The 112,530-nt window shown below is 36.3% G+C and overlaps 4 protein-coding genes across 9 annotated transcripts; 2 read left to right on the top strand and 2 right to left on the bottom strand.

Moving 5' to 3' along the window:
• The first annotated feature begins 7,809 nt into the window (after positions 1–7,809).
• Positions 7,810–11,522, top strand: LOC131440169 (uncharacterized). Of its 3 annotated transcripts, XM_058611222.1 has the most exons (8): positions 7,810–9,269; positions 9,328–9,428; positions 9,493–9,992; positions 10,062–10,382; positions 10,436–10,891; positions 10,950–11,162; positions 11,219–11,346; positions 11,448–11,522. In XM_058611222.1, the coding sequence occupies exons 4-7, from the start codon at positions 10,104–10,106 to the stop codon at positions 11,342–11,344; spliced, it is 1,074 nt and encodes a 357-aa protein (XP_058467205.1). In that variant the 5' UTR covers positions 7,810–9,269; positions 9,328–9,428; positions 9,493–9,992; positions 10,062–10,103; the 3' UTR covers positions 11,345–11,346; positions 11,448–11,522. The 3 variants fall into 3 exon arrangements, with proteins under 3 accessions (XP_058467205.1, XP_058467204.1, XP_058467206.1); XM_058611221.1 differs by having other exon boundaries at positions 7,813–9,269; positions 11,219–11,522; XM_058611223.1 differs by lacking the exons at positions 7,810–9,269; positions 9,328–9,428; positions 9,493–9,992 and having other exon boundaries at positions 10,968–11,162; positions 11,219–11,522.
• A 4,999-nt stretch (positions 11,523–16,521) lies between these two features.
• On the bottom strand, positions 16,522–19,972 carry LOC131440167 (uncharacterized). 3 transcript variants are annotated; one of them, XM_058611218.1, is made up of 8 exons: positions 18,774–19,972; positions 18,615–18,715; positions 18,051–18,550; positions 17,662–17,981; positions 17,153–17,608; positions 16,882–17,094; positions 16,698–16,825; positions 16,522–16,596 (listed from the first exon to the last, which is right to left on the bottom strand). In XM_058611218.1, the coding sequence occupies exons 2-7, from the start codon at positions 18,710–18,712 to the stop codon at positions 16,700–16,702; spliced, it is 1,713 nt and encodes a 570-aa protein (XP_058467201.1). In that variant the 5' UTR covers positions 18,713–18,715; positions 18,774–19,972; the 3' UTR covers positions 16,522–16,596; positions 16,698–16,699. The 3 variants fall into 3 exon arrangements, with proteins under 3 accessions (XP_058467201.1, XP_058467200.1, XP_058467202.1); XM_058611217.1 differs by having other exon boundaries at positions 16,522–16,825; XM_058611219.1 differs by having other exon boundaries at positions 16,522–16,825; positions 16,882–17,076; positions 18,774–19,965.
• Positions 19,973–34,762: 14,790 nt separating this feature from the next.
• Positions 34,763–107,965, top strand: LOC131440166 (3-hydroxy-3-methylglutaryl-coenzyme A reductase). 2 transcript variants are annotated; one of them, XM_058611216.1, is made up of 8 exons: positions 75,812–76,028; positions 76,082–76,157; positions 76,214–76,768; positions 77,892–78,599; positions 100,303–100,390; positions 100,871–101,443; positions 105,276–106,958; positions 107,023–107,965. In XM_058611216.1, the coding sequence occupies exons 4-8, from the start codon at positions 78,266–78,268 to the stop codon at positions 107,123–107,125; spliced, it is 2,781 nt and encodes a 926-aa protein (XP_058467199.1). In that variant the 5' UTR covers positions 75,812–76,028; positions 76,082–76,157; positions 76,214–76,768; positions 77,892–78,265; the 3' UTR covers positions 107,126–107,965. The 2 variants fall into 2 exon arrangements, with proteins under 2 accessions (XP_058467198.1, XP_058467199.1); XM_058611215.1 differs by lacking the exons at positions 75,812–76,028; positions 76,082–76,157; positions 76,214–76,768 and adding an exon at positions 34,763–35,532.
• Positions 107,966–110,774: 2,809 nt separating this feature from the next.
• Positions 110,775–111,953, bottom strand: LOC131440168 (surfeit locus protein 6 homolog). Its single transcript, XM_058611220.1, has 2 exons — positions 111,753–111,953; positions 110,775–111,687 (listed from the first exon to the last, which is right to left on the bottom strand). The coding sequence occupies exon 2, from the start codon at positions 111,638–111,640 to the stop codon at positions 110,828–110,830; it is 813 nt and encodes a 270-aa protein (XP_058467203.1). The 5' UTR covers positions 111,641–111,687; positions 111,753–111,953; the 3' UTR covers positions 110,775–110,827.
• Positions 111,954–112,530: the final 577 nt, after the last annotated feature.

Raw genomic sequence — 112,530 nt, 5'->3', positions numbered from 1 at the left:
CTTGTATAATATTTTCACTTCTGATCTTCCAAATCTACCCGTTGGTTGTCAGAAATCGCTATTCTGTGACGACACAAGTCTGTTAGCCACAGGTAGAAATCTAAGAGTGATCTGCAGTCGACTACAAAGAAGTTTAAATATTTTCAGTGATTATCTGTCAAAATGGAAAATTAAACCAAATGCAGCAAAAACGCAATTAATTATCTTTCCTCACAAGCCAAGAGCTTCTTTTCTTAAACCAAACAACAATCACATTCTCAAATTGAATGACTTGGAATTGACATGGTCTGATCAAGCTAAATACTTAGGTTTAACGTATGACAAAAAACTCACTTTCAAGGATCACATTGAAGGAATCCAGGCAAAGTGTAATAAATATATTAAATGTTTATATCCTCTTATAAACAGAAATTCTAAGCTCTGTCTAAAAAACAAATTGTTAATTTATAAACAAATTTTCAGACCAGCCATGCTTTATGCGGTACCAATTTGGTCAAGCTGTTGTTCCACCAGGAAGAAAACGCTTCAAAGGATTCAGAATAAAATTCTGAAAATGATTCTGAAGCGTCCTCCCTGGTTTAGTACAAATGAGTCACACAGACTCACAAATATAGAACCATTAGATGTAATGTCACATAATATTATAAGCAAATTCCGACAAAAATCGATGCAATCTTCAATTGAATCGATTCGCTCTCTGTATTAGTTAGTAAGTTAGTATATAAGTTCCTTTTCCCCATTACACAATACAAGTAGGTTTAGAATTTTCCCTACACAAAAATCTCAGAATTGCGGAAGCAAATGATGTCTTCATGGTAATAACCAAATCATATATATATATATATATATATATATATATATATATATATATATATATATATATATATATATATATGTATATATATATATATATATATATATATATATATATATATATATATATATATATATATATATATATATATATATATATATATATATATATATATATATATATATATATATATATAACAGGGCTGAAAAGTCACCACTTGTGGCTGAACACCCAATTTAAATCTTAATAATTCAATTTTAACTCATATTCCAATAAATAGTTATTTAAAAAAAAAAAAAAAAATGTGAAATACATCATTAGTTAGTCATCATTTAAAATGACATTTTTAATGCTCGTGTAAGGGTCACTTATAATGTATGATAAGCTAAACTAACTTGGCGAGCCAAATGGCATTTTCAAAAGTCTGTAGATTTTAACGAAAGTCTGCAAAAAACTCGATTTTCAAAAGATTGCAGCACTATACGAAATCTTTACAGACAAATCTCCGTTGCCAAGTCATTTTTCCAAAAATCTATTCGTCGAGAATTATTATAATTTTTAATGATCACTAAGTAATGACATTCCAAATTTGCATGGAGAACTCGTCATTACTACACCTTACACGTTCATTCAAATGACATTATTTTTTAGTAATGACATTTTTAATGATCATGCAAGGTCCGCTAGTCAATTATCAGTATTTTAGGAGAACATATCACGCGTTTTTTTTATAACGGACAATAAGCCATCCATCAATATTCATTTTGAAGAGTAATTTTAAATGAGTCGGCACTCGTTGAAAGTAAGTCATAACAGTGAACGTTAGAGAAAAATTTTCTCTTTCGTCTGGTGTTAAATGCAATTTCTTTCAAAAGAGTAAGGTGGCTTAAAAGGTTTATTTATTTATTTGTGAGCAGGGAAAAGCCCGGTGGAGATGAAATTTGGCAATCTCTCTCTCCAGCAGGCATAAAACCTCCTCATTATTTATATCAACAGATTACAATGATCCAACAGATACATTAGGCTTAACACTAGAATTAAAACTAACAGTTAAAACAAAATTTATAACACTATAACTAGGTTGCTTATTGGCTATACGAAATCGGCAGATTTACAGACAAATCTCCGTTGCCAGGTCATTCTTCCAAAAATAATACAATAAGCCATCCATCAACATTCACTTTGAAGAGTAGTTTTGAATGAGTCGGCACTCGCTGAGAGTAAGTCATAACTAGAGTGACTATAATCAGAGTGACGACAGCTGTTCGTTTGGAATGACAGCTACCAGTTCCAATCGAGCAAACGACCTGTCAATTCAATGTAAAGCTAATGGAATGTTTTGAATTGTTGCCAACATTACGGATGAAAAGTCGTCACTCTGGTTATAGGCACTCTAGTCATAACAGTAAACGTTAGAGAAATGTTTTCTCTTTCGTCTGGTGTTAAATTCAATACTCCATTTTTCATAGCTCGCCTGCAATTTCTTTCAAAAGAGTAAGGTGACTTGAAAGGTTGAAGGTTATGGCCGTTATAAAAAAACGCGTTATATCTGCATTGTGGTATTGAGGTCATTAATCGGTATATATAAATATCGAGAAATCGGTATACCTGGCAACGTTGATTGGCAGTCACAGATGCAGCGTTGCCAGGTCTTTTTCCCAAAAATTTGCATCTCGCGCAAAAATCTATCTGTACCATTTCTATTTACAATTTCTGCTAAATAGTACCAGGAAAATGTCACCGGGGCTCAATTAAGTAGAGATGCCATTTATACAGATTTTAACATCCTCATACAGATTACAGATTTCCTAAATTTAAACTTTTTCGTCTGAGCTATCTTTCAGTATCTGATGTAGTGACGAGAAAAGTTTATTAATCAAGGGAAAATTCACAATTTAAAGTGAAAATCTTTATGCTGATATGTGATGATCAACACTGAAATACATTTATATTACAATTTGAAGCTAATTCGAACTGATGTTCAAGTAAGTCATAGCATTACGTAACTTTATTGTCAGCCTAAGGCCACAGATAGAGTGAACGTGAGAAATCAGAGCCTAGATTGGTACTGTCCGAAGCGAGTAATGCACTTACAGTAAGTCAAAAGAATCCTGTCAGAGTGAAAGCTGCGTAGATTTATCGCTTGCACTCTAACAGAGCCCCTTTGGTTTGCTGAAAGTATGTTTTCCGCTTTTGGTCTGCTAATATATGAGATATCATTAAAATCATTTCATTGTAGACATTTCATTTTATTAGTGAATACAGATTATTACAGGGCAATACAGATTTTTCTGAAAATATATGGCATCTCTGCAGTTAAGTGAACAAAAAAGTACGGGTGTGTAATGTCAGAGACATAACTGGATGTCGTGAATACGAATAAAACTGACAACATTTCTTTACATTTTCGAATTCGAATTGATAGTTGATCGATTGTGTGAATTGCGAAACTTTCCCCCTTTTCACTACTAAAATTTTCAACGATTTTTGACGTCGATTATCTCATTCCGGACTTGCATATTTCATTGAAAGGAACTATCAAGATGCTGTACAGGATTCATTTCTGCCTTTTAGAAGGACTAAATTGTAGAATTCTTTACGATATTTAGCACAATTCGGAACATTTTTCTCGAACGATTTTCACACAACGAAAAGTGCACGAAGCAAATCAAATTATTTTGGATTTTCACTAAACTGATGATTTCTACCTTCGATTTGCAAAGAAGTAATCTTAATAGTTCTTTAGATAACATTTAGAGCTATTAGAACGACTGATTTTATATAATGTTGTCCACTTTTCGTTTCTTGTTTTCTTTCTTTTCAATGCAAACCATCAGCAGCTGATGCAATCGTTCTTGCTTGAATTGAAACTAGCTTTGCGTACAAACCGAAACATCCGCTCGCAGTGCCAAATGATGCGAAACTGGTTTAATGCGTCTTCTCGCCTTGACGACCGAAAGGCAAATGAGAACTACGACCTGAGCGTTTGAGGTTTTGAACCACGCAGAAGGTGCACTCTCCGATGCCGCTGCTTGAATGCGTCTTCTCGCCCTGACGTCTGCTTCCATCCAACGCACAAGAAGGAATGATCGATTTTCGACCACGGTTCCCCTTTTATAACGTTCAGTTGAAGATATTTGCCTGATTACCTCAAAACCGTCGTCCTTGCGCGAAAAACCCAAGCAAATGGAAAGAATTTTCCGCGCTGTTTTAAAATTTTCAGAAACTTAATTTTTTAGGTTGTTTGTGGCTATCTCACACTGTTCAAAATATTATCCTAAATTCCTAATCATATTTTTGATGAAATAGTGAAAGAATTATGTTGCTGCCATTAATACAAGTTGAGATATTCACGATTAAGTTCTGCCCATTCTTCCATATGGCTAATTTTGAAAAGGCGCCCCATAGTAAAGTAAGTCGTATTCACGACAAAAAATCCAAGCAAAACCCAAAATCGGTATTCATCTGACAATTAAAGATATTTTAGGAGAATATATTTGTATTGCGGTGAAGTGATCATAAATCGGTATATCTGGTAACGTTGCACAGAATTAGGTTTTGCACGAACATAACATAACCTCACAAAAATTAACAAAATGAATCAATTTTGGCAGCTATCAGTGGTTTGTTTATGTGTTCATTACGTTCATTCTAATTTGAATACGTGTTAATAGATATGTAAACAAACCACTGATAGCTGTCAAAAGGTGAACTTGATTCATCGGCAGTTCATTGGTAGTTCATTCGAGTGGTCATCGTGCAAAACCTAATTAGATTTTTTATCGTGACGTCACAAATGAACAAGCATTTATCATTGACAGTTCAGTGGTACTGTTTACAAACAAGCTTAAACAAAAATCGAAGAACACGTCTTAAACAATCATCTTTACACTTTGCAACTAGTCTCTTTTATTTAATAAATTTCAAAAACAAACCGTATCCAATCGTGAACAAATGTTTTAAAACTCTATTTAGACGATGTGGACCGTAGATGGTCTCATCTAAATTGTTAACAAACAAACAAAAAATCGCTGTTTACAAACAGTGCTGCTGGACTGTCAAAATGTGTTCATTACACGCTTAGAAAAAGTTGCTCAGAGGTTGAGTACTAGTTACTCATTTTCAAATGAAACATGGAAACGTCAAAAATTGAGTAGTTATCATCAATGATATTGAGTAACTCCTACTCTAAATTTGAGTTTAACGCAAGAACTCGTTTTTTTGTTACTATTCGCAAGATCAGTCTAAAAGTTGTAATAACCATTTGTAGCAACAGGTTGTATTTTTTGTTAGTGAGATCGCGTATTTCGAGGGTGAGTCGCTCAACACGAACGGTGTTGTGTCTGCAAAAACCGGAATGATAAACTCCGTGTTATGCTTTAGAACGGAAACGAATATGCTCAAATGTACTTTATGAGGAATAAGTGTATGATTGGTGCCTGAGCATAACTGACATGTATGTTAATTTGCGATTGACACACTACTCCAAGCGACCACCACTTGATATAGTATTGAGTTCAATTACTTAATATTTTAATACAATACACTCAGAAAGGAGCAATTTTTTTGCAAATTTGGTATATGTGAAATAAAATTTCACTCAAAATTTGAGTGATAGTTACTCTATTTTTGGTACATGTACAAATAAAGTATTACTCAGTAAATGAGTAGATTTTACCCAAATATCATTTCCAGTTGAAGAACTCAAATTTGAGTAACTTCGGAGTTAGAGTTGTTCCACTTTTTCTGTAGATGAATAGCGGCCCTTACACGAGTCATTAAAAATGTCATTAATAAAAAATAATATCATTTTAATGAACGTGTAATGGTGCACTAATGACGAAATTTCGAACAAATTTGAATTACATCATTAGTTAGTCATCATTTAAAATGACATTTTTAATGCTCGTGTAAGAGCCGCTAATGAAATCTTACTCATTTTTGAGTAACTATTTTTAAGCGTGTTCGATTGAGGAGTGACGGTAAAAAACCTAACTCCGCACTATTGGTAGCACTGATGCCAGGCCATTTTTTCAAACGTTCAATGGTGTTCTCAAAAAGTTTGCCCGCGTTAAATGCTCCAATGTATAGCGGCCTTTACACAAAAATGCTCTGCCATCTGACACCGGTACGTTAGCACCAACCATTTTGCAAGTACAAGGTGGTGCCGAATAACATTGTCAATACTCCGATTTTAAAAATACTATTGATAGTTTTTATTTAAAACGACGGTGTGCATTTAAATTGGATTAACGTTTTGATGAAGGATTGACAATACTGAATATTGACATAAATATTGTCTCGTGTAAGCAGAGATGCTAGGTAAAAAATTCATATATCTTCAGACTGCGTTGCAAAAGTCTGTGAATTCGCTAAAATGTCTGCGGACTTTCATTTCTCTATTAAATTTGATACACAAAACTGGTTTAACAATAAAAAAACAGCGCGGCTATTCCAAAAGTCTGTAATTTGTCCGTTGACTTTTTCCTCGTCACTGCAATCAAATACAAATAGAATACCCAGACGGAAAAGTTTGAATGTTTTCTTTCTTACTTTTTGTGAAATCTGTATGAATCTGTATTAAGTTTGGGAAATCTGTACTCTGTATTAAGCATGTATGTCGTATGCGCATGTGAAAATCTGTATAAAACAGATAAATCTGTTATTTTTTAAAAATCTGTTCCTGACTAAAAATTATCTGGATTTGTCTGGGTCCAACTATACACAAGGAAATTTTGACCGGGTTTTATTTTCAGTGTGCAAAAAAACAAAAAGGTCTCACAACCTATCGAATCACCAAAATCATTAAGATCTAGTGAGATCTAACAAATTCTGGGAAAATTGGAAAAATCTGGTAAAATGTGTTAAATCTGGATCTGGTTAGTTAGCGTGTCTGGCGAAGCGAGAATAATCTGTCAACCTGGCAAAACTAAAGATCATTTTTATGTATTTTTGGAGGAGAATTCACTCATTGTCGAGCTTCAAAATGAGGTCGTTATCTACTTAAACTTTGACTTGATCCCAATAAAAATGGATAGCGTGCTTTGTTACGGCATAACACTTTGGGCAAATTTACAAGTAAATTTTAGGGTTTTGTCCCAAAGCGGCTAGGTAAGATGAAGGTCGTTTGTTTCGAAGGCCATTCGAAATTTAGACGTCGATTTTTCATGGATATATCGACGTAAACATTTCAGAAGGATCTAAAAGTCATTGACAATTTTTTTGTCTACTTTCTCTTTCAACTATCTTCGACTATTACACTAATCCAGAATTATTAGAAATTGGAAATATTAAGTAAGTACACGTAAGTAAAAATAAGGAGCTATTGACAGAAGAGAAAGTATACAACAATAAATAATAAATTTATGAAACTCATAATATATATATATATATATATATATATATATATATATATATATATATATATATATATATATATATATATATATATATATATATATATATATATATATATATATATATATATATATATATATATATATATATATATATATATATATATATATATATATATATATAATTCAAATTGAGATCCTGTTTATATTTTATTTTAAAGGTTTTAACAATTTAATCATGATTTTGCCCCATATTTATGTAAATTATTTCCTGGAACTAAGATACAGCAATATGTATTGGCGAAAAGTAAACGATATGTCACAGTTTGTTCAATTCATGCGGTTGAAACTTTGCGCGCCTTATTTTGGCACTGAATTTCATCTTAAGGCTCGATCATACTAAACAGTTTAGAAAGCTTCATGCTACTAAAAATTGTATCCCGAATTGTTGACCATATTTTTTGATAATATAGAGAAAAAAATGTGTTGCTGCGTTAAACACAAGAAATATTCGCGATTGAGTTCTACCCATTCTTGTACAGGGTATATCTGGTATATCTGTTATCTGTGATTCAAATAACTTTCCATCCGTCGTATTTCAAATTGGGTCTTAGATTCATTCAAAGTTAACTACAGGTTGAAAATAACTATCGACATGTCAAATTTTAATCAGGAGTTAAAAACATTCGCGTCTAAGCCTCAGACAAAGGCCATTGATAAAGTGAGCGTGGGATACCTAAAAACAACAACAATTCATGTAATACATGCTGAAACAGGACAACTACCAATCAAGGAAAGGATAGAATTGCTTACCCTGAGAGAAGTCATAAAAAGTTCTTTTTATCAAAACCAAATACAGCCATTCATCGAGAAAACGCAAATGCAAGAAGAAGGAAATGGATCATACCTAACGGCCATCGCAGCTAAACATATAGATGTTATTCACCAAACACACCCAAAAGACAACAGCATGACATACCTCAACAGAAAGCAGTACGCCGATAGATATGTCACTTACCGAATAGAGCCTAAGATAACAGACGAGTAAGCAAGCAAAGCAAACTGGAATGCCACTGTGTGGAAACAACACTTTTTACAGATACAACAAAAACACAAAAACTACACAGAAATATATACGGATGCCTCAAAAACAAAAGAAGGAACAGCTGTAGGCATAACAGATCTCAAAGGTGAAATCTGCAGAAACGACAAAATCAACGACAAATACACAATTACAAATGCAGAACTGTTAGCTATTGATAAGGCTATAAAGTTGATAAAAGTAAAAAATACAAAAAGGCTATCATCTATACTGACTCCAAGAGTGCTTGCCAAATACTCTTGAACAAATCAAGTGTAGAAGAAAATTTCATAGCCTGGAATATCATAAAAGAACTAAAACGAGAAGAAAATCCATATATAAAAATACAGTGGGTTCCAAGCCATCAAGGAATAGAGGGTAATGAAAAGGCGGATAAAATAGCGATAGAAGCCACGTATGGGAATCAAACAGACTTTACTGCATTAGTGTTATCAGACGCTCTAACACTGGCAAAAGAAGAAATATGGCAAATATGGAAAACTAGATACGAAAACATATCTACACAAAAAGGAACAAAGCATTTCGAAATAATGAAGGAACCGGGAAAAGTGATATGGTCCAAAGGACTAATATTAACATCAACAGAAAAAAGAATCCTAAATAGAATACGATCGGGACACACATTAACAAAGGATAGACAATACCAGTGGGGATGGGAACTGGAGAAAGAATGTGATATCTGCGAAGAAACAGAAGACCTAGAGCATATTCTATATGACTGCACGAAATTTAGTACCGAGAGAAACCAATTCCCTATATTGGAATACTGCAAACCACTCAAATCCATCTTTAACAGTAATGATGAAATGGATATGAAACAAATCGTACAATTCTTAAAAACAATCAAAGCACATATATGAGAAAATCAACATGCGACAACATAAATCTAAATAAAACACAATCAATGAAAAATACAAGAAACACAAACAAGACAACATTGGCGAGATGGACCGTTAGCGGTCTCAGCCGTCTGTAAACAGACAAAGCAAAAAAAAAAGTGAGCGTAAGAATTATTATTTATTACGAATTATGATTTATTTTTGTTTAATCAACAGATAATGTCACCAAAAGGACAATTACAATTCCATAATATGCTATGGCGGAGCAATGTAGGTACACGTATTTCGATAAGAGATAACATCGATAAATACCGCAGGTAAACCTTTCTTCAAGACAAGATAAGCATATAAACAAAATATATATCTGCAAAAAAATCGTAGAGCTCATCCAAACAAGAAACCATTGGTTTTAGTGGACCTGATGTTCGTGGATCAAATACCTATTCCTGGAAACAACCGTGACAGAAAAAGACGAAACATTTGTGGGCCAAATTTAGTTGATTTGGAACACTATGAACATTTTTTCAAATTTCTTCAAGGCGAATGTCAGGCAGATGTTGTATTTTTCGTCGATGGTCCCGGTCGGAGTAACACCTCTAGCGATTTCAATACTGATCAGAGAAAACCTAAGGACCGCCGTTACGAAAACGACATGAACGTCATAGATATGCTGACCGCAGAAAACTTCCAAGCTATCAGAAAAATCCAGCACATTCCCACAGATCGAGTACTGATGGATTCTATTGAAACATTGGCAAAACAATATGGTACACTATGGCACTCAGTACAAAATAAAAGATATTTAGAAATAGCTAAATATGCTCAAGAAATGAAAGCAATCGCAGTTTTGGGTAAAAAATGCCGATTCATTCTTCTGGCGGGTAATAATATTCATTTCTATGGTTGCAGTTTTTAAGGTGATGCGAAGTTAACCTGTTTTGGCTTTTCAGAAGTAAACTTTCAGAAGTTTGACACATCTTGATGTTACATCAATGGAGACAATAGAGATAGACCCTGCAAATCTCGGACAAATCGGGCTTGAAACGCCAGAGAAACGTTGTTTAATGGCTTCACTTCTTTCTAAATCATTTATCTTTAAATGGACTGCAACTAACATTTCTTATCTGCTGAACTGTCTTAGTGTTCTGCAAGCACTACCTGAAAATATCGCGCGTCAGCAGTACTGTGATGTTGCTCGTGCCTTATTCAAAGATTCATATTGTGATGCACTAGTGGAAGATTTAATCCAGTCATGTGAACAACAAAACTTAGTATATTCATTGAAAATTAGCACTCTCTACAATCCTAAATCTTATATTTTCAGAAATCAATCCAGTTATCAGTACAACCGAATAATTTATCAACTTGGGAATACGATATCATAAGCAATAGCATATCTAATATTACCATCAGGCTGAATGATTATCGCTATTGGGATGCAAAGGGTGTAAAGTTTTCTGAGCTGCTTACGGGATTTTATGCTCGAGCAGCCGGCGTACTTTTAACTCGCAAAAACCAACGTACCCCTCAGTCAAGACAATTATTCATCAAACAGACCCACGAATCATTTTTCAACTACCATTCATTAGACGTGCAATATCCAGATTTCAAAATTATGAATTCGCAATTGGATGCTGGTACCGATCTTACAGAAGAAAATATAAACTATTTACAATTTGTGTTTGGCGTAGGAGATTTGCCTGTTGAACGAATTAACCGTCTGATAAATTTGCATACATGGAAATTGTTAGACTATATTACAGTGTACTTCATGCTTAAGGTATGATCAATTATGTGTTAGATTTAATTTGCCAACGAGCAACGTCAATTCGATTCAGATTATGTTATTTTTTCAGAAAAAAATTATATCATCCACAATCGCCGACAGTCTACTATTGGCAGTTGAAAATTATTCAAATCATAATGCCGAGCTCGATGGAATTCCACCCGAATTGGATATGGAGATATTTCACGTGACATTCATGTATATTCGCTGGAGGCATTATGTGCGGCAATCTCTCATTATATGTGGCATACCAGAAGCATTAATTGTGAGTTTCGTTTTATAACAGCCAATATAAATGAAAGACTTCATTTGTGATTACAGGATAATCGATGTCGTTTGGACGGTGTAAAAATTCAAAACATTTACCAGAACCTCAAAATGCACCCAGAAGAAATCCATAAATATGATATTGGAGGTTCCGTCCAAAATGACCGGTTTTATGACTAAGAGTAAGACTGATTGTTCAGAGTAGACATCAGATATATTATTTTTATATTCATTTATCTCTCATTTCATTATAATATTTAATATCAACCTACGGCGTGACCAGTGACGTACCTAGAAACTGGACGTGACCTATCCATTTCAATAAATCTATATGGCAAGCAGTCCATAACTGAGAAAATTGAGTGTTTTTCAATATTTTTACAGGATCAAGAGAAAGTCAATTAGCATTAAATAGAATCCAAGTTAGTAGAAATCAATCTAGTCATCTCTTAGAAAATTGTTTCTCAACATGTGAATGCACTATATCTATCTCTCTTTAACTTATTGTAGACCCTGTCAACTTAGAGAAAATTCAATCTTCCGCACAGTATCACATTGAACATATCATGTCAATTGTATGTGTGCGCAGTGCTGTTGTTTCGGCGCGTACGAACTTAACGTTTCGCCCACTTACATGCCTGAGAGCGCCATATTCGCAAAAAGTATGTTGCTTATGATTTGTTCATGAAATGTGAGAGCTGGATATCTGGATAATATGATGTCTTTGATATTGTGAATGACTAACGTGAATTGGCCGACTAAAGCTCTCACCAACCAAAGCTCTCTCAGCAACCAAAAAGCTTTTTCGAAAAATTGAACTGCCACCTTAATAGCGACCAACTAAAAAGCTTGGGAAGAATATCCTACTGAATACGCCCTGGTGGCAGATATCGAAAGCAGGAAAGCCAACAAAACGTGAACTCCCCGACTAAAGCTCACCAACAAGCGCGTTCTTTTCTAGCATTGTCGTAAATCATGAGAAGTATTTCTAAAACATTGTATAAAGAAAGTGAATAAAATTAAATTTACAAAACTTTTTCTTTCTAAAATCATAAAAAACAAAAAACGAAGATATTTATTTTCCGAAAACTCCTCGTATTGCATTCAGTTTTTTCTATGATTCTTTCAAAATATTTCGTTCTGGGTATAATGAAAGGTGAGTCGAAAGAAAAAATATTTTGCTGAAAACTGCCCACGTGGAAACGAACCAAACTAATTAATTATGATAGTCCCATAAGTGCTCTACGAAACCTATAGTAGCCTATGTTGCCTAAATTGCAATTAATATTTTTTACAGTTTTTTCAAAATATTTCGTTCTGGGTATAATGAAAGGTGAGTCAAAAGAAAAAAATATTTTGCGGAAAACTGCCCACGTGGAAACGAACCAAACTAATTAATTATGATAGTTCCATAAGTGCTCTACGAAACCTATAGTAGCCTATGTTGCCTAAATTGCAATTAATATTTTTTACAGTTTTTTCAAAATATTTCGTTCTGGGTATAATGAAAGGTGAATCAAAAGAAAAAAATATTTTGCGGAAAACTGCCCACGTGGAAACGAACCAAACTAATTAATTATAATAGTTCCATAAGTGCTCTACGAAACCTATAGTAGCCTATGTTGCCTAAATTGCAATTAATATTTTTTACAGTTTTTTCAAAATATTTCGTTCTGGGTATAATGAAAGGTGAGTCAAAAGAAAAAAATATTTTGCGGAAAACTGCCCACGTGGAAACGAACCAAACTAATTAATTATGATAGTTCCATAAGTGCTCTACGAAACCTATAGTAGCCTATGTTGCCTAAATTGCAATTAATATTTTTTACAGTTTTTTCAAAATATTTCGTTCTGGGTATAATGAAAGGTGAGTCAAAAGAAAAAAATATTTTGCGGAAAACTGCCCACGTGGAAACGAACCAAACTAATTAATTATAATAGTTCCATAAGTGCTCTACGAAACCTATAGTAGCCTATGTTGCCTAAATTGCAATTAATATTTTTTACAGTTTTTTCAAAATATTTCGTTCTGGGTATAATGAAAGGTGAGTCAAAAGAAAAAAATATTTTGCGGAAAACTGCCCACGTGGAAACGAACCAAACTAATTAATTATGATAGTCCCATAAGTGCTCTACGAAACCTATAGTAGCCTATGTTGCCTAAATTGCAATTAATATTTTTTACAGTTTTTTCAAAATATTTCGTTCTGGGTATAATGAAAGGTGAGTCAAAAGAAAAAAATATTTTGCGGAAAACTGCCCACGTGGAAACGAACCAAACTAATTAATTATGATAGTCCCATAAGTGCTCTACGAAACCTATAGTAGCCTATGTTGCCTAAATTGCAATTAATATTTTTTATAGTTTTTTCAAAATTTCATCGTTTCTTGCATTCATCAAGCGGCTATTGGAAAGCTCCACAATCCGCTAGGAGGAAAGCGCCATGGTGACGAATATTGGAAGCTTAAGCTCAGCAACCAAAAAGCTCACCTTTAATGTGCTAAAACATTTTTAAATTTACAAACCGACAAAAAAAATATTTTGCTGAAAACTGCCCACGTGGAAACGAACCAAACTAATTAATTATGATAGTCCCATAAGTGCTCTACGAAACCTATAGTAGCCTATGTTGCCTAAATTGCAATTAATATTTTTTACAGTTTTTTCAAAATATTTCGTTCTGGGTATAATGAAAGGTGAGTCAAAAGAAAAAAATATTTTGCGGAAAACTGCCCACGTGGAAACGAACCAAACTAATTAATTATGATAGTTCCATAAGTGCTCTACGAAACCTATAGTAGCCTATGTTGCCTAAATTGCAATTAATATTTTTTACAGTTTTTTCAAAATATTTCGTTCTGGGTATAATGAAAGGTGAGTCAAAAGAAAAAAATATTTTGCGGAAAACTGCCCACGTGGAAACGAACCAAACTAATTAATTATGATAGTTCCATAAGTGCTCTACGAAACCTATAGTAGCCTATGTTGCCTAAATTGCAATTAATATTTTTTATAGTTTTTTCAAAATTTCATCGTTTCTTGCATTCATCAAGCGGCTATTGGAAAGCTCCACAATCCGCTAGGAGGAAAGCGCCATGGTGACGAATATTGGAAGCTTAAGCTCAGCAACCAAAAAGCTCACCTTTAATGTGCTAAAACATTTTTAAATTTACAAACCGACAAAAAAAATATTTTGCTGAAAACTGCCCACGTGGAAACGAACCAAACTAATTAATTATGATAGTCCCATAAGTGCTCTACGAAACCTATAGTAGCCTATGTTGCCTAAATTGCAATTAATATTTTTTACAGTTTTTTCAAAATATTTCGTTCTGGGTATAATGAAAGGTGAGTCAAAAGAAAAAAATATTTTGCGGAAAACTGCCCACGTGGAAACGAACCAAACTAATTAATTATGATAGTTCCATAAGTGCTCTACGAAACCTATAGTAGCCTATGTTGCCTAAATTGCAATTAATATTTTTTACAGTTTTTTCAAAATATTTCGTTCTGGGTATAATGAAAGGTGAGTCAAAAGAAAAAAATATTTTGCGGAAAACTGCCCACGTGGAAACGAACCAAACTAATTAATTATAATAGTTCCATAAGTGCTCTACGAAACCTATAGTAGCCTATTTTCCGCAAAATATTTTTCTCTTTTGACTCACCTTTCATTATACCCAGAACGAAATATTTTGAAAAAACTGTAAAAAATATTAATTGCAATTTAGGCAACATAGGCTACTATAGGTTTCGTAGAGCACTTATGGAACTATTATAATTAATTAGTTTGGTTCGTTTCCACGTGGGCAGTTTTCCGCAAAATATTTTTTTCTTTTGACTCACCTTTCATTATACCCAGAACGAAATATTTTGAAAAAACTGTAAAAAATATTAATTGCAATTTAGGCAACATAGGCTACTATAGGTTTCGTAGAGCACTTATGGAACTATCATAATTAATTAGTTTGGTTCGTTTCCACGTGGGCAGTTTTCCGCAAAATATTTTTTTCTTTTGACTCACCTTTCATTATACCCAGAACGAAATATTTTGAAAAAACTGTAAAAAATATTAATTGCAATTTAGGCAACATAGGCTACTATAGGTTTCGTAGAGCACTTATGGAACTATTATAATTAATTAGTTTGGTTCGTTTCCACGTGGGCAGTTTTCCGCAAAATATTTTTTTTCTTTTGATTCACCTTTCATTATACCCAGAACGAAATATTTTGAAAAAACTGTAAAAAATATTAATTGCAATTTAGGCAACATAGGCTACTATAGGTTTCGTAGAGCACTTATGGAACTATCATAATTAATTAGTTTGGTTCGTTTCCACGTGGGCAGTTTTCCGCAAAATATTTTTTTCTTTTGACTCACCTTTCATTATACCCAGAACGAAATATTTTGAAAAAACTGTAAAAAATATTAATTGCAATTTAGGCAACATAGGCTACTATAGGTTTCGTAGAGCACTTATGGGACTATCATAATTAATTAGTTTGGTTCGTTTCCACGTGGGCAGTTTTCAGCAAAATATTTTTTCTTTCGACTCACCTTTCATTATACCCAGAACGAAATATTTTGAAAGAATCATAGAAAAAACTGAATGCAATACGAGGAGTTTTCGGAAAATAAATATCTTCGTTTTTTGTTTTTTATGATTTTAGAAAGAAAAAGTTTTGTAAATTTAATTTTATTCACTTTCTTTATACAATGTTTTAGAAATACTTCTCATGATTTACGACAATGCTAGAAAAGAACGCGCTTGTTGGTGAGCTTTAGTCGGGGAGTTCACGTTTTGTTGGCTTTCCTGCTTTCGATATCTGCCACCAGGGCGTATTCAGTAGGATATTCTTCCCAAGCTTTTTAGTTGGTCGCTATTAAGGTGGCAGTTCAATTTTTCGAAAAAGCTTTTTGGTTGCTGAGAGAGCTTTGGTTGGTGAGAGCTTTAGTCGGCCAATTCACGTTAGTCATTCACAATATCAAAGACATCATATTATCCAGATATCCAGCTCTCACATTTCATGAACAAATCATAAGCAACATACTTTTTGCGAATATGGCGCTCTCAGGCATGTAAGTGGGCGAAACGTTAAGTTCGTACGCGCCGAAACAACAGCACTGCGCACACATACAATTGACATGATATGTTCAATGTGATACTGTGCGGAAGATTGAATTTTCTCTAAGTTGACAGGGTCTACAATAAGTTAAAGAGAGATAGATATAGTGCATTCACATGTTGAGAAACAATTTTCTAAGAGATGACTAGATTGATTTCTACTAACTTGGATTCTATTTAATGCTAATTGACTTTCTCTTGATCCTGTAAAAATATTGAAAAACACTCAATTTTCTCAGTTATGGACTGCTTGCCATATAGATTTATTGAAATGGATAGGTCACGTCCAGTTTCTAGGTACGTCACTGGTCACGCCGTAGGTTGATATTAAATATTATAATGAAATGAGAGATAAATGAATATAAAAATAATATATCTGATGTCTACTCTGAACAATCAGTCTTACTCTTAGTCATAAAACCGGTCATTTTGGACGGAACCTCCAATATCATATTTATGGATTTCTTCTGGGTGCATTTTGAGGTTCTGGTAAATGTTTTGAATTTTTACACCGTCCAAACGACATCGATTATCCTGTAATCACAAATGAAGTCTTTCATTTATATTGGCTGTTATAAAACGAAACTCACAATTAATGCTTCTGGTATGCCACATATAATGAGAGATTGCCGCACATAATGCCTCCAGCGAATATACATGAATGTCACGTGAAATATCTCCATATCCAATTCGGGTGGAATTCCATCGAGCTCGGCATTATGATTTGAATAATTTTCAACTGCCAATAGTAGACTGTCGGCGATTGTGGATGATATAATTTTTTTCTGAAAAAATAACATAATCTGAATCGAATTGACGTTGCTCGTTGGCAAATTAAATCTAACACATAATTGATCATACCTTAAGCATGAAGTACACTGTAATATAGTCTAACAATTTCCATGTATGCAAATTTATCAGACGGTTAATTCGTTCAACAGGCAAATCTCCTACGCCAAACACAAATTGTAAATAGTTTATATTTTCTTCTGTAAGATCGGTACCAGCATCCAATTGCGAATTCATAATTTTGAAATCTGGATATTGCACGTCTAATGAATGGTAGTTGAAAAATGATTCGTGGGTCTGTTTGATGAATAATTGTCTTGACTGAGGGGTACGTTGGTTTTTGCGAGTTAAAAGTACGCCGGCTGCTCGAGCATAAAATCCCGTAAGCAGCTCAGAAAACTTTACACCCTTTGCATCCCAATAGCGATAATCATTCAGCCTGATGGTAATATTAGATATGCTATTGCTTATGATATCGTATTCCCAAGTTGATAAATTATTCGGTTGTACTGATAACTGGATTGATTTCTGAAAATATAAGATTTAGGATTGTAGAGAGTGCTAATTTTCAATGAATATACTAAGTTTTGTTGTTCACATGACTGGATTAAATCTTCCACTAGTGCATCACAATATGAATCTTTGAATAAGGCACGAGCAACATCACAGTACTGCTGACGCGCGATATTTTCAGGTAGTGCTTGCAGAACACTAAGACAGTTCAGCAGATAAGAAATGTTAGTTGCAGTCCATTTAAAGATAAATGATTTAGAAAGAAGTGAAGCCATTAAACAACGTTTCTCTGGCGTTTCAAGCCCGATTTGTCCGAGATTTGCAGGGTCTATCTCTATTGTCTCCATTGATGTAACATCAAGATGTGTCAAATACCAAAAGTTTACTTCTGAAAAGCCAAAACAGGTTAACTTCGCATCACCTTAAAAACTGCAACCATAGAAATGAATATTATTACCCGCCAGAAGAATGAATCGGCATTTTTTACCCAAAACTGCGATTGCTTTCATTTCTTGAGCATATTTAGCTATTTCTAAATATCTTTTATTTTGTACTGAGTGCCATAGTGTACCATATTGTTTTGCCAATGTTTCAATAGAATCCATCAGTACTCGATCTGTGGGAATGTGCTGGATTTTTCTGATAGCTTGGAAGTTTTCTGCGGTCAGCATATCTATGACGTTTATGTCGTTTTCGTAACGGCGGTCCTTAGGTTTTCTCTGATCAGTATTGAAATCGCTAGAGGTGTTACTCCGACCGGGACCATCGACGAAAAATACAACATCTGCCTGACATTCGCCTTGAAGAAATTTGAAAAAATGTTCATAGTGTTCCAAATCAACTAAATTTGGCCCACAAATGTTTCGTCTTTTTCTGTCACGGTTGTTTCCAGGAATAGGTATTTGATCCACGAACATCAGGTCCACTAAAACCAATGGTTTCTTGTTTGGATGAGCTCTACGATTTTTTTGCAGATATATATTTTGTTTATATGCTTATCTTGTCTTGAAGAAAGGTTTACCTGCGGTATTTATCGATGTTATCTCTTATCGAAATACGTGTACCTACATTGCTCCGCCATAGCATATTATGGAATTGTAATTGTCCTTTTGGTGACATTATCTGTTGATTAAACAAAAATAAATCATAATTCGTAATAAATAATAATTCTTACGCTCACTTTTTTTTTTGCTTTGTCTGTTTACAGACGGCTGAGACCGCTAACGGTCCATCTCGCCAATGTTGTCTTGTTTGTGTTTCTTGTATTTTTCATTGATTGTGTTTTATTTAGATTTATGTTGTCGCATGTTGATTTTCTCATATATGTGCTTTGATTGTTTTTAAGAATTGTACGATTTGTTTCATATCCATTTCATCATTACTGTTAAAGATGGATTTGAGTGGTTTGCAGTATTCCAATATAGGGAATTGGTTTCTCTCGGTACTAAATTTCGTGCAGTCATATAGAATATGCTCTAGGTCTTCTGTTTCTTCGCAGATATCACATTCTTTCTCCAGTTCCCATCCCCACTGGTATTGTCTATCCTTTGTTAATGTGTGTCCCGATCGTATTCTATTTAGGATTCTTTTTTCTGTTGATGTTAATATTAGTCCTTTGGACCATATCACTTTTCCCGGTTCCTTCATTATTTCGAAATGCTTTGTTCCTTTTTGTGTAGATATGTTTTCGTATCTAGTTTTCCATATTTGCCATATTTCTTCTTTTGCCAGTGTTAGAGCGTCTGATAACACTAATGCAGTAAAGTCTGTTTGATTCCCATACGTGGCTTCTATCGCTATTTTATCCGCCTTTTCATTACCCTCTATTCCTTGATGGCTTGGAACCCACTGTATTTTTATATATGGATTTTCTTCTCGTTTTAGTTCTTTTATGATATTCCAGGCTATGAAATTTTCTTCTACACTTGATTTGTTCAAGAGTATTTGGCAAGCACTCTTGGAGTCAGTATAGATGATAGCCTTTTTGTATTTTTTACTTTTATCAACTTTATAGCCTTATCAATAGCTAACAGTTCTGCATTTGTAATTGTGTATTTGTCGTTGATTTTGTCGTTTCTGCAGATTTCACCTTTGAGATCTGTTATGCCTACAGCTGTTCCTTCTTTTGTTTTTGAGGCATCCGTATATATTTCTGTGTAGTTTTTGTGTTTTTGTTGTATCTGTAAAAAGTGTTGTTTCCACACAGTGGCATTCCAGTTTGCTTTGCTTGCTTACTCGTCTGTTATCTTAGGCTCTATTCGGTAAGTGACATATCTATCGGCGTACTGCTTTCTGTTGAGGTATGTCATGCTGTTGTCTTTTGGGTGTGTTTGGTGAATAACATCTATATGTTTAGCTGCGATGGCCGTTAGGTATGATCCATTTCCTTCTTCTTGCATTTGCGTTTTCTCGATGAATGGCTGTATTTGGTTTTGATAAAAAGAACTTTTTATGACTTCTCTCAGGGTAAGCAATTCTATCCTTTCCTTGATTGGTAGTTGTCCTGTTTCAGCATGTATTACATGAATTGTTGTTGTTTTTAGGTATCCCACGCTCACTTTATCAATGGCCTTTGTCTGAGGCTTAGACGCGAATGTTTTTAACTCCTGATTAAAATTTGACATGTCGATAGTTATTTTCAACCTGTAGTTAACTTTGAATGAATCTAAGACCCAATTTGAAATACGACGGATGGAAAGTTATTTGAATCACAGATAACAGATATACCAGATATACCCTGTACAAGAATGGGTAGAACTCAATCGCGAATATTTCTTGTGTTTAACGCAGCAACACATTTTTTTCTCTATATTATCGAAAAATATGGTCAACAATTCGGGATACAATTTTTAGTAGCATGAAGCTTTCTAAACTGTTTAGTATGATCGAGCCTTAAGATGAAATTCAGTGCCAAAATAAGGCGCGCAAAGTTTCAACCGCATGAATTGAACAAACTGTGACATATCGTTTACTTTTCGCCAATACATATTGCTGTATCTTAGTTCCAGGAAATAATTTACATAAATATGGGGCAAAATCATGATTAAATTGTTAAAACCTTTAAAATAAAATATAAACAGGATCTCAATTTGAATTATATATATATATATATATATATATATATATATATATATATATATATATATATATATATATATATATATATATATATATATATATATATATATATATATATATATATATATATATATATATTTATGAGTTTCATAAATTTATTATTTATTGTTGTATACTTTCTCTTCTGTCAATAGCTCCTTATTTTTACTTACGTGTACTTACTTAATATTTCCAATTTCTAATAATTCTGGATTAGTGTAATAGTCGAAGATAGTTGAAAGAGAAAGTAGACAAAAAAATTGTCAATGACTTTTAGATCCTTCTGAAATGTTTACGTCGATATATCCATGAAAAATCGACGTCTAAATTTCGAATGGCCTTCGAAACAAACGACCTTCATCTTACCTAGCCGCTTTGGGACAAAACCCTAAAATTTACTTGTAAATTTGCCCAAAGTGTTATGCCGTAACAAAGCACGCTATCCATTTTTATTGGGATCAAGTCAAAGTTTAAGTAGATAACGACCTCATTTTGAAGCTCGACAATGAGTGAATTCTCCTCCAAAAATACATAAAAATGATCTTTAGTTTTGCCAGGTTGACAGATTGCCAGGTTGACAGATTATTCTCGCTTCGCCAGACACGCTAACTAACCAGATCCAGATTTAACACATTTTACCAGATTTTTCCAATTTTCCCAGAATTTGTTAGATCTCACTAGATCTTAATGATTTTGGTGATTCGATAGGTTGTGAGACCTTTTTGTTTTTTTGCACACTGAAAATAAAACCCGGTCAAAATTTCCTTGTGTATAGTTGGACCCAGACAAATCCAGATAATTTTTAGTCAGGAACAGATTTTTAAAAAATAACAGATTTATCTGTTTTATACAGATTTTCACATGCGCATACGACATACATGCTTAATACAGAGTACAGATTTCCCAAACTTAATACAGATTCATACAGATTTCACAAAAAGTAAGAAAGAAAACATTCAAACTTTTCCGTCTGGGTATTCTATTTGTATTTGATTGCAGTGACGAGGAAAAAGTCAACGGACAAATTACAGACTTTTGGAATAGCCGCGCTGTTTTTTATTGTTAAACCAGTTTTGTGTATCAAATTTAATAGAGAAATGAAAGTCCGCAGACATTTTAGCGAATTCACAGACTTTTGCAACGCAGTCTGAAGATATATGAATTTTTTACCTAGCATCTCTGCTTACACGAGACAATATTTATGTCAATATTCAGTATTGTCAATCCTTCATCAAAACGTTAATCCAATTTAAATGCACACCGTCGTTTTAAATAAAAACTATCAATAGTATTTTTAAAATCGGAGTATTGACAATGTTATTCGGCACCACCTTGTACTTGCAAAATGGTTGGTGCTAACGTACCGGTGTCAGATGGCAGAGCATTTTTGTGTAAAGGCCGCTATACATTGGAGCATTTAACGCGGGCAAACTTTTTGAGAACACCATTGAACGTTTGAAAAAATGGCCTGGCATCAGTACTACCAATAGTGCGGAGTTAGGTTTTTTACCGTCACTCCTCAATCGAACACGCTTAAAAATAGTTACTCAAAAATGAGTAAGATTTCATTAGCGGCTCTTACACGAGCATTAAAAATGTCATTTTAAATGATGACTAACTAATGATGTAATTCAAATTTGTTCGAAATTTCGTCATTAGTGCACCATTACACGTTCATTAAAATGATATTATTTTTTATTAATGACATTTTTAATGACTCGTGTAAGGGCCGCTATTCATCTACAGAAAAAGTGGAACAACTCTAACTCCGAAGTTACTCAAATTTGAGTTCTTCAACTGGAAATGATATTTGGGTAAAATCTACTCATTTACTGAGTAATACTTTATTTGTACATGTACCAAAAATAGAGTAACTATCACTCAAATTTTGAGTGAAATTTTATTTCACATATACCAAATTTGCAAAAAAATTGCTCCTTTCTGAGTGTATTGTATTAAAATATTAAGTAATTGAACTCAATACTATATCAAGTGGTGGTCGCTTGGAGTAGTGTGTCAATCGCAAATTAACATACATGTCAGTTATGCTCAGGCACCAATCATACACTTATTCCTCATAAAGTACATTTGAGCATATTCGTTTCCGTTCTAAAGCATAACACGGAGTTTATCATTCCGGTTTTTGCAGACACAACACCGTTCGTGTTGAGCGACTCACCCTCGAAATACGCGATCTCACTAACAAAAAATACAACCTGTTGCTACAAATGGTTATTACAACTTTTAGACTGATCTTGCGAATAGTAACAAAAAAACGAGTTCTTGCGTTAAACTCAAATTTAGAGTAGGAGTTACTCAATATCATTGATGATAACTACTCAATTTTTGACGTTTCCATGTTTCATTTGAAAATGAGTAACTAGTACTCAACCTCTGAGCAACTTTTTCTAAGCGTGTAATGAACACATTTTGACAGTCCAGCAGCACTGTTTGTAAACAGCGATTTTTTGTTTGTTTGTTAACAATTTAGATGAGACCATCTACGGTCCACATCGTCTAAATAGAGTTTTAAAACATTTGTTCACGATTGGATACGGTTTGTTTTTGAAATTTATTAAATAAAAGAGACTAGTTGCAAAGTGTAAAGATGATTGTTTAAGACGTGTTCTTCGATTTTTGTTTAAGCTTGTTTGTAAACAGTACCACTGAACTGTCAATGATAAATGCTTGTTCATTTGTGACGTCACGATAAAAAATCTAATTAGGTTTTGCACGATGACCACTAGAATGAACTACCAATGAACTGCCGATGAATCAAGTTCACCTTTTGACAGCTATCAGTGGTTTGTTTACATATCTATTAACACGTATTCAAATTAGAATGAACGTAATGAACACATAAACAAACCACTGATAGCTGCCAAAATTGATTCATTTTGTTAATTTTTGTGAGGTTATGTTATGTTCGTGCAAAACCTAATTCTGTGCAACGTTACCAGATATACCGATTTATGATCACTTCACCGCAATACAAATATATTCTCCTAAAATATCTTTAATTGTCAGATGAATACCGATTTTGGGTTTTGCTTGGATTTTTTTTGTTCACTTAACTGCAGAGATGCCATATATTTTCAGAAAAATCTGTATTGCCCTGTAATAATCTGTATTCACTAATAAAATGAAATGTCTACAATGAAATGATTTTAATGATATCTCATATATTAGCAGACCAAAAGCGGAAAACATACTTTCAGCAAACCAAAGGGGCTCTGTTAGAGTGCAAGCGATAAATCTACGCAGCTTTCACTCTGACAGGATTCTTTTGACTTACTGTAAGTGCATTACTCGCTTCGGACAGTACCAATCTAGGCTCTGATTTCTCACGTTCACTCTATCTGTGGCCTTAGGCTGACAATAAAGTTACGTAATGCTATGACTTACTTGAACATCAGTTCGAATTAGCTTCAAATTGTAATATAAATGTATTTCAGTGTTGATCATCACATATCAGCATAAAGATTTTCACTTTAAATTGTGAATTTTCCCTTGATTAATAAACTTTTCTCGTCACTACATCAGATACTGAAAGATAGCTCAGACGAAAAAGTTTAAATTTAGGAAATCTGTAATCTGTATGAGGATGTTAAAATCTGTATAAATGGCATCTCTACTTAATTGAGCCCCGGTGACATTTTCCTGGTACTATTTAGCAGAAATTGTAAATAGAAATGGTACAGATAGATTTTTGCGCGAGATGCAAATTTTTGGGAAAAAGACCTGGCAACGCTGCATCTGTGACTGCCAATCAACGTTGCCAGGTATACCGATTTCTCGATATTTATATATACCGATTAATGACCTCAATACCACAATGCAGATATAACGCGTTTTTTTATAACGGCCATAACCTTCAACCTTTCAAGTCACCTTACTCTTTTGAAAGAAATTGCAGGCGAGCTATGAAAAATGGAGTATTGAATTTAACACCAGACGAAAGAGAAAACATTTCTCTAACGTTTACTGTTATGACTAGAGTGCCTATAACCAGAGTGACGACTTTTCATCCGTAATGTTGGCAACAATTCAAAACATTCCATTAGCTTTACATTGAATTGACAGGTCGTTTGCTCGATTGGAACTGGTAGCTGTCATTCCAAACGAACAGCTGTCGTCACTCTGATTATAGTCACTCTAGTTATGACTTACTCTCAGCGAGTGCCGACTCATTCAAAACTACTCTTCAAAGTGAATGTTGATGGATGGCTTATTGTATTATTTTTGGAAGAATGACCTGGCAACGGAGATTTGTCTGTAAATCTGCCGATTTCGTATAGCCAATAAGCAACCTAGTTATAGTGTTATAAATTTTGTTTTAACTGTTAGTTTTAATTCTAGTGTTAAGCCTAATGTATCTGTTGGATCATTGTAATCTGTTGATATAAATAATGAGGAGGTTTTATGCCTGCTGGAGAGAGAGATTGCCAAATTTCATCTCCACCGGGCTTTTCCCTGCTCACAAATAAATAAATAAACCTTTTAAGCCACCTTACTCTTTTGAAAGAAATTGCATTTAACACCAGACGAAAGAGAAAATTTTTCTCTAACGTTCACTGTTATGACTTACTTTCAACGAGTGCCGACTCATTTAAAATTACTCTTCAAAATGAATGTTGATGGATGGCTTATTGTCCGTTATAAAAAAAAACGCGTGATATGTTCTCCTAAAATACTGATAATTGACTAGCGGACCTTGCATGATCATTAAAAATGTCATTACTAAAAAATAATGTCATTTGAATGAACGTGTAAGGTGTAGTAATGACGAGTTCTCCATGCAAATTTGGAATGTCATTACTTAGTGATCATTAAAAATGATAATAATTCTCGACGAATAGATTTTTGGAAAAATGACTTGGCAACGGAGATTTGTCTGTAAAGATTTCGTATAGTGCTGCAATCTTTTGAAAATCGAGTTTTTTGCAGACTTTCGTTAAAATCTACAGACTTTTGAAAATGCCATTTGGCTCGCCAAGTTAGTTTAGCTTATCATACATTATAAGTGACCCTTACACGAGCATTAAAAATGTCATTTTAAATGATGACTAACTAATGATGTATTTCACATTTTTTTTTTTTTTAAATAACTATTTATTGGAATATGAGTTAAAATTGAATTATTAAGATTTAAATTGGGTGTTCAGCCACAAGTGGTGACTTTTCAGCCCTGTTATATATATATATATATATATATATATATATATATATATATATATATATATATATATATATATATATATATATATATATATATATATATATATATATATATACATATATATATATATATATATATATATATATATATATATATATATATATATATATATATATATATATATATATATATATATATATATATATATATATATGATTTGGTTATTACCATGAAGACATCATTTGCTTCCGCAATTCTGAGATTTTTGTGTAGGGAAAATTCTAAACCTACTTGTATTGTGTAATGGGGAAAAGGAACTTATATACTAACTTACTAACTAATACAGAGAGCGAATCGATTCAATTGAAGATTGCATCGATTTTTGTCGGAATTTGCTTATAATATTATGTGACATTACATCTAATGGTTCTATATTTGTGAGTCTGTGTGACTCATTTGTACTAAACCAGGGAGGACGCTTCAGAATCATTTTCAGAATTTTATTCTGAATCCTTTGAAGCGTTTTCTTCCTGGTGGAACAACAGCTTGACCAAATTGGTACCGCATAAAGCATGGCTGGTCTGAAAATTTGTTTATAAATTAACAATTTGTTTTTTAGACAGAGCTTAGAATTTCTGTTTATAAGAGGATATAAACATTTAATATATTTATTACACTTTGCCTGGATTCCTTCAATGTGATCCTTGAAAGTGAGTTTTTTGTCATACGTTAAACCTAAGTATTTAGCTTGATCAGACCATGTCAATTCCAAGTCATTCAATTTGAGAATGTGATTGTTGTTTGGTTTAAGAAAAGAAGCTCTTGGCTTGTGAGGAAAGATAATTAATTGCGTTTTTGCTGCATTTGGTTTAATTTTCCATTTTGATAGATAATCACTGAAAATATTTAAACTTCTTTGTAGTCGACTGCAGATCACTCTTAGATTTCTACCTGTGGCTAACAGACTTGTGTCGTCACAGAATAGCGATTTCTGACAACCAACGGGTAGATTTGGAAGATCAGAAGTGAAAATATTATACAAGATTGGAGCTACACTCGAACCCTGCGGAACACCGGCTCGTACGGGTAGCAATTCAGATTTACAATTCTGATAGCTAACCTGAAGAGTACGATCAGTTAAATAATTTTGAATCATTTTGATCAAATAAATAGGAAACTGGAAATCAGACATTTTTGCTATTAAACCTTTGTGCCAAACACTGTCGAATGCTTTTTCTATGTCTAGAAGAGCAACTCCAGTGGATAACCCAGAAGATTTATTTACTTTTATCATGTTCGTTACTCTGACAAGTTGATGAGTAGTTGAATGTTCATGACGAAATCCAAACTGCTCTGGTAAAAAAATTGAATTCTCATTTATATGAGTCATCATTCTTAACAAGATAATTTTTTCAAAAAGTTTACTGATAGAAGAAAGTAAGCTAATTGGGCGATAACTTGATGTTTCTGCTGGGTTTTTATCAGGTTTTAGGATAGGAATTACTTTAGCGTTTTTCCATCTTTTTGGAAAGTAAGCTAATGAAAAACACTTGTTGAAAATTTTAACCAGGAGTCTCAAGGCAACATCGGGAAGATTTTTAATAAGAATATTAAAAATTCCATCATTACCAGGAGCCTTCATGTTTTTGAGTTTCCTAATAATTGATTTAATTTCATCAAAATTCGTCTCAAAAATGTCATCGTGTGATAACACTTGGGTTGAAATATGATCATACTTCAGTGAGACTTCATTTTCAATAGGACTCACAACGTTTAAATTAAAATTGTGGACACTCTCGAACTGCTGAGCTAGCTTTTGAGCTTTTTCACCATTTGTAAGAAGTATTTGATTTCCTTCCTTGAGAGCAGGAATTGGTTTCTGAGGTTTCTTAAGAACCTTAGAAAGTTTCCAGAAAGGTTTAGAATATGGTTTAATTTGTTCAACTTCTTTAGCGAAATTTTCATTTCGCAAAAGAGTAAATCTATGTTTAATTTCTTTTTGTAAATCCTTAACTATGTTTTTCATAGCAGGATCACGAGAACGTTGATATTGTCGTCGACGAACATTCTTCAACCGAATGAGCAGTTGAAGATTGTCATCGATGATAGGAGAATTTAATTTAGTTTGAGCTTTGGGAACTGAAAGATTTCTAGCTTCGATAATATAATGATTCAAATTATCAATTGCTGTGTCGATGTCCGCAGAATTTTCTAAAATAGTTTCATGATCCACATGATTTTCAATGTGAGATCTGTAATCCAACCAATTAGCTCTATGATAGTTGAAAATAGAACTAATTGGATTAATTATAGCTTCGTTGGAAAGTCTGAATGTTACAGGAAGATGATCTGAGTCAAAATCAGCATGAGTAATCGGTTCACTACAAATGTGACTTTGATCTGTTAGAACCAGATCAATTGTAGACGGGTTTTTCACGGAAGAGAAACAAGTAGGATTACTGGGATGAAGAACTGTAAAGTAACCAGCTGAGAGTTGATTATGAAGTATTTTACCATTACTGTTATTTTGCCTACAATTCCACTGGACATGCTTAGCATTTAAGTCCCCTATTACGAAAAATTTCGATCGATATCTTGTAAGTTTTTGCAAATCGCCTTTAAAGAAATTTAATTGTTCGCCGGTGCATTGGAATGGCAAATATGCTCCAGCGATGAAATAAATTCCATGAATGGTTTCAACTTCGATTCCCAAGCTTTCAATAACTTTAGTATTGAAAGAAGGTAAAATTCGATGTTTAATTTGCCGTTGGACAAAAATGGCAACTCCACCACCAATTCCAGTAAACCTGTCAAATCGATGAACCACATAATGTGGATTACTTTTCAATTTTACATTTGGTTTAAGAAAAGTTTCTGTCACAATGGCAATATGAATTTTGTGAACTTTGAGAAAATTATAAAATTCATCTTCACTCGATTTCAAAGATCGAGCATTCCAATTTAAAATATTCAAATAATTATTTAACATCACTGTTAAATTTTAAATTCATTATAATATTATTTGCAAATTTCCATCCGATTTGAAATGTTTCAAAAAGTGATGAAGTCGAATTCATTTGGATGATCATTTGAAAAAGTTGATCTTGTAGGTAGATCATTTTATTTTCAGTTATATCGCCTAAATCGACTTCATTTAAAGAAGCGAATGGCATTGAATGAATATTTGTAGGTAGACTGCCATTAGAAGAAGATGATTTGGCCGGTCTACCTATTAATAAATTGTTTTCGTTAGAAGAAGAACTGCAAGGCGGTCCTGTGTTTTGATTATTTACATTAGAAGAAATAGGAGATAGATTTCTACCTAATATACCAGCATAACTGACATTAGAAGAAGATGATGACGAGGTCGATCTACCTGTCAATAAATTGTTTTCGTTAGAAGACGAATTGGCAGGTGCCTTAGAAGAATTTTCAGGTATATTCTGTAAATTTAAGGTCGTTGATTTGACTTGTTGTCTAAGCGAACGAGCGTTTAAAATTTTTTCCCTGACAGGACATTTCAAATAATTGGATTTATGATTTCCATTGCAATTTGAACATGAAAATTTATCAGTAGTTTCATTCATTGGACAAACGTCTTTCGAATGCGATTTACCACAATTCAAACACCGTATATCCATATGACAATTTTTGGTTCCATGACCGAAGCCTTGGCAACGACGACATTGCGTTAAGTTAGCAATACGATTATGCCGTTTATAATGTTCCCAATGAATTTTAATGTGGGAAATGAAACGTACTTTTTCTAAAGTTTTCAAATTGTTTACATCACTTCGATTGAAGTGTATTAGGTAAAGTTCATGGGAAATTCCAGAGCGTGGTTTAGAAGTACCATTCGCTCTTTTTTTCATAAGTATTACTTGGGAAGGGGCAAAACCAAGCAATTCTTTTAGTTCATTTTTAATTTCATCAATACTTTGATCATTTGATAATCCTTTCAAGACAGCCTTGAAGGGTCTGTCTGATTTTATATCATATGAATAAAATTTATGAAGTTTTTCGGACAAATATCGAATAAGACGTTCGTAATCTTCCAATCCATCCACCAAGACTCGACATTCTCCTCTTCGTCCGATTTGAAATGAGACTTTTACTTCCGGGAGAAAAGTAGAAAGCTCAGTACGGAATGCTTTGAAGTCGGAAATCATCACCGTCACTGGTGGCATAGATTGATGTTTCTTCCCAGAACGACAAGCGTCCATTTTGGGAATTTTTGAAGAATTTTCTTCTATGTCGCTACAATCGGATTCAGGAAGAATCTCGTAAATATTGTTAGACGGCATAGGATCAGCGGAAGGGAAATCCGTCCGTTGTCTTTTATTTTTACATTCAGATTCTATAAGATCGTGAATGTTATTAGAAAAATGTTGAATAACGGATTGTGATTTATTCCGTATTGAATTATTTTTAGCCTTAGGCTTGTTGCCTTTCCGGTTGGACGCAGGCATTTTTGAAATTAATGAAATTTTAAATTAAATTAACTAGGCTAAATTAGTCTTCGATTAGACTCCTAGCTAGCCTTAAAAAAGGCTGATTAATTTCTTAGTCACTCTAATATCACTCTTTGTATCACTTAGTCACTCTAATATCACTCTTTGTATCACTTAGTCACTTAGTTAGTGATTCAGGTAGCCTTGAAAAAGACTGAAGCCTTGAATCAATGAAACTCTAGGTAGCCAGAAAAAAATTCCAGGAGCCAAGAGCTATACGCGTGCGGTGCGAACGACTGTTCAACACCGACTGATGTATTTCACATTAGCGGCCCTTACACGAGTCATTAAAAATGTCATTAATAAAAAATAATATCATTTTATTGAACGTGTAATGGTGCACTAATGACGAAATTTCAAACAAATTTGAATTACATCATTAGTTAGTCATTATTTAAAATGACATTTTTAATGTTCGTGTAAGGGCCGCTATTTGTTAGAAATCTCGTCATTAGTGCACCATTACACGTTCATTAAAATGATATTATTTTTTAGTAATGACATTTTTGATGACTCGTGTAAGGGCCGCTATAGAGAAGCTGAAGCCTGCAGACATTTTTTCGAATTTACAAACTTTTGCAACCCTGTTTGAAGATATTCGAAATTTTTACCTGGCAACGCTCCTGCCAATGATATTGGTTTAGCACCAAAATATCTCGTCTTTCACGGCGATCCGCAGAACATGCGCACAAATTTGTTGAAGGTAGGGATGTCGCGTTTTTTGAAATACTCGATTAGTAAATAATCGAATACAACTTTTCAAACTAATCGATTTGCTTGATTAATCGTACAGAATTACTCGATTAATCGATTAGCTTGCGATTAAGCATGACTAAATTTGATGGGCGATCTAACGTTGTGTTTCACTGCTAGATGCGTACGTGTGCGAGGATGATGATTGCAATATTAGCTGTCAAAATACAAGGGAAAACGAATTTTCACTTGTAAAATCCTTTATAACTTACATACAACGTCATTTTTTCAAGCGAAAAGTTAATTTTAGTGTGAGAAAAATCAATTTCTACCTATGTTATTGTAGCAGCACCCAAGATTCTGTTTTAAACCAGGCATATTTTCAGATCTGATCTTAGCATGCGAGAAAAGGTTATGTTGATAACTTGGAATGATTTTATTCGTTGCGTACATTATAAAATATTACTTGAAAGACCGCACATATGCGCAAACCTAAGCGAATATGCGATATTATGATGAGGAATAGTATTTTACTAAGAACTAATTCCGGATCTCGATATTGATCAACATATCATATTATAAAAACAAAAATGATTACACGAAACGAAAGAAAATAAATTTTCTTACATTTTAAAATAAACAGTTCTTATAACAAGTCCTAGAATTCTACAAAATAATTGAAATTATATAAGAAAAAATCAATCTTAAGAAAGGTTCAAAAAATGAAACATAGATGGCGGGTCAGGTGAAATTAGTTCTACGTTCGATTGTCAATTTTGTTTAAGTCGATTTGTTGTTTCAAGTGGTGCCGGATTGTTTTCGAAACAACTTACTTATTTCACGCACAAAAATTAAACAAATGCCTAGTAATTAGAATGAATAGATATTCTAATTTGAATCAAATATTGGTCTCGTTTTTATAAACACCATTAAGTCACATGGCAAAATTTTCTTTGAAGAAATGCAGGCGAATTATTCAAAATAGAGCATATTTTTAACAACCAAACGAAAGGGAGAATTTTTCTTCTTCGATTACTGTTATGATATACACTCAGCCAGTACATAACAGATCTTCAGGTAAGTGGCAGGATGCTTAGTGACTTTAAAACAAACACGACATATTTTTGTAATAATCACAATTTGTTTGGAGCCACCATGTCCTCGATTGAAGGAATAACATTCGAGTTTGAATCTATTGATTTGATGTTTGATGAGCAACTAACCGTTTCATCGTTTTCATTATACTGTTTTTTTTCTGAATGAAGTTTAAATTACTTAATTAAGCTCTCGGTCCTCGCACACTAAGATTACTAGAAATCAATAAATCAATTTGAGGTATATAAACTCAAAAACTAGTAATATAAACTAGTAAATATGTATATAATAGCTTTTAATCAAAATATGGCTCTTTCAAACAAGAACAAACTAAGAAAAACAGAGTTGAGAGCATGGAACTAAAGCTTTCAGAATGTCAATTCAGGAAACTTGAATTATCTCAGGTTTAAAATTTTTAAGCAGACGATTTATAAGTAAAAGATTCAAAACAATTTTGGTTAAATTTTATTAAAAATATTGTGCGATTAGTAATATAAATAAAGAAATGTCAATATTTTTGATAGAAAAGCAGTGTAAATATTTTTGATGAACCAGAGATTATCTATTAGAATAAAAAAAAGCGGGTGGGTAATGTCAGCGACATAACTGGATGTCGTGAATACGAAAACAACTGACATGTTCCTTAACACTTCCGAATATCAATTGTATGAATTATGCAAATATTCCCCTTTTTCACATTTTTCGCAAAAACAAAGAAGGCTTCACTTGATCTCGAATACTGTGAATTTCACACAGCGAAAAGTGCACAAATCTAACCGAATTGTTCTTGATTTGCACTAAACTGAGGATAATTACCTTCGATTTGCGAAAAACAAATCCTAATAGTTCTTTAGAAAACTTTTAGAGTCATTAGAACGGCTGATATTGTGTAATGCTCTCCACCGTTGTTTTTTTTTTCCAATGCTAATGACTGGCAGCTGTGACGTAATCGCTCTTGTCGGTAGCGAAACTAGCTGTGCAGACGACACAAAATACATCTGCTCGCAGTGGCGATAGAATCCAAACTGATTCAAATTTTGTTAAGAGATTCCCTTTTATGTGATTTCGTTTGTAGCTTTTTCACTAATGGGCGGTCCTAATGGCTATAAAATTAGTCGCATACAGAATTTTAATGTCGATTATTTCATTTCGGATTTGCATAATTTATTGAAAGAAACTATCAATATGCTGTAGGGATTCGTTTCTAGCATTCAGAAGGACCAAATTGAGGAACTCACTACGATATTCACAACTTTTCGTAACATTTTTCTTGAACGATTTGTTGTACAGCAGCAGATATTTTGTTCTCTTCCTCAGAACGCGTTCTGATTGGCTGGTGTTGACATGGGTTTTTCAACAGTGTACTATTGAAATACTTCAATACTTCTGCTATACACGTTTAAGTTGAAAAATTTCGATTCTATTGGTAGTTAGATTATATAAATCCTTCCATAGATCACTGAGCTATGAGCTTTAAAAATACGAGAAAGGAAACGCGCCTTATGAATTATCCTCTTTGATACTCGTTTATACCAAACATTTCAGAAAAGTTGAATTTTGAACTATTTGAGATTATGCCACACAACTGAAAATTTTATCATAAAATTGTGATCATATTTCCGATGGCATGTAGCAAAAATTATGTTGATTCATTAGATACAACAAGAGATATTCACGATCAAAAACTTATCACTCTCTCAGAGGGTAAATTTTGAAAAGGCACCCCATAGTAAAGTAAGTCGTATTCACGACAAAATCAACAGAATTTTGTGCAGTTTTTGATAACTGTGTACAATGAAAATCTGTGCACATGGCATCCATTAAAACCTCTCAACTCATTGACAAAATGAAACGAAACCAAATTTGAGGAATACAATTGAGAAGATTATAATGAACATAAGTGAAACTGGAGTCATTTCTTTCATTTTATTGTATTGTAATTTTCACTGGCGGTTAGCAAAGACTGCGATGCGCCAAAAAGCGACAGAATGCCGCAAAGGAAGCGAACCTGTCATTCGCATCAGTTCATCCTCTTCGAGACCCCAAGTCACAAGCATAATTTTTAAATTGGTATTAATCGAAATCTTTGTGTTCACCTACTGCTTTACTTGAAACACTTTCGATTTTAACTAAAAAAATATACTACTATGAAAAATTGTATATCATCTCCTTTAAAATTAAAGTCATCTTTGACAGATACATATACTCATTGAGGCTTCAAATGAACAAATAATTATATCTTGTCGTAAAAGAAAATTTCATGTTGAATCTGTAATTGCCCTTGGTTCACCAGACGATTTTTTTCTAATCGATCTAGATTAGATACTGTCTGAAAAAACTTCGAAAACCTCTAAAAAGTCTGCAAAACTGCATAGTTCGCTAAAAAAGATTCCGATTCCGTCGCATTCTATGCTAAGCTGAAATTCGCAATACTAATCGAACCAATAATCGTAGGAAATTAATCGATTACTGCGATTATCTGAAAGAATTCAGTCGATTAAATTTCATTCGATTAACTGTGCCTTTACTCGATTATTCGATTAATCGATCGATATTACGACATCTCTAGTTGAAGGAAATTTACATTCAATGTCATTTCAACAATCGTAGTATGAGCATCAGCCTAAATTGATTGAGCTTCACTATGTTTTTCGAGTGGTGTGGAAGTTTTGTTAAGTAGAAAGAAACGTTCAATATGAACCTGTTTCTTATGAACAAGATTAAACCATTTGTAGATTACCTTTCCAAATAATATGGTGTGATAAGCAAGCTACAAATAAAAATCTGGTTCTAGAATCTCGGTATTCTTCAACTGAAATGAATTGTGCATTTCATGTTTATACTTACTCAGTTTAGAAATAATTAGTGAAATTTCAGCAAGATCACATATTGTTCACTTAGCTATATCTTCTATTCATAAACGGATGTTATGTGGCATATAGGCAACAATGAATTTTGATAAACTTTCGAATACTTGTGTATTTTTCATAAATTCTGTGGAGTTTACATCAAATAAGAGTGAGTGAGATAACGAAAGTAAAAGTCAATTTGCTGTCAAAAACTGTGGTACTAGATCTCGCGCAGCTGATCGACAAACTGCTCTCATACATAATATTATGCAGTGCTGATATTTTATTACTACTTAACTAGTGGACCTGTTCGGATTGCGTTTGTGTGACGAGTGAAAAAGTCCAGGTCCTCAATTCAGTGATGCTTCAAACGTGACCATATTAATGTAAAACGTCACCTTTAGCTGCATCACGAGGAATATCATCACTTCTATGTGTCATTCTTATATTAAAAAGTGATAATCCGTTTCTCATGTACCAGACACAAACGTAAAGGTAGGTGCAATTTATTATGTCATAGATAGATTTATAATCATAGCAGCACATCTGTTAAGTAGTCGGTGGATTTAACGATAAACGAAAATTATACTATTATTGTGCAATTCTATAATGCCATATGTTCGATAGCCAAAGACGGAATCAAGTCAAAGATTAAGGCCAATGACCAACAAGGTGAAAGTCAGATATTTTAAAATTAGGTTTCGATTTTATCTTCACTACTTTTAGACGTCAAATTAGAAAAGTTTGGTTTTTATGTATTGTACACACGAAGGATTCATATCATAGAAAGTCATGCATTTGTCGCATTTTTAAAAAAGGGTGCAAACAGACTTGTCGATGTCTACTTTGAGGAATAACTACAGACGAACCATTGGAAATAGAATATAAATTTTAACATCAGAATAAAGATAAAAATTTTGTTTTCGTATACTGTTCACACTTCGTAGCATTACAATTATTGTATCTATCGATATTGTATATCGATGGGTAAAACATGAACATCTATCTCACGAGCGTATTACGCTTAGGTCCATGTGAACTCAGTAATGTTTAATGATTTGTTTTAAGAAACCATGCTCTAATTTGAAGCAAGCACAATATGAAGGGCGTTTTTTAAGAGCTTGCTGATTTGGAACTTAAATAAAACACCAAATTATAAAATAGCCTAATGTTTCTTATTTGGTAGACAATTTCTTGGCATTTAACAATCAAATATGATTTCGGGCATATGGCCGCCACGACTATTTTTCACAAAGGTCACTGAGGTCCAACTTTCGAACACTTTTTCAAGTATTTGAGGCCGTATTTCAGCAATTACACGTTGAATATTGGTTTCCAAAGCATCAATCGTTGCTATTTTATCAACACAAACCAATGATACAATCACACGAATGCGGAGTATGACAAGTGGCATCGTCCTGTTGGTTCTGTATCGATTTCCATTTACGGTAACGCGTCGTCCTTCTTCATTTTTAGAGAAGTAAGGACCGAAGATTCCACCAAACTCGATTTATCGAGATGCATCGGCAATTCTTGAACGTTATGTTGATTACCTTTACTTCAAATATGGTAATTTCGCCTTTTGACGCATCCGTTCAACCAAAAAAGCGCCTCATCACTGAAGAATTTTGCGCTAGTTTTAATTGAACACTGATTTTGAAAATAAATTTCCACGATTTGGAAGCGTTGCTCTGAAGCAAAGACATCATATTAACAAGATATCCAGCTCTCACATTTCTCGAACAAATCATTGGCAACATCCTTTTTTGCGAGCATGTCGCCCCCAGGCGAGCCCGCATCGAATCTTATACATAGAAGTAGGGGAGAAAATTCGTGCGCGCCAAAATAGCAGGGTTGAGCACCCATACAATTGACATGATATGTTGAATGTGATGCCGTGCGATGGCGTTGCTGAACTGAAGATTGACTTCGCTCCAAGCTGACAGGGTCTGTCTGAAGTGAACCTATTCATGATGATTCGCCAAACAAAACTGAACAAAGATGTCACTTCACACTGTCAAACAATTTATAGACAATAGAGTAATTCTTCTTGAAAAAAACAAACCTCCCAAGAAACACCCGTCAGATGGAATCTACTGTATGCAGATTTGAAACAACTAACTTTTTGTTGGACAACGAATCGTTTCTTTCTTGAAACAAGCTGTATATTTTTTGGCTAATATGACTAACATGACTTACTTTGTCATTATTGAACTAAAGAAATCAGCAGATATAGTGACCAAGTCATTTATGGTTTTGTTGTTCTAATGAGAGTTATTTTTGGCTCGTCCCTGAAGTTTGACCTTAAACAGTGTATTTGCATTTGCCTCTTGGATCAGAAAAAAAATATCTATCTGGTGTGTGGTTATTTTATTGCATCATGTCGTTTGATATGTGCTCATTTAATTATGATCACTACATAACGTGAAGAGAGTATGGGAAAAGTCTGAAGGGAATGAAATAGAAATACAGATTTACGTCAAAAGTACCACAGAGACGGTACTCGAATCCACAACTTTTCTATGCAAATTAAATATTTTTCCAAATTGACCGACTCTGTATGTGAAACGGGTTTACTTTATTTGGTAAGGTGCTGCTTCATATTCTACTCGATTCGATCTGATTATAAAGGCTTGTTTGCAAGAGTCATCCGTTTCCGATTGGTAAATGGACGACTCGGAGTGCGTCACTTCGGCGGATTTGTGCCAGCGATTATACCTTGTCGATGAACTAACATAATCTGAAATAGAGCGAGCTGTCTCGCAGCAGTAACCCACTCGCATTAAGTGTTTACTCCTGCTGACTCTCACTCATCGTACCCAAAAGAAACCACCACTCGTGTTAAAAATGCACCTTTTTGTGAGTGTCTCATAAGCGTGCGAATAAGATAGAATACGCCTCGCCGTCTCTCGAGAATGTGCTGCATGCACTGAGTTCTCGCTCTATGATCAACACTGCTTGTATGCTTTGCACAGCTTTTTTTAAAAAAATATTGCACTAGTTTGGAATGTCTGTTTTCTGGGTACATACTGTGTATGTTTCAAACAGTTTACTTACAAAATTGGTATGAGCACTGCCCGGGTCGGTGATTAAGTGTATACCCAAGTAACCACGACGCATTATAACTTTACATTATTTTAGTTTCAAAATTTCGCGTAAAGAAATTGATTAAATGCAGCTGAGTTACACATGTTTTCACAATACTATTATAAAGCAGAAAAGGGCGATTATTAGACTCTTATAGGTAAAGCAGGAATTGTATATTATTAAAGTAAGTATAATGCAAATATCTACTTTATCGATGGTAACAATTTCAACTATAGATTATAAATGTCACAAAGCAATAAGAGTGCTTGAATCATGAGTTACGAATGAAATTCCAATATTGAAAACAATATTCAATATTTAACTATTAATGTTGTTTATGGCTTATTTTTTATATTTATTTGGATTTGAACCCATAAACCGTGGTTCTCTGGTTTCGTAGTTAGCACCATTCACCTGGAACCTTGACATGTTTTGTTCGCAGATAAGAATCTTACTTCATCACTAATAGCATTATAGTCTTTTGACAATACATAACATTTATATATGTTACCAATGCAAAACGCTGCAAAATGTTAGCAGTGTTGTTTTCGAATGTTTCGATGTAAGTAAAAGACAAATTTTCCTCGGTAATCCATTTTACTTCTGCACTACCGACACATATTGGTAAATAAAGGTAAACTTAGACTAGCTTTAAATCATAGAACTACTCTACTTTTTATCACTACCAAGACATTGATTTAATGCAGTTGTTCAATTCCCTTGCTCGGCTATTATTAATGTTTCGTTGCTTCAAAATATAGCATTGAATGTCGATATATAGTACGGTAGAAGGTTGTTGTAAGATAATGCTCAGTTACATTTTGAATGCATATTTAATGCACATTGCTTTAAAGTATGTAGGATTTGTGTAACTATACATTAACAATGTAAAAATAGAGTTGTAAATGTGAAGTGATATAATGCCCGATGCTCCGGGGACGAGTATAGCGGGATTCGACTCCCAATCCCGAACATAGGGCCAGAGTTTTTCTGACCCGAAGAAGCGAATGACTTTAAGGTTAAAACATCCAAATCGAAAAAAGGCCCATTGTGCTTTAGCAAGCTATTAGTCCGCTACGCTCTTTTGCACTACATACAGAATGTAAACGTTAATCTTGTTCGAAAGCTTTTAGGTTGACGCGGTTGACGAAAATGGTGCAGAATTGTTGTGCTCAATCGTTAAATTTTAAAGAGCACATCCTATCTCCAATGTCTTTAAGTTATAAGGATTCTTTTTTCGAGTTACTAAAGATTTCTCTTATGTACATGGCTTGAAAGCTCTGTATTGCGTCTTAGTTCGCTCAACTCTCGAATGCTACTTTTATCAGATCACCATCACCAGAACGATATCCAACGCAAATTTGTCCGATTCGTTTTCCGTTATCTTTCATGGAGATATCCTTTCAAACTACCGAGTTACTATGACCGCTGCAAACTGATTGGTCTAGATTGATTATCTGTCCGTCGCGATGTTGGTAAGACTATATTTATGGCAGATTTACTTTAGTCGCGAATCGGTTGCTCCTAGTACAATTTTAACAAGTGGATATTCGACGCCGTAATCTTGGGATTCTTCTATGCTGCAACCAATTATCGATATAACAACTATTCAACATCTGTTTCAATAGTTTTGACTTTCATTTGCCACGTAATGTTATCAAGAAATCGTTCCTCAGGTTGCTGTCTAATTAGTTTATATTACTATAGAAGCACTAGATTTAAGGAAATGTACAACTCACCTCGAAACTAATATAATATATGAACTGATAAATAGTTACCGAATACCGATTCGCGATATTTTCTATTTATTGATGTGATTTTCCCATTCTAAAGTGACTTACATCAAGTGAAATTCAAATTCTCAGTATGATAGTCAAGTGATTTGGAACCAACCGAACACCAATAGTAACTCAAAACACTCTAACTCAAAGACTACTATTTTATGAGAATAATCCACAAAAATGGAAATGGTTAGATTCAATATAGCATTGCCGTCAATTGGTTTCGTTACTTCCGGCACGTCAGAATAGACATTGCACAATTAGTGTTAAATAAGTGCGTTGTAAGTAGCAACGACTTTACGTCTGCTTAGCGGATTATGTTGATCCGCGAGGTGACATTAGTAGATCAACATAATCTGCTAATGCACTGATGAGCTGAATGCGAAACGTAAATAATTCAATATAGTCATATGCACTTTAGCACAAACTGGATCCCAAGAGGTTCCAAACCTCCAAATGAATTTTATTGCTATCGAATCACCATATTCGAAATAGAGTCAAATTGAGCTCACCACCATCACCACCTTCACCACCACCATAAATTAGAACAATAAATTCATAAGTTAGTTAGTGGATGAAGCAGGCAGAACACTTTCATGAAGCACCGCTATCAAATCAAAATATTATTTTATTTTTGTTTTTAATGCTATTTTATTTTTATGTCACCCCGGTTTTAACCATTAATTGTCATTTACCGGGGTTAATCAACATATGATAATAAGCCATGAGGGACGGATATGAATTGAGCTCACCACCACGTATAGTGTTGAAGAACGAGAAATAACATGAAATAAGAAATCTACGTTTTACAGCTTAGATTATTCAAGAAAGCTCGAAAGAATAGGTAAGAGAAAATTCTTTGTTAAAGGAAGCTATAGTAAAAAAGTGAAAAAAAAATCTCCACGTTGGAAAAGCTGCTTAGGGGCTGTCCATAAAAGACGTCACGCCGCAAGGGGGAGGGGGGTGTTTCATAAAACGTGACCTTTTGTGACAGGGGGGAGAGGGGGAGGTTTTTGGAATGTGACGTCCAATATTTTCAGCGCATTTTTGAAATACCTAATTATATTACTGCTTTGCCCTATTTCCTGAAAAAATCTCCACAATAAACGTTTACATTCTATAGGAAAACGTGTATTTGTTGATGTAAAAGCTTCTTGTAAATTCGGAAATGAGTGATGCAGGAAATCATTTCTGTTGTGATCAGCAAAAGTGCACGGAGAAGCGAGTAAATTAGCGAAATTAATAAATTTTGCCTAATGTGAGTAAAAAAGAAAAAGATGCCTTCAAACTGTTTATCTTAAGTTATGCACTAACAATTTTTTCAGTAATTTGATTTTCTAGCATTGATAATAGTATATCATAAGAATTTCTCTTATCTGATTCTGATGCAGTTTACTCAATTGTACTCCATTTGAAAAAGGGCGGGAGATCAACGATTTCAGAAGTCATGTCTTATCTTGATCATATGTGATTTTCCTCCATCAACATCAAAGCTCATCGAATCATCCAATGATTGAACTTACATAAATCAAGAATCATTTTAGCACAAAATCACTACCCATTGTGTGACGGAAGATCAGTACCGATATTGATCGATGTGATTTCACTGATCAACTGATAATGAAAAGATTCTCCGGCAGTGATCTCGTTTTGATGAGGTTTTGGTCTTTATTTTCTCAGCCCTGTATGCTACACTAAGGAAATATTATTCTTTACCTAAAACAATAATATATCTGTGTACCCCTAGGAGGAATAAAACAGATGATTTAAATGTTTCATCAATTCCAACTAAATACTTTTGCTAATTTATATAATTGATATTAATAAAATAATTCCGATGATTTTGTAGTTTCAGGGATATTTTTTAATCTAATGACAGCATGTAATAAATCGTTTTTTCCCTCATATTTGTATGGTTTGTCATACATATTGAGAATGTATTGAGATGAATTTTATTTATTTTGAATTCGTGACACGTGACATAGGGAGGGTGGGGGGTCTTTGCTTCTGTGACAATTTGTGACAAAGGGGGGATGGGGAGTCAAAAATCGTCAGAAAAAGCGTGACGTCTTTTATGGACAGCCCCTTACTGAAAGTAAGAAAAAGAGAAACTCCTTCAATTGTGGTCTTCTACGATATGGACGCAGGTTACCCAGTGGAGCTACATTAATTTTGCCGTTGGATTCCATATGGTCGCTAGGTTGGTCCTGTCCGGAGAAAAATAATGGATAATATCAATCTCTCAGTGGACCCCTGTACCTATTGTAATTTCGGAAAGTGAATTAAGGATAAACTTCATCCATCAAGCTAACTTCTTTGTGGGAGAAAATAGATATGAGACTGATATGCGAGTACTGCAGTACTGCACATTGATCGAAACATTTTCTATACGAAGATTTTGCATTCGATTTTACCACAATTCGGTTGATCGAAAGTCTAGCAATCTGCAAAATAATGTGGCGACTACTAATAATAAGATGACAATTGGTACAAAAGTTTTGTGTATTTTCGTTTTGGCTTAGTTGTTTTAATATGTTTTCAATAGGATAGGTTTTTATAAGTATTAAGTAAATATTCCACCTCAGTTGTAGTGTTTGTGGTTTCACATTGTGATTAGTAAATTAAATGTTAATTTTGTAAAAAAAATAATTACAAAAAAACTTCTTATATTATTTGAAGAAGTATAAAATATCATTCATTCGAAATTCTGAATATCAGCAAAATTGCTCGGGTAGTTAATCCACTGTCTGGCGATTTTGTAGCCTGAAAACGCTCCAACGAAATGCGACCGGCTGGTGGTACATCTTTCATTAGGCACATGTTTACGCTTTCTCCTTCCCCCAAAAGCTGACGAAACAATGGTCAAACCTGTTTGATACTTTTCATTCGAGTGGGTTAGCTTTCGATTTTATGCGAACTTTGGCTGCTATTCGATGCTGTCCACGGCACCGCCATATGCATTGCATCTGTGCGTGGATTGCGAAAGTTCAGCAGTCTTGTAGAATTTCAATATGCCATTATACCTACATGTCACGAAATTAGTTTTATCTTAATGATTAATTTATTAAACCATTCTATTATAATTATAAACTATTTTCAAATCGATTGTGTTAGTGAATCTAAAGATAACTACAACCAGTTAGTGAACCTTTATTGGCAATCCCAATAGAAACGTTTTTTGGCGATTGAACTCCTGACTTTATGTCTTGTAGTATTTCCTGGTACCTATCCATATAAAAATGATAGCTAGCAATTCTTGTTTTGACATAAATGGATACCTGTTATATACAGCCAGGGACGTGCGTAATCCGTCATAACAAATGATAGCAATTTGTTGGTTCGTATTCTTATATGTAAGACTTTCCAATGAGTAAGTGACTTATAACGGTTCAGGATTCATTCCTGAAGCCCCGTTGAATGTAACAGTTGACGTGTTGTTCATAAATCTTATAATTGTGTTTCCATGCACGACGTGAGTCCAGCGTGAGTCTGATTAACTCAGGAATTTCCACTAAAAGTGTGTTCATTGTCCCCTATATGAAACACAGATGCTATGTTGTAATATTTATGTCTGAACGTTAACCTAAATTGATGGCGGGTTTTACATCCTTTTGACATTGCTGTACACACAAACGGCTCGTCAGTTGGTGCCTACCTTTTAAGTACGCCGCTCCCACTTTTCGATCGAACGAATGACACTTTCACGCCTGAAGCCAGGGGCGAAACAGTTTATGCACGAGTAGATTGGCTTAGTTTAAAATAGTAACTGCGCTTCTTTGGTAAACTATGCTTAATTTTGCCCTTTCGACACAAACATTCATGCATCGTCATTTCTTCGAACTTCGGATAGTTGTTTATGCGATTTATGCTGATCGAGTTATATTTGTGTATACGAAGTTTACTAGGTCCGTATCCACCACAAAGAGAATAATTGTTTCGAGTCTAGATTCAAGAAATTTGACTACATGTACCATTACAATAAAATAGGGTCCAAGATGGTTCTTATCTCATAGCAATTGATCATGAATCATCTATGATGATCTCGGATCACGACCTTTGTAGCAAGAGCAAGAGTATGTATATGATAAGCGACGACTACAAAACTTGTCGAAACAGAAGGTCGAAATTTATCAACCACGAAAATCAGGATTGAAAATGACAGTTTTCGGTTCTTGCATACATTGAAAAGGTTATTCAGTCGTCTACAATCTTTACCTAATTGTTCTGTGGCCTCACAACATCACGAAATTAAGATCAAGGACATCTCGTTTCAGTGAGTCGCATTAACTCTCATTTTTGATAAGGTACTAGTTGCTAATCAAGTTTGACCACTATGATATTGGATTATGGAATGCTTTACCTTTTAAACGATGATGGTTTCGGAGCAAAGTTCAACTTTGAATCGCAGTAGGACCATGCGTGCACCCTCGGCGCAAGTTGATCACATGCAGATTCCTCTGTTTCGCTGTGTAAATCGACCTTCAAATTGCTGCTTACTACTAGTGTGGATCGAATGGCAGCAAAAATCGTACGGCATTATTTTCATTCAGTTTTTTTTTGCAATGCTTGCAGTACTGTTGTCTTGCCTTTCCGACAAAAGCCATTATTGTTGTTACGATTGGTCGACATGACGCGGACGCAACCGCGGTCGATTTTTGGCGGGGGTATTTTTTCAGACTTGCCGCCATCATCAAAGATTACTTTATTGCGTGGCTGTGGTTGCGACGGTAACTGAGCGTGCAGGTGCTGCTAAATACCTGTAAATAAAGGTGACACTGGTTATGGAGAAGCGCACCGTTTTTTTCCCGGGGCACTGCCGATCCCTCGCTTTAGTATTGTTTGGTTAATACGCAAGTATGGAATATACAACGAATCTTGCGTAATTTCTTGTCGTATTAAGACGAAGATGAAAGTGAGACTGCAATCGATGAAATGGGTTGAGTATTTCTTTGTTAGCATCGATTGTAAGATAATTTGTTGTGCAGACTGATTTCTATGTCATTTGACTTCTATGTTGAAGTAAGCATCAAACTGATGATGATGATTAGCAGCAATAATTAAACTAGCTTGCTTTACGAAGTTGTTCCAAGATTTCCATGCGTTCTGTCAACCAACAATTTTAATGAATTAAAGGAAAATACATATTCATTCCCTTTGACAATGAACTAATAGATGAACGCTATTGTGGCACTACTACAATGCCAATGAATCAGGTTTATTTTCTTCATACTTACTTTTGATTGTCGGCCGCCAGGCTGAAGCAGGGCCACTGTGATACAGTATAAAGTAACGAAGTAAACAAGCACATACTCGTTTGGAATCGAAACTTTGGAGCAACATGCAAGAAAGGCTGTTAACGATACCCGGGAAACCGGAGTAACAAAAAGAGAAAAATACATGTATTCACATTGTGTTTCAATAACACAATTCGTTGCCTTTTGTGGGTCCGTTAGTTCACTACAGAACAAAATCGATAGCATCGAAGTCATAAAACTATTAAAAACCTATACTTAATCCACCTAGTGGTGTGACAGTGCCTTTCTATTGTTACTGTCGCAGTCTCATTAAAACTCGTTTTTGATACAAATTCATTCAGATTGATTCGGGTAGCTCACAAAAGTATGCTTCAGCGCTTACGCTACATATTCGGCAACATCACCAAATTTATCAGCAATAATACATTTGAACTTGATCACTTTCTGAAGTAATTGGTTCATTCATATCCGAGAAAATTGAGCGGTTATGATGAGTTTTGTCGTTTTCGTCACTTATACCATTACACCTCCGGAAGTGAGAGGTTTGATCTTCGAACTTGATCAATGATACAATAGTAGCTTTCAGACGAGCCTAAGCTTGTCAATATGGCTTTAGTCATCTCCGTGAAAATTGGGTGCTAAAAATGGACATTTTATCGCTAACGTCACTTTTATCATTATATCTCTGGAACCAGAAGTGATAGTCATTTGATCTTTAAACTTAATCAACAGGGTAGTAGGTGACCGGGAAAATCGCGAATTTTATTTCACCGGGAAAAACTAGGAAAAAGTCGGGATTTTTTTTAGAAAGCTGGGAAAAATATTACTAGCTCAAATATGAGTAACAGTTGTTAGCATCATGATTTTTTATTCAACAAGTTAAAAGTTTGCGTTTGAGCGAGATGTTCAGTAAAAGTGTTGAAACAACTTATAATCGCTAAAATTTTTAATAAAATATCAGGGCTTTCATTGCTTTCGATATGAGATCTGTAACTTAACCGATTAGTTCTAAGGTGTTAGTATATATAACTTATTGAAATAATCATTGCTTAATTTGAAATCCTGAATGTTATTGGTAGATCATCCGAATCAAAGTCAGTTCACTACAAATGTTACATTGATCTCCTAGAATCAGATCGATTGTACAAGAATTTCTCATAGAAGAGTTTTAGTTGGGCTATTGGAAATAAAACTGGTTAAAAACCAGCGAAGAGTTCATCATGCAGAACTAGTACTTTCTTATTACTCCGCGAGAGATGTCTAGCATTTAGAATCTTATTATCTTGTGCGTTTTAACACTTATCATTTAATTTATTTGCTCATCAACGCATTGAAATCGTAAACATGCCGAATTTTAAAAATAGGATGACATGACGAATGTACCTTGTATTTGCAAACGAATTACTATAATTTAAACAGCGTATGTCCGTATGACAATTTGTTGTACCAAGGTAGGAGCCCTGGAAATGACGGTACTGTGTTAGGTCATCATGCCGTTTATAATTTAACCGTCGTACTGAGATTTTCACTTTCGCTTCCGGAAGGGACGAAGAAAGCTCTGTACAAAATGATTTGAAATTGCAGGCACATTTTGTTGTTGGTTTTTCAGAGTGGCAAGCGTCCATTTTAGGGATTGTTGTTGCTTATTGATTTATTTTCCTTGTTGATTTATCATATTTAGTTATCATATGTATACAAAAAAAATAAAAACAGTCATGTGCACTCGGAAGAAATCGGTTACATGTAACCAAAACCCACAGATGACTAGAAAAAAGCTGTATGTTTTTTCTTATATGCACTAGTCATAATAAATATTTCCTATTTATACATCTAGATATCCGAAAACTACTTCAATCCTCAATTAGCGGGTCTATTAACACATGGATCAATAAGTCCCGTGACTAACAATGGAAACAACTTTTTTTTTCGTCATTTGGGGGTTTGGTACCTCGTGGGTAGCCAAACCTGCTGATGCACTGATGAGTCGAAGACGAAACGTAAAAACTAGAAATAAGTCATGTGCACTTTGCACAAACTGGCTACCCACGAGGTACCAAACCCCCAAATGACGAAAATCTGTTAGCGGTCAGTATGCCGTCGAATTTGTTTCGTTCTTTCGGCACGTCCGGTTAGACATAGCGCTTCGGCGCAAGCAAGTGTTTTGCAAAATGCATTAACTTTACGTCTGCTAAGAGGATTATGTTAATCCGGGAATTTTTGCATCAGCAGTTCAACATAATCTGCTGATGCACTGATGAGTCGAAGACGAAACGTAAAACTAGTAACATTTTTTTTTTGCAAAATTTTTTTTTATTCATCAACATAATCACCTTTTAAGGTGATACAATGGTTCCAACGTTTTTCCAATTTTTCAATACCATGTTTATAAAAAAATTTATCTTTCCCTTCAAAATAAGTTTCAGTTTCAGCGAAGACCTCCTCATTTGAGCCAAATCTTTTTCCCTGGAGCATTTTTTTAAGATCAGCAAAGAGCCAGTAGTCACTGGGGGCTAAATCTGGCGAGTGTGGGGGGTGGGGAAGCAGATCAAAGCCCAATTCGTTCAATTTCGCCATTGTTTTCATCGATTTGTTTTTGTTCCATCGAAAGCAATCGCGGCACCCACTTGGAAAAAACTTTTTTCATGCTCAATTTTTTATAAAGGATAGTAAATACACTTCCATATGATATCTGTGTCATCTCAGCAATCTCACGGAGCTTCACTTTACGATCTTTTATTATAATTTTTGTCACTTCACTCACATTTTCCGGTGTAACGGCTTCCACAGGTCTACCCGAGCGTTCCGCGTCATTTGTGTCGGTACGACCACGTTTAACCTCGGCGAACCACCGACAAATCGTTGCTTTTGATGGACAAGAGTCCGGATAACATTTTTCAATCCATTGTTTCGCTTGCACGGTGTTTTTACCCATTAAAAAACATGTTTTATCAAAACACGAAACTTGGTTTTTTGAATTTTTTAAACAAACTACAAAACGACTTTACTCCAACCTCGATAACTCAGCTGTTTCTGGTCGGATCGACTTAAAATTTTGACCCGTTTCAGGCAAAGGTTAGTACTCTAGAAAGACGTGGTTACTGGTTTACTACGAGCGCCATCTCTACATTAGTCTCGGGACTTATTGATCCATGTGTTAGTAAGGAAAACTCGTCACTTATTGGCTACGTTATATAAAATGAAGCAGGCTGCTACACTCTCTGATTAAATCTTCTAATTCAACATATTCTTTGAAGCAATTATACAAAGGTCTGGTGTAGGACTATAATAGAACAGCAATGGAAGAAGCTTTTCCGCTTTTTTAGATGGATGGTCCCAGAGAAGCACTAATTATAAACTACAACATGACAAATTTTATGTTAGTTACTATAGCTAATAGACACGATCAACATTTGATATGAGCTTGAGTGACCATCTACTCCGTTACTGATCGGGATTAGCTGAAATTGTACAGATAATTTTTAGATGATCCGACCTGGGACTGGCAAATCATCCTTCAATGTACATATACAGAATTCATTGATACAATTGATACATTCATACAATGTACAGAATTCATTGATCAGTCCTGACGTCGGCCAGGCCCGAATGTATATCGTATAAGGAATGAGAAGGGATGTTAGTCCAACACTTGCTGTTACTAGAGGCCGTATATACTACTGCGCACTCCACAAGAGTCACTGGAGAAGGATATTTGTTAGTATAAATTTCAGTAATGGTAGTATTCGCGTGCGACTTAGTATGTTCCGGTTTCAAGATGCTCTGATGCACCACTAAACTCACAGATTTCCCGAGTGAACGTTTGAACAATATCCGAAATTGAAGTCCCGGGAAGTCTTGATGCACAGTTCTTATTTGAATTACTATCGCGTAACGAATAAAAATTAACGAGGGAATAGAATTTAGACAAAATAGTTGATTCATTGCATTCATATTCTATAAAATATATCAAATAATTTTAAATCACCAAACAAAGGTCAACAGATTTCACGCGCGTCTTGATTGTTTATTATTTCCACTTTATTATTTATCAAGAAAAAATGTGCATTTGTTATATTGGTTGATCTGGGCAGCCGGCTACCAAGAAAAAATATTAATTTATCAAACAAAGTATCTATGTTATCTCTATTATTAACATAGTAATCAACTTGTAATTAACATTGTGAACATCAACTATCAGTGACTGCGTAATAGTTGTTTTTATCGTTCAATTTTAAATCGTGAAAGACAGGCAAAAACACGGAAGAAGAAAAAATACCAAATTAAACTTTTCTCAGAAACTAACCGGAAATTGAGAAGTTGAATGAAGTTTAGTGAATAGATAATTTAGTAAAATAAAGTAATCAGATGTGAAACGTTGAAAACATCTGATAACTGAAGGGAAAAAGCACTCCTTCAATTGTCGCCTTTTATGACATGGAAGCAGGAACCCTGTGGATCTATTTTTAGTTAGGTTTTTTTTTCCACCGGATTCCATACGGCATCTAGGCTGGTACTGTCCGGAGAAAGATAACAGGTACTACCAATCCCCAGCACCTCGATCGAAATTTGATATGTACGAATTTCTTATACTCTCTCTTACTTTGTATGGTCATGCAGTATGGTCGTTGCTATACGACTAAGATCTCTAAAAATTCACAATTCGATTGTTTTTCATTTGAAGAACATATGCGAACTGCTAAAGTAAATAACTCCTACCACACTAGCAACAAACGAATACTTATACACATGAAAAACCTTGGTATTACACATTCCTTTTTAGGAATTTGGCCTTCTGTTTCAAGAATCTTCGCAGCTGATTTATAGCGTACAGAACCATTGCACCGTGGCTGGGGTGTTACGACCCGATTGACACTAAGAATCCTTCCAGGTCGGGGCTGGAACATACGACAGCTGGCTTGTAAGGCCAGCGCGCAGCGCCCTATGTTATAAACCACTTCAAATAAGATTCAACCAAGGATGCATTTAAAACAAATTTCATACTGGTTCTGATAGTTTGTTCTGTACAAAAGAAGTACTCGAATGATGACGAAAATCAAATGGCATGAAACATAATGCAAGAGCATGCGTTGAATTGCATAACACTAGCATCGCTATACCGCCCGCTTAGGCAAAATTTTATGCTTGAAAGCTTCTACCCACAATTTAACTCGGGCATCATCCACAGTAGTCAATGGGTTACATTTGTGACTGCAGAAATTCACATTGCCCACGATTGCTCAGGCTAGCCTTGACTACGGGCTGCCTAGGCGGTTCGAATAAACGGTGTGTAATTACGTCATAAAACACATAAAACCATAATTTTCGTATGTAACGAATTAGCTTCGAAACACGAATGCCAGTTCAAGCCGAGTAATAACATCTATAACGGACGGACGGTGATGAGTTATTCGTTTTGCAGTCAGTTAGATGCAACACTCTTATCGTTAACGTTAAAAACGATCAGTTCAAAATCGAATCAGTGGCTCTGTTCCCTGTCCTGCTGCGATGAAGATATTTTGGTGATACCGCAATTGCGAACAACTATAATTTTTCGCCTTAAAAATACCCAGATAACTAGTTATTGGATGACCATTGATCGTTGATAGTTGAACACTAATTGGGTTGAATATTTGGTGTGGAACATTGTTCCGGGTAGTAATCGGCAACAACATCTGAAGGACGATGCGATTGTTTACCGTCAGATTTTCCTGCTTTTCATGTATGCAACTTGACACCGGCCTGTGTCGACGAAATATATGTGTTTCTCTAACCAGGAAGGTCGCCGAATTGATTAAAAAAAAAATCTGTGCTAGAGCAGACTAGCTCATTCGCCTTCACATTGACTTTTGAGCAGAGTTTCGTACACCTGTGTAAAATCACGTCGGCAGCGAACAAGCTTTTGAGGAAAACCAACTTCCCTTCTCCAAGCGAAACCCAGTGCATATTGAAGCACAAAAAGCACAAAAAACCCAATGGTTGGTCGATTTACTACGTATCCGGTTGCGCTGCCAGGGTCAGCAAATTTGGATGCGAATGCTTGAGTGGATTTCATTCATGAAAATCATAACAGAAAGCAATATGAATCAAACGAGGAAGCCGTTAAAAATTTATATTAGATAAAATTCTACCTTTGTTCGAAGTTGTGCGAAACTTATCATCAAAATTAACCAATGCATGCATGCTTTTAGAAAAATCCGGTGCGATTCTAACATGAGCCAAGATCAATAATTTTCTCTCCCCCATTCCTTGTACATATATCACTGTATCATATTATTTGCAAACAATAGTCAACACCACCAGAACAGTTATAAACTTGGGTAAGGATTATTTGACTTTCAACACTTTACTGGAGTGGTTTCCCAGGCTGTCTATATTTCTACATTTTCATTTTAATCAAATGATTCGAACTCGATATTGACTGTTCAAAATAAATGGAAACCACAACTTCTCGTCGTTCTATGTTTGCAATGGAATCCGGCTTCGGACATGAGCATATTTACATATTTATCAACTGATACATGTATACTGTGTACATTTTCATCATTTCTTGACGAGCTGCAGTAAGTTTTGTGGTAGTCTACCTGTTCATGGCACGGTGCGGAATTGACAAATTGTCTGTCTGGGATGGAAAACGATTGAAAAAGCTGCTCGAGGTGCGATTGCCAACCGTTGTATCATGTTTCATGGCTAGTAGAATTATATGAGGAACAGGTTTAAGTTGGGGTAAAATAAATTGTCAATAAGAGCTAGCATTTTCCCCTGCCTATATTTGATAGTGACCCTGTGTGTTCTCTGGTAGTGTTTAGCAAAATGAATTGCACATATTACCCCGTAGGCCGAGTATAAGATAGAAGCTCAAGGAGGAAGGAAACGCTATGGAATCTGTAGTGCAATGTGAATGGCATGAATGTTAGAAACGGCTCACATTTATTATGTACGATGTACAAACAGCTTGCGATGCTATGATGTAATTTTCTTATTATGCCATCGAAAAGATAATTAATCGTTTACTAGTACGAAATCGGTCCATCTACCAATAATAGATGGATAGAATTCTCAGCTGTTTTTTAAGATAAATTGAATCAGTAACTATTTTACCTCGTATATGGGGTCCTACTTTAAAACCTTGGGGCACATGTACGCGTTATATTTGAATATCTTTTGCAGATCCTTGAAAGGAAACTGTGTATCTTGTCAGTGTTATACTCAAAATAAAAGTTCTACAGTACATTATTCAAAACTGAACATGTTTATGAGATCAGACGAAACCATTTATTCCCAAGTGGTTAGTTATCCTTTTTTAAGTCCCGTTTAAATAAGATCATGAGTGCACATCGATTATTGATTTGTTTCATAACGCTTTCGAATAAGATTTGATTAGTATAGCCACCTTGTTATTTTGCGGATTACCCAAGTAACTAACGATGCATGTCGTTTATTGGCTTTATATACAAATATAGAATTGCCATAAAAAACATTTTCTAATCTGCTACTGTAATACTGATAACGAAATTGTCGATTTTTCATGGGTTTACATTCACCCGCACTGACAAAACTACCCATGCAGCATCAATCATAGTAACCCATGAGTCAGCAGACAAAATTTGACAGCTCTATCAGTCGACCTCTAATAGTGATGACAAAATCAGTTAAACAACTCTGTTCAGAAGTAAGCGCCTTCAAATAACATCACCCCGCCGCGTCGAAAACGGGCATTTGTGGACGCCGGATACACCCGTTCCGGCACCCACAACATCTTGGCACTGTTAGACAACAATCAGAGCATCGAAAGAAAGCCCGGTTCCGGACGGCGGATGATCTTGAACGACAAGAAGCTCCAAAGGAAGCTGAAGAGAAAGACCGTTAAATCACTGCGTGCGTTTTGTCGGGAGGTCGGTGCAACCGGCCGAACAGAGCAAAAGTACCTGCTAAACATGAACAGGAAGCGGAAGTCGCGTCCACTAGTTTCAAAGCTGCAGGCAATGACGTGACTGAACAAGATGGTAAACTCGATTATCCCTGCGAATCGTGACGTGGCGGTGTTGATGGACGACGAAATCTATTTCACCCTGGATGGCAACGACTGACAGGACACTTCGTATTTTACTTCCCCCACGAAGCAAGTGAGCTCCAAAGTGAAGTTAATTTCACACACCAAGTTCCCCAAGAAGGTGCTGCTGCGACTGACAATCAGCGAGTGGGGGATGTTAAGCTTTTCGATCCGGACTAGCCATTAACGGGGAAAATTTATAGTACGAAATGTCTGCCGAAGTTGCGTCGTTCATGTATGTGTGTATGTATGTATGTATGTATGTATGTATATGTGAAGCCACCATCAGTTCAAGGTATTACCAGTGTATGCGGCTAGACTTACAGTAGATCCGAATTTGATTATCAGATAGCTTTCATATAACTGCTGCTAAGAAGGCCAAAATGGGTTTTGAGGACCCGGCTTCTTCCAGCAAGAACATCCGGCCATATAATAAAGAATTTCGCTGTACCAGCTCAAACCCGCCTGATGGTTTGTTTGTTAGAAGGGTGCGTCTTACTCATTTAAGACCTTCAGGGAGAAACACAAAGCTTCCCCCACGTGACTCGGTTGGCACTCCACTCCATCATACAGTCATTCACTTGTAAGATACCCTGATGCTCTTCCTGCCCTTCCCATTGGCTATATAATTGAGCATAATACAATATAAGTAAATATAATATAATACAATATAATATAATGTATTATATTACAATAATAGACGATAATATATTAAATAATATGTTATGATACAATGTTAATGTCGCAGTGTAAGTTATGCTCTTCTTTCGTCACAGTACTGCAGGAAATATATTCCTCTTTCAATAATAATAATAATAATAATAATAATAATAATAATAATAATAATAATAATAATAATAATTATTATTATTATTATTATATTTAATATAATGTAATATAATTCAATTCAATATATAATGAATAATGTAAAAAACAACAGAATTATATGTTGCAATAAACTATGATATATATTGCATTTTAGGATGGGCTTTAATTTATAATGCACATTTCCAGCGAAGGTGAGAAGATGAAAACGCTCGGCTAACTCAGATACAAACGACTTTGTTTTGTCAAATTGGATTTTACAACCGTTACTAAATCAATTTTGGTAGCCGTCTGGTGACCATGGCTGCCCAGGCAGCCAAAACGCTATGCGGGCAGTCGACGCCGTTCTATTGACCAAATGTCATCATAGACACACGGGAGGCATGAGATAGGAATTTGTGGGGACTTAGTTATCTCACCATTTGACGACCCTGCCGAAGTTGCGTCGTTCATCTAGAAATACTATAAAGATGAAGACGCGGTTTTCTGGCCGGATCTGGCGTCGACTCATAACTCGAAGCGATCGTTAGAGGAGATGGAGCGGTTGAATATCGATGTGATACCCAAGTCGGTAGCCCGCCCAACGTCCCCAGCTGCGCACCATCGAGAATTTCAGGGCTAACCTGAAGCGTAACATAAACTCCAATAATTTTGTCGCGAAAATTGAGGAGGAATTGATAAATAAAACGAAGAAAGAACTCAAAACACGGATACATCCATGTTTTCGTTCGCCATAGCGAATGTTCCGATTAGCTGCCGGAAGGCCGCCTTAGCTTTTTTTCATTACCATTAGAAAAAGTTCATTTTTTTTAATCCAAACGTTATTAAAACACAAAAGGTGAAATATTTAGCTGTAACAATGCAGAGATTGATTGCTTGATTTTTGCAATAGTACTGTTATTATAAAACAAATTGTCCTAATTTCAAAATAAAAACAAACGAAAATGGCTTCGCTAATGCTATTAAACATATAAGAATATCTTTCTTGTGTAGGTTCCTACATTTAGCTCATACAATTGATACTTCACCTTTGATGCGGAACCTTCCCTTATCATTTTATGTTGAAGTGTTGCTTCTTCTATTCAAACCGTCTATATCTAACTGCAGTGTATTTATTATTATTATTATTATTGTAGGTTTATTTCGCCTCGATTTCAATCGTTTGGTCTTTCGCCGAGGGGTGCAGTGTATTTCAATTTCAACTGCAGTATATTCAATCACGATTTGGTTTAGAAAATTCTCATAAGCAGTGATGCCTAGTCAAAATATTTGATTATCTGATTTTAAATTATATTTGATTTGCAGCTTAGCTGGGTAAACAAGAGAAATGAAAATATCCTTTTCATACAATCGGTGGAGTTTTGTTTCAAAAAGTTGTGCTTGTATCCAGTCCAATTTTCCATTTTGCAGAAAAAATACATAAGTAATATATCGGTATTATAATAACATTATACTTGGTCGATAAGAGCTATTGTGCTTTTAAGCTGCAGTGTTTTTATGCATTTGAATTTCTATATTTGAAATTTAAATGCATAAAAACACTGCAGCTAAAAAGCACTATAGCTCTTATCAACCAAGTATAATGTATAATGGCTCAATACTAAGGTTACAATATGACATATAAACAAAACAAAATCTTGGCATTATTTTCTATTTGTGGAATTTAGCCTTTCTATTTCAACAGATTTCGTAGTCGACGTACACATTCATTGCATGGCTACACATCAAAAAATTATAAAATTTACAGGTGACGTAATCCTTGAAACGAATGAGTTTTACAATAATGATATAAATATACGTCAAACATAACGTGTAAATTTATATGTTTTAGCATTATAAAATATGTCTGAATGTATTAAAAATAAGTTGTATTGACTGTGATATTGAGTCATTTTTGACACTCATATATGTCGGTCTCAGAAGACGTAAATTTACACGATTTTTTTCTAGGTGTGTAGTTCTGCGATCTTATTGGCACTAAGAATCCTTCCATGTTTGAACAAACGACAACTGGTTCGTAAAACCAGCGGCCTATACATTGACCTGCCAACCCGGGCCATTTATGCCATATTAGTGTATATTTTATAGAGTGAAACTAAGGCTTACTTTGATCCAAATAAGGTTCATCAACGGGAAGCACAATACTTTAATACAACGAAGCATGGAGCTGCGAAAGTCGGTAGGCAAAATTTATTTGTTTTTCAAAATTGGTTCAAACATAGTGACTTTTGTCTTTTTTTTGTTGAAGACAGTTCCGAAAATGTTTTAAGGAATACAAAGCAGCAGAAACAGGCAAAAGGAGCTTTCAATATCTTGTTACATAAAAAATAATTCATCTGTGAAAAAATGCATTTGAATTCTTCCAATAAAGCAGAAGCAGTCGTTTTTGCTTCGTGTTGTCACCGAGGCAGTTATTTTTGATAAAATCAAGTGGATACACTACATGCTAAATCTGGAGAGTCGGTCAAAACGAAACTTTCACAACGAACCCAAATAGTTTGAACTAAAACAACCTCACCACGAGACACAACTCCATAACTTTTCGTCACGGCAATGCTTGGCCAAATATTACGATTTCGGTCAAATTCTTACAAGAAAAATTCAATGATTTGCAATTCACTTCGATTAACTTCCGTTGTGTTTTATAGTCCATCTACGAGGCCGCAAGAAATAATATCTGTTTACGTTATGTTACCTCTGAGCCGGCAGGTATAAAAGTCGATCATCGACACAAATTTGACTTTAGTTTTATTTTTTTCATTATCGTCTTTCTCTAGCCAAACCAATTAATTCACTTCTGCTGTACGGTTGAAGGGAGACGGAACAATGCAAATTGTATATTATTGGTATATTGGTTACAAGGTCTGCACGGTGACGTGGATCAAACCGCTGGTGAAATGTGACCTGAGTTGTAGCTGTTGATTACCGGCTCATATGCGAATGGAAAAACTGCGCAACATGAGGAAACAACTTGTTGATTTATGTCGGGCATGCGCGATTATTCGAGTAATCGGGTCTGGTATGTTTATTTCGTACGTAGTATTTTGTAAGCTACCCCGTTGGTCAGATGATAGATAGATCGAACGATTTGTGATCTATTTGTTTATCAGTCTGACCAAACAATCCGGCCAAGATGCATTTTTCATTTGCACGAACAAACATTGCAAATTGTTGATCTGTTTTCACGAAACGAATTGGGAATTCCGCCTTCGCTTGGAATTTCGACAACTCTTTTCGATTTAGTAGTAAAAATAAGCAAGTTGAAGATGTCTGAGAATAAACATAAACATGTCGAGTGTTAATTGGAAGCGTTACATCCGGTTAGTATTAGACCAAATTTAACTGTGATGCATTTCTTAATTTTGCAACGAATATAGAGCCATATTGATTTTTTCTGTTTAGGAGTCTTGTTTTTAATCACTCTATGAAAACCTAGAAATGCGTATCAGGTTCAATAGCCTATTCAAGGCAAATTCATATGAAACCGTTTTAGTGTAAACACTGATGTTGTGTGTTGATCGGATTTCCGAAGCAGTGCGGATTTGTTTTATTAAGGATTTCTGATGTCTCTCAATTTAAGCGATTTTTGGAATTGGTAAAAAATACTTCAGTGTATGTTCTTGATATGCTTCGGTATATTCGATTATGTGTGAATGTTCCGATTGGATATAGGCGTACATTCGTCTATTTTTATGATTAGTTGTTCACACACGCTTCAAATAACATTCTAGATATTGCTGTTTACATCGAAAAATTCAAAGAAGACAGTCTGTAGGAGGGAATGACTAAGCTGCTCAAGTGAAAATTTTCGTAGAACAACGAAATAGATAGTGCTTTTGAGAATCCTAAAAATATACACACTTCATTAAGATGCAATTGTTTTCTTGGAATTTTCTAACTCATCGTAAGTTTAATCAAAATCCATGGTGTAAAGGACGACGATTGTCATTGTGACCGGTTTTTAGCACAGGTAGTAGCGCTGTTGCCTTGAATCTGGTGACACTGGCTATATAATGCTATTTAAGCTTCGGATACAATCAAACAGAAAACGCCGAAAATAAATAGGCTTATCCGAAATCGAACGATCTCTATTCTTATGATTATAATGACCAGCGTAGGTAAATTTGCATACTCGCCACGGTCTACAACTAACAGGAAACGTCATTTCGGTGACTGAAACGTGTGAATTTCTAGTGTATACTTGACTGAGAAATATCACTTCCGAGCATTGCTACCGCTGGGTAGCCTTCGTTTCTACGGCCGATTTCTTCGCAAAGATCGAAGGCTAAATATTTAGTAGTCATCTTCTTGAGGTTACCTCACTAGCGTCACGTTCTCATGCGACATTTTGAAACCGACGACGACGCGTGTTCGCGAGAAATTTGCATCATAATCGGCTATTTATTGGTTGTGTCCGGGATATTTTTAGGACAATAGATACATCACGCGAAGGGTTAAATGTAAATGTTACTCTAATATATTCCCAATTATTGTCTCTTGGAGCTGAAAATGTTTGAGCGACTGATCGGTAGGTAATACATGGATTTTAATACATGAATATTAGAAAAAGTAATCAATTTTTTAAACCATTTTTGATAATTAAAGTTACTATATGAGGTTTTTCTGTTTGCAATGATTCCAGAAAAAAAACAGAAGCAGTGAAGCATAGTACTACATTCCAATGAGGAATTGGACCAAGAATTCTTGTTTTTTCAACAGACTGCCTTGTCCATTCGTGGTCCTTACCGCCCACCAGTGGGCGCTAGTTTATTTTTAATAAGCTCTCTCGTGAATTATTTTAATTCTTAGTTAAAATTTGACAGTCGGACAGTTGTTTTTTGTCGAGTAGTTTAATTCAGCTAAAACTTCGACTCATTTCAAAGTAGGACGGATGGAAGGTTATTTGGGTTTATTGTGCAATACAGATAACGTAAGAAGAACTTTGTAAAAACCTACGCCGTTAGACAATGTATTGAAACTTTCTATTGGAGTATTTTTTACTGTAAGTATAAAAAGAAATTACACAGAAGACATTTTTACTAAAGATTATACTGAAAATTGTTTCGGCAAAATTTGTTTTTTCCGTGTCGGAAAATAAATAGCGAACTGTCAAAAATAACCATGCTTTTGAGCAGGGTTATTTTTGACAACGACAAAATAACGACTCGACTGTCAAACTTTCACTTAAAGCAAAAATAATTCACGAGTTGGTCCAGAGCCTAAGTTGTCAACAGGTGGGCAATAAGTCTCAATTTCCCATTTAAAAAATAATCAGGGCAAAAATTCAGTATTCATGACAAGTTTATGTAGACACGTGGAAAAAAACTTAAAGAAATCATTGCCAAATCCTGTCCAGGATTAAACCAAAATATTGATTGCAAATATGATGGGAATAGTGCAGAGCTAATAAAAGTCATTTTCATTGACTCAAAACAGACGAAAATGACGAGAAATTAATGTCACTCTCAGATTCGCTTGCAAACTATGAGAACGAAATCCATGTTCAGTCAATGACATAAGGGAACAGTAGTTTTTAAAGTTGCGTTCTTTCTTTCATTTGCCCTTTCAGTCATTTGCGGCTTTCGGTGAAATTCCCATAGTATGCAGTGCCGATATTCAACCGAAGAATTGAAGAGAATTGAAAATGACAGAAAAAGCTTTCACAATGACTTTTACCTGTTGGTGCTCGAATCTGTAGTAGTTTTGGTTTCCAAAGAGGTTCTGGGGTGTAATTACTTCGATTTGTCATATTTTAGCCACTCTATAGCGTAAAAGATTTTCATTACATCGATGAAAGAATGAGAGTTGAAATTCTGCTGACGCTCCCTGCAGACGATAGTTTGGTTTCGTTTTGTCATAGAGGAAAGCAACTGCAAACGTCACTCTCTCTTTTTCAATGAAAAACGAAAATGCTTCGTCTCTCTTCGTTTGTTCTGGTGTCGGTCATTTACGAATGAGACAGTAAAATATTGAAAATGACGCTGTTGAATTGGATTCTTTCACTGAGAACGCGTGACAATTTTAAGCTCTGGAATAGTGAAACATTCAATTTTTGTGAGGTTTATGCAAGGGGAGGACGCTTAGAACAATGTGCCAATCACACATTAACACAAAGCATTTATCAATATTGGCACTTTCGTTTTCATACAGTTGCACAGTTGCGGCACACACAGGGCTCAATTTTTGACAAGTAGCTGTTTCATGGGGAACAGCGTGGCACACTTAGACTCACAGTATATCACGTGTTTTTTTAGAGGCACAATATAGTTTGTGTTAAGCGACTCTCCCCTTGGGTTTATGAGAAAGACAATAAAGGTAAACATTTAAAAATTTAGTGAGTGCTATGATCAAAAATTGGTCAAACAAGAAAGACTGTAATAGGTCAAACTTTCTATAAAAATTCAAATCGCATAGAAAAAATATTCACTTAAGATCTGGCGTCTTGGAAGGGTTCATGTCCTTGAGAAGGACGTTGTTCGTGGAACACCATTCCACGATGCAGAGATGACAAATCCAACCAAAAAAGGAACGGAACACTTGTACTGCTTGATACAAGGAAACAAAAGTTTATCCAAGCGCTCCGGTGCATAGTTTTTTTTGGTGATGATTCCGGTTGCGATTTGAATATCGCTCTTCAAGCCTTTGAAACAGATGTGGTGAGACGAGATATTTCTTTGTAAACATCGATAGTTCAAAGTATTTGAAAATCGATCTTTCAGTAGCCGTTCAGTAATCCTGTTCAGAAAGTTCTTCAAAACCTGGAAGTCTTGATAAACAATTCATTATACTGTACTGTAAGTCGCAAGTCCTGCTAGTTATTTAATTTGTTGCACGGTTGTAGACGGCATTTCCCGCTTGATTGCGAAAACTGGATGGATGGAGAAGTTGTGGGTCCGCTTGAAACAGATGGCTACTGCTTTCGGTGAGTTTTCAACATAAGGAGTTCCATTTCCTCCCTCATTTCAGTCTTCCTGGCGATCGACAAACGTTTTCCGAATAATTTGATTGGAGATCTGCAGGAATGCTGTGCGCATCTAGAATTCTCCCTGAAGGAAAAATTTAGATGTCCCTGATCGTTAATATGTTGAGATATTTGTTAATAAAAAAATTTTACCTATAAATCGGTACAATTAGAAATTCAAAAATATTTAACGTTTGCACAAAGGAATTTGAAAATCTAAACTGAGCTGAGCTGAGCTGAAGTAGATCGCCCGTAGTAGCACTTCGTGATTGACCGAATTAGTGGAAATGTACAATGAACCAAGAAAATGAAGCTTGGGAGAAGCAAATCATTTTCACTGTACATACCCACTCACTCCTTACTTTTTATTAAATGATCAATAACGACGCTGGCTACGACCAGAGGTTGTGCTACTGAGGGAAAAGAAGAAATGTTAGTCCGATACTCGTTGTTCCTAGAGACCGCGGGTACCACTGTATCTCCACGAGCATCACGGGATAGGAGATTGTTGGTAGGGAGGGAAAGAGATCCGGATATATTTTGGTAAACAATTTGATCTCATCAAAACCTGATTTTCGATACTCAGGACAAATATAATAAGTAAGAAATATATAAAATATCTCCAAGGAACGATTTCACCAGTATTCCTTTTTTCCTGCTCGCTCTGCTGTCAGTAACGCGAGATGAAGCACGACCACTGAAAGAATAAAATAAAAACACTCGCGAATGGGTCCGCTGCAGACCAACTCTAGACCTTCAGTCTGAATGACACGATCGACTTGTAAACTTTCACACATTCCATAGAAATCCGACAACACCGACAATGACATGCAGACGGCGATTCGATCGGTTAACAGGTTAACATCGTTTTAGGGCGGTAAATTCTCAGTTTTCGCTGCTTTAGCATCTTTAGTTTCGCGGTTCAATATTATTCAATAAATAGCACTCTCACTACTAAGCACACACTTGCCACATCTTCACTGTCACTCAAGATAACTATTTCAACCAAATTTTTAACTATACGTATCAAACAACACATTGAAAATATACTTTTTTGAAAGCAGCACCAGAATACCGCATCGCACTCCCAGTGATGCCAACTTTCCTCTCAAAGGAATTTGAAAATTTAAACTGCTGATTTTTTTTTTTCGAATGACGTTAAATTAGCTGCAGAAACCAGTTGTATAAAACTGTTCGCTATTTTTGCCTTAGTTCAATATCAAAGAAAAAAAAGTGTTAGAAAAGCTATTGAGCACCTAAGAAAAATACGCGGATTTGACCATGTATTCCAAAGTCATACTTTGCATGAAAACACACCCAGTAGCTAGCGTTAATGCATTACTTAACGAAAAAGCATAAATTCTTAAGGCCAGTCCTTAATTCGCAACCTTCTCCGTTCCGGGAATATCGTTCTAACAGTTCTAACTATTCTGGATATAGTGTAGCACAAGGTAGAAGTTGTCTCAGTGAAAAAGAACTTGATATATTATCTTTTAGTTTCAACTAGTGTTTTCCATTTTCCAACCTGGCGGGTAATATAATGTATAATGTATCCACAATTGGCATTCGCCAAAACAATCTGGGAGCCAGTAACAATTCATTCTGGTCGTTATATTACTAAAACCATTGATTCAGGCAAGTTTGTTAGGTTTTTAGTAATTAAGAATCCATGTTGCTTTACAAAAAACATTGTACTCCCCAGAAACCCGGAAATGGCACTCACGGAAGATTAATATCGGGAAAAAATTCTTCAAGATAGAAATATTTCGCATTGTTTAACTTTGAATCAGTGCCAATTTTTCTATACAAACATTTGAACTACTCGTGGAATCCCAACACGTCTGTTTAGTAAAGTGAAACATGCTTCGCTCTATCATCATCACATGTACATGTGTCGAGAGGGGATTTTACACTTTGAAAGCGAACGCTTGTGCTCAATATGTGACAGAAATGCTAATTTCCTAGCAACGTCACTGCTCGTTCAAGTGAATGAAAACATTGTTTTTAGAACGTATCGATCATTGTATTGCCAAATAAAGAACAAATAAATTAAACAAATGTTTCAATCGTTCATACGCTTTTTACATTTGATGAGTGTTGTATAATGTCAATTTAATCTTATTTTCATGAATGAAACAGTCATATTTTAGGAGTAATTACCATGTCGAAATCCTTAAAGAAATTGGACCGAATGAATATTGTTTACGTTATAGTTATAGGGCTATCCGGTATAGAAAAAAAAAGAATTGCCGGTGCTCCATGTACTCCTGCGTACTTCATATAATGACTAATTTATGTTACTTCACTGTTTTCAAGAATATTATGTTACAGTATCATGACCATAACCACCATTCACAATTTCAGCCGTTTGGCTTGTATTTCCGGCTTTGTGAAAGAAAAACTGGAAAATGAATCGAACTTCGACTCGACTTTTATTTCTAACACACTTTAATTCGCAACTGAATGCACTTAACCAAAACAACAGTAGAATTTGTTCAGTGCAAAATGTCATCTTGACAATGAGCTTGAATCTAAAATGATGAATACTTTACGAAATATCGATCACTACTGTCATTAATTTAAAAAATAATAAATTTATGTTTCTCCAACCAAATATCTAGAATATACAAATCTAGCTTTTATAAATAAATTGATATTTCATTGATTGAGCTGAATACATTTGAAGGAGTTTTGATTAGAGGCTTATTGACAACTCGCAAAAAGGTGTAGAACTATAGTCAATTGAAATATTTCTACTAGTGTGCATAACACCGTGTCAACGCTGTAGAATTTTTAGATTTCGTCGCTCCATGCAAAGAAAGTCAATAAGACAGACGCGCCTAGCAACAGTTCGCTAAGCCTTACTTTTGGCATAGCATCAGCATCCGCCTTTTTTTCTTTTTGAACGAACAGAAACTGGAGACACCTGGGCCCATACCGGTTATATGGCCAAAAGAGTTGGAACTCATTAGCATACAAACAACTGATGTCAACCGCGAAAATAGTACTTTTGCGAACACTGGCAGACACTGAGGCAGACGAATATTGGGAGTATTCGATCTTTTCCGGTTTTGATTTTGGTGGTATCGAGTGGGGAGGTATTCTTAATTTTTTTGTATTATTTTTATTACAGGTAAGCGTGATACGCTAATTGTAATTTTCGTCTTCGACTCAGTAGTAAAAACGAGTTCAAATTGATTAGAACTAGTTTGCTGTTCGAGTAACACATTCAAACGCGGCTCGGCTACTTGTAACCAAAACCCCTGAATTACTATTTCAATTTAATCAATAGAAACTATGATGATATCGGTGTAATCCGCTAATCGCTAATGATTTGTTGATTTGATGGTTTTTGATTTTTTTTTAAATTTGTGATCTGTACTTCATAATAATGAGGATCATCATAAATTCTCTGGAATCAGTTAAAAAAACACGGTTATTCATCCATATTACACATATCATAAGAACTTTTCGGACTATTTTTCTGAAACAATAAAAAAAAACTTCACCTTGTTGAATCATCTTTAGGGTCAAAAATCTTTCTAGCGTTTCAAGAAAGGTTGTCACGGCGCGCAACCATGTGCGAAGTTCGCTGGTATAGCTAAAAATCCATTGTTTACAGTAAAAATTAGTTTCCACATGAAAATCGGTTTTCGGTGTACACTGATGAAAGTTGACAGGTTGAATTGATACGTTTTATCTTTATTCGGTCACAATAGAGTTGACAATTTAGTTGCAAGTGTGGATAAGTTCAAATCATATTCAATGAAATCGTATTAATTGAAACACCTGCAGACGAACTTGTGAGCAGCAATGCCAAATCTACGGAAAACTCCGTAAACCTATGGGTTATGAGAAATTTTTTTTTTTCAAAATTTTCATTTCTTCTCGCACCACATTTGAGCATATGCAAAAACTGAATGCGGAGAGTGTTTTTGTATGTATTTCGCAAACTTATTCAGTGCTCAGGTTCAGATTGTGTATTTGTGAAGAATGTAGACATCTTTATCGAAAAGTCTTTGAAATCTAGTAGAAACTCCAACTTTCACCTTCCGTCAAAACTTGTGAACGCTAGTTCTAACGTTTTAAAACAGGTGATTTTTGTGTTTTTCCATTCGAAAATCGACCGACAGAGTTTAACGAACTGCATTTATTATTGGACAAAAATGATCTTGCTCTCGGCGGAACAATTAATATCGTCCGGTATTATCAACAAATGATCAATTTGAACAACGCATTATTCGAGAAATAGACAGAAAGTCATCCTGCATTATGACAACGCTCCTTCGCATTCAGCCAAAGAAATGATTTCTACACTCGATTGGTAACATCTACTGCATCCGCTATGTTCACCAAATCTGGCTTCTTTTAATTATCACCTCTTTTCATCGATGGGACACGCAGTGACTGAGGAACACTTCCAAAATTTTGACGATGTACGAAAATTACTCGATGAATGGATGTCAATTGAAGCTGAAGATTTAAGAAACGAAAGTCAATACTTGGAATACAAAATATTTCGCCATTGTTCTTTAATGGTAGATTATTTCTAATAAAATAAACAACATTTTAAACTTGCGTTCCTGGTATGCTGACACCAGTCTGCTATAAAATTTGATGACGCTTCACTCTTATGTGCAAAGCATCCGAAATCAACATATGAACATTTCTGACTCAAACGTAATGACACTGGCTTGTTGCTTTGAATCAATGCGAAAATTTTTCGAAGAACAACACTCTTACCAGCCGCTATCTAGTTTTGGGTCAAAACCTACCCAAAATCAACTAAAGAGATTCTCTCTATTTTTAGGTAACGAGAGATGACCTCAAAATTTAGGTAAATGTGAGGTTGTCCAAAGTATTTTCATGGCAGCTTTGGCACCCATTTTTTACGATCAAGTCAAAATTTGAGTAGATAGCGACCCAATTTTGGGTAGTTTATAGAAGAGTTCGACGATGAGTAATTTCTCCTAAAAAAATAAGTTAACTTGATTTTCAGTTAACTAAAGAAGTACATGATTTTTCAGTTTATCTACACACTGAAAATGAGATTCGAGAAAATTAAAAAAAAAATGTAGATTCCTACACGGGCAGGATTCGATTCTATAATTGAGAAAAATCAGTCATGATTTCGGGAAAGCAATGTATTTCATGTTATGATAATACACCATGCTTGAAAGTCCTAAGTTAATGAACCATTTGTACGTTACGAGAATCGCTGTGCCCTCATCAACCAACCGACTCTGTAAAAGAGACAAGTGCATCTACAAAGGCTATTCGGTTTTGATCTGCTGGCTGATAACATCGAATGCCCCATGCTACTTGAAAGAATTCACTTTAATGTTCCAGGAAATGTTCCAGGAAATTCATTTCGAAGAACAGATTTTCTAAGACGCTCAATTAATTGGACACAGTATGGTCAGAACAATAAAATGGATGTTTATTGCCATCATTTCAACAGCGTATACCCGCTTGTGGGGAATTCTGGCAACCGTCAGCATTCCGGCAGCTGTCAAAATTGTCCAAGCGAAATTGCGTCATTATCTCGCCGTACGTGTCTTGTTTATTTCCCTCCTCTTTCTTTTTCCTTTTGTTTTTTATTCGACTTCATTTTATATTCATCAATCCCGCATGTACGTACAAAAAACTAATCTTGAGACGAGGTAAATGAGATTGAAATATGAGTATGTTTGGTAGTGAGAAAGGAATGTTATTGGCAATAACATTTTCCATGATTAGTATATATGAAGGGCAAAAACTTATTGCCTTTAATATGTATCTTTTATTCAAAAAATAAACCTAAGACGCTTAAAATGTAGAACCGATTCAAAACGGTTCTGCCAATCTTGTATGGCAAGAATCCGACAGAAAAGAACCGTTAATAACCGCTAGGCGAAATTCTCTGCCGGAAACGGTTGTTGCATTGTTGCCAGACTTTTGCCGGAACTCTGGCAGAATTCCGCCAAAAATGGCTGGCAGACATATATCGAAAATTTTTTGAATTTAATAGTTTGAAAAGTGAAATAGTGAATAGCACGTTTCATCTAAAGATCAATGCTTTCGAACTTTTTCGGCAGAGATATTTTGTAACGTTTAAGAAAATATGTATAGTTAAACTCAGGTATGCACTGAATGAAAAATGTTGACACTCAAACATAAGTTTGAAATGTGAGGAATTATGCAAATCCACCGCACTGGCATCACGGTTAAGACGCAAACTGCTTCGTCAAATGCAGCTCAAACCGTGACGGATATCTTCTTCCGCACAGCTGTCAAAAGCACAAAAAAAAAGAACAAAAATCAGAATGTTCATTTCGACCTGGTGATCCGTCCAGCGAAGTCACGTGGGTGAACACCCGCAGCAGAACGGCAGAACTGCAGACAATAAGAGTGCGAAACAAAAGGTATGAGCTAACATTGGCCTTCACAAATCCAAAACTGAAGAAAGTTCTTTTAGTCGGATCAGGAAGAACACTGGCAATACACACGAGAAAGTGGAAAAGACGCTAAGCACAGTACCAGACCCCGGAAGGGTAAGAAAATTATATCAGATGGCGTGAAAAGAGATACAAGATGTCCGCCATTTCAGGGTGTGTTTTTTGAATTCGAAGTCCAGAGTGTCACTACTACGCCGTGGTCATCAATTCTCGACTTGGTGGCCCAGGCATCTGACAGCACCACTTCAACGTGATTCGGTTACATCATCGTTTCCGCGTCATCGGGTCCGTATCATTCGGCAGCAGCTCCAGTGCTACATCGTTCCATGGTCTGGCTGTTCCGACATCGATCACCCACGCTACTATTGGTCAACGGCGATCCGCAGCGCCGTGACGCTCATACTACTGTTTATTTTCTACACTCAAGGCATCGTTTGACGTCCACGTGTTTTGGCTCTTCAGTTCTAGCACCATCTTGAACGGCTGTGGTACGACTCATTCGGCATTGGCAAGTGCATGAAATAGGTGTGCTTTTTCTCATTAAGCTTGGTGGACAAACAAACATTTGCAGTAGGAATCGCGCTTCCGCGCGATCGTGAATTCAATTCATTCAGGCAGTTGGACATCAGACTCCAGCCAGCTAGACATTGGTGGAACAGGAGGAAGTCTTCCGAACAGCATGAATTTGAAAGGGTAACTCCGGTACCGTGAGTAGAACTTTTATACACAAGTAGGCATAAACAGGGAAAGAAGTTTCAAGATGAGAGAAAGGAGAAGCTAGTACAGAAAGTGTGGAATATGATGAAGCTTTGTGAGAAGAAGAAGGCAGACGGAAGGAGAAAGAGTGCATGCTCGATATAAATGTTATGAAACGATACACAACGTGAATTTTATTTGGGCTAGTTGGCTTTCCGTCGCCGAAGGAAGAAATTCCTATATTTTACATTGGCGCCCAACTGAAAACCCCACCTATTTAAAAAATTTATATTAGAATTTGAGTTTTGTGATTTGGGTGATAGTTTGTTTTAAGCATATTTTGATTTGTGAATTCAGTTCGATCTTTTAAGTATGGATTATACACACTTAATCGATGAAGAAATTGATTATGAGTTGGCGTTGAGACATGTAGTCAATATAACCGCAAAAACTCACCGCACTAGAGTGCAGCTTTTACTTAAAGCAATCCGCGAAGATGAATCGCGAAATATAGTTCGAAGAAGCGTTGATCACGCTATAACACCTTCGGAAAATTTAGAGTCATGTCGATTTCAAATTTATGAACTTCAAAAACTGGTTGAAGTTGCTCTTAGAAATGTAAACATTGAAATGCTTGTTCAATTACGGTCGCGTATCGCACATTATCGGTCTCGTTTATCACTAATAAATCCGCCGAGTGATCGTTTAGAGATGCACAGCTCATTGTGTGCTCTAGTCAAAGTGATGGGAAGTGATGTTATAAGTGTATTAAATAAAGCAGTGACTCGTGTGGTGCAAGGCAGCGGCATAATACCAGCACAACAGAATAACACAGTAGTCGATAGCAATGCGACAACGGTAACCGCGGATGGGCAGCATAGATTGGAACCACCCTCCACCTCCCCTCAAGCTGCAGGACAAGCAAGCAGTTCATCATGGTCGAACGTTACCGGTAGGAGATTCGATGGAAGTTCACATTACTCTCCACTTCCATTAGGAAATCAAAGAAACTTGGTGAGCAATACCAATACGAGAGGGATGGATAGCGTGCTCCAAGATAACTCTCATCTGAATCAAACGGGAGCTTCGAATGAATATTGGCCCCCACCACCGAGAAGACAGCAAGAAGAGAACCCAACTGGCAATTGGAATCGCAACAATGTTTGTCGCAATGCATGGGAAGAATACAACGAATTACGAGATGATTTGCTTCGACATCTGCTACGACGAGAATCAAGACCAACGCAAGAAAGAGGCGAAGACAGACGCATGCTAAAGGCAGTACATAACTGGCCTTTCAAATTTCGAGGAGAAAAGGATACAACATCGTTGAACATATTTCTGGATCGGGTTGAGACATTTGCTAGATCGGAAGGCATGAATGACGACACTTTGTTGTCATCAATCAAGCATTTACTGCAAGAAGATGCGCTTGATTGGTACGCTCGAGCCATGGCGCAGAACAGATTAAGCTCCTGGGAAGCATTCAAGCAGGAGATACGCAAGGAATTTCTACCAGCAGGATATGCACAGATACTACGTTTGGAAGCTTGCTTTCGCTTTCAAGAACAAAATGAAACTTTTGCGAAATACTACCGAGACATCGCAGCTCTTTTCCGATTTGTGACACCACCAATGGAGCAAGAAGAACAGTTCTTTATCGTCAAGAAAAACATGAACGCAGACTACGCAGCGATTGTCACCGCAGCAAGGCCTCGTTCTCTGCAGGAGATGGTCGAGATTTGCACGAGCTATGATGAAACCAGATTGCTTTTGAGTAGACAGAGACGACTTCCAGTACCACACAGCGCACTGTTGGAACCTAGTTTCGCAACTCCAACGGCTACAGTAAAATCACCGCAGACAACGCAGTATCATCAACGTTTCGCTAGAGTTCACGCGGTACAATCAGAAGAGAATGCTGCAGAAGAATATGGTTCCGTTGAGGGCTTAGAACCAATCCCCGAGACTGCTCAATCACAGGATGAAAACAATCACTGGTCTTGGAAACTTGATCAACTGATGGAGCAAGTGTGCGAGTTAAAACTGCAATGGTCAACAAGACTCCCCAGATCGTCGAATTCCCAGAAGACGGAACAACCAATGCAGCAACAACAAGACGCGCGACAACTGGCACGTCCGCCAACAACCGTTCAAACAAAAATGCTGCAAAATCAACGGCGATTTCCAATAGCCGTAAAGCAAGAAAGGATGACGGAAGCTAGACAGGAACAGCGTCCATCACAGACACAACAGGAAGACTTTTCGGATTATAGGCGGTTAGTAATGATTTGCTGGAATTGTGATGAAGAAGGACATCGTTTTATGGATTGTCCTAAACCACAAGCAATCCTATTTTGTTACAGATGTGGAAGAAAAGGATACTCCTTACGCAGCTGCTTTACTTGCAGAACAGACACGGGAAACGAAGAAGCGGAGAACCGACAGTAGAGGGAGACGATTTTCCGCAGCAGTTCGAGAATCCCTCAGCAGTTCCTGAATTTAAAAACATTAGCTCGATCATCATCAATCTCGGACAAGACAACCGGCCGCATGCAGTCATCAGCGTGCTAGGCAGAAACATAACAGCCTTATTAGACAGCGGCGCTAACTGTTCGTTGTTAGGAGGAAGCTACGTGAAGTTGGTAGAAGAACTCCAGTTACGAGAAGGCATTGTAAACGGTGGCATCCAAACAGCTGATGGAACTCAGCACAAGATAAACAGCTTCACTCGGCTGCCTATCGTATACAACAATCGGAATGAAACGTTACCGGTACTCTTGGTTCCCACCATTCCAGATTGTGTAATTCTAGGAATGAACTTTTGGGAGAAATTTGGAGTAAAGGCGATTTGCTGTACACTTGAAGCCGATTTCCAGAGAACGAAGTCAACAGAAGAAGAGTCGATGAAAGTCCTGACAGATGAGCAGTATCATAGACTTCAGCAAGTGATAAGGACTTTCCCGAAAGCAACCGGTGGCAAGTTAGGAAGAACTTCTATGTATGAGCATCGGATCGACGTTGGACAGGCAGTTCCGCGTAAGCAGCGCTACTATCCAATGTCTCCATACGTTCTAGAAGAGGTAAACCGTGAAATCGACAGGATGATAGCTTTAGACGTGATTGAAGACGCACTTTATTCACCTTGGAATAACCCTTTGGTAGCGGTAAAAAAGAAACCAGGCCAATACCGCGTCTGCTTAGATGCTAGACACCTGAATTCCGTCATGGTCAACGAAGGATATCCAATACCGCAGATATCATCGATCTTAAACAATCTCGGTGGATGCGCTTACATATCGTCGCTTGATCTGAAGGACGCATTTTGGCAACTACCATTGCATCCAGATTCGAGACCACTAACAGCTTTCACAGTCCCGTCTAGAGGACACTTCCAATTCAAAGTGGTTCCATTTGGATTATGCACGGCGAGTCAAGCATTGGCACGAGTAATGACACAACTGTTTGCAGATATGGAGCCGCAAGTATTCCATTATTTGGACGACATAGTTATCTGTTCTAAGACGTTTGAGGAACACTTGAAAACCTTGGAGGAGGTAGCAAGGCGATTGGAGCATGCGGGATTGACAATATCAACAGAAAAGTCCAAGTTTTGTCGTCGCGAAATCAAATATCTCGGGTACACTCTCAACGAGAGTGGATGGAAAGTTGATGAGGACAAGATAGCAAGCATCGTTAAGTTTCCGATTCCATCAAGCAGAAAGGAAGTTCAACGATTCCTCGGTCTCTGTAATTGGTATCGTCGGTTCATCGGAGATTTTTCAAAACTGGCCGCGCCAATCACAGAACTCACGAAGACAAAAGCGAAATTTCAATGGAATCCACAAGCAGAGCAGGCGTTCCTGAAGCTGAAAGCAGCGTTGGTATCAGCACCAGTATTGGCAATGCCAGATTACACAAAGCCATTTGATATTGCATGCGACGCTAGTGATGTGGCAATAGGAGCAGTGCTATCACAGAACATAGAGGGAGAAGAACATCCTATTTGCTATTTTTCGCAAAAACTCTCATCTTCGGAAAGGAAGTACTCAGTGACAGAGCGAGAATGTTTGGCCGTAATTCGTGCTATTGAGAAGTTTCGAGGATACGTCGAAGGCACCAGATTTACAGTATACTGTGATCATGCAGCATTGAGTTATCTGAGATCCATGAAGAACCCAACAGCGCTCATGAGTCGATGGTTGTTGAGGCTTAACGCATATAATTTCGACATCAAGTATCGGAAAGGCAGCATCAACGTCGTTCCGGACGCATTATCGAGAATTGTTTCTAGCATGGTGTTCGTGATTGATGAGGTTAAAGACGATTGGTACAAGAGCCTGAGAAAGCGGATAATGAACAACGGGGACAGCTTTCCAGACTTTCGATTGATAGGAGATGAGCTGTACAAAAATTGTCTCTGCAAGGATGAGCTTGGAAACACAAGTCACAAATGGAAGAAGGTCGTTCCAAAAGAAGAGCGAACCGATATCATCAGGCGATATCACGATTCACCAACAGCCGCACATCTAGGTTTCTTCAAAACATGGCAGAAAATTCAGTCTCATTTCTACTGGCCAAAAATGCAGCTAGAGATTGGCAAGTACGTGAGGGAGTGTAGTACGTGCAAGGCGAGCAAAGCTCCTAACACTCGAATGCTTCCTACAATGGGCAAGCTGAAACCGGCTAGACTGCCGTGGGAACTGATTTCGATGGATTTTGTGGGCCCGTTGACAAGATCAAAGCGAGGAAACACCGTTATGCTGGTAATTGTTGATTGGATTACGAAGTATGTCATCGTGCATCCCATGCGATCAGCAGATGCGACAAAAATGGTAGAATTCTTAGAGAAGGAAGTGTTTCTGAAATTCTCTCGTCCAAGAATAGTACTGAGCGACAACGGAAAGCAATTTGAATCCATGGCATTCAAATCTTTGCTAGCACGGCACAACATCGTGCACATGAAAACGGCGTTCTACTGTCCAATGGTTAACAACACGGAGAGGGTCAACCGAGTTCTCGTAACATGTATACGTTCACTGTTAGAAGGGGATCATCGTGAATGGGATGAACAGCTTCCGGCGATAACGGCGGCCATCAACAGTGCCAAACACGAAGTAACCGGAGTCAGTCCACACTCAGCGAACTTCGGCAGAGATCTTATTCTTCACACGGACCTGTACAAACAACAGAACCTGAATGCTGAGGACGACCCAAAGGTGGCGCAGGACATGCGATTATCAAAAATCCAGCGAATTCAAAGCTTCATCGTGAAGCGTATTCAAAGCAATCACGACAAATCAAAACAACGATATGATTTCAGAAAACGTGTAATTTCATTCAAGATTGGCGATTTGGTGTGGCGCAGAACATTCGGGTTATCATCGAAATTAAATCACATCAGCCAGAAATTAGATCCAAAATTTGTACCAGCTATTGTTAAAGAGACGCTTGGAGCAAATCTGTATCTCTTAGAGGACATTACCACTGGAAAAAGAGGACGATATCATGCAAAGGACATCAAAGCCGATTAGAGAACTCTTACACAGCTATGTACGCAGACCAAATCTGTTAACAAAGAGTTTTGAAGCTCCAGAAATACCGCAAGTGATCGGGATGATTTACACATTATCAGGGTGCGGCAAGCAACAACTTTTAGACTACCTTCCCACCTTGGTAAGACGATTTGCAGGAAACAAGCCTTCTGCAGGCTTACCGTTAGCGTGTCGTGAGAAAACGCACCCAAGTTGTACGATTAGTGAAGCGAAAAGCCTTTTGTCAGGCGTGCCGGTAGCGGACCGTGAGAAAAACGCAAATCGGAACCTTCGTAGATTCAGCGAAGCAGAGCCTCTGCAGGCCAGCCGGTAGCGAACCGAGAGAAAAACGCATACAGTCGAGTAGAGGAGACAGAAAGCCTTCAGCAGGCCGACTGTTACCGTAACGGGAGAAAACGGATGGTCGAAGCATAGACTCGGGAGTCTTGTCAATCCAAGTCATAGGATCGAGGAAAGCGAGTCATAAGGTGGACAGATTGGTTGGGGAAGGCCCAAGACAACTGACAGTCGCAGCAAGTTGCTGTCGAGACGTCAGGGACGGGATCGGACTTCCTCCCAGAAAAAACTGAGGATGTCCACACGTTACCGTTCGGCGAGAAAACGGATTCAAGCTAGACCATAGCTTGAGTTATGTCGACAACCAACAGAGAATCATTTAGAGTTCTACGAAAACAGCCTTCTTCAGGCAGTCCGTTAGCGTACCGAGAGAAAACGCACCCAAGCACGAAGAAAACAGCCTTCTTCAGGCAGTCCGTTTGCGTACCGAGAGAAAACGCACCCAAGCACGAAGAAAACAGCCTTCCTCAGGCAGTCCGTTTGCGTACCGAGAGAAAACGCACCCAAGTACGAGGAAAATAGCCTTCTTCAGGCAGTCCGTTAGCGTACCGAGAGAAAACGCACCCAAGTTAATGCAGCTTTGAGGGAACCATCAGGAGGATACGTCCATCACGGAAAATGAGAACTCAAGAACCAGATAACAGTACAAACAACACAGCACAATAGCGATAGCGCAGCTAGTTGGCGCAGAGTGGAATCGCACCGGGACCAAAATCGTGCACAGCGAGAATTGCAAATGGACGGAGCAACGCGCCTACCACTTTCGTAAACCGCGAACCTTGGTTCAAAATACTAATGTATGACCGTACAAGAAAGATACCGTGAGAACATCGAAGCCTTCGCAGGCTAGCCGTTTGCTCAGATCGGGAGAAACTGACAGTCGTTGAACAAGCTATGAGCAACACCAGTTACCAGTTAGTGTTACGATAAAAGGCACTCAGTAAAAATACGTTTTGCGGAATCACATTACAATTTCTGGATTGGTGTCAAAAAATTTTCTCAGATCCAGTGTCCATATAATCCATAAGATCGTAAGGGAAACAGTCGCATCAGGGGTCGTCATGACAAATCGTCAGAAGTAACGCGATTCTGGGCGCGGTAAAACCCTTGCTATGGACTCATGACGTTCTAGGGACTAAATACCCCTTTACCTGTGCAATTGTGTACCTAAAATTTGTACTTATCTATCACCTATTTTGTAACTTCTCGTAAATTAATAATAATCTTACTAGTTTAGTTTTATAATAAATTAGTATTGATTTGTGCCTGTTGAGCTAAAGTGGAAGGGTACAGAGAAGTGAGGATAAAAACTCAGTCGGAGACATTTTGCACATATTTTGTGGTGTTTGTGATCGCTACTTTTGCCAGAAATCGCTGGTATATGATTTTGAAATTCAGTTTAGTTATGTCAAGAAATTTTGTAGTATTTGTGATTGCTGATTTTTCCAGAACTCGCTGGTATATGGTTTTGCAGTTTAGTTTAGTTATGTCATGAAATTTGGTGAGCATAAACTTGCGTATTATGATTAGTGTATTTTGGTCATTTGTCTAATGTTTATTAGAGCAAATTTCCGTCTGAGCGATCCACAGTCTCTGACCGACTTTTTGTATAGAAAAGTTTTAGTTTTAGAATTTTTCATGCATCATTTGCAACGGTGCATGAAAAATTCATCCGTTTTGGTAAAGTTGTGTAACGTTTAAGAAAATATGTATAGTTAAACTCAGGTATGCACTGAATGAAAAATGTTGACACTCAAACATAAGTTTGAAATGTGAGGAATTATGCAAATCCACCGCACTGGCATCACGGTTAAGACGCAAACTGCTTCGTCAAATGCAGCTCAAACCGTGACGGATATCTTCTTCCGCACAGCTGTCAAAAGCACAAAAAAAAAGAACAAAAATCAGAATGTTCATTTCGACCTGGTGATCCGTCCAGCGAAGTCACGTGGGTGAACACCCGCAGCAGAACGGCAGAACTGCAGACAATAAGAGTGCGAAACAAAAGGTATGAGCTAACATTGGCCTTCACAAATCCAAAACTGAAGAAAGTTCTTTTAGTCGGATCAGGAAGAACACTGGCAATACACACGAGAAAGTGGAAAAGACGCTAAGCACAGTACCAGACCCCGGAAGGGTAAGAAAATTATATCAGATGGCGTGAAAAGAGATACAAGATGTCCGCCATTTCAGGGTGTGTTTTTTGAATTCAAAGTCCAGAGTGTCACTACTACGCCGTGGTCATCAATTCTCGACTTGGTGGCCCAGGCATCTGACAGCACCACTTCAACGTGATTCGGTTACATCATCGTTTCCGCGTCATCGGGTCCGTATCATTCGGCAGCAGCTCCAGTGCTACATCGTTCCATGGTCTGGCTGTTCCGACATCGATCACCCACGCTACTATTGGTCAACGGCGATCCGCAGCGCCGTGACGCTCATACTACTGTTTATTTTCTACACTCAAGGCATCGTTTGACGTCCACGTGTTTTGGCTCTTCAGTTCTAGCACCATCTTGAACGGCTGTGGTACGACTCATTCGGCATTGGCAAGTGCATGAAATAGGTGTGCTTTTTCTCATTAAGCTTGGTGGACAAACAAACATTTGCAGTAGGAATCGCGCTTCCGCGCGATCGTGAATTCAATTCATTCAGGCAGTTGGACATCAGACTCCAGCCAGCTAGACATTGGTGGAACAGGAGGAAGTCTTCCGAACAGCATGAATTTGAAAGGGTAACTCCGGTACCGTGAGTAGAACTTTTATACACAAGTAGGCATAAACAGGGAAAGAAGTTTCAAGATGAGAGAAAGGAGAAGCTAGTACAGAAAGTGTGGAATATGATGAAGCTTTGTGAGAAGAAGAAGGCAGACGGAAGGAGAAAGAGTGCATGCTCGATATAAATGTTATGAAACGATACACAACGTGAATTTTATTTGGGCTAGTTGGCTTTCCGTCGCCGAAGGAAGAAATTCCTATATTTTATAATTTGACAGTCCACTCATACGAACTGCGTAAAAAACGTATAAATTGTAGCCTCATAAACACAGATTTCATTCTAAAATTTTGCAAATATTTTTGTAATTTTCTGTAAAAGGTCTTCTTAGTTATACATAATTAGTTAATAATATAAATAAAGCAATAGTAACCTTTTATATAAACCATATAATCTAGATGTGTATAGAAAAGTAATTAAGTGAACTGATACAGTCTGTGTTGTCATTTTTATGAATTTAATTGAACGAAATGGGTGTGAATGATATTGCTCATGATTTGGATCATAAACTCATAAACAATTATCTTGATTTTATGAGAAGATAAAATGATTGATTTCGTGGTTTTTTTTAATCATGACAACGGTAACTAATTTCTTTCAGTGTAGCAGTATTAAAACAAAACATTTAGCAACGAACATAATCGAGTTGACATTTATTGAATTACGTACAAAACTATATGTGTTTCTATCGCATTTTCATTAAACCAAATTACATTGAAACATTTGAATTATCATAATTGAACGTTTTGAATGCATGAAAATTAGATATAAATAATAATGATAATCGACAAATGCAAACGGCTGTTTTGGAATGATCTTAAAATAGAAAAAAGATCTAAAATCCGGGTTGGATTCATATTACCAATCACTGGGTCTAATCGATAGGAATATGTCTTTTCCAAATTCATATTCCAAACGTTTGGAATTTATGTTTCATTCTGATACCACCGTTATTAGCATAATATTCCATTGCCCAAATTCATTATTTCTAATAATCAATGGAAATGATATGCCTGATATATATAGTTTTCATTTACCGATTAGCAACTGTACCACTAACATTTTGGTGAACTCTTCTGCTTCTTCTCTTCCACAGCCAGGTTTTCCTCGAAAGCCACCTCGTCTCTTCATTCATTCATTCATTCAGTGGGTGCGGTTCGGAGAGTGGCGGATCCATACTGTGAAGAAACAGATCTTCGGCCGCCTGCAACCGTGGTGGCGACTGGCTCCTCAGTCAGTATCACTTGGGCAGTGCTACGGTGAAGAAGTGCTCCTCGGTATCGCGTGTGTGCTCTTCGACAGTGGCGAAGCATAGCCAAGTGTTTGCCAAGCAAAGAGAGAGTGTGGTCAACTCCCACCAAGCCAAACCTCGGTGGATCGGTGGTAAATAAGATCTAGTGTGCGGGAAAGTGCGTTCCGAATTGTCCGGATACAACAAACGGGTACAAATTTGCTGCAAGGCGAAAAAAAATGAGGGTTGGTCGGTTATTTCGGGCGCACGGTGAGTTTTGTGCATCGCATCCATGGGAAGTGATAGTGGCCCTGGTGACATTGACGGCATGCATAATAACGTTCGACAAAGGAAGTGCGGATCCGTTCCAGCAAAATGTCCGCTCGAGTGCTGGTAGACCTTGTCCCAGCTGGCGGCTCGGCTCAGTAGGGTCGGGTAGTGTTTTTCGCTGTGATGACTTGGAACAGAACGGCATCGATGTGATACTGATGACAATCGTGCGATGCTCGGCGATTCTCTACTGCTACTACCATTTCTGCAACCTCCAAAAGCTGGGTTCCAAGTATATTCTAGGTGAGTGAACTTCGAGATATCTATCAACAGAATGATTGCCAAACAATGTTTGTTTATATCGTAAATCATTTGCAAAGTATCAGTAGTTGGCACGGTTGTGAAAGTTACCGTATTCACTGGAGGTTAATTCGGTTCAAAGTAAAGGTCGGTCAGTCGGAAATATCCTGTAGATTCTTGTCTTTGCTCCAAGCTTGAAAATTGAAGCAAAAATCAAAAACGCCAGTTGTGCTGCCTCGCACGATTTCTCAATTCTTTCGAATTGATCAAGTGGTTTTTACTTTCTCTTCCACACGATGCTTTGACCGAAATTTTGTTATCATCGGCTGAATGCACTGGCAAAGTGGCAAACTGAGCAACAGTAGCGAGAAAACAGATTTAGGAAAAAAAATTCCGGGCGCTAGGTCACGTGACGTGAAAGTCATCGGATCGTCCGCTTCGGGAAAGGAGCATATGAGTGTTATTTTGTATATACTATAAATTACGCTAACTTATGTGTTTAGAAAAAGACAAGAAAAAGATAATCTTTTAGCACCAATTTATGATATCGTGAAGTTTAGTCGAAACCATGCATTTTGGCAGCTTCTAACGACTCGACGTAATTGTGATGAAATGCTTCCACCAAAGAATTAGTCAACATGAACTCGAATCCGTTCGTCGTTTCACACAAACAAGGATGGCCTTGATTTTGAACTGAAATTTGCTTTCTTACACACAGATGCTAACTATATTATTATTATCAATGTAATTCGGGTTCTGGTCGGCGGTGATGCATTTTCAACACATGTCAAATAAGTAATTCACGCTTCAGTTCAGCATGCCACCGTATTCTATTCATGAAAATGTGTAAATTAACTTTCGGGGGTGTTACTTTGGATGAATTTTACAAGGCTTCACAATCCACATTACCCCTGAAAACGTACATTGCTAGTTCATTGTGAAAACAATTAACGGTTTTGTTTGTCAAAAGAAATAATTCGTAATAATTGACGCTCTCAACGTCATACGATCGCGATTCATGCATGCATTGGTACATAATGTAATTGTTGCGTTGTACCTAGAAACTTAAAGTAAAAGGATGTGACGTTGGTTTGGCGGGGAAGTCCCGTGCAGAAAAAGTGATACTCGTATACTCAGTACCTGTTCTAAAGTTCGTTCTGTTCACTAGCGAACCATCATCCGCCTAGTTCTTCGTTGGTCAGAAGACAAAGAACCATATATGGAACCCCTCGGTAGGCTTGGGTAAACCTGTTTTACCGGACATCTCGTTTGCGTCATTATCTGTGTTATCGGACGGGATTGACGTCATTGTTCAAAGGTGTCAATGGTGCACGAACATAATGGCATGTGAAACGATTGCATTACGTGGAAAACCATTATGCTAGTAAGATATCCAACAGTTATTGCTTAATGTTTGAATGGTTTACAAAGGAAATGCAAACAACAATCGTTTTTAAACTATTACTTATAAAATCGAAAACAATATTTTTATCAACCATAAATCCAATTTGTTTGTTTGTTCTGTATTCATATAGCCATGAACATAATTCAATCCGTATTCCACCAGAATCTCAATGAAGATATCGCATGCTTTGATTACCATTTTTAGTTCAATGAGTATTCTGAGTTTGATCAGCCCCTGCCAGCTTGAAGCGAAATCAAACTTCAGTTCAGCAACGCCATCGCATGGCATCACATTCAACGTATCATGTCAATTGTATGGGTGCGCAGTGCTGCTATTTTGGCGCGCACGAATTTGACATTTCTCTCCACTATTTGGTGTCGTATGTTCGAGCCCCGGCCTGGAAGGATTCGTAGTGTCAGTAGAATCGTAGCACCAACCATGCAATGGTTCTGTACACTCTGAATTGGCTGCGAAGTCTGTTGAAACAGAAGGTCAAATTCCACTACAGGAATGTAATACCAAGCAGAGCTAATAAAAGTCATTTTCATTGACTGAAAAATAAACGAAAATGACAAGAAATTATTGTCACTCTCAGTTTCGCTTGCAAACTATGAGAACGAAATCCATGTCCAGTCAATGACATAAACGGGACAGTAGTTTCAAAATTGTGTTTTTTCTTTCATTTGCCCTCTCAGTCATTTGCAGTTTTCAGTGAAAATCCTATAGTATTCAGTGTCGATATTCAACCAAAGCTGTGAGAATTGAAAACGACAGAAAAAGGTTTCACAATAAGTTTTAACTGTTGGTGCTCGAATTTGTAGTAGTTTTGGTTTCCAAAGAAGTTCTGGGATGTAATTACTTCGATTTGCCATATTGTAGTCACTTTTTATAGCCAAGCGTCACATATTTTCAATACACCGATGCAAGAATGAAAATTTCAATTCTGCTGTTGCTACCTGAAGACGTTAGTTTGGTTTCGTCTTGTCATAGAGGGAAGAGTGACGTTGGCAATTATACTCTCTCATTTTTTCGATGAGAAACTAAAATGCTTCGTCTCTCTTCGTTTGTTCTGGTGTCGGTCATTTGCGAATGAGACAGTAAAACATTGAAAATGAGACTGCTGAAATGGTTTCTTTCATTGAGAATGTGTGACAATTTTAAGCTCTGATACCAAGGCTTTGCTCCATTACTTCTATGTACGAGATTCAATGCGGACTCGAACGAGAGCGCCATTTTCGCAAAAAAGGATGTTGCCAATGATTTGGTCGGGAAATGTGAGAGCTGTATATCTTGTTAATATGATGTCTTTGGTTTGATTAAACATACCAAATATGCGGAGTTTTGAATATGGATGCGAGAATTGTATTAGATATTCTACGTTGAGGAATGGGAGTAAACTAATTGGTGAATACATTCTGGTTTGGGATCGTAGGATCGGATATTTTCGTTTTGTACAATCTAAATATATAGGAATTGTGAAAAATCAAATTTCTTGGTACAGAGGCAGTTATCCAGTGGAGGTTGCAAAACTTCTATCGCTTTATGTATTGTTTGGGATGTGGGAATCATTGTTTGCTATAGTAGCAGACTCTCCGTTGAGATCAAGGATGCCAGGTTTTTCTTATTCAAAAATCTGTGTTTGATTCAAAAATCAGAAATCTGTATCATTTTTAAAATCTGTGCAGCATATTGAGAATCTGTGAAACACAAATTAATCTGTACACCTGGCATCCCTGGTTGAGATGATACTGCCTGCAAGAGCTGTCAAATCGGTATGATTTTTTTTAATGAGTCCACGTTTTTACAATTTCTGATAAAAACGGGTCAATTCAGTTGAAAAATCATCGCAGAAATGGAAGAAAAAGTCTTACTCGTAAATGGTAATGTAGATTTCAAGTCCTTCATTAATTAAGAACTAACCTAACCCAATCATACAATTTTTTGTCGATTTTCCATGTTTGATCGTAGTTTTTCCAGCAGAAATAAACGATATAAAAGTATGTTATTATTGAAGCTGGACACACTGTTTACCTTACTGTAGCGCTCACAGTTATCGAACCTGGAATGTTTTGACATCAGTTTGTTTGAAAATATTTCCTCTTTCAGTGCAAAAAAAATCGTCAAGATTCGTTTTGTTCAAAGAAGTTATGTTTGATGGAAGGCGCCAAGCGAAAATTTATTTTGGACACCTTCTTCGTAAATCTGACGGTCGAAAAATCGCGATGTCGTTGAAATTGGTTAAATCGGGTGTTTCCAGACAGCGACAAGATCTAGAGAATCGAAAGCTGTATTTGATAATTTTGGAAACGATTGTCGCAAACGCGGTGTTGTCTAATAAAGATAGCCAACAACCAATAAAATAGAACACTGAAAAAGAATCTAGTAGTCAAAAGGCGTTTTCAAAAATTGTACAAAGAGGTTTTTATAAAATACGAAAGACGCATTCTCACGGACGACGAAATGTTCGTAAAGATGGATTGTGGGTAGCTTCCCAGACAAAAGTTCTATAAAGCCATTGGTCGAGGTAAATAGCCCCTAAAAGCAAAGCAAAGTAAAGCAAAGTCTTGGCATTACATTCCTTTTGTGGAATTTGGCCTTTCTGTTTCAACAGACTTCGCAGCCGATTCTTAGTGTACAGAATCATTGTATGGCTAGTAATATGGATCCTACTGACACTAAGAATCCTTCCAGGTCGGGACTCGAACCAATAGCCCCTAGCAAGTTCATATTCGATTAATTCGCAAGTAAGCTTATGATCTGGCAAGGTGCTTGCAGCTGCGATTCTCGTTTCAAACTAGATTATGGATTCCAGAATAAACAAGAAGTGCCTTAACATGCGTACATTAAAGTTCACCTTGGCCTTATTTGGCAAGCTAGCACTACTGTGGCATCGAGAGGACGGTGTGGTGTTCTTCGGAAAGGACATCAAGAGATGAGAGAATAATTTTTTTAATGTCTTCTTCTGATCTAACTGCCTTATGGTGGTTCCGATGCGTCTGCTTCATGATGACACATTACTTTCTAATTGACTGTATTTCCGGTGCGTTCAGGGGATTCAAGTCCTTCGGCATGAAGTTGACCGTATTAGCCTTCTACCAGTCTAAACAGCTTTCGAGTAGACGTTTTTGGAGAGATTTCTTTTTCTGTAGACGATTTTGGAGACATTGCCCGTTGATCGTCCGGTTGTCATAAATGGAGTGCTCCGCTTTCAGCATGAGCAAATTGCTTGCCACATCATAGATTTTTTTAGCGAACTTTGACATCTGATTTTCCAACTGCATCTTGCCGTTCATTACAACCATTTTAAGGCACAAGACTCTTTGCAAGCGTATGAGTAATGTCACCAATGTGTGCGTAGAAAACAAATTCCGGGGCTTCTTTTCCTGATTTCAATCAATAAGTCTTCCATATGGTTGAAAAATAAACCAATCAGTTCATTCTGGTAAAAATTGCAATTCAAGAAAAGCGAAAATCTTAGTGTAAAACTACCGTTTTCCTTAAAACTGCTCGAGAAAAATTATTTCAGTTTCGGCTTACTTCTACTGACACATTTGCTTAGCAACAAGCATTCACAGACATTTGGAGCATTCACAGACATTTTCATAGACACTACTTATACAAAGGTTATATGCACATAGTTAGAATAAGCGGCAAGAGTAAAATGATATAGAATCGGATCGCGAAACGGGATAAGCGACCGTTTGTTGCTTCAGAGAGGATCCCCACAGCAGCGTGCTAACCGTTGATTCTCAGAAATGTCATCGAGAGAAATTCGCTCTCGCACTGGTGTCTATTCTATGTTAAATTAACCATGCCGGGTGTTTGTTGTTGCGATGATATCCGCCTCTCTTTGATGGCACTGATTCAGTCGTGTGAAGAGTTGCTGGTGAGCGTTCTTTGATACAATAAAAGCCATCCTTGCGTAAAGCTATTTATTTTTTCGGAAAACTGCTTTTGTAACAGAAAATATATTTTTTTATTTTGTGTAGCGCAATACAAATGCATTGAAGCAGTGTTGCTAACTTTTTTATTATGGAATTAAAATCTACATTCATAATATGTAAGCAATTTTCCATCAAACGTTGGTGAAAAATTGATCAAAACTGATATTTCATCCAAAATGTCAGGGTTAACATTCATTCGAGAATAAATTGTTGTTAAAAAGATTGTTTGAAACTCAACCGTGCAAGCCATTGGCATATATGAATATATAGATCTATGACATACGTACCAAATAAAATGTATGAATACACAAATTACCAACACAAATTAACTTGGTTTACTCTTGATCCTTAAACGTGATTTCCAAACTAAGTTTCACTTTTCCGATTTTTGCATTTGATCGCTCATATGAATTGCCAACAAAAAAACACAATTAAAAGATTTTTTTTCATTAGATACTCAATAAACTTTTTTATTAGCTACAATTTATTTGATCTTCGAACAAGCTAGTCAACCAGTATAAAATCGATTAGAATCTTAGAATCGACAATCTTTGAAAAAATTTTGCTGAGCCGAGGTCCTAAAAATATCGCCGCCCGATATGAACTGACAGATATTGTGAGAGAGAAGATATGTTTTTGTATATTTTATTGCGCTCCATGGAGCACAAGCTGCAGAAAAACAACACAAACACTTCGAATAAATCTAGTTTCGGTATTGCACATACGTAGGGAGAACGCAGTACTGGAAATTATCACCATCAATAGATGCGGAAAATGTTTTCGGATACGTCGGTTCGAAGTAAAGCAGAGCTTGAACAACATTGCGATTGTCATGATCAATCAAGTTGACAGAATGCGTGTGCCTATGCGTGTTGAATGATAAAAAGTAGCAATATCACGTTCAGCTTCCATTCGGCCTTTAGTACAGTCCAGTTAAAATTGATGGTAACCCAGTGCAGTTGCCCTTATTTTTTCCAAGTATATTGGAAAGTGGGTCAATGATCTACGTGCAAATATAAAAGGAAAACAAAACAACACTAACACATAGAAACTACTCTCCACTGCCTAGGAGATCAAGTGTCGCAGAGAATCCAAGATCACACTTGCCGGTAGCACACTGCTCTACTCGTACATATATAGGTGCACTTAGGGATGTCGCGTTTTTTGAAATACTCGATTAGTAAATAATCGAATACAACTTTTCAAACTAATCGATTTGCTTGATTAATCGTACAGAATTACTCGATTAATCGATTAGCTTGCGATTAAGCATGACTAAATTTGATGGGCGATCTAACGTTGTGTTTCACTGCTAGATGCGTACGTGTGCGAGGATGATGATTGCAATATTAGCTGTCAAAATACAAGGGAAAACGAATTTTCACTTGTAAAATCCTTTATAACTTACATACAACGTCATTTTTTCAAGCGAAAAGTTAATTTTAGTGTGAGAAAAATCAATTTCTACCTATGTTATTGTAGCAGCACCCAAGATTCTGTTTTAAACCAGGCATATTTTCAGATCTGATCTTAGCATGCGAGAAAAGGTTATGTTGATAACTTGGAATGATTTTATTCGTTGCGTACATTATAAAATATTACTTGAAAGACCGCACATATGCGCAAACCTAAGCGAATATGCGATATTATGATGAGGAATAGTATTTTACTAAGAACTAATTCCGGATCTCGATATTGATCAACATATCATATTATAAAAACAAAAATGATTACACGAAACGAAAGAAAATAAATTTTCTTACATTTTAAAATAAACAGTTCTTATAACAAGTCCTAGAATTCTACAAAATAATTGAAATTATATAAGAAAAAATCAATCTTAAGAAAGGTTCAAAAAATGAAACATAGATGGCGGGTCAGGTGAAATTAGTTCTACGTTCGATTGTCAATTTTGTTTAAGTCGATTTGTTGTTTCAAGTGGTGCCGGATTGTTTTCGAAACAACTTACTTATTTCACGCACAAAAATTAAACAAATGCCTAGTAATTAGAATGAATAGATATTCTAATTTGAATCAAATATTGGTCTCGTTTTTATAAACACCATTAAGTCACATGGCAAAATTTTCTTTGAAGAAATGCAGGCGAATTATTCAAAATAGAGCATATTTTTAACAACCAAACGAAAGGGAGAATTTTTCTTCTTCGATTACTGTTATGATATACACTCAGCCAGTACATAACAGATCTTCAGGTAAGTGGCAGGATGCTTAGTGACTTTAAAACAAACACGACATATTTTTGTAATAATCACAATTTGTTTGGAGCCACCATGTCCTCGATTGAAGGAATAACATTCGAGTTTGAATCTATTGATTTGATGTTTGATGAGCAACTAACCGTTTCATCGTTTTCATTATACTGTTTTTTTTCTGAATGAAGTTTAAATTACTTAATTAAGCTCTCGGTCCTCGCACACTAAGATTACTAGAAATCAATAAATCAATTTGAGGTATATAAACTCAAAAACTAGTAATATAAACTAGTAAATATGTATATAATAGCTTTTAATCAAAATATGGCTCTTTCAAACAAGAACAAACTAAGAAAAACAGAGTTGAGAGCATGGAACTAAAGCTTTCAGAATGTCAATTCAGGAAACTTGAATTATCTCAGGTTTAAAATTTTTAAGCAGACGATTTATAAGTAAAAGATTCAAAACAATTTTGGTTAAATTTTATTAAAAATATTGTGCGATTAGTAATATAAATAAAGAAATGTCAATATTTTTGATAGAAAAGCAGTGTAAATATTTTTGATGAACCAGAGATTATCTATTAGAATAAAAAAAAGCGGGTGGGTAATGTCAGCGACATAACTGGATGTCGTGAATACGAAAACAACTGACATGTTCCTTAACACTTCCGAATATCAATTGTATGAATTATGCAAATATTCCCCTTTTTCACATTTTTCGCAAAAACAAAGAAGGCTTCACTTGATCTCGAATACTGTGAATTTCACACAGCGAAAAGTGCACAAATCTAACCGAATTGTTCTTGATTTGCACTAAACTGAGGATAATTACCTTCGATTTGCGAAAAACAAATCCTAATAGTTCTTTAGAAAACTTTTAGAGTCATTAGAACGGCTGATATTGTGTAATGCTCTCCACCGTTGTTTTTTTTTTCCAATGCTAATGACTGGCAGCTGTGACGTAATCGCTCTTGTCGGTAGCGAAACTAGCTGTGCAGACGACACAAAATACATCTGCTCGCAGTGGCGATAGAATCCAAACTGATTCAAATTTTGTTAAGAGATTCCCTTTTATGTGATTTCGTTTGTAGCTTTTTCACTAATGGGCGGTCCTAATGGCTATAAAATTAGTCGCATACAGAATTTTAATGTCGATTATTTCATTTCGGATTTGCATAATTTATTGAAAGAAACTATCAATATGCTGTAGGGATTCGTTTCTAGCATTCAGAAGGACCAAATTGAGGAACTCACTACGATATTCACAACTTTTCGTAACATTTTTCTTGAACGATTTGTTGTACAGCAGCAGATATTTTGTTCTCTTCCTCAGAACGCGTTCTGATTGGCTGGTGTTGACATGGGTTTTTCAACAGTGTACTATTGAAATACTTCAATACTTCTGCTATACACGTTTAAGTTGAAAAATTTCGATTCTATTGGTAGTTAGATTATATAAATCCTTCCATAGATCACTGAGCTATGAGCTTTAAAAATACGAGAAAGGAAACGCGCCTTATGAATTATCCTCTTTGATACTCGTTTATACCAAACATTTCAGAAAAGTTGAATTTTGAACTATTTGAGATTATGCCACACAACTGAAAATTTTATCATAAAATTGTGATCATATTTCCGATGGCATGTAGCAAAAATTATGTTGATTCATTAGATACAACAAGAGATATTCACGATCAAAAACTTATCACTCTCTCAGAGGGTAAATTTTGAAAAGGCACCCCATAGTAAAGTAAGTCGTATTCACGACAAAATCAACAGAATTTTGTGCAGTTTTTGATAACTGTGTACAATGAAAATCTGTGCACATGGCATCCATTAAAACCTCTCAACTCATTGACAAAATGAAACGAAACCAAATTTGAGGAATACAATTGAGAAGATTATAATGAACATAAGTGAAACTGGAGTCATTTCTTTCATTTTATTGTATTGTAATTTTCACTGGCGGTTAGCAAAGACTGCGATGCGCCAAAAAGCGACAGAATGCCGCAAAGGAAGCGAACCTGTCATTCGCATCAGTTCATCCTCTTCGAGACCCCAAGTCACAAGCATAATTTTTAAATTGGTATTAATCGAAATCTTTGTGTTCACCTACTGCTTTACTTGAAACACTTTCGATTTTAACTAAAAAAATATACTACTATGAAAAATTGTATATCATCTCCTTTAAAATTAAAGTCATCTTTGACAGATACATATACTCATTGAGGCTTCAAATGAACAAATAATTATATCTTGTCGTAAAAGAAAATTTCATGTTGAATCTGTAATTGCCCTTGGTTCACCAGACGATTTTTTTCTAATCGATCTAGATTAGATACTGTCTGAAAAAACTTCGAAAACCTCTAAAAAGTCTGCAAAACTGCATAGTTCGCTAAAAAAGATTCCGATTCCGTCGCATTCTATGCTAAGCTGAAATTCGCAATACTAATCGAACCAATAATCGTAGGAAATTAATCGATTACTGCGATTATCTGAAAGAATTCAGTCGATTAAATTTCATTCGATTAACTGTGCCTTTACTCGATTATTCGATTAATCGATCGATATTACGACATCTCTAGGTGCACTTTTAATTGTGCCACTAGCTATGAACCGTACCGGGGTGTGATTAGTGCTCTAGTGGTGAGTTGAGATGACAGTTTAATTTAAATTCGAAAAGATTCCAGTACCTACATTTTTCGAACAATAATCCATTGATTTTTTATGTTTCAGTTTTGTTTTAATCGTATTTATTGGATATTGAACTAAACATTGATTGCAAATTGGTTCAATGGTTCGAAGTTCTCAAAAATATCCACATTGAATATTTCGCATTCGAATTTTGTACTCGACGGTATTGCCTTACCATGTGCTGTTGCGCTGGTTTACGTTGCGCTGACGGCGATTCAAGATCAACTTTGTTGACATTGATTCTGCCCTGACGGGGAAAAAACAGCAACTTTCATGTGTACATTTGATCGAAAAAGAACTCGCAATGTTGTCAGATATTCATGTACGTAAGTGTAAAATGTACAAACGATTTAGATTAGAATGAAGAGTCTTTGAATTGATGTATTAATATGCATTCGAACGACACTGCATTCACCCACTGTAGACTTTACACTTCACAAAAGATCATTGATGGTCTTTGACACCCGTGTATCGAATTCAATGTCTAAAAATTTATGTAAATCATATATTAGGTAGGATGGGTTTTGTTCGTTTCGTAACGCATTTTTTCAAGAAATTTATTTTTGTACACGTGGGTTTTACCAAATTGGATTGACGCAGAAACTTGAACCACTCGATGTTTCACGTGAACTGTTTGTATTCGTTATACGTCACACGGGAGGCACTGATACGAGAACGTGAGAGGTTTATGCGTCAGTCTGATTTATTTTGAAAATTTTGATTCGCTGTGGCTACAAAATTTCAACTGTGTCATTTTGAAGAGTTCTTGAACAGAACAACGTAGGTTTATCGAATGTTTCAAAACTTACACGAAAACAACTTCTCACGTGAGTCATGGTACTCCATATATTTCAGTTTAATAGAATATTTAGCCAAGACGCAAACTAGCTGTGAAATGTACTAGATCTTGACATCGTGCTATTGCAAAAATTGCCTATTTTACGCTAACCATTATGACTTTAAATCCTGCAAAGTAGGTAGCCAGGGTGGGTGGGAGCAACAACAGCAACAACAACAACAAAAATGAATGCGCCAGTTGCATTATCTGTTTAGTAATAGATTACGTACGATGTAATAGCACACGTGTTTGTGTTTTTCTTTTTTTTTGTGTTACACCGCACACGAACTGTGGCGGTTGCATCTTTCCCGCCAGTTTGGTCGTAAGGTAAAAAAGTTTTCAAGTGAATCAATAGGTTGCTCGTTCATAAAGTTCGTTTAACATAGGAACGCAGGAGCAAGGTAGGATAGTTTCTGAAACCGCGCGAGCACGAGTAAAGCATGAGGCGTCCCACGTGATGTGAATTTAGTATTTTTCAACAGAACTGACTAGCGCTTTCACGCATTGTTGCAGTGACCAAGTATTTGTTTCTTTTTTGTTTTCTGTCTAGCATATGGCGGTAGGTATTAGTGGTTTTTACATTTGGAGAATCAAAAACCTACACGGAACTCCTCGCGATCGTGAAACAACCAAAATATTAGATTTGATTGGTTAAAATTTGGTACAACTAATCGATTGTTTATAATGTTTTCTAAACTGTCATTTTTGTTTTTCGATCAACAAACAAACAACAGAAACGATGGTTGAAATAACAAAATTTTTGGTTGAAAATAAGATGCTGTCAGTTAGTCAAGACACACACGCCTTTCAATTTCAATGAAGATTTTAGTTACAACAACCGACCTTGTTTTTGATTTAACAGTTATGTGAGTTGAAAAACAAATCGGTTTTAGTTGTTTTAGAAATTACGATTAGTTATTTCAACTTAAGCAAAATTATTGATTTTGAATGACAATAAAATATTCCTTATTGATATACGTTCTGATTTTTTAAATGAAAATTCGGTATGTTAAAATATATAAAAAAATATGTAATATTCAATATAAATAATATATTATGTTATGACGGTATAAATAAAAGTTAATGTTGTTGTTGCTTTATATTAAATGAATTATTCACTGAAACCATTTTTATTTTTGTTTTTAATATACTGTCATTTAGTAATGCTGGTGTCAATTGTGACCACTATCTTACTTACGAGCAAAAAGTCGAACCGAATGCACTAATTTTTATTTTTTGAGCCATAGCAACTTACAGTTTCAACAGATTATATGAATGAATATTAAACATTTTCAATTTAATCGCTTTGTTCATACAATTTTTATACATGACTTGAAGATAACATGATGCTCATTCATTAACATACATTTCACGATGGAGAATCAAGTTGATTTTAAGACCAAAATTCAAACGCATACAATTCACTGGGTTCTAGTTTCGGTTAAACACGTTTTGTTAATTGCAATATCTTTAACGGCTATCAGTTCTGTGCATAGCACTACTTTATATCAATCGTTCCTTCTTGTAACACCAGAGCAGTAAAGATGTAGATAATTTATCATCACATTAATATTCTGACAACTAGTGTTATGATAAACATTAATTTACTATCATTCAAAAGTTATATAAGAGTTTTACAAACGTATATAATAAGCGAATTTCGTTTGCATGAAAATGTTTGAATTTCAACTAAAGTAATGGTTGATTTTCCATTGCGATTTTTGTTTTGCTTTGTGCTGTTTTTGACATTAGACAGCATCAAAAACAACATATTTTTCAACTACTTCAATATGTTCAAATCAAATAGAAAATTGGTTGAATCAACTAATTATTAGTTAAAACAACAACTGCAAAAATTTAAAATTGCGAGATCGTAATTTTTTGATTGGAGGGTTTTCCGTGTAGACTCAAGGATCATTACCAAATTGCACTTTAATTGAACGATTTATTATAGCTTATTAGTTTATAGCTTAAATTATAAACAATTCTTTAGTTAATGTTGTTTACAATGATCTTACGAAATCCTCGATGGTTGAGAGGAGGTTCTATCAGAGTTGGTTAAAAATACAGTCAAACTTGAGATCTTTCTTCGAGATAATGAAATGATATAAGAATTTTCAGTTTTGATTGTGAATTTTGCCTATTATTTTTGAAAAGGCTGGGCTCCACTAGGATATTGATAGTGCGTATAATCTTTTTCCGGACAGGAATCGAGTGCTGAATAATACTTAGCCAAGAATAGATCCCCTGGGTTCCTCCTTGCGTGTCGTAAAAAGTCACAATTTCAAGAGTATCTTTTTAATCATATTTGATAGCTCTTGTTTTTTTTAAATATTTGATTGTTCTTGTTTTTTTTACCAATTTCCCTTCAATTACGTTCAACATTCAGTTACTTAAAAATATTTACACTAAGGTCTTTTCTCGTGCGGTCTTTTTATGCGGTTTTTATGCGACTTTTTTATGCGAATTTTCAGAGTTATGCGGTTTTTTTTATGCGAAGTTTCAGAGTTATGCGGTTTCCTTTCTGCGGTTTTTATTCATGCGAAGTTTCAGAGTTATGCGGTTTCCTTTCTGCGGTTTTTTTATGCGAAGTTTCAGAGTTATGTGGTTTTTTTATGCGAATTTTCAGAGTTATGCGTTTTTTATACGGTACGTAAACTCGCATTAAAAAAGACTTCAGTGTATTCTTAATTTATCGACAGAATTCTTTCGTATCTATCTCTTTAAGCTTCTATGAACATTACAGTTTTTTCCCATTTTTTCATGTTGTTTTCTGATTTTCAACATCTTAATTTGAATGATTTGCTTCTCCCAAACATGACAATTACTCCTTCGGTCAATCACGCAATTACGGGTGGTCTGAAGTAGACCTCAGCTCAAATTAACTTCATTATTTTTGAATACTATGGTCATGCCGAAATACAAAATACCGGCTGCAAAGTAACGGCTATCAATGATTATTTTTGTTCGTTTTTATTGGATTTAAAAACACATTTCCATTGGGATGTGGAACCAAAAAATGACTGAGATGATGAAAATAAATATGGGGTGTACCATAAAGCATAAACAAACACGATTTTAAAGCGCCTTTGTTGTTATCAAATGGTGTTTCAAAGGTTGATATTATTAATGTGTATTTTTTTTACATTTTTATCTGCAAATCTCAGAGTCCGTGGCAAAAAATCTTGAAGCTCCCATGAGAACCGTTAATTTAGCAAAAACATGAAATGGACTGAGGACTTCCAAGATGCAGAAAAAGCCTGACGTGGAGTCTGGCGTTTCTGTTTCAACAGACTTCGCAGTCGATTCTTAGCGCTTCATTGTATGACTATAGTACTATAGTATTAGTCGATTAGTACTACGATCCTATTGACGATAAGAATCTTTTCAGGTCGGGGCTTAAACATACGACAACTGGCTTGTAAGACCAGCGCCCTATGCATTGAACCACCAATGGTGCCTACTCCCCATATTAAGGGAACATCATAATCAATACTCTTTTGGTTGGATTTGATATCAGTGCATTACGAGAAAGAAACGGTGACCTGGTACAAAGCTTACAGAGTCGAATCCGTACCCAAGTAGATAAATTTTCTAAACTGTACCCAGGTCAGACAAATTTGAACTTTTTTTTGTGCCCTGACAAAGGCATATTTGCAGCGGATTCCATTACAACTTTTGAAATATAATATGAAAAAGTATTCAAAATCGTTGGCTAAAAGTACCCAAAATCTTTGGCTAAAAACTAAGCTCGTATTGTTATTTTCAGTGCTCGAATAGTTATTTTCAGTGTTAAGTTAGTGTTTATTCACTATTTTTGAATAAAATGCGTGCAAAAAACGTAGTTTTTTTCGATGTACTGTCCTTCGAGGCAAATTTTGAATAGTATGAATCGGATCAATAAATCAAGAAAATTTTGCTTGAAGATGAAAAACATGAGTTCAAGAATAACCCGTTCAAAGTGTCTCGAATGTACCTCCTTCTAGAAATGTGAATCGTTTCCAAAAATCCTTTTACACACATATTCTACGCATAAGTGGCGTTTGTACAAAATAAGAAATCAATAATTCCGAAGAAAATGAAAGAACCGGGGAGTAAAAAAGCCTAAACAAAATTGAAACTACTCCGGCTGATCCTACACCTCTTGCAAAATTATCATTAATACTGGAATGTTTTGTTACTTTACTGAAATTACACAGTTGTGCGCTTTTGATCAGACTTAAATAAATATTTAAATAAAAAAAAATCAATAGCGCGATACTTGTGTATATCACCTACTCCGCGACACCAACAGAGTGAGTAGTAGTCTTTCCGCAAAGTAGGTAAAACATATGCGATTTTTCCAGTTTTTATCGGTAAAATGTACAATGTGGGGTAGAATGACGCTATCGGGATTTTTTTTACTGTCTTAATCAGCAGGGAATAGAACAAAAATGAGTTTTCAATCTACTATGACATGTAAAACAACGAAACGCAGTAAAAGATAGTTGAGTTCCGATATTTTGTTGAAATGCTCAAAAGTCAACTGAATAGAACCTGATATTTTGATACCTAAAGGTTTCGCCAAGTACAGGATGTATTAAATTGAAATTACGTTTCCATGTCCGTAAAGTAAACGGCAACTGGTATTGGTGGTTGTGTTTCCTTTACTCTTCCAATATGTCCACGGCAACCACTTGACTTACGTATCTACCCGAACCGGTAATTCATTGCAGTTGCCAACCCAGCATGCCCGTACAGAATGTCAATGTCGCTTTGGTCAGTTGTGTACGCAATGCTCGGTGGCTGTTATATGCAACCATTTTCGCTTACGTGCGTTCGTATTTGGTAGGTATTTTTTATCGTCGGTTTTGCTCTGCCCGCGAAAATCCACATTCAAGTGGGAAATTGAACAATTTCAACCGTGATCGTTACGGAGATATTCAGACTGCAATGCCAGTTGAATGTTTGTTTACATTACAATCGAAACATACTCTTCAAGTGGATTTTCTAGGTATCACTAGTTTAGTATCTACATGCACTTAAAGTGGCATCCAGTTTTCGGTAATTGGATTGACACCTGCATCAGGAAGGAGTGAGTTAAATAGTACTCAGTTTCAAGAAATTTGTTTTTGGAATAATTATAATGTGAACATGTTTGTTTTTACATTTGAAAACAATACTATTTATATCAATGGATCCATTATTTGAAGGAGACTCCCAAATAACGCTCTGCGTAGGAACATATTCTGAGCAAAGTCAAATATTCATCGATTCTAGTATTCCCCGCTCTCATTGGCCACGTTACGATTCCTTATTCGTGGGGCCGTGTTCCAAAGAGTGCTCATTGAAGTTTCTCTTGACAAACCTTCGACAAAATGTCTCCAATATTTCTTGGGCCGAAGCAAACGGCAACGGCAATTAACAGTTTTGAAGGTCAAAACGAAGTTTTGAAAAAAGGTGCTTCAGGCTCCCAAATTTCTTACTGTTGGAGCGGATTCTATTTATAATTTGTTTTTATTCTTCTGCTTAGAATAGCTTGAGAGTGGTCTATAACGAGGGCATTAATTTCGGTGTTGTTATCTTCTAGAATCTTATATCGCTTTGAAAAGTTCATCAACTTCTTTATGATTTCTTTATTCGCTTTCGACAGCCGACTGTCGAGAGCTCAACGTATCTGTGATGTGACGTTCATTGTACATGATTCAAAATGTTGGGAGATACACAATGAATGTGAATAGTGACGTGATATACTTATAGCAGAATTAAATGGTAATAAAATAAATTCACCCTTGTACTAAAAGATGTAAAAACCTAAGAATTCTTCCTTTTTATTTTAGTTTTTGCCTTTCTCATATAGAAAGGCTATGCAATCACTGTGAAAATCGACTTTTTAATCGAGACCCGGAGGGCCGAGTGTCATATACCATTCGACTCTGTTCGTCGAGTACGCAAAATGTCTCTCTCTCTCTCTCTCTCTCTCTCTCTCTCTCTCTCTCTCTCTCTCTCTCTCTCTCTCTCTCTCTCTCTCTCTCTCTCTCTCTCTCTCTCTCTCTCTCTCTCTCTCTCTCTCTCTCTCTCTCTCTCTCTGTGTGTGTGTGTGTGTGTGTGTGTGTGTGTGTGTGTGTGTATGTATGTAACGTTTTTTTTTTGCACTAACTTTTCTCGGAGATTGCTGAACCGATTTTCACAAACTTCAAATGAAAGGTCTTGTGGTCCCATACAAAATTCCTGAATATTATTTGGATCCAACTTCCGGTTCCGGAATTATGGGGTAAAATGCGCAAAAAAAATGAAAATATGTGTTCTAACCTTTCTCATAGATGGCGCGACCGATTTTCGCAAACTTAGGTTCAAATGAAAGGTCCTGTGGTCCCATACGTAATTCCTGAATTTCATGCGGATCCGACATCTGGATCCGGAAATATAGGGTAAAGTGGGTTAAAAATTGTATACCATCACTGAAAATGGGGAAAAACCTTTAAAAATTTTCTAAATCGACCTCAATTTTTTTCCAATTGATGGTTTTTATCAGTAGACGGTCAAACAAACCGATTTCGGTTATTCTTTTAAGAATCGAAATCGTATATGAATGGATGAAGTATAATTCAAATTCCGCATCAATTGTTTATCTCAAGCCATTCATACCAGTTCAAATCTTCATGACACCTATCGTAATGCATGGTTAGACGTTATTTATGTTTTTTTTCTCAAGTATTTTCAAATTCCATATTGGAAATATGCTACCATTTTCTTTAAACTGTTCCGCATGTTCACTGATAATAATTTTCATCTCAACAACATTCGTGACAAGTAGGCACCACATGTTCAGTCTTGGTACGATTTCCTATGCCAGTTGAAGTCTAATGCGAAGCGTTTATATTTATTCATTTTACGTGTGGATAATATCAAAGCGTTAATGCAAATACGTATTTATCTGTGGTTCTGATCTAAACGCTTTTTGCTTCTGAATCTACATCGTAACTATGCTACCGTCTACTAAACAAAGGATGACTTTGTTTTGTGTGTGGACTTCTGGATTCTTAATACAATGCAAACCCCAGAAAACCTAATGTCAAGTTATGATTATTCATCAGAAAAACTAAAAAAGAGATAACATATTTTTTCGTTTTCAAACCAGTAGCGGATTCAATCCCAACTCAGTTATTTTACGGTGGCCTCGTTTGTTCGATGTTGGTATTGCGAAAATTTCAATGCTGCAATTTCACAGCCGACAGCTGAAAATTTTGGTAATCTCACAACAAAAGTTATCTAACAAACTTCACGTCGAACAGAGAGCAGATCCTGTTCAATCAACTTACAGCGATCTTCGTAGCTGGGAAGATTGAATGGATCTCTTCACGAAGGACGACGAAGTGTGAACCGAACGAAGTTTCGTAAGATTATTTCAAGGTGTTGAATATCGTGAAGATGGGTAGGCTAATCAAGACACTGGGCCGTATGAATAAAATGTAGTAAAGTCTGTTGTTTGTAGTATTTTCTCAAAAACAAAGTCCACAGAGTATAACGCGGTTTGGTATGAATAAAAAACAAGTACCGTATCGACACAGAGCCGGAAAAGCTGGCATAAGCATGCACAAAGCAAGAGACGTACTTACATTTGTAAAAATGCCACTTTTTTAATTTCTGTACTTCACTTTATCAGCAAACACACGAGTAGCAACCTCTAGGGCTACCTACCGAAAACTTGTAGTAAATACTACAGTTTGTAGCATGTTTTGGCAGTAACGTGATCCACACGTAGCATTTACTACCGAAATTCAAGCATGCTACGTTTTATTCATACGGCCCACTATCATTAAAGTTCTTAGAAATACGGAAAATAAATCCAAGAAGTCTGACGCTTTAAAATCAATGTATTTTATATACTCCTTACAGGTCATTTCAGAATCTAATAAAGGGTTTACTGATTTGAAATTTAAATAAAACACATCCCAAATTACGAAATGGTTAATTATTTTTAATTGGTGGATAATTTCTTGACATTTGACATTTAAATATGATTTCTGGCATATGGCTGCCTCGACTATTTTGAACACTGATATTTAAAGAATTTTGTTGTTCTTGAGTTAACTTATTCATGATGATTTGCTAAACAATACTGACAAGAGACGTCACTTTACACCGTCAAAACAAGTTTCAGACAATAGAGTAATTCTTATTGAAAAAAACAAACCTCCTTGAAAAACTCCCGTTACAACTTTTGTACTACAAGTCATTCTTGACAATCTTCGATTTAGAACAGTTTTTGATATATTATTATTTGTGCATGAACATCTTGCGCTCTTCCGGGAAAATGTCTCGTATTTTGGTGAAAACAAATGTCCGTAGGAGCAGAAAAAAATTGAAAAAATGTGCTGAGCACTACTTTTACGAGAAATAATAAACTCGGCAAATGGGCTTTCGGTGGTTGGATGATTTTCAGAAAATGACTCATTCTGCGAAACGACCACTGTCATTGTAGAATGCAAAAAATAAGCGATTTTTAGAAGATCGAATGATATCTAAAAATTCAATATCATCCTATGAGATCATAAAACATTTCGTTCTATGGGATTGTAAGACCTTTCATTAGAATCTAAGCTTGTCAGAATCGGTTCTGCCATCTCTGAGAAAATTGAGTGCATATTCCTCGTACATATGACCCTGCAGTTCCGGAACCGAAAGCCGTATACGGATAAAATTATACAAGTTCTACGAGAAAGTAATACCACTTTGTAAAAATCGGTACAGCCATCTTCGAGAAAATCCAGTGTATATTGTTTGCACATTTATTTTGCGATCTCGACGAACTCATTCGAACGGTATATGACACTCGACCCTCCCGTGTGTGTATGTCTGCGTATGCATGTGTGTGTATGTGCAAATAATATAGACTGGTCAAAACTCTAAAACGGAACTCACTTCGTTTTTTTCAGAGATGCTTAAACCGATTTAGGCTAAACTAAAAGGTCTTTTGGTCTGTTGTAGTTGCTGTTAAATTTCATTCGATTCACTTCCGGCTCCGGAATAGCTGATTTCATTTAAAATTTATGTTATAAAAAACTACAGAAATCTTATTTTTAAAATTTTTAATTTTTTGTTAATTTTCCAATTTTAGAAATAGTATTTTTCAGTGTATATTTTTTAGAGTACCCAACCGTTTTTGTACAACTTCGTGTTGGACAAAATTTTTGAACAATTTACAGTTTCCGAGTTACAACGATTTGAAGAAAGTGATGCATGCAAAAATACATTCGCTCGTTTTAAGAATCATTTTTGAGTCGAATTGGTTTCTCCATGCAAAAGAAATAGACCACCTCAGATGCATCTCTCGCCCGTCAGTAATTTTATTCGGGAAGATTGTACTGTAATATCTGATGGTAGAGACGCATCTAAGTACTAGTTTTATCTTGTTTTTCTCATATTGTTTGGGGCGTATATAACTAACTATGAATCCAATTACCGGAAACTCGACGATGCGTGGAATATGCGCATTGTTTTGTTTAAGTGAGCTGATTATTTGGCTAACAACTATGTTTCAGGCTCTGAGTGCTTATTGGTGGACTTATGGCTTTCGAATTGTGGGATCTAACTTTTCATTTGAACAGAGGGTGATCCAGCGTGAATCGACATGAAATCTTAAAAGCATCTATAAAGCTTCGTCTCTTATTTAACGAAATGTAACCAAATTGGTAATTTATTTTTGATTAAGGCCACTCTCAAAGTGTATACGCCTTTTTTGCCGTTGAACAACAACAATATCCAAAAATGGAATTGACTTAGGGCATATTCAGTAGTGTTCTAGTTCTAGATGCATAATTTATGTCAGTTACAAAATTTAAATCTGGATTTTATAACAAGAAAAACTGGCAGCCCCAGCAGTGTTTAACTCGTGTTTCGAATATACAAAAAAATAGAACGGCATCGTAGACCAGTTTTAAATTTGACAGTAGAACTGGTCGAATAAATAAAACTAGAACGGCTTGCTGGGGATACGTTTGTTCCAGTTTCTGTTCTATTATAGATTTTCCATATAGAACTTCTATCTGCTGAATTTGCTCTTAGGGCATATTCAGTAGTGTTTTAGTTCTAGATGCATAATTTATGCCAGTTACAAAATTTAAATCTGGATTTAATAACAAGAAAAACTGGCAGCCCCAGCAGTGTTTTACTCGTGTTTCAAATATACAAAAAATAGAACGGCATCGTAGACCAGTTTTAAATTTGATTATTTTTTGTATATTTGAAACACGAGTAAAACACTGCTGGGGTTGCCAGTTTTTCTTGTTATAAAATCCAGATTTAAATTTTGTAACTGACATAAATTATGCATCTAGAACTAGAACACTACTGAATATGCCCTTAGGTTCTAACATTCCTCCAGCTAGTAGAGTTGTAAGCAAAAAAGAATCTGCAGAATTCTGCAATACTCTGGGTGCAATTCTGAAAACGTGTACGAAGTTTTATTCAAATTAGAAAAATTCAAATCATTGAATAAATATCTCCAATATCGATAAACAGTTTCTTTGCGATTTCACAATACAAACGTTGAAAGAATATATGTGAAATACTTCATTATATCAAATGGTTGATTAAAACAAGTTTTTTTTTCTCATCCGTCTTTGCAGGCATTGCCGGACTATTTACGGTTTTCTCTAGCTTCATATTCACATCGACGGTGATCAACTTCCTGGGCAGCGAAGTCTCCGATCTCAAGTGAGTATATGTATGTTTGTACATGGTTATGCCACCGTTGTACACCACCAATTATTGATCAGCGATTTTTTATAGTGCTTAAATGCAGACCGACGGACGACCTTCGGTTAGGTAATAGAGTTTTTTTTTCTATCTCGCTGACCGGCTCAAACGCTAACGAAACACAAGAGAAACAGCTGGTGATGTATTATGTAGCCTGCAATGGAGTTTTTTTTCCGGAATTGATGTTTGCTGGTCATAATTTTGACAAAGGTTAAAAGACTGATTTCAGTTTCCGGGTTAAACAACCGACACTTTAAATGTTTCACGACTTTTAAATGTTTTGTCGTTGCCAAATGACCTTTCCGGGCTTCTCATAGGAGCACTAATCGATGATTTGCTACGATACGAATAAGTTAATTTTGCGCTATTCAAAGAAATCATTTATGGCCTGACAAGTTCTGCATTTCTATAATTGGTTTTCCCTCTTTTCCTTTCCAGGGACGCTTTGTTCTTTTTCCTACTTCTGATCGATCTATCCAAGGCTGGTATACTGGCTCAACTGGCTCTGTGCGGCTCGAGCCAATTGGAAGTCACTACGAACATTGCCCGAGGTATGGAAATTCTGGGACCTGCAATTTCGCTGGATACTCTGGTTGAAACGTTGGTCATAGGAGTTGGAACGTTGTCGGGTGTGCAACGGTTAGAGCTGTTGAGCGGATTTGCTGTACTTTCGGCCATTGTCAACTACATCGTGTTCATGACGTTCTATCCGGCCTGTCTGTCTCTCATACTGGATCTGTCACGAAATGCAGGCAATTTAATCCAGAAAAACAAGAAGGAAAATTTGCTGGCTCGCGTACTAACCGAAGAAGATCAGAAACCGAATCCTGTGGTGCAACGAGTGAAGCTGATCATGTCCAGCGGACTGATGATCGTACATGTGCTCAGTCGGTTAACCATATCTGAGAAGGATTCGGATACAGCGGAACAAATCATTGCATCTCACAGTCACGAACATCTAGCGGCACTGAACAAGACTGAAACAAACGAAATTTCCGAATTTATTATAAGGTAAGCAAGCTCTTGCGATTTTTTTTAGTTGTGGTATTGTCAATTGTACTGTTATTTTTTCGAGTGTATAATCGTCATAAGTCCTTGATATTTCCTAAAATGAAACGAACATTTTGATTATTCGATTGAATAATTTTAGGAAACACGTATTGACTTGTTACACATGTTATTTTAACCAAACGTGTCCGCCAAAAACATCTTTAGCAAACCGACTATATATCCGGTTCGGGTACAAGCAGGATTAACATATTTAAAGCTTATGTAATTCCGGACCCGTTGGGTACACTCTTGACGTTCCCGATTGATCAGGAACTCAATTGGTTCAGGTTTAGGTGGCTTTCCAAAAACTCCGGACTCGGTATCATGTCGTAGCCGTTACAAGTTGCCTGATTACGAGTGGCTGTCACAATATGCTTGTGATGGTTTCTTACACAATATGATGTTACGGGGATCGCTTTGATAAAAGTGATGGCTGCTACAAAACGATTCAACTGACTTTGCTTCGCCTAGCTCATTCAGAAGCGAAAGAGTTAGACTTGAGTTTAACTTTAATCGACTGAGGTTACAACAACAACAACAACAACGATGCAGAAGGTTGAATTCTATGTTTTACCGATTCTAGAGTGTAATGTGATTCACAGCCCGGCAGATCTATGCGATTGAACTGGGCGATGGTTAAGGGCAATGCGGCGTGTGTGTTTTTTTAGAAATTTAATATACTTTTCACTAACAGGGTAATTCCGGTGGTTTATTGTTGCGTGTAGATATTAAAGAGAAATTATATTGCTGATCATTAAACCTTAAACGGAGTATTTACAAAGGCCTCGTATTTTTCGAATTTTGTGTGTGTTTTAAGAGCATTCATGTATCGCTTTGATGGACAGGAAAATGACTGATGAAATGAAAATAGTCAAAAGTGAAAGCTTAAGAAAAATATCAGGGTTTTTTTTATCGTTTTATTATTTGATTCGAATGTATACCTTAATAAACGACAATTCAATTATGGTTTGATTTTCAATCGCGCTGCATTGAGGTTACAGACGGCACAGGTTGTGCGAATTTTTCCGAAAACCGTTCCCTAGAAATTAAAGCAACATAGAAACACCCTTATCCAGAAAACTATATTCACGGACCTACTAATTGTTGTTGTAGAATGTCACCACCCAAAATAAACAACCAGAAATTGTTTCCTTGGGAAAGGAAAATATGACAAACACATTCTGCTTCGAAGCGAGCGACGGCAGCCAAGCCTATCCGCGGAAGCAGCGGACTTGGGCAAGCAAACCTGTAATCTTCCCATTTGCCCGGCTTACTCAAAGCTAGGAGCTATTCCTGAAACCGCATCATCGAAAGTTTGTTTTGATTGAATAAACCTTCTTTTTGTGTATCGGCGTGTCGCACAAAACCCACACGTGCAGTGTTCTAATAGAGCGATTCCATAAATTAACAGCAAAAAAGGTATTAAAATCAGGATCAGCTTGATCCGATTTGAATGAATATTTATACACCTCTGCAGTATAGAAAATAAATTCAGTTTTGACCCATAGAGACATCGATTGAACTGTTTGAAAAAAAAAAACTACAGTGGAGTAGTGATGGGAGGAGCTGATCGTAATCATCCAGCACTCATCCTGCGTTTTCATCGAACGGCGTATAAAATGAATCCGCAGAAGGTCCGCTTGCTGGTGTGCACAGCAACCTACTCTACAATATTATCGAACTATGGAAGTCGTTTCGATACTGATTCTTGTTTTGTGAGAGGGCTATTCTTAAATGCGACCGCACGCATTGAAGTGCGAAATTCTGGAAAAAACCTTTTTTAATCCACCAAGTGGTGTTATGATGCCTTTCTCATATCAATCATACTATCATATAAAATTTTTGCAAGAATAACCAGAATCGGTTTAGTTGGCCATCTACTGATGACTACAAATGGAAGTAGTTTTGAGGCCGATTTAGAAATTGAAGTTTCGACCACCAGTTATATAGATCGACGAGAAACTTATTATTTAATGTCGCTTTTCGATTTTGCATCGCACCGCGTGAAACCAGAAAATGAAAAAAATTGTGAGATTGTCCGTTAGGGAACAGACAATATTTTTCGATAATTTGCGAAACAAAAGAATTCACAACCTATCCAGTAAGAGAAATGAAAAACTAAGTATCACACTTCAAACCATTTTTTTCGGATTCCCACTGTTCTTTTCAGATCTTAAAAAAAGTATTCCGATGTTTCGGTAAAACGCATCTTTCTGCCGAAGTATGACGTAATAATTCACTAGTCTTTCGGTAAATAAAAATACAGAGATTTCACCCCACAACGTCATTATTTCTCGTCGTACCGAAAAGTATAGAAATTGGGTAAAAAGAAAAGATCTCGACATTTTTCGATTAAATAGGCATACGATCTATTCAATGTCTAATATTTACTTATCATAAATATTGATATGATCATTAAGGTCAAAACCTGGGTTTCTCATTAATAATAACAACAGTAATGATAATAATACAGGCGGTGAGAAGTGCAAGAATGCGAGCTACTTTTGGTGTTCGTTTATATTTTTTATCTATTTTGATCAAAAATGAGGATTATTCAAATATTTCTAATCCCTGCACACTTAGATTTTTTCTCCGAATCTCGACTAACCTTTACCGAGATTTAAACAGCCGAATGTAGGTGTGTGTAGATGTCAAACCTTTCCCAGTTTCCACCCTAATTGCTGTAAAATCATTAAGTAAAAAAAGTGAAAAATTTATTCATGAGAGACCAATTTATATAAGCCATATAATCAGTTTATATAAGCTATAAGATCTATCTCTAAGTTTTTCGAGCACTACTTACGGCGATTTCGGAACCGGAAACCGAATACGAAGAAGTCCAGAAGAGAGTTCGTTTGGCCAACAAGATTTACATATGAGATAAGTTTGGATTAATACATTTCTTTCGAGGCCCGCAAATCGTATCCGGATATTAGCCAATAGCAGACTTTGGAACTACAGGAACTTCCATCGCTGATTGAACCTCGATGAGTTCCAGTTTAATTATTTTTTTATCATAATAGTATCTCACTCATAAAAGCACACTCTACAATGAAAGTAAAAAAATAGCCACGAATTGACAACTTTTCATTTGGTTTTGAGTTGTTTTCTTCCATACGCTCCTTAAAACCATGGGTATCGGTTTGTGCTTAGACTAGTGCCTATTTTTACGATACGTCTTCGACTCATCAGTGCTTTAGCAGTGTACGTTGAACTGCTAACGTCACCTAACGGTTCATTATAAACTGCTAATGTCATGGTCAGTCGAAGACGAAACGTAAAAATAGGAAATATCTGTAGTGTTCCAATAACGAAAGTAAAACGATAATTGGCAAAAAGTGTGTGGATGCTTGTTTGCGAATGCCATTCTTTTTTTAAACGATTTCAATTTTCAATCTCGTCTTAACTTTTTTTTTGAGAATTTTGTTGTGTTCCGCACAAAGCCCAATTGGTGAACCAGTTCTCCCGAATTGCAGAAGTTTTTAACAGTTATTATTTCCTAAATTTTGATTGTATTTAAAAGAATATTTATTTTTCAAATTCATATCAAAGCTTACCAAAAAATTCTGTCCTTGAAAATTAATCATATTTTCACAGAAATATGTAGTGCAAAATTAGATTGTACCTATGTAAGTAAAGTCTTCAACACTCTGCTGCTCGTTGATACTGTCATTATGGTTATGAAACGTTTTATTCTATGACATAAAAATATATGCATTGAGTACAATTGATTCGATGAAGCCATATTCTTCCATAGAACATACCCGATAAAATATTCTTCTGTACATTCTAGGTGGCTCTCGATCAGCACCGAGCAGATCGTGACGTACATCCTGATCATCGCGTTGGGCGTCAAGTTTGTCTTTTTCGACCGTCACAATCTGTCCGACCAGATTCTACTATCGGTGGCGAACGAGGCGGCCGCTGCAGCCGCCAGACGGCAGAAACAGCTTGCCCTGAGTGCCGAAGTACAACAATTGGAAGCCCAAACCAGCGCCATCAGACAGCAAGAGAAGCAACCCGTTGCCACCTTTACTCTGGCGGAAATAGTTCCGGTAGCTGAGAAGGCTACCCAGAGTGAACTTAGTTTAATGTCAGGTAGACGCCTCAGAACGAAAAGCATGGGAGCGGACGACGAGCTGGATTTAGATGATTTGGATGATGAGTTGGTAGAGCAGGAACCACGGCCTCTGGAGATGTGTTTGAATATTTTGAACAAATCCGAGGAGGGAGCGGCTGATTTGACTGACGAGGAAATCAAAATGATCGTTAGAGCTGGCAATGGACATTGTCCATTGTACAAGATTGAAAGCATTATCGGCGATGCTGAACGTGGCGTAAAAATTAGACGAGATTTAATCCAGAAAGAAGCCAATCTGCCAGTGAATGCCTTTAAGCATTTATCCTACAAAAATTATGACTATTCTAAAGTCATGAATGTTTGCTGTGAGAATGTGCTTGGTTACGTTCAGATTCCGGTAGGCTACGCAGGTCCACTTACACTAGATGGGGCTCGTTTTTATGTACCGATGGCTACGACGGAAGGAGCTTTGGTTGCAAGTACCAATCGTGGTTGTAAAGCTATATCATGTCGCGGCGTAACCAGCTTCGTTGAAGATATTGGCATGACACGTGCTCCGTGTGTTAAGTTCCCTAACGTTCTCCGAGCAGCTCAAGCTAAACGATGGATTGAGACTGCAGAAAATTTCGCAACGATCAAAAAGGCCTTTGACTCTACAAGCAGATTTGCACGTTTGCAAGAGTGTCATATAGCCATGGATGGGCCCGTATTGTATACTCGTTTCCGGGCACTCACTGGTGACGCCATGGGAATGAATATGGTTTCGAAAGGATCGGAGATGGCTCTGCGGGAAGTGCAACGTGCGTTCCCTGATATGCAAATTATTTCGCTGAGTGGCAATTTCTGTTCGGATAAAAAACCGGCTGCTATCAATTGGATCAAGGGACGTGGAAAGCGAGTTGTCTGCGAAACAATAGTGCCGGCAGATAAACTGCGCAGCATTTTAAAAACTAACTCCCGCACACTGGTACAGTGCAATAGACTGAAAAACATGACTGGATCGGCGGTAGCCGGCAGTATTGGAGGAAACAACGCACATGCCGCCAATATGGTAACAGCGATCTACATTGCCACCGGACAAGATCCAGCCCAGAATGTGACAAGTAGCAATTGTTCGACCAATATGGAATGTTGGGGAGAAAACGGCGATGACTTGTACATGACCTGTACGATGCCGTCACTGGAGGTCGGAACGGTAGGCGGAGGAACGGGACTACCCGGTCAGGGAACTTGCTTGGATATGCTTGGCGTGAGAGGGGCACACCCTACGCATCCGGCCGAGAATTCCAAACAATTGGCTCGCGTTATCTGCGCTACGGTAATGGCCGGAGAGTTAAGTTTAATGGCTGCTTTAGTAAATAGTGATCTAGTCAAAAGTCACATGCGACACAATAGGTACATTGAATATTCTTGGGCGCTTGATGTATATCTAATGGTTTTGTTTTAATTATTTTCGTAGATCTTCGGTAGCCATGAACCCCGGATTAACAGCTGTACCGTTCACCACTAGCAGCAGCAGCAACAGCCTTAGTACAAACACAACGTCTGCTGTTATGCACTGATATTTACCACATGCTGGAACTACCTCAGAAATGCGAAAGAGATATCCGGACAAAGTCTAGATTCTCCTTGATTATATGGTCGCAGTGCGCATTACCGAATGAAACAAAGTGGATGATTTTTATTCTGGATAGCAGAAAACTGGGGTGTGCAAGAGAATAGTAATGTTCGGAAACGTAGAAAATAAATTATTGAATGTAGCATAAGTTTTTAAATGAAGTGAGGCGCCTAGTGGAGTGAAGAACGTTTAGAAGTAAAAGAAATAGCGATTATTCTGTACATATTATACTTCGGCTATATGCTGAAAGCAAAGGACAAACTTAATTTTTTTTAAAAACAAGAATAAGTAATCTAGCAATTTTAATACGAAGCGACAGTTGGTAGAATGATTGATGTACTATCGAACTCACTAGTTGATTTTTCTGATTTTCTCATGTAGCTTGACAATTTTATTCTAAATTACTCGGATGACTTTTGAACAATGTAGTTCGATGTGATTTAAAATGAGGTGGTGGCTCGTAATGTCACTCTGTCACTTGTTCTGTATCGAAGAATGAAAACGATAAAAGATAGAAGAACTCCAGAACAACATTTCCAACATGGCCCGCATTCGTCTGTTTTGCGAAATATGAAATGGTGAGGTTCCGAAACTAATTTCAAATTTTTGATAACTTTGTTTGGCCAGTGTATGAATTGAACGACGATTCTTAGAGAATGATAAGATAATTGTTTTGCAGGGGCATTTGACTTAACAGAATCACTTACAAGTAAGCTATTTATAACTTTACTAAAACGAATACTTGGTGCTAACTGAACAGAGTAAGAATAAATAATTAAAAAAAAATAAAATTGGTTTCATCCTTCATTTGGGTATCCTAAAATATCTACATCCGATTATCAGTACCGTAAACGTAAGCAGAATCCCTCCAGAAGCGATTGCTGGGCACAACAATTTTAGGGGGCGGCGAAGTAATCCTTGTGAGCTTTTTTTTTTGATCGCCGAAGTCAGCTTTCTGGAGATGGAGTTTAGCTTTTTTGTTTTTTTTTTTGTCGCTAAACCAACGATGGGGGCGGCAAATCTCTTATTTGGCCCCGGGTGCCAAATTTCCTCGGTACGACACTGGTCGATGGGGAGTACATTGAAGGGGACAACATCGGTTTTGATGAATAATTTTGTATTTTTAATTTTCTGAATAAATTCCGAGAACTTTTTGATCAAGGTAGTCATTCATTATGTACGCAGCTTTTTGATCAAAGAAGTATTTTCGCTCAAAATGAAACAGCGTAACTTCGGAAATCCGCGATTTGGACTTAACACGTTTCACCGGCTCTCAACAAGGAAGTCTTTTTGAGGCTGTTTGTCTCATACTTTATTTTGATGACGCGTATTTGTGTCTGAAAGTTACATTGAGTTTTCCGTGTGTACGAGGATTTGGTTTCAAAATTCAATTTTCTTATGATCATTATGCCGCTATCGTTAGGAGCATTCTCACAGTCATAACATTTGAATATTCCACTACCAGGTACCACCAGGTGTACAAATATGAAACCGATTTTAATAGTTACAACAGACTTTTAATACTGTCTAATGTTTGGATTTAACCGAAATTTCAAAAATCGCAACTGAAATTTTGCAGAAGCGATTTTCGAACAAAAAAAAACATCGATCAGAAAACTCACTGGAAAAAGTTCAGTAGTTCTCAATGAAACTGATTCTATAAGAAAGAAATCAGTTGTGAAAAGTTCACTAGCGAACATTCTGCTCGATGATATTTGAGAAAAAAGTTCACACATTGAATATATCTGATATGATTCTCGAACAGGAGATTTTCGGGAAATGAATTTTTATAGTCGTTAAATTTCAACCCATTGCAGAATACATGATGAATAAATTCGCCGATGAACAAAAAATGAACCGTTCTGTAAATGTTCAGTACGCGTAGGGTGGTTGATAAGTAGATCAAAACGGGTAATGTATTCGAGGTTTACTCAGCAACACCGTGGTGGTGGAGTAACATGATAACAGTAACAGTTTAACTCGAATATCGAGCGCAGTAGTAACAGGAGCGCAGATTATCGCTTCACCAATACAAACGCAATGTTTGAGTGTTTCAGTCATGCTGACAAAGCTGCGCTCCGGTTACTTATATGAATCAAATTTATGCTAAATAGCGTTTTATTGAGTTTAAACTAAATAGTGCAGTGTAATCAATCATTTGGATTTAAAACAATCTCCCGTCGTTATAACCACTGGTTTTGAGGGAAAAAATTGTTGTTCATATTGACCGAATCATATGGAACGCTTGTGGAAGCCTACGGCGAACATGCTCCTGGTGAAACACAGTACAAAGAGTGGTTTCGAAATTTTAGAAGTGATGATTTTGATGAGAGGAATCAAGACCGTGGTAGACCATCGAAAATGTTCGAAAACACCGCATTGCAAACATTGATGGACGGAGATGATGGTCAAGCGCAACAACAACTAGCAGAACAGTTGAATGTGACCCAGAATCCATTTCTTTGCGTTTAAAAGCCATTTGAAGATTTTGAAGGTCGGAAGATGGGTGCCGCATGAATTGACTGAAAAACCCAAAACCCATTTGTGAATTGTCTTGTAAAGTTTTTTTTTGTATCGAATTGTTACTGCCGATGTAAATAATGTCTGTTTGGAGAATCCGAAGCGAAAGATATCATGTTGATCGCACGACTAAGCCAAATTGACCGTATGGTCACATCTCTTCGGAAAGAAGGCCATGCTCTGTGTTTTTTGGGATCAGAGTGGTGTCATCTGCTATCAGGGACGTTTTTTTTTGCTCGTTCAATCCTCCAAGATAGAGGTGTTTTCGAAGGGGGTCCGTCCGTATTGGAATCCCACCGGGCCCGGTTTTTTCTCTCGACGGCCTTGTCTGCTATAACCTTCTAAAGCCTGGTGAAACGGTTCACGCTGAACGCAACCAACGACATTTATCATGCTTCACTTCTTACGAAAATGTGAAAAAGGGATCGATGCCGAAGGCGAACAAAAGGGAAATTGCATAGTCCCATTTGTTTACTGACAATGAGAATTCTTTAAGGTTGAGACTCGAGAACAAACAACGGTGCGCTTGCGAGACCAGTGCCTTAGACGCGGAACCACAGAGTCGAAATAAAAAGGGTATTTGAGTTTATTAATATTTAACTTGATGCCTACGTAGAAAGAAAGTGCTAAAATATCATATAAAACTCGGCGTAGAATTAATATCTATCTCGATTATGGAGGTTTGAATTTTGCAGTTATTTGATGGGAATACGATTAGACAAACATCGAACACGTAGTTTGCTTATTTTGTTTAGTTTGAAAAGTTGTTTAAGAGAGTGCTTCTATATGCCATTAGTAGATTTTGACCATTCTTTTCCGACAGACTTTACCGATTCATAGCATACAAAAACATTACAAGGATGAAATTCGTGTGGAATCAATTCTTACCATGTCACGATAACATTTTCTTACGTCTATAATTAGGACCAAACATTCGATTATTTACCGTTAATCAAGAAGTTCCAATTAAAGTAGACTTTAAAAAATTGTTTCAAAAACAAATAAAACTTTTCAATAATTCTTCCCACCAGAATAGTTGAACACACAATAAAAATAAAAAAGAATCGTGACAATAAACTTAGTAAAACGATTTTATTCACTGTATTATATGAAAATTAGAACCTACTCAAAATCCCGGAATAATTCGACCCTTATTGGCTAGTTTTTTCATTTTTTTATTTTTCTTCTGGGTGGCACGCTGTTTAATGTTTTCCATTCGTTTTGTTTGTTTTAAATGCTTCGCACGATCAACTTTCTTAATTCGTTCTGACCATTCTTGCTTGGACTTAGAAACTTGCTTCTTTCGTCTATTAATTTTTGTCGATAGTAATCCAACGTCGTCTCTGATTTTTTGACCTAATACCTTAGCTGTGGCACGATTCCAAGACTTTGCGTTCTTTATCTTTTCATATTTGGTGGTATCACCAGAAGACTTCAAGTCATTCAGTTGCTTTTGCTCTTTGAGTACTTGGCGGAGCATCTTTTTTGCGTCTGTTTCGACTCCTTTTTTCGAAACATCATTTTCGTCGAATTGAATTTTCGGGAACACGATTTTTCCCATTTCATTATAAACTGGAAGTAGCTCTTTTTCCTTCTTGATTTGTGTGTTTCCATTATGGTTCGTATTTTTTTCGGCAATTTGTACATTAGGGCGCATTTGAAATTTGTTAGGTTTTTGTATTGATTTTGTTGCTCCCATTTTCTTACGTTTTCGTTGTATACACTTTGAAGAGATTTTATTTTGCATCACCTTAAGCTGTGTGTTTCGCTCCTCTTCTGAATCATCCGGTTCAACTTGTGTGTCCTGAAGTAGGAGATCACTGTGCTCGTTTTTGTCTGTATTGGCACTAGGAATTTTGAATGCTTCCAATAAGTATAAATATTTATCATTTGTTTTATTTAGTAACTCTAATAGCTCGAATTTGGTTTGAGTGCCCATTATAATTGAGAATAATTTGATGAATGCTTCCTTTACAACTACAAAACCTGAAACAGTTCGGAGTTATAATATTCCACAAACTTTCAGATTTCGTATTCTTTATCATTCTCACCTCAATGTGTTCTTGGACTCAATCTCACATGAATTCAACGTCGTTATTTGCTTGAACAAAGTCTTTACTCAATTGAAAATCGTATGCAGATATTTTTGATGTTGATGTTGATTATATCCATATGGTTTCGTGCGACATATAATGAATTGACGAGCTACAATGCGACTGAATAACACTCGAACAATAACAAACCGAAATGACAGTTCTCTTAAAAAAATCAATGTAAAAACTTCAGAGCTTCGATAAACGTCAAACAGGAACGCATGAACAAAGCGTTATTCCGGTTCCGTGAGGGGCTATTGAGAGCTGACGTAATATTTCTTTGTCGAGCGGCATTTGTCCTAGTCGCGGAAACCAGCCAATTTCATGAAAATTGCGCGAGTGCGTAACTTCATAATTCATACAGGGAGCATTGAAGTAAACAATCCGAAAAATGTTATGATTTTATCTTCATTTATTCAGTGGGTATTTATTCAGTAGGTATTGAAGTAACTCAGGCAAAAAACTGGATTTTTACAATGATACCGTACACTCAAAATAATAATCATGTTATAGTTACGTGAAAAGTTATGTGTATATTTTCCACTCTACTTTTCACGTAGGTTCTAATGGACTGGTATTTGTTATGTACAGTGTAGTTTAGTACAATCGAAAAGTTGTTATTAAACACTTTAAAATTAGCGTATATAAGATCGATGAATTGAATAAACTAACTGGCAACTGGGTTGAGCTCGGTCGTGCAGTTCTTTTGAGTAATCTATAAGTAGCAGTTGTGTTT

Source organism: Malaya genurostris, chromosome 1 (assembly GCF_030247185.1).
Source record: "Malaya genurostris strain Urasoe2022 chromosome 1, Malgen_1.1, whole genome shotgun sequence".
NCBI classification, from domain to species: Eukaryota; Metazoa; Arthropoda; class Insecta; order Diptera; family Culicidae; genus Malaya; species Malaya genurostris.
Note: the sequence above shows the minus strand (reverse complement) of the source record. Positions and strands in the feature narration are given on the sequence as shown.

What these genes read in the sequence shown, in the direction of transcription:
- LOC131440169 (XM_058611222.1), top strand. Translation starts at nt 10,104, where the DNA reads ATGGAGACAATAGAGATAGACCCTGCAAATCTCGGACAAATCGGGCTT. An exon ending in CATGTGAACAACAAAACTTA is followed by an intron (nt 10,383 to 10,435) that starts GTATATTCATTG and finishes TTATATTTTCAG; the next exon opens with AAATCAATCCAGTTATCAGT. An exon ending in GCATACCAGAAGCATTAATT is followed by an intron (nt 11,163 to 11,218) that starts GTGAGTTTCGTT and finishes TTGTGATTACAG; the next exon opens with GATAATCGATGTCGTTTGGA.
- LOC131440167 (XM_058611217.1), bottom strand. Translation starts at nt 18,712, where the DNA reads ATGTCACCAAAAGGACAATTACAATTCCATAATATGCTATGGCGGAGC. An exon ending in CCGATTCATTCTTCTGGCGG is followed by an intron (nt 17,982 to 18,050) that starts GTAATAATATTC and finishes TTGGCTTTTCAG; the next exon opens with AAGTAAACTTTTGGTATTTG. An exon ending in CAGTGTACTTCATGCTTAAG is followed by an intron (nt 17,095 to 17,152) that starts GTATGATCAATT and finishes AATTCGATTCAG; the next exon opens with ATTATGTTATTTTTTCAGAA.
- LOC131440166 (XM_058611215.1), top strand. Translation starts at nt 78,266, where the DNA reads ATGAGGGTTGGTCGGTTATTTCGGGCGCACGGTGAGTTTTGTGCATCG. An exon ending in AGCGAAGTCTCCGATCTCAA is followed by an intron (nt 100,391 to 100,870) that starts GTGAGTATATGT and finishes TTTCCTTTCCAG; the next exon opens with GGACGCTTTGTTCTTTTTCC. An exon ending in AGTCACATGCGACACAATAG is followed by an intron (nt 106,959 to 107,022) that starts GTACATTGAATA and finishes TTATTTTCGTAG; the next exon opens with ATCTTCGGTAGCCATGAACC.
- LOC131440168 (XM_058611220.1), bottom strand. Translation starts at nt 111,640, where the DNA reads ATGGGCACTCAAACCAAATTCGAGCTATTAGAGTTACTAAATAAAACA.